Source organism: Thalassophryne amazonica, chromosome 11, assembly GCF_902500255.1.
Source record: "Thalassophryne amazonica chromosome 11, fThaAma1.1, whole genome shotgun sequence".
Taxonomy (NCBI): domain Eukaryota; kingdom Metazoa; phylum Chordata; class Actinopteri; order Batrachoidiformes; family Batrachoididae; genus Thalassophryne; species Thalassophryne amazonica.
Window position 1 is genome coordinate 53138239 of NC_047113.1, and position 144179 is coordinate 53282417.

A 144179-nucleotide genomic window follows, 5' to 3' on the forward strand; every position below is an offset into this window, starting at 1 on the left:
TTATTTTAAGTTTTTTGTTTAAAGTAAAATTTTGCTGGAGTGGTTTTAAACTTTCCTTTTTAATCTCTATTGAACAAAAATGCATCAACATACAAACAGGAAATGCACCATTTCTCAAAGTTATCGGCATTGTTATATTCAAAAGTTAAAATAGATAAGTTAGACTTTTGCTAGAATTTGAATAGACAACCTGCGCGCGCGCGCGCCCACATACAAAATAACAATAAACGTGAATCTTTCCGGTCTGTTGTTGGTTGATGGAAATGAACGGAGTGAGATCTCTTGTTTTCTTTTCTTCTTTGATGTCCACGTCCCCGCGGTGTCCGTGTCCTGCCGGCTGCGCGCCCCGCGTTTAGGAAGAGAGAGAGAGAGAGAGAGGAAAAAAAAAATAGACACGGAAAACTTCAGAGAAATGGCGGAGTGCACAGGGACTCTCAAAGTCTTACGAGCCCAAATGGGTAAGGAAAGTTTTGACCTAAGTAATATTTTTTGGGGGAGGAGCGAGTGTCTGTTAAATTGTTGTTATGACTTTGTGTTGTTCGCCGCGAGCCGGTTCATTTGAACGTGTTAGCGCGGTCAACCAGCATCTTTGGCTAGTTAGCTGTCCGTGACAGTGGAGAAAACTGCTACTTTATGTGAATTAAACTCTATGACCAAGACTGAATCCACATCAAGCGCATTTTAATTACGTCGATGACTGAGTGAGAAGTTAAGTTGGCTTCCATAATTTATTAATGTAGTTAATTTTAAAGCTAGCTAAAGTAACGCTAACGCTGTATAATAAGTAAGATTAAATCTGTTCAGTTCACATATTTCCACTCGGCAGCTTAATGAAATCCATTAAACCTGTTGTATCTGACTGACTTGTCATTGTTTAAGTTAACATTATTTACCACTCGGTTATTGTAGATAGGTTCTAATCTATCAGGAAGAGCTCAGTGCCTTTCTCTTCATGCGTTTGTAATCTAGTTGACGCCCACAGATCAGCAGATTGTTTTCAACTTCCTCTTCAAAGTGAAGCATTTTAAGCGTTCTTTCTGTTAATTGTGCTATATTCAGCGGTGGACAGTTGGTCTGCCATATGCCATAACCCATAACCCCCTCCACTTTCCATGGGGTGGTAACTATAACAATGTGTGACCTGCATTTTCAGATAAAGCAGAAGTTCACACTGAACATAGTGAACATAGAGCATTGATGGTATGATAACACTGCATATGCAAGAAAAGCCGCTGTGTTTCATATGAATTTCGTAAGCATAATCATTCCAGAAGTGTCAGTCCGAATCAAGCCGACATTAATTAATACGGAAATTTAATTAAGGCCCAGCCACTGAGTTGTGTTTACTTCATTAATTGCATAAAGGCATGCAGTTTAATCATGTTTCTGGTTGGCTTTGCTGTTCTGACAATTAGTACTATTTGGTGTTTCCCATAATGCCCCTGGCGGCTGCCTGCGCTTCCCTGAATGCACCTTGGTGCCAGCAGAGTTCCGCTGTCTCTAAGTGCATGTAAAAATTGGCAAAGCGAGGATGTGGATGGTGTTAATTTAGCGAGTTCACAGGCTATTATGATGATTATACACTCCCCCATGGTGAGATGGTTATCTAGAGGAGGTGTAGCACCTGTGATGGGCTTTTGCTGTGCCCCAGTGTTGTTTTATTGTCCATACTTCACAAGTTTACACTGAGTGCTGAGCTCCTGACACTGGAACTCTTCTGAAACCGACCTTTCTCGTGAGTCACGGACCACGAGACGGCGTGAGATTCACAACTGTGTAACACAGAATGCTATTGATCCAGACCTAGATATATCCCATGCCAGTTGTTGTTCCTGCACTTTTTCTTGCTGGCAGCCTTACATTAGGATGGTATTCTGGTATTAACTGCAGTGATGCCAGCTCATTGGAGCTGCTGGTGAGCTGGTATCAGGTAATCACTCAGGCCCACTGCGTGGATGGGAATCAAGCACCTACTCCAAATTTTTCAATCCATCAGAAGTGTATACCACAGATGTTGATTTCTCATGCCATTGCTACTATGTTTATCTGACAGTTCACTGCTGCAAGAACTCATGCTTCATGTGATCAGGGGCCTGTACTACGAAGCGGGGTTAACTTACTCAGATGTAACCCAGGGTCAACCTCTTAAACCGGGGTTGACAAAACCTGGTTTTCTCAAGTGGTGTTAATTGGTACTACGACGCTGAATAAGATGTTGATTTGTTGAACCTGTGTTAACCTAATTGGAGTTTGTGCGCGTTCACATAAAAGGGGCAGGTTGCAGCACGTCACCATTTTTCAATGATGGCGCGGTCACCTTACTTTACCGAAGAAGAATACACGATTATTATGCGGAGCTACGAGGAATTTAAATTAATGTTAAGGGGAAAATCAAACACATCGTCAGCCAATAAAGCAAGACAGGCTTGTTGGCAACGTATTGCTGATCGGGTAAATGCGTACGGACAATTCAGTTGTTCCCCAAATCTGTTACAGTTGATTAACCTGTGGAATGTCTAATATGTGTAAAAAAAAAAAAATGACCTTCTTTCATTAATTACGCCCAGATGCAACACGATTCAGAAGTGGGCATAGGCCTACTAATAAATGTTAGGTTAATTTAATGTTTCTTAAATAGGCTACCTTGACTGTATGATTGCTATCCCTAATCCTGTCAATATTTCAGATGCAATAGCAGTGCCAAACGCACCTGGCAGCAGGTGAAGATGAAATATAACATCCTTCAGAACGGTAGGTTTATATTCATAGCTTGATAAGCCCCACTTCGCCTAATTAATGGACATGCATTAGACCTGTTTTGATATTAGCAATTGCCCATGCTTGCATAAAACCCTTCTTTGATTTGCATTGCGGATAAATGGCCAGGGAAAACGACAAATGCATCCAACAGTTTAGATAGAGCAAGTACTACCTTGCGAATCATACGACATACAGTATTCTTGCTCAGATGTTCAGCATCACCGATGGAATACATAAATTGTCCACTGGCACAATAGGCACAAGGCACATTATCTGTTCGATCATCGGGGCATTGCTACACTGTAAAAAATGACTTGTTTTTAACAGGAAAACGCTGGCAGCTGTGGTTACCAGGGAATTCCTGTAAACATACAGCAGCACAGTAGATAACATTACAGACATAATATGTATATGGATTTACAGTGAATGAGCCACGGCTGACTCACATTAAAAGAACTGTTAAATCTGCAAACAAGAGCTCTCTTTTTTTGTACATTTATCTGCTGTATTTTTTTTACAGGAATTCCCTGGTGACCGCAGCTGCCAGCGTTTTCCTGTAAAAACAGTCTTTTCTTACAGTGTACGATGGGTGATGTTACAGACTTCTGGCCCGATCAGCTGAAAAAGATAACGAATTCCCTCGGCTGAGAATCTATATCTTTCATAGAGAATATCGCCCGGGTATGTCAGCAGATTCTGGCGGTCTTTAAAAACCCTCGCCCTACGAAGAGAGCCCCTCACAATTTGTGCCCCAATATCAAACGGATCATCCAGGTAGGCCGGCATTGTCTTCGGAGTGATTGAAGGTGGATAGACGGTACTTATAAAGGGAGTGGTTAAGCGAACCTCAAGCTAACCGAGAACATAACCTGCTCGGAGCAGGTTTGGCATACAGCATAAATTGCCATGGCAGCATACCTCGATCAAAACCTATCCACCTTTTGTAGTACGGGTTAACCGGGAAATTACTCCACACGTCATAAACTTACTCCCGAAGTTACCCTGATAAGCCAGTAACCCCGCTTCGTAGTACAGGCCCCAGGTGTCATAACCCCAAACTGTGCATCTAGCAACAAGGAAAATGGCAGCATTGATGCTGAAAACTTGTATGGGTCTACATTTCTCCACACAGAAAATTGATCAGGACTCTATAAAGAATCGTAGTGGGAATCAGAATACATAACTTCTTGCAGAAATATTTTTTCCTCCTCTTTTTATTGTTGTTTATGCACCTATTACTTCTTACAGAAGTATTTTCTTTTATTGTTGTTTATGCACCAATGACACAAGATCGAATTCCTTGTATGTGAGAACTTACTTGGCAATAAATTAAATTCTGATTCTGATAATGCTATCAATCTCAATTAAAATCTCTTCAGTTCCCATCCCTAGCCCACACTGACCCTAATGATAACCTTAACCAACAGTCAGGTCTGTAAGGATTTGAATTGTGACACAAGGAAATCATCAAGATGTATTTTTAGTGTAAACTTTCAGCTTTAATTTAAAAGGTTTCACCAAAATATTGCAGTAATCAGTTATGAATTTTTGCATTTTGTAAATACACAGTCCCTTCATTTTCCGTTGCTATCGGTAGATTGTATATAAGAATTATTGCTGATACAGTTCATCACTTTTGCAGCTATGTTTGTGGCAACTGTAACTTTAAACAAAGCAAGGAATGTACACATGAACTTTCCAAGTTACTGAAGATGTCTTGGACTTTTACACAAGTCAATAAGAAATACAGTATGTTAAATCTGTCTGGGGTAGACAGGTCTCCAAAACTGAGTAACTGTGCAAGAAAGACTTGTTAGGGAAGGTAAGGACATCAGGCTTATATTACTGTTACTGGTGAAACTATGCATACTACAATTTTATCTGTTGCATCACCAGTTATGCAGCTTCATGGTGGCACAGACAAGGACTATCTTCAAAAGAAGAAGTGAAATTTTTGCTACAGTTGTGCCTGAAAACAAATGGAAAATGTAAGCCTAGATGTGATCTGTTTGCTTGTATTAAAATCTTTGTGTTCCACTCCACCATGAAGCTGAGATTGTCGGTACAACAGACAAAAGTTGCACTTTGTCCACGTTCTCTAGTCCTGTCCACAAAAGCGTATAACTGCTTTAGAGTTGCCTCAAACGTTTGTGGCTTCCCTCATTAGTGTTCTTGCACTCATTCAGTTTCTAATAGGGCTGTGTATAATTTCTCAAAACCCAATAAATATCATTGGATGCACGATAATCTGTACGTATCACAATATCAATACATTTATTATCTGCTTAATACTACTTATACAAATTTTATTTAAATGCATTTTTAAATTGTAATGTATGACATTAGTGTGTAAACCAGCTTCTTAATATTTTAGTTACACTGCTTAATTTGTGCTGTATTTTTTCTTTTGCACATTTTCACCTTTTCTTTGTGTTCCTGCTTGAATCGACTCTATTTTCTGCGATGTTTGCGTTTTCATGGAGTCGACCAAAAAATTATGTTACTGTTTTATCAGGCAGTTCTGGAAAGCATTATAAGATATGGTATAACCAATTGGTTTGGGAACCTTCCTGTATCCCTAAGATCAAAATTAAACTACCTTGTCCTCACAGCAATGAAAATCATTGGTTTGAAACAGTATAACAATCCTCAGTCAATTTTTGGTCAGTGCGTGATGAAGCAAGCAGACAGAATTCTTTCTGACCCCTCCCATGTCCTGCACACGCAATATGAGTCGCTACCATCGGGCAGGCATTTCAGAGTCCCCCACTGCAGACTGAATAGATATAGAAACTCTTTTGTTCCTATATCAATCACAGTCCTTAACACATATCATAACGAACACCGCTAACAATCAGGTTCAGTAGGAGGTCTTAGTATTTGTATGTTTTTTATCTATTTATTTATTTGTTTTTATTCTTTTTACTTTTTATTAACTGTTTATGTCTTGTTCTGTATCTCTGTATGGGTCATGATTTCTGACAAGTCCAAGACAAATTTCCCCACAGGGACATTAAAAGTATATATCTACCTATCTATCTATGTATCTTTACCCTCTCCCAAATTGACATCATAACCTACAGTTTCTTTGATAAGATTACTAACCCCAAAGGCCTCAATCATCGTCATATTTATGGCTTCCTTAATCCTAACTGACACCCAAGAATCATGGCAGTTATCGTGCTGGGAAGCAGTCATCTCATTCCACCAGTACTATTCATCAAATTTGATTTGCATAGTTGTGGCGACATGGGAGTGGCAATCATATTTGATGTGTTTTCCATGTCAAAGTGCCAGTTTCTGATTATTTTTGACAGTCCAATGGTGTATGTGGCAGCCTTTGTAAAGGAATAATGGGAGAAAGAGAGCACAAGAGAGCCATGTTGTGAATGAGTGAACTCAACATCAAGCTGGAGAAATGCTCCACATGCTGAACTGAAATAAATTCAAAGTGCCATCTGAGAATGGTATTCAGAATGCACCTATGAAATTAAGAACACTGTGAGGGGACAAATGTGTTAAAGATCTGGAGCCATCGGGCACTTGCAATGTGCAAGAGAAGAAAAGAAAAAATTGTTTATGGCTTTTAGCTTGTTTGGTGGTATATGTTCCAGGTTCGGCCAGTGCAGTGGCTTAGTGGTTAGCATTGGTGCCTCACAGCAAAGAAGGTTGTGGCATTGCTTCCCGCCTGCATCCTTTCTGTGTGGAATTTGCATCTTCTCCCCGTGTTTGCATGGGTTCCCTTCAGGTACGCCAGCTTGGAAACTTTAAAATTGTCCATAGGTGTACGTACAGGTGTAAATGCATTTGTTTGTCTATATGTGGCCCTGCGATGGACTGACTTCCTGTCCAAGGTGTAGCCTGCCTTATGCCCCATGGCTGTTGGGATAGGCTCCAGCTCCCCATGACCCTTAATTGGAGTAAACGGGTATAGAAAATGGATGGATGGATGTTCTGTGTTGGTCCTGATGCACCCAGCTGTAAAATATACCTTGCTCCTACCAAATGTAGATATAGCAATGACTAAAGATACAAGCATCATTAATCATTTGATTTGTTTTGGTGTGCTCGGCCCAGAAAGAGTCAAGGCATCATGCTTTGATTTTCACATATGTTGTGTTGTGCTGCTTATGTACAGCAGAAGAGGTTTTTGTTAGTTTGGTTCTAATCACCTGGTAGACACACAGTAATGCTTAGTGTATCTGCCAGGGAGTATGTATGGATGCCATTTGTTAAGACCTGGGCTGCAGTTGGATTGGTGTGTTTTATTGTATGATACTTTGAACTAAACCAGCATGGGTGTAGGAATGTATATTACCTTTGGCAAGAAGTAATTTGTCATGTTAATTTCACTCCTATGTATTGTACTTTTCTGTACCACCGTTAGAATCTGGAATTTGCATCCACCCAGTTTTGTGGTTTGGTAAAAGTATCCACACATTTTGTCGTGATGTGATACGTTGATATTCTGCCTTTGACTCTAAGAGGAAGGATGTTTTGAATTTTTGTAAATCTGTAAGCTTTTGCATCCGTCAGTCAGAGGAGATTGTGACAGTAATTATCTACAGAAAGAGAAAGAAGGGAATTACACTTTCAAGTCACACTGTAAGAATATTTTGATACAGCCATTGCTTTTGCAGAATTAAAAGCATGGCAAATATGCCTGAACTGGTTGAATTTAACCAAAAGAGGAAATGAACCAGCCACATTCATAGTTTCGTAGGTCATTTCACTTAGTTTTGCTCCTCTAGCTCACATGCTCCACATCTATTCTGCTTGAAGCTTTAAATTAACTGATGGATTATGTTACAGTATGTGTACACACACAGATGATTAGAACAGAAAACATTTGTTTTCAAATATGCAATTTCCACACAAGTCTGTCATCATGTTTTATCTCAATGCTGATTTTGGCAGATTTTAAGCGGAGGCGGTAAAAATTGTAATTAAAAACCATCTCAGAATTTTAAGTGCTTGACTCTTGTGGTTTAAATTTCCTTTTATTTTCTAAACATACTTTCTGAAAAATTCAGGCCTGCCCGCAGCTTTTACCTGCTCAATAGTTGAGAAAGCCCTGAAAGAGTCAAAACTCCATGCAACTGACATAAAAAAAAAAAAAAAAAAAAAAAATATATATATATATATATATATATATATATATATATATATACTAGAAGTAATTGTTTGTCCATTACCAGGATTGGTCAGTTACATGTAAGGCTCCTTTAATTGTGTTTGATGGATGCATAGCTTCTCAGAATGAAAATTTGAGGCTTTTGCTGTTATGTCACTTTAGCTTAAGTCTTAGAATTGTAGACTCTATTGGTTGACAAAACATTTGAAAAAGCTTTCTTTGGCATTTTTTAATTTGAGCAATTTAAAAAATGACAATTTTGTCAAAAATAAAAATAATTGGCACTTGCATCTGGCCCTGTAATATATGAGCATGACCTTAATTTTTCTTCACTAGATATTGCCTGCTGTGTTTACATATGTTTGCTTACACAGGAATTTCACTAACACGATTCCAGAGTAGAATAAAGTACATGGTTTTCATTAATATTATTGCAGTGCCTGAGCATTTTAGTCACAGTGTCTATGTGGAATGAATGGGGGGAAAAAATGGATATTTTGTTGTCATCTTTGGCTGTGCTGCTGCGCCCATTTCCTGTGTAAGTTTCACCACAGGTGGGGCTCAGATTTCAGCCACACACACACACACACACACACACACACACACACACACACACACACACCACACACACACACACACACACACACACACACACACACACACACACACACACACACACACACACACACACACAAAAACACAGAGCAACAGTGAAGGAGGTAAACTGAAGACGTGTTATTCAATTCTGTGGTAATGTTTTTGGTTCAAGCTAGGACTGCGCGATTAAGCAATCTGTGTGTGTGTGTATGTATGTATGTGTGTGTGTGTGTGTGTATATATATATATATATATATATATATATATATATATATATATATATATATATATATATATATATATACAAGGTCTATTAGAAAAGTATCCGACCTTATTATTTTTTTCAAAAACCATATGGATTTGAATCATGTGGGATTGTGTCAGACAAGCTTGAACCCTCGTGCGCATGCGTGAGTTTTTCCACACCTGTCGGTTGTGTCATTCGCCTGTGAGCAGGCTTTGAGTAAGGAGTGGTCCACCCCCTTGGCGGATTTTAATTGTCAGGAAATGGCGGAATGATTTGGGCTTTTTTTACATCAGAATTTTTTCAGAAACTGTTAGAGACTGGCAGCTGGAAACCATTCGAAAAATTTATCTGGCTTTCGGTGAAAATTTTACGGGCTTCACAGAGAATAAGGACTGTTACTATAGCTTTAAGGACAGCTTTAAGGACGCTCAGCGCGCCGCGCTCCGTGCCGCCATCGAGAGCCACAAACCACCGGATCATTTCTAAACGGATGGCTCTGTGGATCCGAGACCGCCGTGTGCACTTTCTCTGGTTATCACAAGAGCTGGATATCAGCCATTTTGCGGCAGATTTCACTTTTAACAAGAGATTTTGTCATGGAAAGCCGAGCGGAGGCTTTGCGCGTCACGACCGATTTGCTGATGGAGCGAGACAAAGGAACACCTCCGTTTTGGTCTCACAGGATGGCTTTGAGATGGCGTTCAGACAGCTGTCGGTGGTTTTTCCATCGAGTGATAAACCGAGAAATTGTGGATATGCCTGGACATGCCAGAACATGTCCCGTGAGGCTTCATCACGGCATTGCTTTGCGCCATGCGGCACCGTGCAAAGCCTCCGCTCCTCTTTCCATGACAAAAACTCCTGTAACAGTGGAATGTGCCGTTCATTTCCAAACTGGACGCTGTGTTTTATCCGGGATGTCGTCTGACTAGCACAGGAATTGTGAAAAGACGTGGACATCAGCACTTTTTCGGCACATTGAGACAGACGTGCGGAGGAATTCCGCGTGTCGCGGCGGTGCCGCATGGCGCAAAGCAACACCGTGATGAAGCCTCACGGGACATGTTCTGGCATGTCCAGGCACATCCACAATTTCTCGGATAATCACTCGATGGAAAAACCACCGACAGCTGTCTGAATGCCATCTCAAAGCCGTCCTGTGAGACCAAAACGGAGGTGTTCCTTTGTCTCGCTCCATCAGCAAATCGGTCGTGACACGTGAAGCCTCCGCTCGGCTTTCCATAACAAAATCTATTGTTAAAAGTGAAATCTGCCAGAAAATGGCTGATGTCCAGCTGTTGTGATAACCAGAGAAAGTGCACACGACGGTCTCGGATCCACAGAGCCATCCGTTTAGAAATGATCCGGTGGTTTGTGGCTCTCGATGGCAGCACGGAGCGTGGCGCGCCGAGCGTCCTTAAAGCTGTAGTAACAGTCCTTATTCTCTTTGAAGCCCGTAAAATTTTCACCGAAAGCCAGATAAATTTTTCGAATGGTTTCCAGCTGCCAGTCTCTAACAGTTCCTGAAAAAATTCTGATGTAAAAAAAGCCCAAATCATTCCACCATTTCCTGACAATGAAAATCCGCCGAGGGGGTGGACCACTCCTCACTCAAAGCCTGCTCACAGGCGAATGACGCAACCGACAGGCGCGGAAAAACTCACGCATGCGCATGAGGGTTCAAGTTTGTCTGACGCAATCACACGTGATTCAAATCCATATGGTTTTTGAAAAAAAAAAATAAGGTTGGATACTTTTCTAATAGACTTCGTGTGTGTGTGTGTGTGTGTGTGTGTGTGTGTGTGTGTGTGTGTGTGTGTGTGTGTGTATATATATATGTATATGTATGTATATATGTATATGTATATGTATGTATATATATATGTATATGTATGTATATATATGAGGTCTGTCCATAAAGTATAGGTCCTTTTAATTTTTTTCAAAAACTATATGGATTTCATTCATATGTTTTAACGTCAGACATGCTTGAACCCTCGTGCGCATGCGTGAGTTTTTCCACGCCTGTCGGTGACGTCATTCGCCTGTGAGCACTCCTTGTGGGAGGAGTCGTCCAGCCCCTCATCGGAATTCCTTTGTCTGAGAAGTTGCTGAGAGACTGGCGCTTTGTTTGATCAAAATTTTTTCTAAACCTGTGAGACACATCGAAGTGGACACGGTTCAAAAAATTAAGCTGGTTTTCAGTGAAAATTTTAACGGCTGATGAGAGATTTTGAGGTGATACTGTCGCTTTAAGGACTTCCCACGGAGCGAGACGTCGCGCAGCGCTCTCAGGCGCCGTCATCAGCCTGTTTCAAGCTGAAAACCTCCACATTTCAGGCTCTATTGATCCAGGACGTTGTGAGAGAACAGAGAAGTTTCAGAAGAAGTCGGTTTCAGCATTTTATCCGGATATTCCACTGTTAAAGGAGATTTTGTTTAATGAAAGACGTGCGGGCGGATTGCAGCGTCGGCTCGCAGCCGCCGCGACGCTCCGCCACAGGAAAAACACCTCTGTTGGAAGCCTTAAGGACAAGTTGGAACATGTCCAGCTGTTAAACAATTTCTCATATACTCACTCCACTGAAAGCCATCAAAAGCCGCCTGGATTTTACAAATGGTTATCAACACGGAGGCGTTTTTCCTGTGCCACCGCGCCGGCTGCGCCCGACGCGCGGACCCGTCTGCACGTCTTTCATTAAAAAAAATCTCCTTTAACAGTGGAATATCCGGATAAAATGCTGAAACTGACTTCTTCTGAAACTTCTCTGTTCTCTCACGACGTCCTGGATCAATAGAGCCTGAAATGTGGAAGTTTTCAGCTTGAAACAGGCTGACGACGGCGCCTGAGAGCGCTGCGCGACGTCTTGCACCGTGGGAAGTCCTTAAAGCGACAGTATCACCTCAAAATCTCTCATCAGCCGTTAAGTTTCACTGAAAACCAGCTTAATTTTTCGAACCGTGTCCACTTCGATGTGTCTTACAGGTTTAGAAAAAATTTTGATCAAACAAAGCGCCAGTCTCTCAGCAACTTCGCACGCATGCGCACGAGGGTTCAAGCATGTCTGATGTAAAAACATATGAATGAAATCCATATAGTTTTTGAAAAAAATAAAAAAGACCTATACTTTATGGACAGCCCTCGTGTGTGTGTGTGTGTGTGTGTGTGTGTGTGTGTGTGTGTGTGTATATATATATATATATATATATATATATATATACACACACACACTCAACAAAAATATAAGCGCAACACTTTTGGTTTTGCTCCCATTTTGTATGAGATGAACTCAAAGATCTAAAACTTTTTCCACATACACAATATCACCATTTCCCTCAAATATTGTTCACAAACCAGTCTAAGTCTGTGATAGTGAGCACTTCTCCTTTGCTGAGATAATCCATCCCACCTCACAGGTGTGCCATACCAAGATGCTGATTAGACACCATGATTAGTGCACAAGTGTGCCTTAGACTGTCCACAATAAAAGGCCACTCTGAAAGGTGCAGTTTTGTTTTATGGGGGGGGGATACCAGTCAGTATCTGGTGTGACCACCATTTTGGCCTCATGCAGTGCAACACATCTCCTTCGCATAGGTTGATCAGGTTGTCAATTGTGGCCTGTGGAATGTTGGTCCACTCCTCTTAAATGGCTGTGCGAAGTTGCTGGTTATTGGCAGGAACTGGTACACGCTGTCGTATATGCCGGTCCAGAGCATCCCAAACATGCTCAATGGGTGACATGTCCGGTGAGTATGCCAGCCATGCAAGAACTGGGACATTTTTAGCTTCCAAGAATTGTGTACAGATTGTAACATGGGGCCGTGCATTATCCTGCTGCAACATGAGGTGATGTTCTTGGATGTATGGCACAACAGTGGGCCTCAGGATCTCGTCACGGTATCTCTGTGCATTCAGAATGCCATCAATAAAATGCACCTGTGTTCTTCATCCATAACAGACGCCTGCCCATACCATAACCCCACCACCACCATGGGCCACTCGATCCACAACATTGACATCAGAAAACCGCTCACCCACACGACGCCACACACGCTGTCTGCCATCTGCCCTGAACAGTGTGAACCGGGATTCATCCGTGAAGAGAACACCTCTCCAACATGCCAAACACCAGCGAATGTGAGCATTTGCCCACTCAAGTCGGTTACAACGACGAACTGGAGTCAGGTCAAGACCCCGATGAGGACGACGAGCATGCAGATGAGCTTCCATGAGACTGTTTCTGACAGTTTGTGCAGAAATTCTTTGGTTATGCAAACCGATTGTTTCAGCAGCTGCCCGAGTGGCTGGTCTCAGACGATCTTGGAGGTGAACATGCTGGATGTGGAGGTCCTGGGCTGGTGTGGTTACACGTGGTCTGCGGTTGTGAGGGTGGTTGGATGTACTGCCAAATTCTCTGAAACGCCTTTGGAGACGGTTCATGGTAGAGAAATGAACATTCAATACACGAGCAACAGCTCTGGTTGACATTCCTGCTGTCAGCATGCCAATTGCACGCTCCCTCAAATCTTGCGACATCTGTGGCATTGTGCTGTGTGATAAAACTGCACCTTTCAGAGTGGCCTTTTATTGTGGACAGTCTAAGGCACACCTGTGCACTAATCATGGTGTCTAATCAGCATCTTGATATGGCACACCTGTGAGGTGGGATGGATTATCTCAGCAAAGGAGAAGTGCTCACTATCACAGATTTAGACTGGTTTGTGAACAATATTTGAGGGAAATGGTGATATTGTGTATGTGGAAAAAGTTTTAGATCTTTGAGTTCATCTCATACAAAATGGGAGCAAAACCAAAAGTGTTGCGTTTATATTTTTGTTGAGTGTGTGTGTGTGTGTGTATATTTGTGTGTGTATATATGTGTGTGTGTGCGTGCACGAAGGTTCAAGCTTGGTTGATGCAAGCACACATGATTCAAATCCATATAGCTTAAAAAAAAATAAAAAGGTCGGATAGTTTTCTAACAGACCTCATATGTATATGTATGTATGTGTATATGTGTGTGTGTGTGTGTGTGTATATATGTATGTATATATATATATAATACTGATTCCACTCAGGAACGGCTTGTAAACTAGATATTATCATACACAAATCTAATCTGCTGCTTCCTAGTTGCCTTAACTTCCTGGAAAAGGCACAGATTGCATTTTGCCTGCGTCTGCCAGCTGCAGGCCCAAATCCTGTTGTGTGTCCGATGAAGGTCATTGCTGAAACTTAATATTTAGGTTCACCAATAAATTATTCACAATGTTCTGTGAAGCCAGTGCTTTAAGAAGCTACTTGAGGATTCATCATTGATTTTTAAATGACATAACACGGTATGCAGTATTTATGAGTCCATTTTATGATTCCATATTTATGGATATTTTAGTGCTGTCTGAGTTTCTAGAATTATATATATATATATGTAATGCAACTATTATTTTAATAATTTGTATACAGCGTGCTTTTGTCAGCTGTACTGCTCCCTTTGCTTTAATTAGGTATCAGTCGGCTCATTTCAGTCACGTCATCTTTATCAGTCTAAGTGTGGCTAAGAGACCACTTGTCATCCGTGTCCAGCTGCTCTGTTCGTCACTTAGCAACAGTTGCTCGGTAACACTACTTCAGTTCTTTTTAAAATCTTGCATGAGATATATCAAGAGAACACAGGTGTGAGAAAGGAGACATAAGGCAAATCTTGTTTGTTTAGAGTCAAACCTAGAACATGTTACCTTCATGATTGACTCATATGACAGAGTTCTTGGCATGTGACAAAGTACTATGCTGCTCCAGCTTTTGGTAAATGCACTTTGACTTTGATTTCTGCTGCCAATGATAAAAATGAATAATTGTGCTCTTGATTGTAAAAGCTTTTTCTTCAGAGTGGTGATACAAGCTTCATCTTTATTCTATTACTATTTGGCATTCTCATCAGTGGGGTTTGCAAAGGGTGTTTGTAAGGAAAATGATCTGACAAACTTGGTGGAATATTAGCTACAGAGTTTGACCTTAGTAATCTTATTTGACTGTACAAAGCAGTACCGCAATAAACTGTGCAAGCTGGCCCGCCTAGCTGTTCAGATTATTTTTGTCATGTTCGTCAGTTCTTAACAGGCAGAACTTTCTGTTTGTAGTGCTCAAAAGCACTTTTTGTATTTTTACACACCCAGAGATTTTCCCATGAAAGGACAAAGGCAGCGATAATCAAGATTTCGAATGTTAAAAAATAAAAATCTTTAACTGTTTAACAGAATGAGTTGTTCTGTAAAGTGCATGAACCACCAGCCCATTTTTCATCGTCTTGTCTGCGCTTTGAAAGACAAAAGTAAGATGCATGTTGTGACTCTGATACTCGCTATTAAAGCAGTGATTTTCAACCTTTTTTGAGCCGCGGCACCCTTTTTATATTTACAAAATCCTGCGGCACACCACTGTCATGTGTCACGTGTCACTCACCACTAACTCGACTGTCTCTACACGGTGCGTTAGCACGTTAGCAAGACGTGCGGTACAGATATGATGTAACATAGTATACTATAGTCATGGAGCTGTATATAAGAACTAGAGAGCGCAGTCCCATTGCTGCACACTAAACGAAAATGTCCCTTCATGGACAGCGACATGACGTCTCCTAACCGGGCTATTGACGAAGTACCCGGATGTTAATGCATTTTCAATGGAGATTCGCGACTGAACACACTCAGAAAAATGCTCGCAAAATACGTGTTAAAATGCCATTTTGTCCTGGATATCGAGCCAGTAAAATTAAATTACATTACATTATGTCAGGAAAGTATTAAACTTTGACACACATACACATTCACAAATATTAGTGTTGAAAGTTACACGGATCTGCACTGATAAGCTACGCTGCTCGGCTGAGCTGCAGCTGCTGTTCAACGCAGCGCGGGTACTAAAACCATTACAATACATTTATATATATTATATTTTTACACAGTTATCCTTTATTGACCGAGTTTCATTCATGAAGTCAGCGGTGTGTGTGTGTGTGTGCACATCTCTGTGTGTGTGGCAGCACAGCGCGGGTCATTAATCTCATTATTTAAGGTGCAAAAAAAAAAAAAAAACTCCCCAGTCTTGTTGAACAATTTTTAGTCACTAACGACAAGAATTGTAACTAGACATTGGTCTAGCAGTGGAAAATATCAACTAGACATAAGTGAAATTAATGATCCGTGTCATCGGGCGACACAGGTACGGCAGGAGACATACAGCTGTTTATCATCCAAATATCATGGTCAAAGTGACAAGAAGAACCAAAACCACTTACTTATGGAAGGAAATATTGTCTCCCTTGTTCCTCCATTTGTGACTTTGCCAACATGCGCAGCTTTCCGGCATATTCCACCTGTTTCTTGATGAGACTAAGTGAACTTCTATGCACACAAATCACTAACTTGCCCAGAATTAAAATGGCGATCACGCCTCCTTGTCGGCGCACGGCTCAGCGCTACTGCGCGCTTTGCTGCCATCTACTGGAATAAAAGAGCATTACACCATCTGCCACACTATTACAGCACATACACCCGATAATGGTGATATTTGATAATTGCCCATGGCACCCCTGACGATCGATCACGGCACCCTAGGGTGCCGCAGCACCCCGGTTGAGAATCACTGTATTAAAGGACATGTTTCACCGAAATTATAAGTTCAGGTTTAGGCTGTTAGAGACCATCCGATGATCCACCGGGATTACTTTATGCACTTCTGTGACTGGTTTGAAAGTATGTGGCATTCGCAACAAACTGTTACGGAGACGTCCGAAAACAGAGTATACTCAACAAAAATATAAACGCAACACTTTTGGTTTTGCTCCCATTTTGTATGAGATGAACTCAAAGATCTAAAACTTTTTCCACATACACAGTATCGCCATTTCCCTCAAATATTGTTCACAAACCAGTCTAAATCTGTGATAGTGAGCACTTCTCCTTTGCTGAGATAATCCATCCCACCTCACAGGTGTGCCATACCAAGATGCTGATTAGACACCATGATTAGTGCACAGGTGTGCCTTAGACATGCCCCACAATAAAAGGCCACTCTGAAAGGTGCAGTTTTATCACACAGCACAATGCCACAGATGTCGCAAGATTTGAGGGAGCGTGCAGTTGGCATGCTGACAGCAGGAATGTCAACCAGAGCTGTTGCTCGTGTATTGAATGTTCATTTCTCTACCATAAGCCGTCTCCAAAGGCGTTTCAGAGAATTTGGCAGTACATCCAACCAGCCTCACAACCGCAGACCACGTGTAACCACACCAGCCCAGGACCTCCACATCCAGCATGTTCACCTCCAAGATCGTCTGAGACCAGCCACTCGGACGGCTGCTGAAACAATCGGTTTGCATAACCAAAGAATTTCTGCAGAAACTGTCAGAAACCGTCTCAGGGAAGCTCATCTGCATGCTTGTCGTCCTCATTGGGGTCTCAACCTGACTCCAGTTCATCGTCGTAACCGACTTGAGTGGGCTAATGCTCACATTCGCTGGCTTTTGGCACGTTGGAGAGGTGTTCTGTTCAACTCTATGCGAAGGAGATGTGTTGCACTACATGAGGCAAATGGTGGTCACACCAGATACTGACTGGTATCCCCCCCCCCCCCCCCCCCAATAAAACAAAACTGCACCTTTCAGAGTGGCCTTTTATTGTGGACAGTCTAAGGCACACCTGTGCACTAATCATGGTGTCTAATCAGCATCTTGATATGGCACACCTGTGAGGTGGGATGGATTATTTCAGCAAAGGAGAAGTGCTCACTATCACAGATTTAGACTGGTTTGTGAACAATATTTGAGGGAAATGGTGATATTGTGTATGTGGAATAAGTTTTAGATCTTTGAGTTCATCTCATACAAAATGGGAGCAAAACCAAAAGTGTTGCGTTTATATTTTTGTTGAGTGTACTTGCGTGTTTCCGACAGCAGTCGGAAACTCAAACAGTGCAGCAGCTGTTTTAACTCGCATGTCATCTGTTTATTTATTTTTTATTATTATTAATTTTTTTTAAAAGGGATTCTTCAACATTAATTCTCTTTAAAAAGTTCCTTATAGAGATTGACAGTTTTATGACATTTGGGAGAGTCTATAAGCTTAATACTGCTTATATATATTGTTCAAATTCAGCCAGAAGTCTGTGTAAATTGCGGATCCTTTTCAATACTCTGCATTTATGAATATGGATGATCAGACAAATGTGATCAAATTTGTGATTGTACAGATATGATCAGATCTGAACAGACAGATATGTGAATAGATCTGTGTGATTGGATAGATGTGATCAGGTCTGTGATATTTCATGTCCTTGTTCACAGTGGCAATAAAACAACTCTCTCAAAGTAAAATAAAAAATTTACTTTCATTGAACGCTCCATTGAAAGGAACAAAGCTAAAAAAAAAATTAATGTGCCACTCACCCTTTCATGTCACCCATAAAGCTTTCCAAATAAAAAGCCCACAACATCAAATAAGCCCCCATGCATGCATCACGATCGCATGCACACGATTGCCAGCAGTGGTCAAAATGCATTTTTAACCTACTTGCACTGGTGCTAGTAACAAAAAAATTACTTGTACCAAAAAAAGTTACTTGCGCAACCAAAAGTCAGTCTTATATCAACCTTAAAACTCCTCCTCTGATGTGTCAGACTCTTGCTCTCTGGGGAGAGTTTGAAGGGAGAGCAGCAACAGTGCATTTTTTTTTTTTTATGTGCACGCATGAACGAATCATCCGTGAAGATTATTTTATTTATTAACTACACAGATGTATAATAAAACAAATGGTGACTGGTTTATGACGCAATTATGACAGAGTTTCAGGGGAGGGAGAGAGAGAGAGAGAGAGAGAGAGAGGAACTAAGGAGCCCTGGAAGTGTCATCGCAAAATGTTTTGCATGTGGAGAGAATGTGCGCACGTTTTATTATATTGTGCGCACGTTTTAAGCATCGTTTGAGTAAAACAAGGGCATGATCTACTTAAACGTGGCCACAATTTGTAAAACGTGCACTCAGTATTGTCTTGACACATAAATGTTGGCTATTAGCCAACAAACTAGCAGACAGTGTAATACATTTCCCCAATAGAAATGGATCTGGTCAGAGTGTATCATCATGGTTTGGGCGCACAAGGACATACAGAGAACTCTAGCTGCCCATCATGGCATCATCTGGAGTTTAAGCATATTAAAAAGGATGCTGAGGGCAAAGCGTCTCCTCGTCATGAGGATGACAGTTTAGGTCATATTATGGAGTTCATTTTGAACGAAAGGAAAATGTGCGCACGTTTTATTAAGGCCGTCACTTCATTTTAATTAATTCGAGGGCTCAATTAAAGAAAAATGTGCACACGAATTATCACGGCTAGGAAAATGTGTGCATGTTTTATTAATTTGAGAGCACATTTTATTAATTTGTGGACTCAATTAAAGGAAAACGTGAGCACAAATTATCATGGCCAGAAAAAAAATATCACTTTAAGTGACCTCTGCCGGGTTCCGTAAAGGAACCGCACCGGCTGCCAGTTTTTTTTTTTCTCGTGCGCATACAGACTAATCCTCCGTGAAGATAATTTTATTAACTACACAGATATATAATAAAACAAATGGTGACTGATTCATAACACAATGATGACAGAGTTTGAGAGCAGAGAGAGAGAGGGGGGGGAACCGCAGCCAGCCAGTTTGTTTTTTTTCCTTTTCTTTATTGTTTACATGTGCGCGTGTGAACACAACAAATAGAGCACAGCAACTTGCTCCGTGTGTGAGAGTCATAAAACGCAGGGAAGACGAAGACAACACACTGGAAATAGTTTTTTTCCCTTATTTATTCCTTTATTGGTTCATTTTACTGGTGCTTATACTTGATAAAACTTGGATAAAGTTACTTGCACCAGTGCAAGTGCAGTATAAAATTATGTGCACTGCCCGAATAATACGTGCACAAACTAGCACATGCACGTACTATTTCGAGCCCTGGCCAGCCAAGGAAAAGGTCCACTAGTCCTCACTCCGATCGACAGCCAGAGATCATTTTCAAGTTGTACTAGTCTTCGCATACAGATAGCCGGCCAGAGAATAATGTCCAGGCCCACTTGCCCTTAGGTTCTGATTGTGTGCGAATAATATCCAACCGCAGCTCTTCCTTCAACTCAAATTCTGTCACAATTTTGGCATATTAGATAGTCAATTATCTTGTGAAAATAGCATCTTTTTTGTTTTCCCAATATGATAGATACATCTGCTTGTCCAGGCAGTCTGTAAAAAAACAAAAAGAGCGTGGTGAAGACCATCCATGTACATGGTTGCAGTAAACCAAACGGCAGTATCACAACACTTTAGGTTTCAAAGTCCGACAGTCTTAAAAAGTTAAGAGTTTCGGGGTGAAGTGTGTCGTCTCCTCTGTAAATTCGAGCAATCACTTTCAAATAAAAGCTCAGAAGCTTTGTTATCGGGCATAATCACATTTGTTTCAGTCTGTCTGTCAGCCATCGGGATGTTTCTGTTTTGCTAATATGTACGTCACATGCAGAGCTTTGCCGAGTAAGATTTTTTCCGGAAATGCACCTGTTAACTCACTCAGGGAGAGCAATAAAAAAACAGAGACCACTAATTATGAGTGCATGTGCGCAGAGTGATTTAGAATCATGAATAATTTGATGTTGTGTTGCTTACTGCGACATTAAAAAACGTGCAACGTGTCCTTTTAAAATAAAATCTCTCATGCTACAGTTTGAGCAGTGAAAACAGAATAACATGAATCTGTTATTGAAATAAAATTGCAGGGGGGCTTTTTGTGCATGCCAAATTAGCCATTTTTACCATGACTGATTATTTTTCATATTTGTTTTTCTAATATTTACTTTTTTGTTGTTTTTATAAGGTCCCCTGACATAGGGTTGCACGCTGTGACCTAAAATTCATGTCACAGTATAAAGTGAATCCCTTCATGGTAACAATATATATTGTGATATAAACCTAAGTGTAAAAATTATAATGTGTTTCTGAATGGGTCCCTTAGCAAAGGTAAATTGATCAAAATAAATAAATAAAACTGACATAAAAAATAAAAACAGATATAATGTAATTTTAAAAACATTTGTTGTGCAGATCTCAAAACTATTGGTACAATTTGCCGGAAGGTACATCTAAGATGCAAGCCTAGATTTTATATTTTGGTGAAAGAATTAAATAAATTTATGGTCAGTGGCTGTGATTGGAGAAATTGTGCATAGCGTCTGTTTTGCATTTTGTATCACCAGTTATACAACTTCATGATGAAGTAGAGCAGAGGAGGATTCTTCTTCACCAAAATATCAAATCTGGGTTTGTATCCCAGATGTACCTTCTGGCAAATTGTAGCTGAACTTTCAACTCTTCTTAAGAAAATCATCCTCTACACCATTTCATCATGAAGCTGTATAACAGGTGATACAAAATGCAAAACATGTACTATGCACAATTTCTCCAATCACAGCCACAGAAACCGATAACTGCTTCTAGGTTTTCTGGGTGTCTTTCCTCACTCTTATCTTTCTTGCAGACTGTCTGCTCCGCACAGATTTACCATAGAGTGCCATACTGTTTGTATTTCTTCATAATTGATGTGAATAAAGTTCAGATTTAAGACATACGAGGTCTGTTAGAAAAGTATCCGACCTTATTATTTTTTTCAAAAACCATATGGATTTGAATCACGTGTGATTACATCAGACATGCTTGAACCCTTGTGGGCATGCAAGAGTTTTTTCACGCCTGTCGGTTACGTCATTCGCCTGTGGGCAGTCTTTGAGTGAGGAGTCGCCCACCCTCTCGTCGTTTTTTCATTGTTTAGGAATGGCTCAGAGACTGCTGCTTTGTTTGATAAAAATTTTTTCAAAAACTGTAAGGCACAACTGAGTGGACACCATTCGATAAATTCAGCTGGTTTTCGGTAAAAATTTTAATGGCTGAGAGATTTTGGTCTGGTAGTGTCGCTTTAAGGATGGCCCACGGCGCCTGACGGTGATCTGCGCTTCGAGGCGGCAGCGTCTCGCCGTTTCAAGTTGAAAACTTCCACATTTCAGGCTCTGTTGACCCAGTAAGTCGTCAGAGAGCAGAGAACTTTCAGAAGAAGTCGGCATGAGGAGTTTATTCGGACATTCCATTGTTAACGGACATTTTGTAATGAAAGAATGTGCGGGCAGAGTCGCATGTCGGGCCAGACCCGACCGCGGGGGGTCCCGACAGGAAAAACACCTCCGTTGGAAACCTTAACGGACAAGTTGGAACATGCCCAAGCTGTTAAACAATTTCTCAGTTACTCACTTGTTGAAAGCCATCAAAAGCCACCTGAATTTTACAAATGGTTTTCAACACGGAGGTGTTTTTCCTGTCGCGGCACACACAGATTCGCCGAGTCATCACGGAAATGACTCGGCGAATTTGCGCGCACGTCTTTCATTAAAAAATGTCCTTAAACAGTGGAATGTCCGCATAAAGTCCTCATTCCGGCCTCTTCTGAATCTTCTCTGTTCTCTCACGATGTCCTGGGTGAATTAAGCCTTAAATTAGAATGTTTTCAGGTTGAAACAGGCCGACGACGGCACCTGGATGCGCTGCCTGACGTCCCGCTCCGTGGGAAGTCCTTACAGTGACAGAAACACCCCATAATCTCTCAGCAGCCGTTAAACTTTTCACCGAAAACCAGCTAAATTTCTCGAATAGTGTCCACTCGGATATTCCTCACAGGTCCAGAAAAAATTTTGATAAAGCAACGCGCGCCGTCTCGAGCAGCGTGTGAAACAAAGGAATTCAGCCGAGAGGGCTGAACCACATCTCACTCAAGGCCTGCCCACAGGGAAATGACGTCACCGACACGCGTGAAAAAACTCAGGCATGCGCACGAGGGTTCAAGCATGATTGGTGTAATCGCACGTCATTCAAATCCATATAGTTAAAAAAATAAATAAAAGTGTCAGTTTCTTATCCAAGAGACCTCGTATTCAGTGACTTGGGAATGTTCATGTATTCATCCCCTGACTTACCTGCAGAAAACTGGCTATAAAACTGATTATTTACAGGTATTTACCAAAGGGGCAAATTACTTATGCAACCCATTATCTTGGCTTTTATATTTTTAATTGATTTATATCAAGTTGGAGACACTTGGTTTGACTTTGAGTTTAGAGAAGATGATTTTAGAAAGTTTTATATTGAGAAGCCTGATTTATTTCTATATTTGAAATGGCATAAATAAATTAAAATGTGTGAAATACCAAGTGGCCGAATACTTCTGCAAGCCATTGTACTTCCACTCTTACTTTATGATTGTTTGGCATCGATGTTAACCAGTAACTACTGGATGTCTTTGGTACTTGGTCTCTTCAGAGGATCAGTGGGTACAATTGAAACGATTTTTTGTCAAACAGTTACTTTGGGAGACTCTAATGAGGTGAATCACTTGCTGTTGTGAAAGTATCAATGGCAACAGCATTTTTGCTATGTATCACACTTTTTGGGCCTGATTCAGCACCCATATGCTTCAGTGTTGAGGACCTCAGCAAGTAGGAAAGGCTAAGGGGACACCCACATTTTACCTGACTGTGGCAAATGGATGTCTGCTTTTGAGAGGTGGGAATTTATTGTGTGTCTAAGTTGTTGAGAGTTATATAATTTAAGAATTTATGGTTGTTGAGTAGGTAATATGCAAAACTCTGTCTGAGCATCCCCAGTAGCAATTGAGCACATAATTGTGCTGATTTCACTCTTTGTTTTAATGTTGCAGATGGAGTGGCTGCAGTATTAGCCAATACTCCCAGATTTGACTAGATACAGAGGAGGTTTTTAGACTGCTGCATCACCAGTTCATGAAATAAAGATGGCATGACAGTTAATGTTTCTGACCCTCTGTCAGCAGTTGTGTAATACACATAGGTAGAGGGAGACACTAGACATATGGCTGTCCTCACACTTTCCTTCCTTCTGGCATCCCTTGAATTTATTTTGTATGCTTTCCTCTGAATAGATACTACTGAGGAAAATAGTGGTGAAACTGTGGATTTAGCGTTGATGAATTTATGCTTCAAATAGCTTTTTTTTTTATCTTTCTTTAAGGCCACACTTGCCTGATCACTGTTAAAAACTATTAACAAGGAGTTTGTTGTGTTTTATATGGAACCATGAATACCCCCCCCCCCCCCAAAAGGTGCATGTTTTGTGCGTGTAAAGAATGGGTTGTGTATTGTTTTTATTTTTTCATGTTCTGATGATGCAGCCTTTCTTAAACAGATAAATAGTACAAATCTGATTCTGTGCTTGTGTGGAATATTTATTTGTGAAGTTCTCCTGTTTAGTATTACCCATCATCTCTCACAGAACCTTGTTTCCTAGCATGTTTCAGAAAGCAGTGTATAGCTTGCTCCAGAGGCCATGTGTGATGAGTGTGTGTGGGGGAGGGCGCGTGTTATGCCATCACTGAATAGATGGGTTGTTCTGGGAACACCATACAATGAGCACTACAACTGATTTAAACTTGAGTCACGTGCAGTTGCAAAAGCAACTGCTTTGTCACTAATATACAGTAGGCCTATGTTATGCATGCATTCTTTATTTTACTTTAAATAATGCAACTGGGGCCAAGGTGTGTGTATATATAAATTACTTGTGTGCTTGTGTTTACAGCTGCCCAAGCTCAAGCACAAGCAGAAGAGAGACGCAGCCTGACAGGGAACAGTCCAGGTCCTGCAACCAACACACCAGCTAAACCTCAGGGGTGCAGGCCAGGTAAATGACTTCACACCATCATGGTTCTTACAGACACTGACAGCACTATTACAGCTCTGTCCTTTTCTCTGATTAGGCTCAATTGATGTTGCACTGTCAGTAACCCTTTTCAGTTAGGTCTGATGCCAGTTCCTTTGCACAACAAAAATACTGGTGGAAAAAAGTCTCTTTCCCCTTTAAAAACAAACAAAAAAAAACGGATGAGCAGCTTTTCATATTGGTTTGAAAAGCAGTCTCCTGTTGCAGTGCAGTAGTCTGTTTAAATTTGGGTGAGCTGGAGACGGCCCATTTGGTGATGGTGTCACGTTCATGGTCCAATTTATGAGTTGATGGACTCATAAATGTTGTGAAAGTAGTTTTGAAAAAGTGTGTCAGGCTTTACAAGAACTGAGCTCAGCTACTGAAATCAACACCAGCTTCACATTAGGGATCTGGTGTCATTCCACCACCTTCTCTGTGGTTTACTCCAGGTAATCCTTAGTCATCATGTTATTCCTTTAAGAGTTGACAAAGCTCATTAATCACAATCACATGGACACATCAGCCTGTGATGCAAAGCCTTTTAACACAGCACACTTCCAATCCATACTTCCATCCTTATCATAGGTACTGTACGTGTAATGCTTTATGTTTAGTATCTTGAAAAAAGTTTACGCATGCATTTGCAGTGATTGATGGCGCCACACTTAGAATAGACGATAAACTGCGAGTGGCAAAGGAGAGGCGTGAGGAGGCAGACAGACAACAAGGTAAGATATTCTGTGTTTTGTTAAACTATTTTGACAATTCTGACTCTAATCTGTCTAAATAGATTCCATTTCAGTGTATTTTATTTATTCAGCGGAAAATCACAACAAAGTTGCCTCAGGACGCGTCACACGAATAAAGTCTAACCAAAGTCTAACTAAAAATTTAACCACTTACAACTCAAAGACAACATATCACTTATATCCATATCCATTGATTTAATTGTAGCAGTTTCACTGAGCTAACTTGTCAGGGCATGTAGGTGTTTGTATGTGTGTCTGTATTCACCTTATTCAGGAAGTCAGGGTGGGCGGGTCCATTTTGTCAAACAACTTCCGGTTTGCCATTGAGTCGATTAGCTACCTGGGAACACAGTGCCCCAGAAATATCCAAACATGAGCAGCATTAATTGTTCAGTTCGTGGGTGCCACAACAACTGGAAGAAGAGGAAACTATCACTTTCAGAACAATGTTTTGAACATGGAAAGGAGAGATCTGAGTGCTGTGGACGAGCATTTAACTTGTTCCCTCCTCCATCGAAAGACGAGGATCTCCGGTGCCCGCTGAAGGCGCTGAATTTGAAAAATCCCCCCAAACGTTCCTATGTCTGTTCTTTTTATTTTATGGAGAAAAAACCCACACCACTGGATCTGTACCCAGAGAAGTGGTGTGGGTATAACGCACACTATAACGCTCCATTGAAGAAGCCACAGCTGATGCTAGTGAGATAAACGGGTAAGCTGTGTTTGTGGCATTAGCTGCTATCTTATTTACTCATTTTCTGGCATTTGAAACAACTGCATGAAATAACACAATACGTATATTAATGTTACGTAATCTTGGCATTACGGTCATACTACTTGTCGGGTAGTATTTTAGCTTGATTGTGCTTTTATATGAGCTCCGCACCACTGTGCGGCACGAAGCTCGTACATAGTTCCCCATAGCCAACCGTCCACACCGAGTGACAACACAAAGTAGTTAAAAATAATCGAGGGCCACTTTTTCATGTCATCTTCCCCCTCTGTTATGACCCGTGGGTGAGCTAGAGTCGATCCCTTTGAGCTTTTCAAAAAGGCTTTTGTTTCTACCCATCTAATATCTTCCGTTCTTCTGTATTGAAAACACTGCTCACCGGAAGTCCTAAGACAAAACGTAAATGCCTCTGTTGTAAAAGTGTGCGGGGCTGAATAAGGTGAATACAGGGATTAAAGTTCTCCATCACTACGATAGATTTAGACTGAGAAAATAGTTATTAGAAAAATCCTCCAGAATGCATCCCTGGACATCATAAACCCCAAATTTTCTGGGGGCCTTCAGCAGTATATTAACACAGTTAGAAAAGACCAACAGTGGTTAATGAGTAAAATATAACATTGTTCAGCAGCAGAACACTTAGCTGTTTTCTTAGTGGTCTCCACTTTGTTTTACCGTAAATGGTATATGTATATATATGTGTCTGTGTGTGTGTATATATATATATATGGCTCCCTGTTAATTCCAGAATAGAATTTAAAATTCTTCTTCTTACTTATAAGGTTTTGAATAATCAGGTCCCTTCTTATCTTAGGGACCTCATAGTACCATATCACCCCAATAGAGCGCTTCGCTCTCAGACTGCAGGCTTACTTGTAGTTCCTAGGGTTTGTAAGAGTAGAATGGGAGGCAGAGCCTTCAGCTTTCAGGCTCCTCTCCTGTGGAACCAGCTCCCAATTCGGATTAGGGAGACAGACACCCTCTCTACTTTTAAGATTAAGCTTAAAACTTTCCTTTTTGCTAAAGCTTATAGTTAGGGCTGGATCAGGTGACCCTGAACCATCCCTTAGTTATGCTGCTATAGACTTAGACTGCTGGGGGGTTCCCATGATGCACTGAGTGTTTCTTTTTATTCACCTCTTTTTGCTCTGTATGCACCACTCTGCATTTAATCATTGGTGATTGATCTCTGCTCTCTTCCACAGCATGTCTTTTTCCTGATTTTCTCCCCTCAGCCCCATCCAGTCCCAGCAGAAGACTGCCCCTCCCTGAGCCTGGTTCTGCTGGAGGTTTCTTCCTGATAAAAGGGAGTTTTTCCTTCCCACTGTCACCAAGTGCTTGCTCATAGGGGGTCGTTTTGAACGTTGGGGTTTTTCTGTAATTATTGTATGGCTTTTGCCTTACAATATAAAGCACCTGTTTGTTGTGATTTGGCGCTATATAAATAAAATTGATTTTATATATATATGTATATATATACACGTGCCACTATGCAGGCTTTTAAGTGGAATTACTTGGATTTTATTGATACTCTCACACAAAGAGAAAAGATCATGCTTTTTTTATATTCCTCCACACACTCATTCAGTGTTGTTTCCTTACCTGTGGTTAGCTTTACGAGAGTCTCAGATCATGGAGCGGGAGCGTAAGACCAAGCTGCAAGTTGAGCGTCAGTTGGAGGAACGTCAGAGGAAACTTGAGGAACAGCGTAGGAAGGAAGAGCAGAAACGTTTGGCTGTGGAGGAGAAGAGGAAGCAGAAACAGGAGGAAGCAAAGGTGAATGTCTCAGTGGTACAGGTGCTGACAGTCACTGAAGCAGTATGTAACTATTTTTCTGCAAAGAACAATTGTTTTTATGGATCATTTTCAAGAGGACAATGAGAAACATTAGACCCAATGATATATATGAGCTGGAGACTGCTGTCAAAACAACCTGGACTTCCATAACCCTTAAAGCCTTAGTCCCAGCGAATAATAAAGCCATGAATAATGAGCCACGTATAAATCTATCATGTATCCGCTATGAAGAAGCCTCTATGTACCTCACATGTGCCAGGTTTCAGCCTCTAATGAGCCATGACTGACCTGTCATTTGAGCCCCATCCAGCCTGGAATGGCTCGTGTTGCCGCGTGTGATCCACGTCAAGCCACATGATTCATGTAGCGCCATGTAACGTGACCGTGGTGCATGTTACACTCTTTTGCACGCTCGCGTTCTTCATAACCCTACTTTTTACAGCTGCTTATAAAGAAGGAATGAACATGCAACTGTTTTACCAAACCATGACAGTATAAACATTACAAATAATTACCTTTTTAGGCTGTTCCAAATACCTTCTCCACCTCATGCAGCACACGAGAGAGTAGAAAAAAAAAGGTCCAGATGAAACAGTCCTCTGTGATTCCAGAAACGATTAGAGGTGTTTTCAACATCTAAACTTTTTATATAAAATAATTATTTTGTGGCAGATTAATCGTTTTCTGTCAGTGCACAAAGCAGGTGGGATTGTCATGACGAAGTGCGCGAGAGGACAGAGCCAAAATAGCCTGTCCTGTCCTTGTAGCCACCAGGTGTTGAGATAATGGGCTTTTGACAGCCTCATCCTCACCACAACCATTGTCCTCATAGTACCTCGTACACAAACTGCCTCATGCTGTTGTTGCTAAATTTTTGAACTTCTTGAAATTAGCGCCACATTCAGAGATGAGCCTTGTTTGACGACTAGCCACTATTCTCCCATGTGTGTTGAAAAATTGGACTCGTGCCAAAAAAAAATTGCTACGTGGCTCATTATTTATCCTTCATTATTCGGTGAGACCAGGACTTAAGAAGTGCCACAGGCTGATCGCCTCCATACCACATTGCATGGATCCAGTAATATATGCAAAAGGAGTCCCAACCAAATACTGAGTGCACAAATTAGCTTTTTTTTTTAATAATTAAAAAAAAATCTGTGAAACATTTGTTTATAGGTAATAAGTCTTTTATGCTTAAAATTTTCACTTTCTGAAATAACTGACAAAAAATTCAGAACTTTTTATAATATTAAATTTTTTGAGATGCACTTGTAGATACTATCTAGTACTAACTTTAAATAAAAATAATATTTCACAAAACATTTTTTGGTCTTTAGTAGGTTTTTCAGTTATTTTCTCACTTAAAAAAAAATAAAAATGAAAGTCTGAATCTTGAGTCTTGTTCTCTTCCTTCATTGAAAAATGGCAGAAAAATTAACCAGGTCTCATGTCCCCCCTACTGCTGCAGTTGTAGGGACATTAACCTGGGACTTTTCAGTGAGGAGATTTGTTATCTTTGACAGCTTGTGACGACTGAAGTTCTTTCTCTTATGGCTTGGGGTTAGAGGTTAGGTTTAGGGGGATAAAGGTGTTTATTTTTTTTCTTTAAACAATTGAATGCATCTTTGAGTGTTAAGGACAATTACAGCTCAAGCGAACAGGTAAGACTGCTGCATTTGGGGCCAACTAAACATGAAAGAATGATTAATAACACAAAACATTTTAACGGCAATCATTTCACACAGGAATACATGCAACCCTATCCCAGCATTCCAGTATATAAACCACAAAGTAACACACATGAAGTGTGTACGCATGCAAATACTCCCTTCGTTGAAATAAGTTTCTTTTTTCCTCACTCTTTCTTGCTGTTGAATTAAGTAATGACATTACACTAAATGACGTACATTTTTTGTTTTCCTTATCCTTGTTGTGTTGCAGGAGCACTACGAGGCGGTGGTACGGCGGACAATGGAGCGCAGCCAGAGAGTAGAGCAGAGGCAAAAGAGATGGTCCTGGGGAGGACTGTCACCAGATTCAGATGGAAGAACAGGTACCTTTTTTCTCCCTTCAGAATAAAGTAGTTATTTATTTTTCTTTCTATTCTATTTTCTTTCTTTGTGCATAACCTTTTTAAGTGACATCATGGAAAATTTAAAAGCCCCTACCTACAGGAGCTTTGATTTTGTCACCTTGAGCAAAATATGAAATGACCTCAATGCGGACTGCATTTATATAGTGCTTTTCCATCTGCATCAGACGCTGTCTGTGTGCGGTCTTTGAGCTTTAGTTTGTGGCTCAGTCGTGGCAGTTCTTCACCTACTCCATAGGAAAATTGGTCTGATCTACTGTGTGTCTCTTTTGAATACTAGCTCATAACATTTAAAAATTAAATAATCAGCGGTTGCTATCGGTACAGGCAGGTACATGTATAAAACTATGTAAAATAAAACTGAACATCTATGAGAGAAGTTCATGCATTTGTCTGAATTCTTATATTGATCTATATCAGTGATGTGAAATGGTGATGGAGTTACCATATTTATATTTCTGAGCGCCTTGGGTGCATGAAATTCTGCTTGAAGTGGGGGGTGGGTGTTTTCACAAACTCGGCCAAATATTCCATTTGTTGGACCGCTCATTTCAATAAAATGTCGGATTTTCTCACAAATAAATAATAAATCACCTGTCTGTCTTTTTCCCCCTATCCTTTTATCATTTGTTAAATGTGTTCCTTGTCACCTGATATCTGGTGCAGTGGGGTAAAAAAAAGTGACATGCACGGTCAGTTTTCATTGTTAACCAAATGGATAATAATTTACTTCACTGAATCATTTTCCACAGTGTTTATATTAAAACAGAAAACTTTGGGTCTTACGGAAGCTTAAAAAGTTACGACGTGTTTAAATCTAGGCAACTCTGCAGGTAAATAAACCGTTGGTTGCCGTCTGTACAAAGCTAGCCATATTGTCACAGAACACTTCCTGTTGCACAAGTGTTTCACAATAAGAGCACAGGACAAATGGATGATGAGGAAAAACACTGAAAACCTGTTTTTCTCTTTTTACAATATGTTGGGGGGGGGGGGGGGGGTCATGGGATTAATTTATTTTAGGTGGGGGTTTATTTTGAGAAAAAAAAGTTGTGTGGGCGTTTAACCAACTTTCTGTGTTTTGCTTTTTTATTTGCAGCAAAACAAAAACAAGTGGCGTGCATGGTCAGTTTTGACCAGTCAGAAAAGTCTGGTTCTCATGGAAGATTAAAAAAAACCCTCCTATCTAAATCCTAACAACTCTGCAGTTAAATAATCTGTTTGTTGCTGTCTGTGATTTCTGCTCATTAAGATAAAAAAAAAAAATCCATAATTTTCCCACCAGCCTCTCACTGAAAACAGTGGAACATCTAGTCTGTTGCTATCAACTTTAAGCCAGTTTTTGACATGTTCTTGTCCCGAAATGCTGAATGTTGCCTACTGTGTTCCACTCTCACTAAAAATGGCTAACAAATGTCCAGGCAACAGAAAAGATCAGTCTGAACTCCCTTCAAAGTTCTGAACACGCATAAAACTTAATGCCAAACTTTGCAGACATCAGCTGACAAGACAATCATTTTGGTGAATGGAAAAATGACTTTTGTCAGACAAAAACAGAGTAGCTCCTTCGCTGTGTGACTGTGACAAAGCTAGCCACATTGGCACACAACACTTCCTGAGTCTTTCACAATAAGAGTACTGGATAAACTGATGCTGTCATCACATTTCTGACACGGAAGAGGAGAAAAACATTGTGAAAACTCAGAATTTTTTGCTTTTTAAAATATGCTGGGGGTCATGGAATATACACTCAACAAAAATATAAACGCAACACTTTTGGTTTTGCTCCCATTTTGTATGAGATGAACTCAAAGATCTAAAACTTTTTCCACATACACAATATCACCATTTCCCTCAAATATTGTGCACAAACCAGTCTAAATCTGTGATAGTGAGCACTTCTCCTTTGCTGAGATAATCCATCCCACCTCACAGGTGTGCCATATCAAGATGCTGATTAGACACCATGATTAGTGCACAGGTGTGCCTTAGACTGCCCACAATAAAAGGCCACTCTGAAAGGTGCAGTTTTATCACACAGCACAATGCCACAGATGCCGCAAGATTTGAGGGAGCGTGCAATTGGCATGCTGACAGCAGGAATGTCAACCAGAGCTGTTGCTCGTGTATTGAATGTTCATTTCTCTACCATAAGCTGTCCCCAAAGGCGTTTCAGAGAATTTGGCAGTACATCCAACCAGCCTCACAACCGCAGACCACGTGTAACCACACCAGTCCAGGACCTCCACATCCAGCATGTTCACCTCCAAGATCGTCTGAGACCAGCCACTCGGACAGCTGCTGAAACAGTCGGTTTGCATAACCAAAGAATTTTTGCACAAACTGTCAGAAACTGTCTCAGGGAAGCTCATCTGCATGCTCGTCGTCCTCATCGGGGTCTCGACCTGACTCCAGTTCGTCGTCATAACCGACTTGAGTGGGCAAATGCTCACATTCGCTGGCGTTTGGCATGTTGGAGAGGTGTTATCTTCACGGATGAATCCCGGTTCACACTGTTCAGGGCAGATGGCAGACAGCGTGTGTGGCGTCGTGTGGGTGAGCGGTTTTCTGATGTCACTGTTGTGGATCGAGTGGCCCATGGTGGCGGTGGGGTTATGGTACGGGCAGGCGTCTGTTATAGACAAAGAACACAGGTGCATTTTATTGATGGCATTTTGAATGCACAGAGATACCGTGACGAGATCCTGAGGCCCATTGTTGTGCCATACATCCAAGAACATCACCTCATGTTGCAGCAGGATAATGCACGGCCTCATGTTGCAAGGATCTGTACACAATTCTTGGAAGCTGAAAATGTCCCAGTTCTTGCATGGCCGGCATACTCACCGGACATGTCACCCATTGAGCATGTTTGGGATGCTCTGGACCGGCGTATACGACAGCGTGTACCAGTTCCTGCCAATATCCAGCAACTTCGCACAGCCATTGAAGAGGAGTGGACCAACATTCCACAGGCCACAATTGACAACCTGATCAACTCTATGCGAAGGAGATGTGTTGCACTGCATGAGGCAAATGGTGGTCACACCAGATACTGACTAGTATCCCCCCCAATAAAACAAAACTGCACCTTTCAGAGTGGCCTTTTATTGTGGGCAGTCTAAGGCACACCTGTGCACTAATCATGGTGTCTAATCAGCATCTTGATATGGCACACCTGTGAGGTGGGATGGATTATCTCAGCAAAGGAGAAGTGCTCACTATCACAGATTTAGACTGGTTTATGAACAATATTTGAGGGAAATGGTGATATTGTGTATGTGGAAAAAGTTTTAGATCTTTGAGTTCATCTCATACAAAATGGGAGCAAAACCAAAAGTGTTGCGTTTATATTTTTGTTGAGTGTATTTATTTTAGGTGGGCGTTTAATAAACTTTAATTAAAAATAAATAATAATTTAATTTCTGGGGGGCATTTAACCAACTTTCTTAATAAAACATGGATTGGCTGCTGCTTGGCCCTGGGTCCTCAGTTGCTTGAATACGATATTTCCTCTATTAGAACCAGTCTCTAGGTGACAGTAGAAAGACCTTGGCTTCACTTTTGCGGTCTGTGGCTGCTGCCAATTTGGTTTCTTTTTGTTGTGGATGACTGCATGTTGAGTCCAGTATAATTACCTTCATGTTGATTTTTGCATGGGCTACTCCCTCATGTATTTATTGCTTTATAAGCAGAGCAGTGGCTCAAGCAAAGGCACTTGTTAACCCTCTCTACTCTGCGTAGATAAAGGATGAACTTGCATTTTCTCGCTCCTCCCTGAGAGTTTTCTTTCCCAACAGGAGACTCTGATGGTAGCACGTCGTCTCCAGTAGCTATAGTAATCTCCCCTGCCTCGCCAGAAAAGCCACCAAGGAGTCAACAAGGTTTTCTTTGCTGTTAATTTACCCACCACTGTAGCAGCACAGCATGGATTGGCACTCCAGATAGTTTACCTCCTATTCTTCACGCCTGTAGTCTAACTGGAACACTTTCTGCAACTTCTTTGTGCATGTATATGACATCTTTAGTAATCTTTTTTGCATGAAATTTCTTTCAAGCACTTCAGGGGAAACATGCCAATTCACAATCAAACAGCATGAAAAACGGCTTAAAAAACAATATCCTCACCCCTTCCCACTACTGGCAGACACTTTGCAATACTGATGCTTTTATGTTTAAAGTGGTTATATTTTTGAAACATTTGTCTTTTACTAGCTAACATGTTTTTCCAGCATTTGTATTTAACAAGTAACAACATACAGTGTGTAGAGAGTATGCAATGGCTTGCCAGAGTACTAAAAAGTACTCAATCTGCATAAGTTCCACTTCAGATGAATAAGTCATTGAGGACGTTAAACCAGCATATGTATTTTTGTGTGTGTATTCCTTGTGAGGAATGTTGATGGTGTTAAATTTGTAGAACATTATACTTCCACTGTCCACCCTTTTCCCTTTGGCCAGAGTCCTGTGTAAACCCTGCTTCCCTGTCTATCGTTTTTCCTCCCTCCTAGCGGACAAACGCTCTACATCCACTACGAACCTGAAACAGCCTTCTGAGGCTGGCATAAGCAAACGCCTGTCCTCCTCTGCCACCCTCATCAAATCTCCTGACAAACGTAAGTCCTCTTGTCTTTCCTCTCCTGTTTTCGCAACTTCTCTCTCCCTCCACATTCCACAGCTGTGCTAACTCCTTAATGTTCCAGGTATTTTTTTCTTGCAGGTGACCAAATTCTAGGCAACATGATGTAAATACAGTTTATCTGGTAATTTTTTTAAGTTTGAGCAAAATCTGACATTCCAGCCACTGATAAACAAGGTTGACCACGTGTTTGTGCTTTTTTCCATTGTCCACATACAGTAGTGTTCAGAATAATAGTAGTGCTATGTGACTAAAAATATTAATCCAGGTTTTGAGTATATTTCTTATTGTTACATGGGAAACAAGGTACCAGTAGATTCTCACAAATCCAACAAGACCAAGCATTCATGATATGCACACTCTTAAGGCTATGAAATTGGGCTATTAGTAAAAAAAAAAAAAAAAAAAAAGTAGAAAAGGGGGCGTTCACAATAATAGTAGCATCTGCTGTTGACGCTACAAACTCAAAACTTATGTTCAAACTGCTTTTTTAGCAATCCTGTGAATCACTAAACTAGTATTTAGTTGTATAACCACAGTTTTTCATGATTTCTTCACATCTGTGAGGCATTAATTTTGTTGGTTTGGAACCAAGATTTTGCTGGTTTACTAGTGTGCTTGGGGTCATTGTCTTGTTGAAACACCCATTTCAAGGGCATGTCCTCTTCAGCATAAGGCAACATGATCTCTTCAAGTATTTTGACATATCCAAACTGATCCATGATACCTGGTATGCGATATATAGGCCCAACACCATAGTAGGAGAAACATGCCCATATCATGATGCTTGCACCACCATGCTTCACTGACTTCACTGTGAACTGTGGCTTGAATTCAGAGTTTGGGGGTCGTCTCACAAACTGTCTGTGGCCCTTGGACCCAAAAAGAACAATTTTACTCTCATCAGTCCACAAAATATTCCTCCATTTCTCTTTAGGCCAGTTGTGTTTTTTTGGCAAATTGTAACCTCTTCTGCACGTCTTTTATTTAGCAGAGGGACTTTGTAGGGGATTCTTGCAAATAAATTAGCTTCACACAGGCGTCTTCTAACTGTCACAGCACTTACAGGTAACTCCAGACTGACTGTCTTTGATCATCCTGGAGCTGATCAGTAGGTGAACCTTTGCCATTCTAGTTATTCTTCTATCCATTTTGATTGTTGTTTTCTGTTTACTTCCATGCGTCTCTGTTTTTTTTTTTTTTTTTTTTTTTTTTTTTTTTTGGTCCATTTTGAAGCATTGGAGATCATTGTACAACTCCTGGCAAAAATTATGGAATCACCGGCCTCGGAGGATGTTCATTCAGTTGTTTAATTTTGTATAAAAAAAGCAGATCACAGACATGACACAAAACTAAATTCATTTCAAATGGCAACTTTCTGGCTTTAAGAAACACTACAAGAAATCAAGAAAAAAAGATTGTGGCAGTCAGTAACGGTTACTTTTTAGACCGAGCACAGGAAAAAAATATGGAATCACTCAATCCTGAGGAAAAAATTATGGAATCACCCTGTAAATTTTCATCCCCCAAACTAACACCTCCATCAAATCAGATGTTGACTCCAGTTTCCTCCCATTCGTTCCTCATTTGTTTTGTTGTGCATTTTTCGATTTTTGAGACACATTGCTTTAAGTTTTCTGTCTTGACGCTTTGATGTCTTCCTTGGTCTACCAGTATGTTTGCTTTAACAACCTTCCCATGTTGTTTATATTTGGTCCAGAGTTTAGACACAGCTTACTGTGAATAACCAACCTCTTTTGCAACATTGCGTGATGATTTACTCTCTTTTAAGAGTTTGATAATCCTCTCCTTTGTTTCAATTGACATCTCTCGTGTTGGAGCCATGATTCATGTCAGTCCACTTGGTGCAACAGCTCTCCAAGGTGTGATCACTCCTTTTTAGATGCAAACTAAGGAGCAGATCTGATTTGATGCAGGTGTTAGTTTTGGGGATGAAAATTTACAGGGTGATTCCATCATTTTTTCATCAGAATTGAGTGAGTCCATATTTTTTCCTCTGCTTGATCTAAAAAAGTAACCGTTACTGACTGCCACAATCTTTTTTTCTTGATTTCTTATAGTGTTTCTTAAAGCCAGAAAGTTGCCATTTGAAATGACTTTAGTTTTGTGTCATGTCTGTGATCTGCTTTTTTTCTACAAAATTAAACAACTGAATGAACATCCTCCGAGGCCGGTGATTCCATAATTTTTGCCAGGGGTTGTAGATGAACAGCCTATAATTTTTTGCAACTGTGTATAAGTTTTCCCCTCTCCAATCAACTTTTTAATCAAACTACGCTGTTCTTCTGAACAATGTCTTGAATGTCTCATTTTCCTCAGGCTTTCATAGAGAAAAGCATGTTCAACAGGTGCTGGCTTTATCCTTACATAGGGGACACCTGATTCACACCTGTTTGTTCCACAAAATTGACGAACTCACTGACTGAATGCCACACTACTATTATTGTGAACACCCCCTTTTCTACTTTTTTTTTTTATTAATAGCCCATATTCATAGCCTTAATAGTGTGCATATCATGAATGCTTGGTCTTGTTGGATTTGTGAGAATCTACTGAATCTACTGGTACCTTGTTTCCCATGTAACAATAAGAAATATACTCAAAACCTGGATTAATCTTTTTAGTCACATAGCACTACTATTATTCTGAACACTACTGTATATTACATGCATTTTGTCACATTTGCATGATTATACACGGGCCAAAGAGTAACTTGTTGAAGTCCAACTGACACTCCAGAAAAGTTGTTTTTTTTTTTGTTTGTTTTGTTTTACAACTCATTTCTCCACATGCTGTTAAAAACTGTAATAAGAACAATAACACTGAAATTGACAAAATTGTTCATAATAGCACTGAAGAAACAACCACATCATTTAGCATCCAAAGAGATCACACTTGACATTTGTACGATATATATATATATATATATATATATATATATATATATATATATATATATATATATATATCGTATGTATGTTTTTTAAAGACCAACTGACAAGCTAATTGACTTGTCCACTAACTACCGTGCAGTATAGTGGGAAACGTCACATTTGCTGCTGCTTGTTTGTTTGCTTAGCAGCTGAGGTTCAACACAAGCTGTGCACCCGTGCTTGGTGATAAGAAGAAAACACCTAGCTAAAGCTATTAAAATGGGTTATGGTTTAAAGCATATGGCTGTAATGTCAGTTGGATTTTCATAAATTTACTCTGTCACAGAATTCCTACGGCTGTTCCTACGAGTCATGAGTGTATCTGATTTCTCGAAGGGAAAAAGTTTTGATTTCCATCTTTACAGATTTTAGGGACTCTGTCATCTCTGTGCTATAACTGATTCCTTTATCTGTTAACTTGTCTAATAACTGTCCTTTCCTTTTCCAGAATTAATAATAAGACACTTTTGGCTATGGTAAAATAATTCAGTATTGACTGTAATTGTGGTTTCTTTTCCTTTAGTGAATGTACAGTCCAGAATAAAGCACTATGTAAACTCAATATTGGGGTTTTCATCATTGTTTCTCAGGTTTTAAGCCAAGGAGTTCATCTTGTAACCGGTTGCCTAGCAATGGCACTGCTGCTCAGTCCAATAAGGAAGACGGCAAAAATCTTCAGGTGGAACGGACAGGTGCAGAAGTTTGCTTTTCTTTGCCACACTGAGCTTTGATAACAAGTGGGGCTGACAAACGATGCATTGACGGTTCAATGCATGTTTTGAAAATATTTTGGTTCCATTTTTGGTAATGCTCTGTCCAACATAACATTTGGATAGAAGTATGGTAATTGTTTAAATTCTGGCATCTATCAAAAGTAATACTACAGAATGGTACTTTCAGCTAAGATGTTTCAGGTAATAACTGTTGATTGTGTTAAATATTTATTTATACATATATCCTTTAATATCGACTTTCTGCTGACAGTACTTTTAAAATGTTAAATATTTAATTCATCTTGTGTTTATTTCATACGAGGTCTGTTAGAAAAGTATCTGACCTTTTTATTTTTTTCAAAAACCTGATGGATTTGAATCACATGTGCTTGCATGAGCCAACCTTGAACCTTCGTGCGTATGCGTGATTTTTTTTCACGCCTGTCGGTTGCGTCATTTGCTTGTAAGCAGCCTTTGTGTGAGGATGGGTGTAGTCTCTCGTCGTTTTTTTTCTTTGCAAGGAAATGGCGGAACGACTGGAGCAGCGCGACTGCATCAAATTTTGTCAGAAACTGGGCGACAGCCAGGTGGAAACCATTCGGATTATTCAGACGATCCTATGGGCATCACACAGATTAAGGAGCAGTACAACTGGTTTAAAGACGGCCGCACAACGGTGGAGAGTGCGCCGCGCTCCGGGTGGCCATCAACATGCTGAAATGACCTGATCATGTCCAAAGTGAACGCTGTGGTGATGTGGTCATGTGACTATCCGAGAAATTGCGGAAGAGGTGGACATCAGCACTTTTTCAGCACATTCTACTGTGACAGAAGATTTTGCCATGAAAAGAGTTGCAGCGAAATTCATCGGCACGAAGCTGATGGCGCAGCAAAAGCGCCTTCGTGATGAAGCCTCACAGGACACGTTGTGACATGCCCAGCTCTTGCACCATTCGGAAGACTCAGACGGCTTTCGGTGGCTTTTCAGTCGTGTGACTATCGGAGAAATTGTGGACGAGGTGAGCATGTCACAACATGTCCTGTGAGGCTTGGACATGTAGTGATGTAGTGATTGGAGATGTGAGTTTGTGAGACGACCCCCAAACTCTGAATTCAAGCCACAGTTCACAGTGAAGTCAGTGAAGCATGGTGGTGCAAGCATCATGATATGGGCATGTTTCTCCTATGGTGTTAGGCCTATATATCGCATACCAGGTATCATGGTTGTGTGTGTGTGTGTGTGTATATGTGTATATATATATATATAGATATATATATGTATATATATATATATATATATGTATATATATATATATATATAGATATAGATATACACACACAACCCCTGGCAAAAATTATGGAATCACCGGCCTCGGAGGATGTTCATTCAGTTGTTTAATTTTGTAGAAAAAAAGCAGATCACAGACATGACACAAAACTAAAGTCATTTCAAATGGCAACTTTTTGGCTTTAAGAAACACTATAAGAAATCAGGAAAAAAAAATGTCAGTCAGTAACGGTTACTTTTTTAGACCAAGCAGAGGGAAAAAAATATGGACTCACTCAATTCTGAGGAAAAAATGATGGAATCACCCTGTAAATTTTCATCCCCAAAACTAACACCTGCATCAAATCAGATCTGCTCGTTAGTCTGCATCTAAAAAGGAGTGATCACACCTTGGAGAGCTGTTGCTCCAAGTGGACTGACATGAATCATGGCTCCAACACGAGAGACGTCAATTGAAACAAAGGAGAGGATTATCAAACTCTTAAAAGAGGGTAAATCATCACGCAATGTTGCAAAAGATGTTGGTTGTTCACAGTCAGCTGTGTCTAAACTCTGGACCAAATACAAACATGGGAAGGTTGTTAAAGGCAAACATACTGGTAGACCAAGGAAGACTTCAAAGTGTCAAGACAGAAAACTTAAAGCAATATGTCTCAAAAATCGAAAATGCACAACAAAACAAATGAGGAACGAATGGGAGGAAACTGGAGTCAACTTCTGTGACCGAACTGTAAGAAACCGCCTAAAGGAAGTGGGATTTACATACAGAAAAGCTAAGTGAAAGCCATCATTAACACCTAAACAGAAAAAAACAAGGTTACAATGGGCTAAGGAAAAGCAATCGTGGACTGTGGATGACTGGATGAAAGTCATATTCAGTGATGAATCTCGAATCTGCATTGGGCAAGGTGATGATGCTGGAACTTTTGTTTGGTGCCGTTCCAATGAGATTTATAAAGATGACTGCCTGAAGAGAACATGTAAATTTCCACAGTCATTGATGATATGGGGCTGCATGTCAGGTAAAGGCATTGGGGAGATGGCTGTCATTACATCATCAATAAATGCACAAGTTTACGTTGATATTTTGGACACTTTTCTTATCCCATCAATTGAAAGGATGTTTGGGGATGATGAAATCATTTTTCAAGATGATAATGCATCTTGCCATAGAGCAAAAACTGTGAAAACATTCCTTGCAAAAAGACACATAGGGTCAATGTCATGGCCTGCAAATAGACCGGATCTTAATCCAATTGAAAATCTTTGGTGGAAGTTGAAGAAAATGGTCCATGACAAGGCTCCAACCTGCAAAGCTGATCTGGCAACAGCAATCAGAGAAAGTTGGAGCCAGATTGATGAAGAGTACTGTTTGTCACTCATTAAGTCCATGCCTCAGAGACTGCAAGCTGTTATAAAAGCCAGAGGTGGTGCAACAGAATACTAGTGATGTGTTGGAGCGTTCTTTTGTTTTTCATGATTCCATAATTTTTTCCTCAGAATTGAATGATTCCATATTTTTTCCCTCTGCTTGGTCTAAAAAAGTAACCATTACTGACTGCCACAATTTTCCTGATTTCTTATAGTGTTTCTTAAAGCCAGAAAGTTGCCATTTGAAATTACTTTAGTTTTGTGTCATGTCTGTGATCTGCTTTTTTTCTACAAAATTAAACAACTGAATGAACATCCTCCGAGGCCGATGATTCCTTAATTTTTGCCAGGGTTTGTGTGTGTGTGTGTATATATATATATATATATATATATATATATATATATATCATACATAAAATTAAATAGAATTTTAATATATTTGACAATTGAATACTCATACCATGAAAGTATAGTAAAGTTGCAGCTTCCTATGTGATTTTTCCACAGAGATTCACCATTTTTGCAAAAGTCTCAGAAGATTGTAACTATAGAGAATATTTATTATTGTTATAATTGGAGCCCGACCGATGTGGCTTTTTGGCCTGCTGATCCCGACATAAGGGAGTAAAAAAACAAAAAAAAATTGTGATACAGATCTATCTGCAGCTATACAGTATACACCAAAACGGGCAAACATTCCTAACGGTTTCTTACCAAAGCCGTATGACAGAGAAATTTCAATTAGGACTGAGGTTTTGTAGTTTAAACTGACCTTTATTATAAATAATTTTAAATATAACTAGCCAACATATGTCATGCTGCTTTCATGCCGTTGAAGTGTCCTCTATTGGACAAACTACATGATGCCACCATTTTCAACAGCCATAGTGTTTTTCTGCATTGTTTACTTTGTAAATTAAAAGTTATCATCTCAACAAAAATAACACCTGTACAGACCGATATGAGCCTTTATGAAAGGCTTGTGTCTGCAGAAGTTATCGACCAACCAATATATCTCTCGGGCTGTAATTATTGTTGTTGGTAATAATCGTTGTCAATGTTGAGGTAATTTGACTTCACTAACTGCAGATGTCTCCTGCAATCAGTGATGCGGATAAGAATTCTGTGCATTTTTTAAAACATTTGCAGAAAGAAACATGTTTTGTTGTGGGTAAAAGCTGCATGTTGGTTATGCTTTGTAACAGAGACATGAAACTAAAGTACTTGTTAAAAAGCAGTGTTGTAATTAACTTCTTTTTGCACTTTGGTGTGTTTGCATCTATTAGCTGCAGTAGGTGTCCTGAAGCAGGTAACTCACTGCTGCCTGCAGAGTTCGTAAAACCAAACCTCTGTAAAATGTCCAAAGTAGCCCTGATATTGTTCCTTGTTTTGTTATTGGGTGTTCTTGAGTCTGTATTTATGCATAATTTTAGACAACCAGTGCATTCAGTTAATTACTTGATAAAGTTAAATGTAGTTTATGTTAATTTTAAGGTTCCCCAGGGTTTTCCTGTTGACTCATCGTCTGTACCTGGTTGTCTGTAGGCCATTTTGTGAAGAAAAGAAGTTCCTCCCTCACACAAGTAGGTGTGAGTAGGGCTCAGACCCCTGCCAAGCCTGATAAGGGAGCAGCAGATGAACAAGGTGGCTCGCATAAACAATAACAGTAACTGTTTTCTTGTCCATGTCTGCATCACTGAAGCTGTCTTCTGAATAACCTGCATGTCGCTCTGATATGTTTCACACTCGCTCATTCTGAACTCTTAGTATTTCAACCGCTTAACGATGTTGCCGCTTTGACAGGTTTTGGGATATTGGCATATGATCGTCTGGCTGTATGTGCTATCGTGAAGTTATACGGGTTTCAGACTTACAGCATTTCTTTCCAGTATGATCGTCTGGCTGTATGTGCTATCGTGAAGTTATACGGGTTTCAGACTTACAGCATTTCTTTCCAGCTGTTTGTTCTTTTCATCTCTGTCACCCTCAAGGAATGTTGACTGCTGAATGACATCCTAGCTTGGTGCTAAGCTTCTGTGCTCCTCTTTGGTCTTTTGTTTACCAGCAGCACAGTGCTCATTGATTGTGTGCCTTTCTGCCATCTAATTTGATGCATCTTGCTGTAACCGCTTTTATTTTTTTCTTCATCTCATTCTAGAAATGGGTCTAATGTGTTTGTACCATTTCTGCACTAACAATATTTTGCTTTGCGTTTTTGGTCATTGTCTCTTTCTCGCAGATGACAGCTGGATTTTGGTTCAGTGTTGTGTGTCAGCATCATCCATTCATAGCACCCCCCAAGCACGGGAATAACCGCAGCATCTAACTACTCTTTTGCTGTTAACCATCAATGTCATTTGCGCAAATGATGACTTTGTTGTTTTTGTCTTCTACATGTGTGCTGTGTGTTGACGACCCAGACAGTAAAACAAGACTGTTAAAGAATCAGAACCTCTTTTTGTTAGAATGGTTCATTAAACGTATGCATTTAAAACCAGATTGCCCACATTGTTCTCTTCACGGGCATCATTATCTTACCAGTACTCTCTATTAAAGGGGACTGAGTAGTAGCGACATGTGCTGCTGTGGTGCCATACTCTGCGAGCTCCCACTAAATTTCTCAGGGAAATCAATTCTGTCAGAGACAGATGTCCTCTCAGTAAGAGACCTCCAAAGGAACTCTCAACCCAGTTCCTTGTAGAGGAGCCGTAGTTAAGGATAGTTGGCAAAATTACTTTCTCACTGATGTAATTTAAACTAAATGGGGATTAATTGGATTGCTGATTATTTCACTTCATAGAAGCAAGAGTTCTTTGCTTTTTTTTTAAACTTGTGCAGAGTTTTGGGCTAGTTTCCCTGCTTGATCAAATTGGGTGCATTGTTTTCAATTAACTGTATACTTTAAAGAAAAATATATAGAATATATGAATGAATGAATGAAAACTGTTTATTTCGAACATTTGATACAACAACAATTACAAGATAGATCAGTAAAGACAACAACAAAAAAGTTCCTACTGTGTACCCAACATGTCCGAAAAGGGGTAGGGTGAAGCATCAGCTTATTTATCCCTTATAGTGTGTGTGTGTGTGTGTGTGTGTGTGTGTGTGTGTGTGTGTGTGTGTGTGTGTGTGTGTGTGTGTGTGTGTGTGTGTGTGTGTGTGTGTGTGTGTGTGTGTGTGTGTGTGTGTGTGTGTGTGTGTGTGTGTGTGAAGGAAGCTAAAGAACTCTTGCCTACTCTGTCACTTGGCTTGTCACTTTTAGGTTTTGGCTAATATTCCAATCATGTTTCTTGGCTGCCTCTGAGGTTCACTAATTGCTGTTTTATTCCCCTGTCAGCACACACACAACCTGTGCCTCAAGGACCAACCTCATTGTCTATGTAGACTACTGTTTGTCTGATCCTCAGTCAGTTACTAGACAATCGGTCTTTGGTCAGTCTCACTACTCTTCCATGGTGATCATTTTTTGCCGTGTTTTAGTCAATTTCATCCCATTTTATTGGGTAACACAAAGACTTAATGGAATATAAACGGTGTGAATGAGCCCATGAAAGATTGTTGAGGTTTCACCTTTGGTTCTCTGTTTTGATTCTTTCCTGTTGGTTAAATCACATGGTGACCCTTGCAAATTTTATTGACTCTCATTCCTCTTTCTTTCTTTCTTTGCTTTATCACCCCATTCTTGCCCATTTTTTTGTTTTTGTGCTTTATTTGGCCAAGTACTTCGCAAGCCATCTACCGGCATAGGGGACGGAGGGCTTCTTAGTCGCCTACTCACCCCTACCCAGGCCTCTCTAGCTAGGAGCAAGAGTGCTGCCGCCCTGTCTCCTGATGGAACAGATGCTCCAGGTAACATCCAGCTCCGAGACCATGACCAGGAGGAAAGGTGGTCAGACTTAGACACAAACCCTTGTCCTCCTCCTTTGCACAGTTTTTATGCAAAGACAGAAGAGTCATTCAAAATGTCACTGCAGTAGTTTGGGATTACTGTGATGCCCAACTCTCAATCCTTTTTATTATTTTTATAGTACTTTCAGAGCAAACGGCTACCTGGAATTATATTTATAGTACAAGCTTGTTACCAGTCACCCAAGTTATCCATAGTACCTTATAAAAAGTCTTTTTTTTAAAACATTAGAACTATGCAGTGCAGCATGAACTCCATTAAAAACAAACAAACAAAAGAAATAAATATTGTGGTGTTTATTTTAGGTTATAGTGATTATAATCAACCGTTAAACATTTATTCTCTGTTCTCTATCTTGTAGTGCTAGTGGGCTGCTTAAACAGCTGCAGTCACATTGGCAGTCATGGCAGAGTATGGAGCACAATGTAATAGTGGCACACTCTTCGGTCAGAATTAATCACAGACCGCATTTGTGACTGAATTATGACAACATGAACTCTGTGTCCATGATTGTATTTAATCCCCAAGTGAACGGTGCTATTATTACAGCAGCTGCTGACTTAAACTTAGCACTTGCATCCATTGCGACTCTCAATTTGCAGGTTTATAGTTAATCAGCTAATTATCAATATCTAACACTGAAAATAATTTCTGTTTACGTGCAGTGCAAAATTGCATGTTCCCTAAATAATGTTTCTTTATATTTTAGTAAAACCTTTCTTTTGTGCTGAAACCACAAAAACTGATTTATTGTCCTGCCTGGAATTTGGGGCGTGACTATGACACGAAGCATTCACACACCACAATATTATCTCAAAATGCTCTTATTGAACACAGAGCACGGTCAGTTTTCATCATACATTTGTGCGTGTATTGTCAGTTGTGTTCTGCTGTGGTGTATTTGCAGGTTTTGTGATGTGTGGTCAGTGGTGTACTCTGGTTTGTGTTGATGCTTATGCATGTGTGGCGTGTTGATGGTTTTGTGAAACTGCTTCTGCTTATATTTCCAGTAATTTGCAGCCCAATCAAAGATCCACAAATCAAGCCGCTGCCTGCAAAACTCCTAATAAATCCTTTTTTTGTGCTCTTATCCCCTTACAACAACAAACTCTTATATTTCTTTCTACTATTCTCTTCATCTGTCACTCTCCTTCTGTCCTTACCCCCGCTTTCTTTTTTCTTGCCTTTTGCTTTTTGCTGCCTTGTTGCCCAACTCTGTCGCTTTTTCACCCTCCTATTGGTTGTGATCCCCTGGCCCTGCGATGACTGTGTCCTTTACCAGAGTGTAACCTATGTCCTCGCGCAGTCTCTGCCAGCCCCCTGCTCCCAACACGTGGACCTGTGCGCAGCCGCAGCATTGATCGCCAGAAGAACAATAGCACCACCCCTGTCTCAGCTGACGGAGCAGTCGACCCAGCGCGGGTGAGCACATCATTTTGGAATACAATAGTGGTGTCGTATTGATACTTGCATAACAGTATTGCATCAGGAAAATGGAAGTGAATTCCTTAATTGTGTATTTGTAGTTATTATTGTATGATCAGTTTATATTTGTGGCCAGAAATGCTAATTTTGCAGAAAGCTATTTTTATATTTAAGATTTTCATGCAGATTTTATGTTGAATTAAAGATCACAGAGATCATTGTCTATTGTCAACAGTTTGAGAAGTTTTGATGTTTAAAAGATCATATTATGACCTGTTGGGCTAGAAGATTTGAATCACAATTCCCCACACAGAATTAGATTAGATTGCATTAGATAGTCTTTCCCTTCAACTGGAAGGTAAAGAACGAACTCACAGATTTCTGCTGCATCCTGTTTACACAATAGCTTTATTGTGAAAGTTCTGACCACATATGGTAATTCATATCTCATGCCCACTTGCAGCTGTTCTTTAAACACTGTGCTGTTTTCTGTGTACAAACCAAAGTAAGTTATATCACCTACATGTGTGGAGCATCCATTGAGCTTTGTTTTAATTGTGCACATCCAGTCACACTTTTGCTTGGCTCGTGTGGAATAGAAAAGGTTGGATTGTGCCGTACTTATTTAATGACATGATATGATTTTCCTGAAAAGCAATGATATGACAAATCAAGAGCGAAGATATACAATAAGACTGTCAGACCACTCAACCTGGCCTGAAAGTTCTGAATTATGATTGCTGTCATTAGTTTCTGACTTTTTTGTTTTTCTTTTTCTTCTTTTAAAGCTATACAAGTGTCCTATACAAATAACCTACAATAACTCCAGAATAAGTGGCTCACTCTGTAGACAGATTTATATACAAATACAAAACTGCATTTGCCTGTCAAAGTACTTCTACAGGATGCTTACCACAGTGAAATCTGATTTCACCTGCTGCATGTTTGACCTTTTGTAGCATCATCAAATTCAAATTTTTTCATATGGCAATAAATTTCTGTCATACTTGGAGTTAATAAAGAATATCAGATAACTTGACTCTGTTATAGAAGTTTAGAACCACACAGAAGGAGACTGAATAGAGAATAGTGCTACGCTACATAAATTCATACACTCGCTCGCTACCAAAACTTTCAAGATTATGCTGCACCTTTAAGTAAAACCTTTGTCCCCATGCAGTGACAGCACACGTCTCTATCCCTGAAAGCAACTCTGCCTGTCCTTGTCCTCTGCCATTGTGAAGGATCTCATTGTCATGGTGTGAAACAAAGGAATCCACAGTGAGCTGATTACAGACTGTGATCATGCCATGCAAAGCAGAACACACCCTGATTCTGAGGTGTAATGTCTAAGCGTTTGGTTTTTGTTACCATCTCTTTGCGTGCTCACCTCCATTTCATTTTGGTTTCCTCCTTATGTTTCATCTCATCTAAAAGCAGTGTGAAGTTTTAATTTATTGTAAAATTTATTTAAGAAAATATTTATAGCAGTCTGTGAATTAACTGCTTTCTACAAGAATATTCGTCCTCTCCATTGTTATGAGGAAAGTCCATATTATGGTTAAATAGAAAACAAACAAACAAAAAATAACGTGATTATAGTTTATAGTATGAACAGGTGAGGCAGCGGTGCATAATTTTTCCTGTCTTCATGTTTGCACTCCCAAACATGAACATTAAAATGGATAAATTGAAGGCTGCCTTTGTTGTCTCATTCGAAACAACATTGTTTCGCAACCTTTGCTGTATTTAGATACCAATAAAAGGAAGAGGCAAGAATGCTCAAATGTCATGAATTACATGAACTGACTTAAAAATGTTGATCTTTTTCCTGTGAGGTCCTGATTGTGTCCCTTCATAGGTATAATTATGAAGACTGACTGGTGATGGTAGCTCATGTTTTACTAGCAGTGGTCAATTTTATTTCCATGATGTAAAACTGATTTATTTATTACATCATGATGTTTACATGATGTAATAAATATATTTGTGAGGATTAGTTCCGCGTTCTTAACATAATCCTAGTACAGAGATTAAAATGACTAATTCCTTTTCTGCTACTTTCTCACCTCTGTGGAAACCGAGAAGGACAAGCAGGTTACATCACCTGTGGGGCAACGTCCTGCCTCCCCATCCAGTGCCCTGGTACGCAACCGCTCACCATCCCCGGCTGCCACTCGGACTCCAAAGAGGACCCCCTCCCCCACAGCAGCTAAGTAAGACTACAAGTTTTTTCTAAACTGATGCTTCACTTTGACTTGTTTGAAAGGTTGAATGCAGTGTTGTTTTGTGATTGATTTTTATGGATTTCATGGACAGACAAAGTTCCAGGACCCGTCCACCCTCTCCTTCTGTGATGAAGCAACGTCCCCCATCTCCCCAGTCTGTGTCATCTAAACCCCCACCGATCCAGAAGCCGGCTCTCATCCCAGCAGTTCCTCCCACTCTGAGAAAGAGGGACTCCAAAACCAAAGACCTGGTTCCTGTCCAGGCTGTTTCCCCACAGTCTTCTGATGCCAGCAAGTCCAAAGATGGTACGCAGCTCTCTGACATATTAAGAAAATTTCCTACAGTATAATACACACCTCTGTTTTTCAGTTTGCCACTAACATGTTTTGATTAGCCAGCACTGATCGGCGTAATGGTCAGCTGACACTTATATTAATAAGTTGGAGCAAATATTTACTGACACTTAACTGTTAGGCTGGCAACAAGGATGTTTGAACTGCTGCGTGAGGATAAACCTTTCCTTTAATTAAGAATTCTTCCAGTACATTTTCATTAAAGTTCAGTATTTTTTTATTTATATAACCAAGAAAATCCTGTTTAAGTCGATTCAGCTTTCTTACAAGAGGGTCCTGATAATGATAATAACACAGTGGCACCAATTAGCATGTCTTGTACTGATCAGTTCTTTCTTCTATTTGTATTTAACATTCTATTGACTAACTGATGTGTAAAAAAGTAGATATCCCAGGTACTCAAACAAAATTGATTCATCTGGAATTAAATCGGTTACCGTGAAATCACTGGAATAATTGTGCAGTGATAAATGAGTAAATGTGCAGGTTACAAAAAAACTGCTTTGGTTAGTCAAAGTGTTGACTTTGTAACAAGAGAATGAATACCTATAATTTCGCTCAACATCATCTGCTTTTTTGATTATCATAGTTAAATAAATAGTGCGGTGTTCCTTTTAAATGCTCCCTTTAAGTTTTTGCAAAATTATTATTAGTTTGAAATAATTGTGGACGAGTGCAAAGTGTTTAATCAGAAGAGTGTGCAAACTGATGTGGCAGCAACTCAGGTTTCAGTTGGTCTCAGTGGAACAGGAAATGTATTAATTCCTGCCTGGAGTTGCATCCTGTTACACTGTTGTTTATCTCTGCTGCCACCTCCTGGATTGAATAATACCCTGAAAATGCCATTATGAAGTGTGTGGTTTTTTTTTTGTGTGGTAGTGTAAAAAGACTTGTAGAAAGCACTGGTTCAAATTTAATTTCTTTTGTATATGCCTAAAAGTATTTAGTTTGTACACGTTTAGTATTCACATTCGTCATTTAAATGTAATATGGGATTCAAACAATGTGTATTTCTAGGTGTCGGAGTGTGTCACTGTTTTTTGGTCTTTTTTGCGCAGTGCCCAGTTCTGTTTCTTTTTGAATGGCCACATCCTGCAGTCCCAGTCGAGCAATTCTCTGTGAAATGGGTAACCGTGCAAACTTGTCTTCTGTATTTGTCTTTTCCATTTTGCAGAGTCTAAGACCACGGCTGGCACCAATTCAGCTGCTGAGGCAGCTAAAATCCTGGCAGAAAACCGCAGACTGATGCGAGAACAGAAAGAAAGGGAGGAGCAGCTCAGGATACAGAGGGAGGAAGAGGAAAAGTAAGGAAGCAAAATATTCGATGAATCTCTTAGCGTTGGCTGCAATTTTCCATAATGACAGTACACCCGCAGGTGTGATACACATCCAAGAAACACAGTCTTCTTATTCTATTAGATACTTTCATTTAAATCAAACCACTTGAATTACTTCATGAAGTGTGCACATGACTCTCTGCAAACTAGTACAGGTCAAGCCTGTTTTTTTTACGAATGCAGTCTGACTTGAATGTAGCAGGAATTGTCTTCAGTCTAGTGCACCACACAAAGTCGATTTTGCTCATCAAATAAAAAGAAACATAAGGATGAGCCACAGATGTTTGGCTAAACTTGAGGCTGCTGGACTGGGGTCTTGACTGTAAAAACAGCCAGCCAGCAGATAGGAAGAACAACTGCGAAACACAAACTCTGGAGGAATTTTCCTTTTGTGCTGAAGAGTTTCCCCATAATACTGAAAAACATGCTGTTGTGTATCTCAGGGTCAGAGATTAGACTAAGGCTGTGTCTCAGGGTAAAGATTACGCTGGCACCAGAAGAAACTGTTTTATTTGGATAAATGAGGTAATTGACCCTGGTCACTAAATCTACTGTATGTGGAGGATATGATAAACACCCACTGCCAGGAATGTGCATTCAGAATAGGCTCACAAGTAACCATTATTTAAATGATTAATTGACCGATTAGTTGTTAGGTTCATAAACCCTCAAGAAATGTTGAAATATGTCAATTGGTGTTATCCAGAGTCCAAGATGATGCCTTCAAATGTCTTGTTTTGGCCACAGCACAAAGGTATTAATTTCACTGCTAGTTGGGCGTAAAGCAGCTAGTAAAATAAACCAGAAACTATTCCAGGGCTGTGAAAACTCCGCGGATCTACGAAATTCTGTGGATTTCATCATGGGGGGGGGGGGGGGGGTTAGTGTTTAACTCTGTAATTGTGATCGTCACTGAGTTTTTAAAATGTCTATCGCAAAGTGTTCTTTTTTTGTTTTTGTTTTTTACGACATCGTGCAAGTTTTATCAGACTGCGGCAGTCCGCGGACACTGATCTGTGTGTTATAGATACAAATCAGTGTCCTCGGATCCGCAGAGTTTCGAAGAGAAAAAAGCCTGGCTGTTGCGACAGTTGTCGTAAAGTGAGACTGGTTGGTTGCTGCAGCGACACTGTGTCTCCTGCGCGAAGCTAAAGCTGAACGTAGCATGTGGACATCGCAAACCTTTAAAGCTCTAAAGTTTCTAAAAGAAGACTTGTGCAGCCCGTCTGTGTCACGGACTGACGTCGGACAGAGAGAAGATGGTGAGAAAGACGGTTTGACAAAGTCTGATAAGGACAAGAATGCATGGAATTATCGCTGGTTTCATCAACACATCTGAAAGATAAAAGAAATGGGAAAAGTGAACTGTGCTCTCAGGAAACGGTAACAGTTTTTCTCTCTGGAAAATAAACATTGTGCTGTTCAAACAGGATTTTAGACAAGATTATGTGACTTTTTTCATTAATCTAGACTTTCTTTCATTGGGAAAAAAGACTGCCTTTGAATGGATTTACATGAATTTACACAAGAATGTAAATGAGTTTTTATTAATGTAGACTTTTTTCATGGGAAAAAGACACTGGCTTTGAGTGGATTTACAGGAATTTACACAAGAATATGTGGCTTTTTACTATAAGGTATGTTATTGATATTTTACCATGATTTTCAAAATATTCTCCAAGCTTTAGCTTTGGTTTTTGAAATGCTGTAACAGTCTTTTCAGTCTTCATGAATTTCATGTAGTTTAATTGTTCTGAGTTAATGCATAATTTGGTTTACAGTTAAAAGGAAAATCATTCCAGGTCCTACTTCCACTTCATGTTCTGTTATTTCAACATGATCATTGACTGTTCAAATGAAAGGTTGAATACAGGGTCATTTAAATATGCACTAATTTTGCGACTATTTGTTCCAGGAGATGCTGAAAATGTATCATTAGATTAAAAATTTATTTGGTTTCTGGGATCCCACGGGGCCCGAGACCCCGGCTCCTGGGGGCCTGTGCCCCCCAGACCCCCTGCAAATTTTCCTCGGATTTCACAATTTTCATTTCACAGCCCTGCTATTCACATTTCAAAGCTGAAAGCAAAGAATTTGGATAAAAGAAAAAAGTTACTTAAAACAATTTATTGATGATCAAAATAGTTTATTAATTTAATAGTTGATTATAAACCTGTTCAAAATGTCAAATGTTACAAAATCTTTTGGGCCACATGTTGTTCTCCCCCCCCCCCCCCCAAAAAAAGATCTGTGCCAACTTTTATTGTAATCAGACATTGTTTAGGGGTCCCCCACAAAGCAACAATTTTCCCCAAACAAGTAAAAAGGGGAGACAACTTCTTGTAATGTTCTCCTCTGGGTGACCAATCAACCATCACTTTTTTATGATTAGAAGCCATCACATATACCTGTAAAAGAAAAATAATGGCATCAGAGTCTTCTTCCATTAGGGTGACGTTGCCTTGCCAGCGGAGGGAGAGAAAAATGTGTCACTCTGGGGAACCACTAAATCTTATCTGATTGAGTTCAGATTTGGTCTGCACCGATAAAACCCCAAGTGGAACAAAAACATGTGACCCGAAGTCTCTCAACTTATTTTTTCACTATATAGCATGAACAGCCCTATTGATTAATCATTGTACCGCTAATTCAGAATTGAGGGTAGATCGTCTGAGCACAGTCTGTTCTCTGAGATTTTAATGATTGAGTAAACATTTCTGTGTTACATATCAGGGTTTGTCTGAGCAGCGTCCAGTTTTTACTTGACACACAAAAGTAGACTATACAACGTATAATGGTAAATTATTGAGAAGTACAAAATGTGCAGCAATGTGGCTATGTGGGAGAGGAGTTGGACTACCAACCTATGAAGTGGAGTTTAATTCAGGGACGTGTGCATTGTTGCACTTCGCCCAGCTGTAAATGGGTACTGGCCTTGGCTGGGGAAGTAGCCTGAGATGGACTGGTGTCCCGTCCACGAGGAGTTGTAGACTCATCTGCTTCATGCTGCAGGGATAAACAGTGGCCCACTGGCCCTCAGGGCCAGTGTAGCACTTAATGATAGGTAGAGTTCTGTTGTTTTCTGAATGGTCTTTAAACAAGCATAACTCATTAGAAATGTATGTTAGATGTACTTTTTTTATGATGGGCACATGCCAGTGTGCCTAAATGTTTACACTGGCCACACAGGTGTGGTGATATACTAATTACATTCTGTAATATTTTGAAGCAGTTCCTCTTTTTTAAAAAAATCCCAAAAAATAAATGGTATGCATAGTGCACATCTACTATAAGAAACAGGTTTGATGCTGTTGTCTCCTAAGATAGTTGAAATAGAACAGTATCTCCACCTGGTGGACATTTACCATTATTGCAGATACAATAGAATTTTGCCAAGAGCTCTAGTGATGTAAGAAAAGGAAAATCACACAGTAGTTCAGTCAGTTTTAAAGAGAACTATAGTTGTCTGTAAATAATGAAGTGAAAACACCTCCTCTGTGTCCACTTTTTTTTATTCACCTGTGATTTGTCAGTTTGCTTTCAAACATAGTTTTGTTATGACAGGCTAAGAAAAGAAGAGGAGAGGCGTTTAGCAGAGGAGGCTCGACTGAAACAGCTGGAAGAGGAGAAGCTACTTGAAGAAGAGCGGAAAAAGAGAGAAGAAGAAGAGGCACGTATAGCAGAAGAGGAGCGGGAGAGAATGGCAGCAGAGGAGGTGCTGAAAGAGGCCCAACTCCAGAGGGAACGGGAGGAGGCTGAAGCCAAGGCCTTGGAGGAGGCGGAGAGAGTCCGTCAGGAGAGAGACCGCATCATGCAAAAGAATCAGCAAGAACGCATGGAGAGAAAGAAGGTACGGCTGGAGGAGGGAAAATTGTTCCTGGTGTCACAGACCAAACAGTTCCCCCCCAAAAATTGGCCCTCTGCCTTCACTGCGCATGCACCATTTCACAGTGTCAGCTGTAATTCACTGATTATCATCTCGTTTCTGCCTAAAACTGCACTCCAGTCATAATCTATCTCAGCGACAGCGATATCTGAAGCTTTTGTACAGCAATCATTTCCACATAAATTCAGCATTATTTCATCATAAAAGACGGCGGAAGCGATCAGAGAGCCGCAGCCAGAGGAGCTGCTGTGGCTGCTGTGTTCACTGCGCCTCTGTCATTTCATAGCATCAGTAGCCACTCACCGATTATCGCCTTGTTTTCTGCTTAAAACGACCTTGTTTCTGCTTAAAACTGACTTTAGAATGATTTAAGAGGTTTTACCTTGTCATCTGATGGTTAATAATCACATTATTCCATTTGATTGCTTTGGGTGTAGAGACTGTCTCAGACGGGGAGGACTGTTCGGTCTGCAACACCGGGTCAAATTGTTTTTGTTTATCTGATTGTTAAAAACAGTAGCCAGGGGTCGAATTAGTACGTGCATGTGCTAGTTTGTGCACGTATTTTTCGAGCGGTGCACGTAATTTTCTACTGCACTAGCACTGGTGCAAGTAACTTTATCCAAGTTTATCAACTATAAGCACCAATAGAATGAACCAATAAAGGAATAAATAACGGAAAAAACAATTTCCAGTGTGTTGTCTTCGTCTTCCCTGCATTTTATGACTCTCACACACGGAGCGAGTTGCTGTGCTCTATTTGCTGTGGAAAGCTGACGCGTCACCAGTGGCGCCGTCACTGGGTTCACAACATCCTCATGAGACGTTCCCAATTCAGGGAGCTGCAGGAGCTCCAGTTTGAGGACCTCCTGTCCCGTTCGTTCGCGCACATGTAAACAAAGAAAAGAAAACAAAAAAAAAACTGGCTGCCGCTGCAGTTCCTCGCTCTCTCTCCGCTCAAACTCTGTCATCATTGTGTTATAAGCCAGTCACCATTTGTTTTATTATACTTCTGTGTAGTTAATAAAATTATCTTCATGGACGATTAGTTCACGCGCACACGTGAAAAAAAAAACTGGCTGCAGTTCCTCGCTCTCTCTCCCCTCAAACTTTGTCATAATTGTTATAAACCAGTCACCATTTGTTTTATTATACATCTGTGTAGTTAATAAATAAAATAATTTTCACGAACGATTTGTTCGCGTGTGCACTTGGAAAAAAAAGTCTGCCGATGCCGCTGCTCTCCCCTCAAACTCTCCCCACAGAGGAGGAGTTTTAAGGTTGATATAAGACTGACTTTTGGTTGTTTTGTTTTTTTTTGGTGCAAGTAATTTTTTGTTACTAGCACCAGTGCAAGTAGGTTAAAAAATGTATTTCGACCCCTGGTAGCAGAATGCTCTGTAAAGATATTTTAGATTGTATGCTATCAGTAAGAATCTAAACTTGAAAATGTGACACCCAATTTAAGACTTTGTGTAAAGGTTGTAATTATTGTAAAGAATTTTTTTTGTGATAAAGTAATGTCATAACCTTAAATCCAAAATAAACTAATTAGTTTTGTTTTGCTTTTTTTGTTTTTACATTTCTAGAGAATTAATGAAATAATGAAGAGAACTCGAGGAGATCAAGGTGATCTGAAGGTAGGCTTATTCATTTATTTATGTTTAATAGAACAGCAACATCTACTCAAATAGAGCAGCATGCTCATAGAGAGCAAACCTTCACCAACACTAGTTTCCAATTCCACAAATTTTTACCTTGAAAAAAATTTTCAAACTCAAATTCCTGTTAGAAGTGGCTTTTCATAAGCTAAATTAGATGTGATCAAATGTCAGGAGTATGTATTTAGTTCATGCATTTGAATCAAAGTTTTTTTTTTTCCATCTTTTTCAGATAATTGTCACAGAACATGGGCTATCTTTGTTAATCCACAATTTGTCATTGCTTTGTGGCACTTGCTTTTTGACTGATGACTGGCAAATAGAGAAACAGGCAAAAAGTTGGAACTTCCATCCAATTTTGGTGGTGTAGGTAAATCCATAACAAGAAAATGAGTGACTGAGGCACTTTTGATTGAGATATAATGCAAAATGTACACCAAATGGGCTTTTCAATACTAAATTCAAATGTCCACAAAATATGTAATCTGGATTAGATCCGGATCAAACTTTCAGTCGGTAAAGGATACCATCCTACAACCCCAGTTCCAATGAAGTTGGGATGTTGTGTAAAATGTAAATAAAAACAGAATACAATGATTTTCAAATCCTCTTCAACCCATATTCAATTGAATACACCACAAAGACAAGATATGTCCAAACTGATAAACCTCATTGTTTTTAGTGCAAATTTGCCCATTTTGAAATGGATGCCTGCAACACATTTCAAAAAAGCTGGGACAGTGGTATGTTTACCACTGTGTTACATCACCTTTCCTTCTAACAACATGGGCAAAAATACTGCAGTTTCACGGTATTATGTATAGCTTTAAAATGTGCTTTAACAACATTATGGCTATTTGCATATGAAACACGCGTGATTCACGAACACTAATTCTGCAGAAAATAAAATGAAAAAGCCGACTTCCTCCTTTTAGACGGAGGGAAAAGTTCAGTGCAGGCTTCGCCTCCTTCAGCCATGATGCAGAGCTAGCTAACGTTAGCTGCTTGTTTGTAAACAGAGACAGAGATGCGCGCCAGGGGGAAGGGCAGCAGCGGCTGCCTCCGCTCTGCCTGTCAAGAAATCCCATAACCCGCTCATACCGTAGGGACGATATAACGGAAAATTTTAGTGGTTTTGATACCGTGGCTTTTTCATACCGCGGTGTGCCGTGAAACTGGTTATTGGCCTGTGTCTAATTTGGGAACTGAGGACACTAATTGTTGAAGATTTGTAGGTGGAATTCTTTCCCATTCTTGCTTGATGTACGACTTCAGTTGTTTAACAGTCCGGGGTCTCCGTTGTCATATTTTGTGCTTCATAATGCGCCACACATTTTCAATGGGCGACAGGTCTGGACTGCAGGTAGGCCAGTCTAGTACCCGCACTCTTACTATGAAGCCACGCTGTTGTAACACGTGCAGAATGTGGCTTGGCATTGTCTTGCTGAAATAAGCATGGACGTCCCTGAAAAAGACGTTGCTTGGATGGCAGCATGTGTTGCTCCAAAACTTGGATGTCCCTTTCAGCATTGATTGTGCCATCACAGATGTGTAAATTGCCCATACCATGGGCACTAACACACCCCCATACCATCACAGATGCTGGCTTTTGAACTTTGCGCTTGTAACAATCTGGATGGTCTTTTTCCTTTTTTATCCGGAGGACACGACGTCCATGATTTCCAAAAACAATTTGAAATGTGGACTCATCAAACCACAGCACACTTTTCCACTTTGCGTCTGTCCATTTCAAATAAGCTCGGGCCCAGAGAAAGTGGCGGCGTTTCTGGATGTTGTTGATGTATGACTTTCGGTTTGCATGGTAAAGTTTTAACTTGCACTTGTAGATGTAGCGACAAACTGTGTTAACTGACACTGGTTTTCTGAAGTGTTTCTGAGCCCACGCAGTAAGATCCTTTACACAGTGATGTTGGATTTTAATACAGTGCCGCGTGAGGGATCGAAGGTCACAAGCATTCAGTGTTGGTTTTCGGCCTTGCTGCTTATGTGTAGAAAGTTCTCCAGATTCTCTGAATCTTCTGATAATATTATGGCCTGTAGATGATGGAATCCCTAATTCTTTTTGCAATTGATGTTGAGAAACATTGTTCTTAAACTGTTGGACTTTTTTTTTTCTTCCCCACGCAGTTGTTCTCAAAGTGGTGATCCTCACCCCATCTTTGCTTGTGAACGGCTGAGCCTTTTTTTTTTATATACCCAATCATGACACTCAAAGTTAGTGTCCTCAGTTCCCAAAGGCTTATTGAGTGTTGTTAGAAGGAAAGGTGATGTAACACAGTGGTAAACATACCACTATTCCAACTTTTTTGAAACGTGTTGCAGGCATCCATTTCAAAATGAGCAAATATTTGCACAAAAAACAGTAAAGTTTATCAGTTTGAACATTAAATATCTTGTCTTTGTGGTGTATTCAACTGAATATAGGTTGAAGAGGATTTGCAAATCACTGTATTCTGTCTTTATTTACATTTCACACAACGTCCCAACTTCATTGGAATCATGGTTGTACATACTCATAATGCAATCAAATATGAAAGAAATTCTTATCACAGCAGGTTTTCTATATTGAGGCGTGACATCATATGTGGGACTGTTGTACTCTGGATTTGAGTGTTCAGACTGTATTCAGTGATGCATAAAGCTTTTCATCCACAAAATGTGGCCAAGTACGCTACCTCTATAAAAGGTGGTGACATCCATTACGTGATGTTGGTGTCGTTTACATTTGTTGTAATACCTTTGCTTTTAAGTGGAGATGCCGCTCTAAGGGGCAGCTGGTTTATGTGGGTAAATGGAGCTTGTTGGACTGTTTGGTGCGACACTGGAGATGTGGATTATGTTGCACTTTGGCCTGAGGTATCCTGTCACATTTGAATGTTTTTTTGTTTTTTTTTTTGTTTTTTTTTATGCATGCATGCATGCATGGCAATTTTCAAGATTTTTCAGTGCAGTCTGGATGGGTCAGGAATAGGCCCGAAGGGGGATTATGTTGTGGCAATTTTCATCTGTCTGTCCGTCTGTGCCAAAAAGGTATAAGCATTCTAAAATCATCTCATCTCACACTTTTAGGAGGAATTTTGTGAAACTTGATACAAATCCTAGTTATAGAATGAGAATACACATATTGTAATATTGTACAAGATTGACACATTTTGGCAGTTATGGCCCTTGATTAACAAACCTAAATATTGCCAGTTTTATGATTGGTGCCTGCATTCTGAAATAAACTCCTCTCACATTTTTAGAAGGAATTTCAGCAAACTTGGTACAATTCCATGAAATTTTATCACAATGCAGCAAGTACTTGCACCAAAGCAGCATTTGCCAACGGGGGATATTGTGCTTTCAGAACATTCTTTTTGTTCATGGGTTTACCTGACTCCCAAAATATGGCTTAAAATGGGTCCAGGTTTTCATTAAAACCCAGGAGCTCCAAAAACAGGCTGCAGACCCCCGTTTGAGGATTTTTTTTTTTTTAAGGATGTCATTTTGATGCCTGTTTTTGTCTAAGAAAAAAATAAGTAACTGCCATCTCTGTTTCTCACAGAATATAAGCGTAAATCCAAATAATTAAATTTTTTTGCATTTATAAATTAACCTATGCTAATTGATTCCAGGATTAATTGTGAAAGTAGACTTGACGTTGTTAAATATTGTTTCTCCTGTAGCGAGATGATGATAAATGCTCACAGGAGAATGAAGAAGAGCTGATGGACCAGATAAACTGTGAAATAAGGGGTATGTGATCTCACCCTCAAAATTCAGTGTTAACTGTAGTTTTCAGATTTTAGATTTCAAGTACTTTTAGAGTAATATTTTGTTTACAAGCTTTAAGTTTGGTTCACATTTTTTGATGCGTCTCTCTCACGCTCTTTCGCTGCCTTTATTTTCATAGACTTTCCATTAGGTCTGAGTGCATTTACATAATTCCCTGTGTAACTACTGACTCCAGTTTCAGAAATGTTCTCAGCTGACGGTGTATCTGAGACACGTGACTGTGTCATGGAGCCAGACGAGGACACTGAAGATGGATGTGGTCTGTCTGGAGATCCGGTGGCCCGACAGGAGCCCCTCGGCAGTGTAAATGGAAAATCAGAGACTGAAGACAAGGAGAATGATGTCACGAGCACAGAAGAGCTTCAGGCTGTTAGGTATGACTACATAACAAATCAGCTCAATGACTCTGTTAACAGCTGCAGTCCAGGAAAAACTACTGAACCTGGTCACAGGTGGACATGCATTCAGAGCTCTGCTCATCATGTTGCAGTTGTCAGCTGCTAAACAAAATACAAACGACCACATTTGATGTTTTTGTTTTAATAAATCAAAACAGCAAACCCAAGTGATGTCAAGGTCATAGGTGTAAGGTTAGAGCAGGTCATCACAGAAAATACGTTGAAGACTATGGCCCAATTAGTGCAGCAGATAAGAGAATATTTAGAGCGGAATTCTGCACATGGTGATACAAGCATCAAATTCGACACAAATACTCCTTAGACATTATGCTTTTGAAAAACCGACTGGCCACTTGAATTTTCAATCGGCTGTCAGGTAGGGGTCAGTTGAAGAATTACACAGGGGTCAAAATTAAAAGGTGCGCCAATCATATTGAAAAATGTACCACATTATTTGCCTGATCATAAAGATTCCAAAAAGGCATACTTTGGACTATCTATGACTGAATTCTTTGGAGCTACGGGATAAAAGCATCAAGAATGGTGACAAAGGTCAGTTTCAGTTAGTACAGGGGTCAAAAGTTAAAAGTTGCTCCAATGTTGGTAAAACATGATGCAGATTATTAGTTGAGGTAACAGGGTTTTAAAAAGGAATGGTTTGCACCATGTGTCATGCTTGGTTATCATGCTATGGGGTAACATGTCACATGCCATCAAATCTAATGGATGTTGACCTTGTTTGACCTTTACTTTTGAGACCAAGCATTTAACATTGTCAAAACTAATCTACTTATTAATTGTATTAGCTCAACCAAACATTTGCATCACCTTTTTTTAACCAAAATTGGAGCAACTAAGCATGACATATAGTTGCTATTCTTTTTTAAAATGCTATTAACTCACTCAATAATTTGCATCATTTTTTTTACCAAAATTTGAGCAACTTTAACTTTTAACCCCTGTACAAACTGAAATTGACCTTTGTCACCATTCTTGCTGTGTTTACCTCATAACTCCCTAACATTCAGTCACAGATAGTCCAAACTATACCTTTTGGGAATCTTTATGATCAGACAAATAATGTGTAGTTTTCACTGTGATTGGAGCATTTTTCAATTTTGACCCCTGTCTTCAATTGACCCCTACCTGGCTGCCTATTGAAAATTCAAGTGGCCAATTTTTTTTTTTCAAAAGAGTAATGTCTAAGGTGTATTTGTGCCAAATTTGGTACTTGTATCACCATTTGAATGATTGTTTCAGTCATCTGTTGCACTAAATCCCAGTACTGTCATTTCGAGTGATAGGGTGAAGGGAAAGTATCAGGATTGGGCCCATATCTCGGGAACTACATGAGATAATGTGATGGTATTGACAATGTTGATGAAATGAAACAATGTTGAAAAATTACCTGGCAGTGATGAGACCTTGCAGTTGTCTGCATGCCTTGTTTAGAATTTTGATAGTACCTTACCTCAGATTTATATTTGACTACCCCCCACCCCAGTTGTTAAGTACTCTTGTTTCTAATTCACTACCACCTCTTTTCCTCCCCTCCCCTCCAGTCCAGGACCTACGAGCCGCCTTGTCGAGGGCTCAGAGTTCATGAATGAGCAGGACTCGGCCAAGGTGGGTCTGATCTCAGGTGTCAATGGGAAGCCCACCTCGTGGAGTTTTGAGGAACTCATTGATGTGAACATCCACTCTAAGACCTGGCCTCTTGTTGAGTCAGAAGACTGTAATCAGGTTTTAATCACCTGTGATGGGAGCTCAGATGGTACCAAAGTAGCGTTTGAAAACAAGGGAACCCCGAGCAGTACCTTGCATTCCTGTAATCAACCCATAGAAGCCCTGTCAGGTAAGAAACCATGATGTTTTCATTCAGTTGCATTTATCACAAATCCGATGACACCTTGATGTAACTCTGGTCTCGTGTCTCTAGAGTTTTGATGCAGCAGCTGTCCTACAGAAGCCAGTATCCGGTTCTTTAGCAAGTCCTTTCCCAGCTTTGTGTTCTTTGTCAAGGTGAAGTGGAACGATCACCATCAGTACTAGACCTGCATACTTTGTCCTAAGGAAAACAATGACTATTTTTAATGCTTCAGGGAAATTTAAAACACCTTCTCTGTGTGCCCGCTTCAGTTCCTCTTCCTCTTAGACGTAGTTCTTGAATTTTTTTTTCTTTTTTTTTTACACCGTTTATGTTAAGGGTTTGTTGTTGTAATTTATTTGGCTTCTTTGTTGTAACTATTGTTATGAAGTGTTTAGGTTTTTTGTAATGTATGAGAATATTCCAGGACATGTGCACATTAGAATGTGTGAATTGAAGAGGACCTTAATATTGTGAGGAAATAGAAGGAAAGTTGTTGCATTCTGTTCTCTGTGGGGTGGGTATCCCCATTAAATGTACTTGACCAGCTGCTTTTTGCAGTAATAAATGGCCTTACCATTTCTCTGAAATTTATTCATATATATATATATATATATATATATGAATAAATAAAAACTGTGCAGAAAGTTATCAGGGTCCCATCATTAGGGATTATTATTAATATAATTTAAACTTCCTGTCAGTCACCTTTTTCTTTTTGTTGAAAATACACCATCTCATTGTTTTTCTTTACCTGACCACTAGAGGGCACACGTTCGACAGTTTGCTTTTGAAGCTGAAGGTTGATATGCTTTATGAAAACAAATTCATGTTGACATAGTTTATTTGGTGGTTATGTTGTCATCTGGATAGAACTCAGTTTTTACTAGTGTATCACTATAATGTCAGATTTAAATTTATTGTTCATTTTAAGGTGGAGTCTAGCAGAATTTTCAGTGAATTGACTGTTGAACTCTCTTCCATGTAGCCATAACTGTTAAAATAATAACACACACAGGGTGAGGTTTATGAGTTCTGTTCTTGGCTGTATGTGATACATTTTCTGACCTAATGGCCAGAAATCACCTTTCATGCAACGAGAATTAAAATTATAATCAAACTAATTTGGCTTTAACACAAACTTTAATGAAGCTCATGCTTTGCTGAGTCCTTCTGTTGGTTATTAATTCTACTTATGTTCCTCTAACATCTTCCAAAATTCTAAACACACTAGCTGCTACTTGTGACAAACAATTATTTTATAATATAAAAAATATGGCTGTTTATGTATAAAAATTCATTTGTACTTGTATTTAAGTGTTGCTGTTTTATGTACATAATCAGTATTAGGCAAATTAAGCCACGCTGTGGATAAAGTATCCAAGTTTGGATTGCTGAAGTCTGTGTCGGACTCGGTTAATAAAACTCTATCTAAAGCTTTGCATAATGAAGAGGCCAAGTGGGGCAGCAGTGTTTCCTGGGAATCACCGCGTACGTTTGCGTTAACAGGTTTCACGCCTTCACATTTTCTTTCTGATTAAAACGGAGACCGACCTAGCTGGTTGTAGAGCAGAACTGTTTTAGCTCCTTAGTGAAGCATCTAGTCCGTAATGTGAGTTATAACCCGGTCATTACGATGCTTTTGTATTATACAAGGATAAAGAAATGGCACTGGAAACATAGTTGGAATATCCTTTTGTAGCATGAGCAAACCCACCCACATTAATTCAGGTGTGAACAAAATGTGACAAAGCTTTTTGAAGCTAGAGGTTTTGTGACCTGGAGATTTGGCTTCTTTTTTTGTTGCTGTTGTTGTTAGCTTTCATACTCTATCGTGACAGAAGCTCAAAAGAATGAATCAGACTTGTTAATCTATTCTGAAATATTTAAAGCTCTTTCAAAAGCTGCCTGCTTTCGCCTTGTATATTATTCATATGGAAAATGTGACATGAGACGCTTTGTCAAATCAGAAATGACTTGGCGTGTTTAAAGAATTACTAATTGTTAGTATACACACTTGTAGCATGTTTGTGAAGCTGTTCATGCTTTTGTTTTGAACTCTCATACCCCAAACCTGTCCAGTACCCAGACTCAATAGCATTTGTTAATTTGCTATACACTGCTGATTGGTTTATTCCAGATCCTGCTGCATTTTTGAGGATTTGACCGTGGAGCTGCTGGTGCTTGGCGTTGTCTATAACAGTAGAACAGTGCCTTAGATCCAGATTATTTCATGTTTATTTTGTCACTGTTACTAAGAAAGCGTGTCCTTACCTTGGCCTTGACAATCAGTTTACCTAGCCTGGGCGACTTTGTGAATATATTTCTCTGGAAGTTTTTCAAACCTAATAAAGTTGTGTCCACAAATTAAATTTGTACTATATGTGGTTAAGTGTACTGAGATGTTAAACAATAAAGTCTTGCAAAAAATACTTTTTATCCCATCATGTTTATTTTCCTGCTGTAGTTTAAAGGAAAAACAACAGATCATCTTTTATTTGTTTAACTTTTAGACTCACTCAGAACTTTGTGAATACATGAGCAGATTATATTTCAGCATCACACAAAACGTTTAGTCACTTCCTATGCTTCTTTGCTTATTTCAAACCATTCAGAGATCTAGTTTGCACAAATAACAGCATGTTATTCCTTCTGAAAGGTTCCAGTAAGGTACAGAAAAAGTTAAAAAGCTCTACACAATCCTGGATCAGACTAATAGTGCATATCACAATCCCACAAAATATATGCAAGTTTATAATCAAACAATGAAACAAGCTCACATACAGAAAGGATGTAGACTCCTTTTTAATTTTTTTGTTGTTGTAGCTGTATGTTTGTCATTTATGTAGTTTTTATTTTTTAATACATGCATTATTCAAAATCTCATAATGGAAAAGTGAATTTTGGACACTTCTCTAAACTTACAAAAAATGTAACTGACATTGGCAAAAGTTCATATAATTCAGTTGCATCAGTTGCATGCTCTTTAGAAAACAATTTGATGTTTTGACATCTTGTTTCGTGGTCGTTATAATTCAAAATTCTGTTTTCGTGTAACATTCTGTCATACTGGGTCTTGAAATTGGAACAGTGAGTTTTAAATATTTCAGAATGTAGCTGCAAAATTTTTGAAAAGATGGAGTTTAAATAAATTGAATATTTGTGTGTGTGTATGTATATATATTTAAATGATTTAAGCCAGTGCATATTTATAAAGTTCCATCAATTAAGGAAATTCCACTAAAATTGATTTGTGTTGACCTCTTTTCAGCAACACAAGGTTCTTCTGAGGCTTAAAATAGTACCCATATATAAAGAGTGATTGCAAATTTGTAAATTGAGGAACTACTTCAGCGGTATGCAGATCAGGTTCGATGTTATTCAGCTGTAGATGTTGACTGACGGCTGTGCGGTTCACAGCTTCTTGCTGCAGTCGGGGCAGTAGACGTGATCTCCGTGGATGACAAAGCGCTTGTTGGCCAGTGAGAGGGAGCACCTCTTGCAGTTAAAGCAGTACTCGTGCCACGTGTAGCCCTCGTAGTTCACCACATTGGTGCCGTGGCCGAACCCTGCAGAACCACAAATGTATTTAACTGTAGGATGTCAAGATATTCCTGCAGTTTATGTATCCTGTCTTTGTCTAGTAACATTTTCACCCCCACCCCCCACCCCACCAAACTTCGCTAAGATATGTTCATGTCTTTTTGATAAATCCTGCATATATTCTGACAAACAACTGGACTGTTTAATTCACAATTGTGCAGCCTTGTACTTTGTGACATTTAACACATTTGGCTCAATTTTCAGGATAAATAATCTTGTCAAGGAAGAAAGTGTAAAATGGAGGACTTTAATATCAGATTTTGTAGCAAATAACTTAATCATCAGCTCAGTCTCTAAAAATGATAGCTCCTATGCATACGTGTCAATTACACAAGAAGGAATTCTTTTTTTTGTTTTTTTCTTTCTCATCATGTAGTTATACTATGTGTTTCAAACTACGATTGCACATCGGCCCTGACCTGTGATCGGGTTCTTGCAGCCATGACACTTCTTGGCTACATCAGTCTTGTAGCAGTCCACGCAGTACATATTGTTCTCAAACGAGGTGAAGCGAGTTTGTGCCAGGGCCTTGTTGCAGGTGTGGCACTTAAAGCACTCGGAGTGCCAGGGCTGGTCCTGGTAGCTGATCCCTCCAGAGGTGATGGGCTTAGAAAGAGAAGACATCTCATTCATCATGAGTTCGAACCCCACAGACCTAGTCATTATTAGCATCTATCTGAGTGGTGAACTGCAGTTTAATCTGTCTGATTGTCTGTGGTCTGTATTTACAGTAACTGCTGCATGGACTGCATTTACATATTTACAGTGCTTTTCCATCTGCATCAGACACTCAAAGCACTTTACAAATAATGTCTCAACGTCCACCATCAGTGGTCCTACCTGCTTGCAGCGGAAGCACTTCTTTGCAAACTTCTTGTCATGGCAGGCAGCACAGTAAATGTCGTCCCCTTTGGTCAGGAAGCTCTGGGTGCGGATCGGCTGCTTGCACTCAAAGCAGGTGAAGCATTCCTCGTGCCACACCTTATTCTTATACTCCACATTCTGGGTGCCTGAAGCAGAACAGCAATGAAAAGTGATGCTGCAGTGCAATGTCTCCAGAATAGAGCAAAACAATTTGTACTGAAGTACAACAAAGGATGGAACAAATAATGGGGTGTACAGCTGAGTTTTTAGGTTGACTGCCTGGTAATTTGGTGCATCATGGTGTAGAATTTAACAATGAAAAAGAGATCACACTTGTAAGTAAATTTTATTTATATAGCACTTTTCACAGACAAAAATCACAAAGTGCTTTACAATGGAAATATATCACAACTATATAAAACAGAATACAGCATAAAACAAATTAATTAAAAGCTTGTCTGAATAAAAATGTCTTCAGCTGCTTTTTAAAACAGTCAATGGAGTCTATACAGCGTAGGGACAAGGGAAGAGAATTTCACAGCCTTGGTGCCACTACCTGAAAGGCCCGATCCCCACGTGTTTTAAACCTCGTACATGGAACCAACAGCAACCTTTGACCTGACGATCTAAGCACTCAGGATGAAGAATAATGAAAATGAAATGAAACCTAAAATTTACTGGCAACCAATGAAGAGAAACCAAAACTGGAGTGATATGGGATTTTCTATTGGTGCCAGTTTAAAGCCTTGCCACAGCATTCTGTACAGACTGAAGGCAATCCAAAGCTGAAACTAATAAAAAGACCATTAACAATAATCCAAACGAGAAGAGATAAAAGCATGAATAATCATCTCAAGTTCAACCTTTGACACCAGTAATCTGAGTTTTGAAATATTCCATAAATGATAAAAACAATTTCAAACCAGCTGTTTTGGAATAATGCTCAAGGGACATTGAACTGTCAAAAATGACACCTAAATTTCTAAGGCTCGACTGAACAGAAGAACCTAAGAAATTGATATGCCGCCTAATTTCTGAAAACATGATCAGGAGCAATAATCAATGTTTCTGTTTTATCTGTATTTAACTGGAGGAAACTTGTTTAACAATTGCTTGATCTCTGTCAGGCAATTATTTAAACTAGACAATTTATAAAACTCAGAGGCTCTGAAAGCACAATATAACTGAATGTCATCAGCATAGAGATGATAAGAAATGTTATTGTAATGCCTTATAATTTGGCCAAGAGGGAATATATACAGTAAAAACAAATGGCCCCAGAACAGATCCCTGAGGTACCCCACAAGGCAATATTGTTGTTTCAGAGATCACTTAATTCATATAAACAGTAAATGATCTCTCAGATAACTATGACATAAACTATTTTAAAACAACGCCAGTAATCCCAAACAGATCCCTAAACCTGTTTATCATGATACCGTGATCAACAGTATCAAAAGCACATATTTTTATGCCATAAATTTAGGCTACTGTGCCTTGTTATGCCTCGCTCTTGGGTTTTTTGTTTTGTTTTGGAAAGGTGGTGGGTATTTGCTTAAAATGTGATCTAAACCTTTGGCCATATCGAAGGTTGATCATTACATAAAGTTGTAAAAGACATTTATTGGCTTGCTTGCACCTTCATTATACTTAATGCTGCAAAAACTCTTTTGCACTCTGTTGAAGGTTTGTGGTATTTAATGCCTTAATACTTACAACATATTGTGAATATTTGCACTAATTTTACTAATAATTATTACGTTAATATGGTGAGCAGCAGCTCCTTTCTTTTTAAACCTATGGTATGTAGGATTTATCGACATCTAGTGGTCGGGTTGCAGATTGCATTATGTTGTCAGCAGTTTGTTTCCCTTCATTTTATGGATTCTTTGGTCACAGGGATTCATGCTCCCTCTTCTTTTGTGATAAGAAATATATGTATGTATGATCCTCCAGTTCTAAAAAAAAAAAGAACGAGGGTTCACAAATTTGTTAAAACCTGCACTGTAACGGGGAGCATACACTGATTCCTTTTTTTTTTCCTTCAGTCTTCTGACCCTGCTACAAAATGTAAATGGCAGAGTATGTCTGTCTCCTTTGGGCTACTGTATCAGCATGGTGGTGCACCATGGTGGCCCTCATAAGGGCTCATTTTAAGCTTATGAATTCCTGCTAATAAAAGCCCCTAAATCCTACATACTGTAGCTTTAAAGTAACAGACACAAAGTATTTTTGCCAACAATGCACCACCTTAGTGTCTGTATTTTTCAGCAAGATAATGCAGGATGCAAAAGTGTATTATGACTGTTTTGAACTGTGATGCACATTTAGCAAATGCATGCTCCTGATTAAAAATATATTGGAATTGTTCATTGGAACCTTTATTTTTATTGTTAAATGGGAAAGTAGTATCACTGCAAACCCACCTGGCATGACCACCTTGTAGCAGCCCTGGCAACGGTTGCCATCCTCCCGTGAGCTGCACTTGCCGCACATTATCTTGCCATCATCTCTGGCGCAGAATGACTCACTTGCCAGCGGTTTATAACATTTGGCGCAGCGAAAGCATTCCTCATGCCAGTGACGGTTCTTGTGGTGCAGCTCCTGAATGCAGAGAGGAGGTGCAGCGTTATAAGAGGTAACCTCACAGTCCTGTTGCAGGTTGTTCATTCATCATGTGGGATGAGACTCAGGGATAAAATACACAACACGTGAGGCCGGCAAGAAGGGATGACTGGGGACTAGTAAAAATGCCACACTGTAAAGGATTTAAACCGAATTAATGGTGATGGTCTGGCTGTTTGACACATTTAGCTGACTGAATGGTGAGTGTTACTGAAGCCAATACCAAAGTCTCAGGTCTGATAAATGTGTTTTTTTTCCCCTGGGCTTTGGAAAGCCTAGGCATGTGCTCTGTAAAGCACAGTGAGTGTTTAATAATTCCAAAACAATAAGTGCTATTTGAGAATAAACTGATTAGATGTTGCTTCACTTATGTAATGTTCCATAGAGCTGCTGAATGCTACCACCTGCTGGAGGGATGATGGAAAGTAGGAGTAGGTGTAGATGATGCTACATGTAGCTTGTCTGCCACCTGCTGGACATGCCTACTTGTTGCAAGGAATAATCATTGGATGCATGATGGAAATTAGGAGCAGCAGGTGCCATTGAAGTTAGAATTTAGCTTGACGTGCTTAGTTTCTTTCACTTCAGCTAGAATTGCTTCTATATTCCAGCATGCATGTGATGATAAGTTAACATTATTCTACACAGCAAACATTTGTAAAACAGGAAGCTAAATGGGATAAGGAGTTGGGCTTCCAATTTGTAGACCTCGGTTTGATTCCTGGTCATGCTACTTGTCTTTTGCTTCAACACAGTCCACCTTACTACACTGGCTTAGGCTGTGGATGTAACCTGTGATGGACTAGTGTCCTGTCCAGGAGGAGCTGTAGACTCTCTTCTACATCACAGTGCAGAATCCATGGGGGAAAAAAAAACAGTAATGGGACTCAGAGTCTGTAAAGGACTTACAGGTGTCTTAAGCATGGACTCAAATAAATACCCTTCTAGTTATTATATTCCATGCATGAGCGCTCACAGCACAGGAATGTCCACCAGTATTGTGATTTTTACATTGTGATCATGTGGAGCAGACCTCAGGGGAGTGCTGTCACCAAAACATTTGGGATACTAATATGCAATGTAAACCTGAAAGTTGGATCATGAAAAGAAAAGCAGTGATACTGCAGTGTTAAAGTGTTTCCAGTATCAGCGTGTTCCTATGCTGTATTTCACCTTGGAATCGGCACCGATGGGACGTTTGCACTCGGCACAGGTGTTGGCACACAGTTTATTGAAGCACTTGGTGCACACGTGCTTGTCGTCCTTCTGCACATACTTCTTCCCGTGCAGGTTTTCATGGCAATAGTAGCAGTTGAAGCGGTCGGTCATGGTGGAGGTAAGGTAACTCCTAGGACCTGTGGGGGAGAAAATATATATTCATCAAGAGTTATATTTTCCACTAAACACCAGACAGTCTGTGTTGTGTTTGCTGACATCTGGAGCTAAATGATCCCATTAAGCAGCACAATCTGATTTATTAAGTTCAATAGCAGTATAGACTACAAATGTCTTTACCGTTGGGTTTGAGCAGAAGGCTCTTATGGTGCACTTAGCAGCCAAATCTGAATGTGATTCTCCAGATTCTGCAATAGGCAGAGGATATTTTTGATTTCAAGGCTGAATTTTAACTGCAGCATTCCAGCTGAATGAGGCAAGTTCTGTATGTGAGGGACGAAAACAGTCCAGATTGTCTGGATGGCTTGCAGACGCTTTATCTCCCCTGGTAAGCCGAGGTCGTATTTTTAGACCATCACCCCACACAGCCTGCACGCATGCTTCCTCTTGTATTTGCACTTAATGCAGGTCATTTTATTGGTTGCCACTGTAAACATCGTAAACTAAGTTGCCTCGCTTATTCTTTCATCAACATTCCTGCATCCCCATCGTGGGCCGTGCCCAATGGAACACAACCAAGTAGTTTCCTGGAATGGCCAAGTGTAAGGTCAAGTGTCACAGGCAGGTCTAGGGTGGGGATTGATGGGGCTGGAGTGTCATGATAACGCCATTGGAAGCTGACATTGAAAATCCATTGTTTTTGAACCTCCGTTTGACGGAAACTCACAAAAGGTGCCAGAATGTTACATTTCCCCAGAAGATCACTGACCATAGATAACCTACACGTGATAAGTGGACCAGGCTAATCCCTGAAAGACCCAAAGTGACTTTGACTTTACAGACCCTAATACTTGTCTATGTTAAGGTTTGTCAAATGATGTTTGGCTGCCATGAGCTTTAACGCAATGTTGTGTGGAAAAACTGTATGGCAAGGTGTCCTTCATGAGTCTGCCTCTGTTTTTCATATTCTCTGATCCGGTGCTATAGCGCCCCATCTGTACAGTATTGTCTGTGATCAACTAAGCTGATTCACACGACTCACAAAATGCAACATTTATACATTATTTTGTAAACTACCAGGATTAAAAATGGACTAAAGAGAATAAAGAGAATAGCACCACCTAAAGTGCATCCTTTCTCCAGACTGATATTTGTTACCACAGTGTTTTATTTTCCTGTAGGTGTTTCATGTTTGCACATCCTGTAGCTCCTGTTAGAAATGTGAATTTAGTTTAGTTCTATTTATTGCTTTTCCATAGATTAAAAAAAAACAAACAAAAAATCCAGATTTGGCAGAATTCCAGATGTGAAACATAAATCTTTACAAATAGCTTGTACACGTACAGACCATGCACCTGTTGTTTGCGATTGCTCCAGTTTTTGTTCAGTGTCAACACAGCAGATCCAGCACATATCTGCATTGGTATTTAGCACAGGGTTTATGCCGGATGCCCTTCCTGACACAAAGCTTTTACTCAGAGAAACACACACACACAGCATCAGGTCTTCCATCCAAGTACTAAAGTGGGCCCACGCTGCTTAGGTTCTGAGATCTGATTGGATCAGGCTTACACAGGACAGACTGCACCGTTTAAATATTGGAATTCATAACTTGATATGGAGGAAGATTCCTGAATTATACATCAGGTGGCAGAGCTCAGCAAGTGATGTCTTCATTTTCATGTGGACTCTGGGACAATGTTCCAAACTTGAGTTTTGTTGAAATGTCTGAAGCAGTGTTTTTAGTTTGCGATCATCAATTTGCAGTACAGATTAAAAGTTTCGCAACATCACCAGCCACATGTTCTATTCATTCTTGAAGTACGGTTTCATTTACCCCTTCTATTGTATACATTGTCCCATACCTGTCCAAATAGAAGGCATTGTGTTTCACATCGCAGTTACTAACAGATATTTAACCAGTCACTAACCATCCAGCAGGTGGCAGACATGGTTATTTGATATTACATAGGAAAAATGCAGTTGCTTTTGACAGTGATCTGGTGCACCAAAATTCATCACAAATTAATAATTTCATCCTCATCATCTACAGAAGCTATCCAGCTATTTTTCTATTTTTCATACATTTTTACCAGCTCAAGGATTACCCGATGCTGTTATCTTGGCAACTTGCTTTTGACTACTGGCAAGCTGTACTAAAGAAAATAACCTAATAATAGTGTTTTCTTTAAAATGGTCCACCAGTGCTCAAACAATGTCAAGTACAAATAGCAGTAAGTTCCAAAGCTGGAACCTGCCAAAAAAAACTTTTATTTTTAATATTTAATGTTTGAATTAACTGACGTATGTAGTGAACACTTGAAATTGATATTAAAATGCTCATTTGCGCATTTAATATAAATGGTGATCCACCAAGTAAAACGTTTCTGGTGCCACCTCTGTTGAGTTTGGCTGTCTCTCTTGGGATGGTCAGCTAAGCAGTGTGTCAGGTTTTCCTAACGTGATTTATTCATTTATTTAAAATCTTAATCAGATTTTCACAAGAGCAATGCGGGAAACAATGGATGGAATGTCGTTTTCTTCTGGCAACCATAGGAACTACAAAAATATTTATGAAAGTGGGTTGGAGCTATTAAAGCAGGATGTGGTAAACAGTTGATGTGACAGAAACGAGCCTGTTGGAATGCGTAATGTGCCCCTGGTGTACGCGTGTGGACGGCTGGGAGCATATTTGGATCACAGCTGAGCATCTGCAGCCCTGTTGCCGGAATAAAGGTCGAGCTGAGAACTGAACCCACCCAGTCACCTCCTGGTAGCACTCAATGGCACCGAACCAGGTCAAACCTACCCGATCCACCGATCTTATCAAATCACAATGCTGGCGCCTCATCACTGAGTTTATTCTAGACGTTGGCTATTTAAAGCGCATTGACCTTCCAGAGGGGACAAACGGAGAAGGATGCAGAGTGATGACTACTGGGACTGCACAACTATTGTGGGTTCAGCTGAGTTGTGTCCAGTCCTTGAGCTTAATCTTTTGTCACACACCGCGTGACAGATGCTTCCTGCCAATCAGGAACGGTATAACCCATCAGCTGTGGTGGGAGCTGACCTCTGTGGCCCCGTTACAGAGGGGTCCTCTTTAGAAGATAAAGGTCAGAATGAGGTTGATTTTAAACAGTGACTCAAAGATAGAAAGGCAATATGTTCCCTGTAGTAACCCAGAAAAAGTAGGGCGCGGTTCTCCATCTTTTGCATTCTGATGTTAGTTATATCCCGGTTGTTATTGTAATGCTGTCCCTTACAAAGTCAAACTATTTCTCAGATTAAATTTATTCAAAATCACAGTGAAAAACAGGCCCGGATTCTGAGGAATTTCTCTCTCGCAGGAGATCCATGCGTTCAGAACCCCGAACAAAATACTGAAACAGTTTTTATAAAACACAATATGGGCGTGACAAAAGGTGGACCTTATTTTTGCAAATCCTTACTTGTCTCCCGTGGGCATAGAGGGATGTCTGGACCCCTGCCCAAACCTGTGCGATGACGGGACATATTGAAACTTATGTTGTAACTTGAATCTCTCTGTTCTAAGTGGTAAAAATGGTTCAAACCAGTTCCACATGCATGTTTAAGCACATAGCAAACTAAAACTATAACCATTTAAGTAATTATGTAATAGCCAAACAAATAGCAAAGAAAACAAAATAATATATAAACACACAGATATATCTAATACTGAGAAACCAGCATTTCTTGAGAATATGTGAAGTTTTGATGTTGAGAAATCGTCCCTCATAAGCTTTATTCAGTTATGATACACCAAACTAAAAAGTTAGCTTCAACAACTGCTAATCTGCTAACTGAAAGTTAGCTGAAAAGCGAATCAGCTAATGAAAAATATAACTGTCCTAATTAGCTGTTAGCTGAATTGTGTACACAACTGTCTTGATTTGGCTATTCAGCTAACAGCTGAATACATTAATAAAAGTGGCCTTTAAAAAAAAAAAAAAAAAAAAAAAAAAAAAACTTAAAAATTTGTTTCCCAACATGTTAGAGTTACGGTCCACCATAACTGCACAATTTAATTACTGCAAATAAGGTGACAAGTACTCAAATAGAATTTTTTTTTTTAAAGGCCACTTTTATTAATGTATTAATTTACTGTGCTGCAGCTCCTTTTGGATAATCACATGATGGATGATCACATGATGCAGAGGCTTTGTGATGCACTGACACCCCTCACCCACGTGTCATCTGCACTGCAAGTCAAACAAAGCGAAGCCTAATGTTTCTATGACATGCCAATAAATCCACATGAATTTCAGTCTACAATATGATGATGTTTAGCGCAGTCTGCACACTTGGAAAATCTTGGGAGATTTTGTGCTCCCAAAACTTCTTCCGGATTCCCAGCTTTGCCGTTAATGTTATTTTAAAAGGGGTTTGGGTCAAGTTAGGTAAGATTTGTTTTCATTCATCTGAAATGCATAAAATGTCCAAAAACTGTGCACGTCTATGCTAAGCTGTTTCCACTTCAGGTTTCTATGTTTTCTAGTACCAGGATGTAGCACTGCCCCCAGTGGTGAAGCAAGAACTGTCAAGGCAAACAGCAACACAGCGTCAGCGTGCAGCAACAAGTAAGTAAAAATTTGCCTACATACAAATCTAAGTGAATTAAGTGAAGTACGTTCCCTCAGGGAAAATGAAGCAATTGTTTCTGATGAATATTAGTGTCTCACAACTGTATAGGAAGATGAGAAAGATTTGACTGGTACTGTCCTGCAAAGGCATTGGCATTGGCATTGTGAAACACCTCTGTCCAGTAACCTCATGACTCTTGAAGCTCCTCCCAGGCATCTGTCGCTTTCATAGGCTGAGGACCCATTAATGCCACTGTTAAGATAAGTGAATATCTCTACAAGTTTGACAAGTTCACCACATACATATGTACTTCTGATGGCTGAGTCCAGGAGTAATTGAAAGACTGGATCTTAGTCTTGATCCAGGACAACCACAAACCCAGACACTCCAGTTCCTCACTCAGCTTCTCCAGTGCTGCAATCAGGGTGTCCACTGATTCCATAAAGTTTGTCTGCTAAGTCAAGGTCACTAAATCTTTCCTCGCCAACAAAAACACCCAAGCCACTGGTTTCCGCAACCCTACCCAATATGCATGCACTGAACAGAGTAGGAGCCAGAATCAATCCCTGATGAACACCAGTCCTCAATCGGATAAATTTAGAGACTTTGTTCCTGCTCCTTCTGTGTGTAAGCTATGATTTCCAACAACTTCTTAGGGATCCCACAGATTTTCCAGTTGTCCCGCTGAGTAGCAAAGTCAACCAAATAAAATTCATTGCAAAAATTAACATAGGTTGAAAAGGAACATGTTTGATATTCACGCTTGCATTCACTGAGTATTGGCATGTATGCAGTTGATGTTTGTCTTGTCATGATCTCTGATTTTTATCATTGTGAAACAGTGCTTCCATTATTTGTCTTGCAAGACTTTTACAAAAAACATTACTTTGAATATTCATAAATTTAGGGACTGATATTTTAAGCTAGAGATGTGATGATGTCATTTTTTAAGTCACCGTAGAATCCTTGGGTATAAGTAGATCCCACTTTGTGCCACATATTTGTGAGAGATAAATACTTGTAGAAATGCAATGTAAAACCTAGATTTTTTTTTTTCTTTTTCCATGGTCAGATATGTACATTGATTTCCAAACTGAGACAGGTGGTATGCCCTGTACAAGATGGGAGTCGACCAATTGGAGGGAATTTAATTGCAAAAAAATGCAATGAATCTGAATCACACTGGATAAACAGCAGTGCTGTTCGATGCCATTAACCTATCACAAGTCAGATTAGTGTGATTTATTCACACAGAAAAGCAACAAGTGAAGTAAAAGACGGACAGCTTGACTTTTTGACAAGCTTGCACTACTGTAAATAAAAACCAAAATGTTGGTAAAAAAGTGTAAATAAAAACAGTGTAAATGGTGGGTGAGCGTTGTTATTCAGTCATCTCAAACTTATTTGTACTCCTTATTTTAAAATTATGTACTAAGAAACATTTGCCTGCTGATCATATTGACTATGTGTAATATGAAAGCAGTGTGTATTGTGTAGATGGACGCTGTGTCTGTTTTAGTATAGTCCGTCCTCCACATCACCTGGACGAGGTTTCATTCTCTTTGAAATTAGGTATTTATATACAGTTGGTATTTAAAATGCCATTGATCTATATCTTAGATGTATTAAAATATAGTTTTCACAGTTAGTTTGTTTCTGTATAATGTGTTATTTCATCCCATTTTTTAAGTAAATGCAACTTTAAATTGGTATTCCTTTGGAATTTTCCTGTAATAAATCAACACTGTAGTTCAGTTTGCAGTCGGGTAACATTACTGTAATTTTAACTGTAATTCTATTGTAGTTTCAGTTACACTCTAAGAAATTAAATGCTATATTTATTTAATCATACTGTATGTCAACTGGTTTCACACAACTTGGTTATTTTAATGGGAAAAGCAAGGTGAAAAACGATCACACAAGTTGTTACAATTAATTGCATTGTTATCTTTTCCATATAAACAATCAGCTTTTGTGGAACCAGATGGCATAAGTAGAATAAGCTGTTTTGAGTATACAATGGCCCTCAATACCTTTACCATAATTGTTTGGGTTTTTAACAACATTGTTACTGGCTTTATAATATAGTTTCAATAATAAATCTTTGAAAACACATTTTTACACAACTATAACAGCAAAACAATTTTAAATTACCAGCATTAATGAACGTCAAAATTGCTAATTAATTGTGCAGCGTAATTGTTTGATAAAACCTTGTTATCGGTTCACTTTTGACATTACTGCATTAATACAAAAATGTGAAATAGAATAAAATCTTCATTACAAAATTTAAAATGACCAAAGTGTGCATAAATAAACATAGCAAAGCATAGTCCAGTGTATAACATATATAAAAATATTTTTTTATGCTGATTATGACTTTAGTCCAGACACTGACTTTAAACCAGTATTCAACACAACTTTACATTTTGTACATGTTTACAGAGAAACACATCAACTTAAATCACGTTCAGCACTGAGACAGACTTTTTCTACCTGAGAGTTTGTAGAAAGACATGTTTAATTCCAGGCAGGAGGGAAAGCAGATGGCAGAAAAGAAGGATGAGGAGGAGGAGACGTTAACAGCGTCCACAGCTGGGTCAAACCTGTGCACCGTTCACCTTAAGTAATCGAGTCTGTATATACCCCTCTGTAACCCACACACACCCGCAAACCCACAGCCAAATCCAACCTGCGTCCCTCAATTCCTTTTTAGGGGATGCATTAGAGAACAGAGGGGATGAGAGAGAGGGACAGAATAAGTGATGGAGATTACATTCCACTGGCGTAACATCAGGAGGTAAAACTGAAGCCTTTGAACGGGGGCCCTGCAGGGATAGTGGATACTCCCACTGCCCCACTGCAAACTGATTTGTTGTTCACAACACATACAGATGACATGTAAGATCACTTAACATCATAATGCCAAGGGATGACTCACTGCAAGTTAATATTACGAAGCACAGTGGTGTTGTTTAAGTGTCATTTTACAAATTGTGACTGTGAGTGCATGTCAGTGTCCATGCAAGACACCGTATTATCCTGGAAACTATGCTGGAAAGTGAGCCGAGCCAGATTTTAAAAAGCCTTTAGTTTGAAAAGTTGTTTTTTGGGGTGGGAGGGTGGAAAGAAAAAGACACATCATCAGATGTGAATTATTTTATCTCTTATCTTGGTGATTTGTATCCCAAAAGAGAGTATTTCCTGTAAGATTCCCACGAAATGCCGAGCACATTCCTGACACATAACCAAAAGGCAGCTGTTGCAAAAAAATCACTCAACACTGAAAATGTTTTCCATACCCAAAGAAAAATCTGCTTCTACCGTATTTAGTTAACTGATTATGTATATACCACTTACTCCAATCAAGGGTCAATCCCAGCCATCACAGGGCAAGAGGAGGGGTACACCCTGGACTGGAAGTGATCCCAGGACCTTCTTGCTGTGATGGAACAGTACTAACCACTAATCCACCACACCACCATATTATAGATCGATGTATAATTTCTAAACATCAGTGAGTTTGAATAGTGACATTGTGATTTTAAGATGAGAATAAAACATACATTTTTTTCATGAATGTATGTGATTGTTATGGTGTAAATCCCTATTAATCATGATCAGCACCACTCATTTAAATTGATACTTTTTCACAATTTGCTTATATTTGAATTAGAAACACTTGCACTAAGTTATCTAAGAAATAACTGTAATGTAAAATCTAATAGGTGATAAATGAGTAATTGTAGAAAGAACACTTTATGTTTTCTTCTCATTTTCAATCATATTCTTTAGTATTTTCAATTATTTGATTAATGCTGTGGTCATTAGGGATTGCCAATATTCAAATTTAATTTGCTCTGTTAAAATACTGGCAGGTGGAAGCTGCAAATACTGTGTTGTCAAAAGAGAAGATGAATACAAACACATATGCAATGCTGCAGTGTTAAACTCTCTAAATTCATGAATAAGCACCTAAGAAAAATAAATTATTTGATATCAAACATGTGTAGCAGGCTAATTTCTGAGCCTAATGCATGCTAACTAGCTAAACTAGCATGTAAGGCTATTACAGCAAAATGGCCACACTCTCACGGGCGCCACTATCTTAGCTTATGACAAGCTAAAAGTGGAAGCTCTCGTTATGGTCGAACAACTATCCAGTTTCTGGACATTCTGTGTTAGTACCCGCGGCCGACGTGCTTGATGAATTCTGGCGCAAAAAGTAATTCCCAGATAATTGTGATATATTCCTGTGAGATGAGTATAGATCATCTAAATTAATTCTAAAATTTATGAGTAATAAAATTATAAAGATAACTGAAGGTTTTAGAGTGGCAGTACAAAATATTTTAAAAACATAAAATTTATGAGCAACTTCACCTGTTATCGCTCAAGCACACTGTAAACTTTGACACGATGGAGTTTGATGCAGAGGAATTGGAATGGTTTGATGACCATTTAAAGTTGGCGGTTAAAGACTTGGGTGTTAACTTTGTGTTAAAGTCAGAACAAGAAGCTGCACTGAAAGAGATCTATCTGGGAAGAGACACATTCTGTGTGTTGTCGCTCCAACGAGAGCGGCACGCTGAGCAGAGTGGCGAAAGTAGTCTGGCGAGCTCAATTTGTGGGCGAGCTATCCCACAATGCTAAAATAGCAGAGCTATCGGTCCAATGAGAGCGGCACTCTGAGCAGGGTGCAAAATGGCTATGGTAGCTAGCTAGCACAATGGCTAACTAGATTATAAATGAACAGTTTCATGAATGGAGTATGTAGTATTCAGGGTTTAAACAACTGAGTGGAAATCATAGTAATCTGTTTTTAGTCCAGTTTATACTTTTACAGGGTGTAATTTTGTCAACTCAAATGGCATCTCATGGCAAGCTTATATCCCGCTGCAATTCTAGATATATTTTTTTTTTTTTTACTTCTGCTTTGTTAACATTTCTCTTCTTGCTTATTAACCTGCAGCAGCTGCTGGAAAAGAACATGAAAGCATAGAATGTATTTTTTTAAAGAGCATTTGAAGTTGACCACAGGGTAGAAAACTGGCATGGATCGATGAAAATACAGACATATTGAAACATTACTAGAGGAGACCATGAGGCTGATTGCTACAGAAAAAAATTAAGTTTGCATCGTTGTGTTGAGGGTATTTGCTTATAATTAATGATTTGATTTCAGTCCATTACTGTAAATGGAACCTTGTCTGCTAGCCAGTTAGATTAGCTGCACAAAGACTAATTAATGATCAGGAAGGAACTATGACGCCTACAAAAACCGCTTCAATCTCATTAGGAAATTAGTTCTTCCTCCTCTATTGCTTTGATTTTATCTCATTATTTGAATTAATGTTTATTTCTCCCCAATACCATCACTTGCACTGTGTAACTGTGCGTTTTGTGTAAATACTGATTTTCTATATAACTACAGTCACCATTTTTTCCATGTAGCTAAAGGTGTTGAAGGTCGAGGCCTTTGGAACATTTTGGTGGGGCTGTAGTATGCACAAAGGGGAACACACTGTACTTATAAGTAATACAGCTCCAAACTGAGTTTACATGTAGCCAGTGATGCCGGTAACGCGTTACTCTAATCTGACCACTTTTTTTAGTAACGAGTAATCTAACGCGTTAATCTTTCCAAATCAGTAATCAGATTAAAGTTACTTCTCCATGTCACTGTGCGTTACTATTATTTTTCATTGTGGGTCGATAACAGCATTAAACTTGGTCTGTGGGCAGGAGGTCGGGGTTCGACTGAACTGCTCACTTTCAGCGAGCTGTGAGCTTTTAATCCGCGGTTTTTTGCAACTGCTCGACTCGTCCTCACCTCTTAAAGCGCGGTGATCAGCACACCTGCACTGAACTTTACAAAGACATTTTTATACTTTTTTTCCTCCTTTATTTAGAATTCTGAGCTGAGCCGCTCCGTATCTGGTCGTTAAAAACAGCTGATCCTCCGCGACGCGTCAACAACTAACACTATTTTCCACTCAAATGCACCTAAACTCTCTTTCTGAGGACCACATGATGTGAAAACGCAATAAAACTTTCTTACCTGTAAATCTGGTCATGTTTTCTGCATAAATAAATGTTACCCATTCTTTGTGCTCAAACGCCAAAGCAGGGGCGAATCCAGATGGAATGGGGGCGTGGGGCAAGGATGTGCCCCCCCACAACACCCCTAGATTAAAGGTGCAATTTTGAAGCCGTTTTTTACTACAACTAATATTGCTTAAAATAATAATAATTTCGACAAGTAAAATGTTTAGAGAGAATTTAAATGTTAGAAAAATGTTAGAATTTAATAGTTACCTTTATAAACAATGTAGGCTCGAAATTGCAAGTTTTACTGTTACAGTGCTGTCAACAGTTAAATATGAGGTCAAGAAAGAGGTCTTTATTTTACTTTTTATAAAACAAGTATTTATTTTCATTGAAGTCAAGAAAGGGTGACTATAAAGTGAGTTTTGGCAAAACAGGTATCATTGTCATGTTGAGGTGGCAGAGGGTTGTTGTCGGCAGCTGGGAAAAGTAACTAAAAAAGTAACTAGTAATCTAACTTAGTTACTTTTACAATTGAGTAATCAGTAAAGTAACTAAGTTACTTTTACAATTGAGTAATCAGTAAAGTAACTAAGTTACTTTTTCAAAGTAACTGTGGCAACACTGCATGTAGCGCCACAAACATGGCATACTACCGACTTCTTCTGAAACGTCTCTGTTCTCTCACAACGTCCTGGATCAATAGAGCCTGAAATGTGGAGGTTTTAAGCTTGAAACAGGCTGATGACGCTGCCTGAGAGTGCAGCGCGACGTCTTGCACCGTGAAAAGTCCTTAAAGCGACAGAATCACCTCAAAATCTCTCATCAGCTGTTAAAATTTTCACTGAAAACCATCTTAATTTTTCGAACCGTGTCCACTTCGATGTGTCTCACAGGTTTAGAAAATATTTTGATCAAACAAAGCGCCAGTCTCTCAGCAACTTCTCAGACAAAGGAATTCCGACGAGGGGCTGGACAACTCCTCCCACAAGGAGTGCTCACAGGCGACTGACGTCACCGACAGGCATGGAAAAACTCACGCATGCGCACAAGGGTTCAAGCATGTCTGACGTAAAAACATATGAATGAAATCCATATAGTTTTTGAAAAAAATAAAAAGGACCTATACTTTACGGACAGCCCTCGTACACTTTGGAGCTCTGTGGACCCAGCACTTATCAGTACTTCCAGCTAGCATAAAATCAAGAATGTTTAAGATGGAGTAACTAGAGTAATGTAAAATCAGACAAAATCAATATTCCATTCAAGGGATTGTGTCATCTGGATTAACTGGTCCAATCAACGATTGTGCGCAGAATTCAAACTTGTCATGGTGTCTTGGCATCTTCTTTTTCTTGCACAGTGACTCAGTAAAAGGCATCTTTAACCAGCTTAATGTCTTACAGACATAAAGACATGGATGACCTCTAATTTCCTGCTTTTAAATTCAGATAAAACTGAAGTTATTGCACTTGGCCCCACAAATCTTAGAAACATGGTGTCTAACCAGATCCTTACTCTGGATGGCATTACCCTGACCTCTAGTAATACTGTGAGAAATCTTGGAGTCATTTTTGATCAGGATATGTCCTTCAATGCGCATATTAAGCAAATATGTATGACTGCTTTTTTACATTTGCGCAATATCTCTAAAATTAGAAAGGTCTTGTCTCAGAGTGATGCTGAAAAACAAATTCATGCATTTATTTCTTCTAGGCTGGACTATTGTAATTCATTATTATCAGGTTGTCCTAAAAGTTCCCTGAAAAGCCTTCAGTTAATTCAAAATGCTGCAGCTAGAGTACTGACGGGGACTAGAAGGAGAGAGCATATCTCACCCATATTGGCCTCTCTTCATTGGCTTCCTGTTAATTCTAGAATAGAATTTAAAATTCTTCTTCTTACTTATAAGGTTTTGAATAATCAGGTCCCATCTTATCTTAGGGACCTCTTAGTACCATATCACCCCAATAGAGCGCTTCGCTCTCAGACTGCAGGCTTACTTGTAGTTCCTAGGGTTTGTAAGAGTAGAATGGGAGGCAGAGCCTTCAGCTTTCAGGCTCCTCTCCTCTGGAACCAGCTCCCAATTCAGATCAGGGAGACAGACACCCTCTCTACTTTTAAGATTAGGCTTAAAACTTTCCTTTTTGCTAAAGCTTATAGTTAGGGCTGGATCAGGTGACCCTGAACCATCCCTTAGTTATGCTGCTATAGACTTAGACTGCTGGGGGGTTTCCCATGATGCACTAAGTGTTTCTTTCTCTTTTTGCTCTGTATGCACCACTCTGCATTTAATCATTGGTGATTGATCTCTGCTGTCTTCCACAGCATGTGTTTTTCCTGATTCTCTCCCCTCAGCCCCAACCAGTCCCAGCAGAAGACTGCCCCTCCCTGAGCCTGGTTCTGCTGGAGGTTTCTTCCTGTTAAAAGGGAGTTTTTCCTTCCCATTGTCGCCAAGTGCTTGCTCATAGGGGGTCGTTTTGACCGTTGGGGTTTTTCTGTGATTATTGTATGGCTTTTGCCTTACAATATAAAGCGCCTTGGGGCAACTGTTGTGATTTGGCGCTATATAAATAAAATTGATTAGATTTCATTTGATTTAAAATGTCTTAAACACAAATAGAAATATATGGTGATATACATCTGATGCACACAGTTTAAATATTTGTGGGGACTAAACACACAGGGGAAAAAAAACAGAAAATTTGGTTTATAGTTCCTAAATGGATAAGATTTAAACCATCCACTTTACTTCTTGACATCATAAAAACTAAATCTTTTGTGTCTGACGCATCGTCTCTCAACAGCATCTCATTTAGCCTCCTAATATGGTTAGTGGGCTAACGGGGCATTGAGTCACTGAGACATATTAAATCTGTCAGGGCAACAGTGACTCACAGCACTCACTCATAACAAGCACACACACAGTGCTCTGTTACACTGATCCCAGCTCAGCAATCAGATGTCAAGATGTATAGTAGCTACAAGACACAGATGCTCTGTGGTCAGATATGTGTGGACAAAAGGTCACGATGGGAGCTCTGTCAACACAGTACCTTCTGCATGCACTGGACACGCTGGTAACTAGCAAACACTTCAACCCTTGCTGGTTTCAAATGACTCAACCCCCTCAATTCAAAACAAGTCATGGCCGTCCACTTCTGCACAGACTCGCATTTTGAGTGGTAATCACAATAATTCTCATCATAGTTCTGTCTACGTCTGTCCGTCTGTGTGTCAGATTGTTCTCCTACTGCTCCCAAATCCTTTTGTCCAATTTCCCCCAAACTTGTGGTTGAAGGTCCACCTTGGAATTGTCCCAAAAGGGTTAGTTTCAGCCCAGGTTAAGGTCACTTGGGTCAAAGCTCAAAATTAGATTTTAACTCTGATGTCCACCAAACTTGGTAAACACATGTATATGCGTTGGTTCTAGCAACGCTCGGAAAAGATGAAATGTATCAAAGATCAATCATTGAGGTCAGAGTCATTGGGGTTGAAGGCCAAAATTTATGGTCTCACTCCAGTTTCCACCACACTTGATACATATATGTATGTGGGATATGGAGTTGCATAGACAAGATCAATTTTAACAAATGTCAAGGTCAAGGTGATTGAGGCTGAAAGTTGAGAGTTAAATTTTTCACTCAGACACCAAACCTGGTACACATATGGAGGGAGGGGTTCTTGAATTACACAGAAAGGACAAGTTTGGCAAAGGTCAATCATTGGATATGAGGTCATGTGTACCTGTCTGTTTGTTGGCCTACATCTCCCAGGTCCTTTTGTTGGTTTCTACAAAACTTGGCATGCCAATGAAGGCTAACCCCAAAACTGTCCTCAGTTTATTTTGGCAAAGGTCAAGGCCAAGGAATTTGATTTTCAACCTTATTTGGACCAAATGTGGGACATGCTTAGATGGATTCCAGAACTGTCTTGGCAAGGTCAGCCAGAGATTAGTCATTTGGGTGAAGGTCAACGTCAAATGTCAGATTGCCACAGCCTTTACTGGCTTCATGCCCACAGCTACTATGAGCTTGTATCGTCAAAATATCATCAATCACTAACAAGACAAACACATAAAGTTGATCAGCCACAGCATGAAGGTTTGCGAAAAAGTCAAGGAAGCTAGGCTTAGAAAAGAGGCGATGATCTGTGAGCAGCAATATAGTTTCATGTCAAGAGAGAGCACCACAGATGCAATGTTTGCACTGACAGTGTTGATGGAGAAGTAGACAAAGCTAAGAGTTGCATTGTATGATTGTGGATTTAGAGATAGCCTATGACAAGGTGCCAAGAGGAGAGCTGTGGTAGTCAGGGGTGGGACGAAGTCACTATCAAGTCTTTCTCAAGTTATCAATCTGCAAGTCCCAAGTAAAGTCTCAAGTCAGCTTGCAAACAATTGGTGGTCATTATGATTTGAGACTTGACTTGGGACTTGCTGATTCATGACTTGAGAGTGACTTGATGGTGACTTTGTCCCACCTCTGGTTTAAGTAAGTCTGGAGTGGCAGAGAAGAATGTGAGAGTGGTGCAGGATATGCAGGATAGGTACAAGTACAGTTTGACAGCACTGAGAATGAGATCCATCCAAGGTGGACGCAGGATTACGTCAAGAATCAGATCTGAGCCCTTTCTTGTTTACAACGATGTTGGACAGGTTAATGGAAGAGATCAGACAGGATTCTGTGATGACTTGCAGATGACATTGTGATCTGTAGTGAGAGTAGAAAGCAGGTTGAGACAAGCCTGGAGAGGTGGAGATATGCTCTGGAGAGAACTAGAATGAAAGTCAGTTGAATTAAGACTGAGTACATGTATGAATGAGAGGGAGCCCAGTGGAATAGTGCAGGTGCAAGAAGTAGAGGTGGTGAAGCTCAATGAGTTTAAATATTTGAGGTCAACTTTCCAAACTAATGGGTGTGTGGAAGATAGGTGAAGAGGAGAGTGCAGGCAGGGTGGAGTGGGTGGAGAAATGTGGCAGTGAAACCAGCTATGTTGTACGGCTTGGAGACGGTGGTGCGAACAAAGCAACAGGTGGCAGAGCTGAAGATACTGCAATTTTCGTTGGGAGTAACGAGGATGGACAGGACATATCAGAGGGACAGCACAGTTTGGATGATTTGGAGCCAAGGTCAGAGAGGTATGATTGAGATGGTTTGGGCATATGCATGAGAGGCTCCCAGGGTATATAGGGAGAAGGATGCTGACGATGGAGCCACCAGGCAGGAGTTGAGGAGGGAGGCCAAAGAGGAGGATTTGGACGTACTGAGGGAGGACATGCAGGTGGTTGGTGTGACAGAGGAACATGCAGAGGACAGCGTGAGATGAAGAGTGAGAAGAAGAACGGGCTCATCTTTCACCCAATGCAAAGCAGCACACAGTGCAAGGCAAGTGTAACTATGTACAAACAATGTAGCTGTAATTTTCATGACCTCTGTCATCTGTATGCTTGTCTTCTTTTGTTCACAAAATGATTGCTGGTGGAACAGTGGTGGAAGACCTTCCATGTCACGAAAATTTGAATCATTTCATGACGGGAGCACGAAAAAAACTCGTGAGACTGGATTGTTATGAAAGAAGAGCTGAAACTAAAGCGTAGGTCTGTGCCTGAATAAACTGCTGGCACCAGTCATTTTAATGTGGCAGATGCTCAGCTGGTCTGATGGAGACCAGAGCTCACACACTGAGTATAACATGTCCACTCAACACTGCTATAAATTATACACAACACACGAGGGTTTACACCACCAAATAATCTCCAAATGTGATGTTGGATGTCTACACACTGATGTGCATCATAAATCTAAGACTCTTTTATTAAAAGTGGTGCATGAAATGTACTTTTGGATCCTATTTTTAATTTAGGTTGCCTAGCGTTTTATGGGTTTTGAGGAGCGGTGAAGTCATTCTAGAGCCACAAGGAGGTCCAGTGGGCCAGGGGAAGGACTGTAATCTCCAGGTCTCTTTAATGACATCATGCATTTGCTTTGGCAACTTGCCAAACCAGAAGGGTGGAGACGTTAGCTGATGGATGTGTTTTCAAGCCAATATGTGGCCAGTTCTATTCTCCACACAGTCAGCAAGTCCAGCACCGAGCTGATGGAATCAAACAATGTCCTGCTGTGAGATGCAGCATTTTTATCAGACTGCATTATGAATTTTACATTTTCACAGTATATTGTAATCTTTTAAAATGGCAACAGGGTGAAAAAACTTGTAGGTTAACTGAACATCATTATTTTTAACCATTTTCTTGATAATCTACTAACCTGAAATCCATTAAGTATGATTTTGTGCCCGTTTACTTTAAGTACTGTAAACGTTCCGTCAATTATGATCACTTTTGTTGCATTTTTAATCATCTGTTGGTTTTTAGTCCAGTGATCTTACAGGACATAAACATAAGTGATACAGACGAATGTTAGATCAGACACTATTGCAAACTATTTCATTAGAGATGGAATAAAATATTAATTTACAGACTATATCAAGAAAAAATACATTTACTCTATAGGTGAGTGACAAACTCTGGACAGATCATTAGTCAATTAATGGCCACATAAGTCATAAAACTGGATTTGGGGTCAGCAGTGTTGTCGGCGAGGAAAGGTTTCCTAACCTTGCCTTCACAGATGATACTGTGCTCTTTGAGGAATTGCAGTACATTAGAACCCAAGTGATGGATAAGATCATCTTGGTTTGTGGTTGTTCTGGACCAAGGTCCACACTTTCAATGACTTTCTGGAATTGGCTGTCAGACGTCTGTCTGCATGTGGTGAACGTGTTGAACTCACAGAGATATTCACTCTGCAGTGACATTCATGTCACTGGATCCTCCAGCCTTTGACGTTAAGAAACACCTGAGAAGAGCTTGTCAAGAGATCACTGAACAGAGGCATTTGGCAAGGCCAATATCTTTGTAAAAGAATGAAAATCCAAGTCTTTAGCATCCTGGTGCTTCCTGTCTTACTGTGTGGTTGTGAGACGTGGATGCTAACCGGTGACCTTAGGAGACAACTAGGTGTCTTTGGTACTAGGGCTCTTTGGAGGATCTGTGGGTGCCACAGAAATGACTTTGTGTCAAACAAGACTTAGGTGAGAAGTGAAGTATCTATCGATCACTTGTATCATGAGGAAACATCGGGCATCTTTTCTGGGCATGATCCAACACACAGGAACCTCATTGGTACGACCCCAGCGGCTGTAAATGTCCAAAGGGACACCCGTGTTTCACCTGGCTGTGACAGATACAGTACATGGTGACTTTTGAGAGGTGGTGACTTTTGAGAGGTGGCGATGGAACTTAGCAACTAATTTTACAGACATAGGGTTGCGAATTGTTGGGCTCTGCATCCAGCATTTCAGCAACTGTTTGGTTGTTTTCCTTTATATTTGGTATTATGTTTGTACTTATCCCTGCTGTCAGTTTCATCACAATATAACTATCATGAATGTGGCCATGCTGCCAGTTCGTGGATATAAAATGTTTAAATTTCTTACAGAAATTTTCATATGAATATTTACTGCCCCCTGCTGATTGTATGAAGACCATAACATTTGAGGTTGTTTGAGGTGCCCAATGGTGGATATGAATGGGATCTGACTGAGTTTGCGGTATTGAGGTGGGAGGTGACAGTCTAGTGGTTAAGCGGTGGGTTTAAGACCAGAGGATCCTCAGTTCAAACCCACGCCAGACCAGAAAATCACGAGGGAGCAAAGTCTATAATTCCATAGATGCTCCTGATGTGCAGTTGAGCACCTTGCATGGCAAAATGTTGACATGGGTGAATGTGAGGCATCATTGTAAAGTGCTTTGAGCTTCTCATTCTGATGGGAAAGCACTAAAAATGCAGTCCATTCATTGTAAAACGACACAAACCCACATCTAAGACAACATAAACAGCTTTGCTGTTGATTAAACTCAGTGTGCTTCAAGCTTAATGTGCAAAAAAAGACACTTCATAATACAAAGAGGCTGCAAAAATAATGAAAATCTTCTGAAGCTCAAATAACTTTCATAAAAGAATGCTAAGCATTAAAGACTAAAAAATATCTTGTGTGGCTGTGCGTCCTGTTTAAAAACTAAATTAATTTGGGTGACTTATTACATTTTTTAATATGTTCATTAATTATTGTTTGTTGTCTTTGTAGAAGCACTTGGCTGTAAACCTACAATGTATTCGGGTTTTTATTATTTATCTGAAAAGTTCTGTTACTTCTTGAATATAATTCTCACAGATTGAATATGAACCATTTGGATTAATACATTTGCTCTTTCTCGGCTTAATGAAGAAAATATCACAAGCCACATTTATACAGAAACGCTACACCAACCATTCTTAAATTTAAGAATGCTGTAGCACACTTTGAAATCTGAGAATCTTCTGCCTCCCATCCCAACCTTTATTCACAGTTTGGTTTGATGCATGAGACTAAGAAGATGTAGTTCCAAACTAGGTCATAGAAATGAAAAATAACAAGTAAATCCTGTGAATTTGTTTCATTACTTCTGATTATATTTTTTTTTAAATAATTCTGCACACTTTTAAACATTTTAAACATAACTGAACGTTGTTTATTTTTGATGACCTCTCACAGCACGTCTGTGCAACCCACCTGGTGACCGCGGCCCACCCTTTGGGAATCACCACAGCACTGTGCTGTGCATGTATTATTTAATGTTCTTTTTTTTTTAATTAACGACAGGTGAGTTAATATAAAGAGTGAAGCAGACACTTTTATATTAATCAAACATGATATTTAACATTTTTAAATAACTGCTTTTATATTAAAATGTGCAGTTAATGGAATAATTAAATATAAGGTAGTATTTTATTGTCGCGTATTATTTCCACTTCTGCAAGCATTTTGATGAAAACTTTTGAGCACACATTTAAAAAATACTTTAAATTCAGCACAGCGGAAATTAGCGCAGCGCAACAGTGCGCAAAAACACACCTTAACTAAAGAAATACGAGGAAGCCTCTGCGCGACATTTACTAACTCACATTAAGTTGAAATAACGCCTTTTCTATGAATGGATGAGCACTGTGTTACACATGATGAAGTGATGAGCAGTTTATACTCACCTCTCCAGTGCGTAAAGGACGAGCGTCAGTGGATCCGGATCAGTGCGTCCGGACGTTTTGGTCACGACGCAAAAGCTGCGGAGGCGAAGCTGCGCTTTTATTAAGAGGGAGTCCAGTGAGAGGAGAGAAAAAAAAAAACAAAAAAAAAAACAGAAAAGACAAAAGCCTACAGGGCAGGATCCAAAGCAGCTCCTAAACAATGACCTCAACCAGGAATTTTCAGACTCTCTTACTAAACTTCTCACAGCGCTGCACTCCTCAAATATTAAAGTCTTTTCAGCATCAGCAACATTTGGTGCAGATTTAACAGCTTTTATTTGCCAAATTCCTGAAAGTAATTTTCAAGAAAAGATTATAGTGTGAGCAAGCTGACGGGCTTTTTTGTCGGGTTTCGTGTTGACTTCACTCACATCCTTCTTTGGTAATGAGCGCAGGAATTACGTGGAGATGAGCTCATTCTCAACCCAAAGTAAATACACGCAGCAGCTCTCGTTCCATTACAGCCAGAAAGGACGTCGTGAAGGTGATCAGATCTCTGCTTTTTAATTCACATTTGTAAATCTGTCTAACGGCAGATTTAAAGTGGTCAAAAACACTACAAATCCCTTTTGCAGTTAAATATGGGTTCAAGTCTGTGCAGAAGCTGCAGCATTAAGGAAATTTTAGGCCTGAAGCGACTCTTAGAAGCAGCACATATATGGATGAGAATGGTGTCTTAGGATAGCCCGTTCTGGGCTCTTGTGGTTTTTCTCACGTCTGTATCCATGTCCTCCCTCTTTGATCCTCCGTTTATGATTTTCTGTTTGTTAGACTGTAGTCTGATTCCATTTATTCTTTTGCCACATGAGTTCCATTCTAGTTTTGTCTTAGCCTTTATGTTCTTGTTGTTTCCTGGTTTAATTCCTTGTTCCTTGGTGTTGGGTCTAATTTTTTTTTATTTCTTATTTATTAGTCCTTGGGTTTTGTTCATCTTTGGTTTCGGTATTTTGTTTAGATCACTGCGGTTTTCATCTTTGAGTTGGGTCCTGTTCACTTTGCTTTTGTCTAACTGCATGCTCTTGTCTGGTGTTCAGGGTTTGATATGGTTGTGTCTTGTCCCTTCTGTTTGCGACGCCCCCTTCTTGATTGTTCCCTGACACCCGTGTCTCTTCCCTAATCACCACCTGTTCTATTTAATAGAGGTGGGTGATACCGGGAATTTTGGTATTGATCCGATACCAAGTAAATACAGGCCCAGTATCGCCAATATCAATACCGATACCAATACTTTTTCATATTTAAGCTTCATAGATCCAAAGGATCCAAAAGATCTGGGACAGAATTTCACCAAACATTGTACGTGACAACAAAAATACTTTATTATAACAATCAACATTTTTGTTTAAAAAAATATACTCAACACAACTTAAAACAAAATCTCCTGAGGTAGAGGGCTGACAAACCACAATACAAGGGGGCACTGCTCCGTGTTGTGTGACACAGCGCAGCGCTGCTCTTACAGAGAGTAGACTTTGGTGAATCTGCGTGTGCAGCAGTCAGTGCGCGTGGGAGAGAAAAAAGCATGAGTATCAATCTTTTTACACGAGGATCGTTCAATATCAATACCAGCGTTGGTATCAGTATTATCGATATTAGGATCGATCCGCCCACCTCTACTATTTAAGCCATTTATGTTTCCTGTTTGCTGCCAGTTTGTTGAATTTTCATTCGCGTTCCAGCCTTTTTCCACAGTCCTGTTTTGCCTTGTTCTACTGCCTGCCTCTATTTTGACCCTCCCTTGTTTTTAAACTTGATTTTGTCTCTGCCACTGAACTCCACTACGCTGTGTATTTATGACCTCTGCTTGCTTCTTGGACCACGCCTTAGCCTCTCGACTATCTGCTGCCTCCACCTCGCTGCTTGTCTTCTACATAAAACCTTTTTTCTTACTCTGTCTGCATGTGAGAGTTTGCATGTGTCCTGCCCCGTTTGAAGCCATGCCTCTGTTAAGCGTGACAGTTATTTTAAGGTCAGGTTTGCTGTGGTTTATGGGTGTTTGGACAATCGAGCCTGAAGTTATAACTTACAGCTTTGTTTTATTGCAGGAGAGCATCTGTGAGCAGTATAATACCTGTGGCAGTTATAAGATTTTAATTTGAGAACTCGTAACAGGACTGTAAACATATAAATTCTACTTTTATTTCTTTATTTGTTGATATTTTGGGAGAATTGCCAAATATCATCATGGCTGTTGTTCATGGGTTTGATGTTGAGGAAATCCAAACTACTGTATGCTCATAGCTAGAAAGTTCCAAGGCAAAGATAAAGTTTCTTCCAATTCTCTGTGCAGATAACATGCACACAGCACATTGGACCCTTCTCCACCCACTCCATCATGCCTGCCCTCTCTTCTTCACCGCTCTACCACACTCTCCATTATGTCGGACAGTTCCCAAGTATTTAAACTCGTCTACTTTCACTTCAACTCCTCGTAATAACACTATTCCACTGGGCTCCCTCTCATTCACACATACTCAGTGTTGCTCCTACTGACTTTCATTCCCCTGCTCTTCAGAGCATATCGCCACATGTCCAGGCTAGACTCTGCTCTCAACTCTCACTACAGATCACAGTGTCATCTGCAATATGATAGTTTATGGAGACTCCTCTCTGATCTCATCCGTCAACCTCTCCATCACCATTGTGAACAAGAAAGGACTCGGAGCTGATCCTTGGAAAATGAATCTGTCATTCTGTGCATCTCACTCCTGTCACATTGTCCTTGTACATGTCCTGCACTACACTCACATACAGGTGTGCTCAGAACTTTACATACCCTGGCAGAATTTTTGATTTTTTTTGGCCATTTTTCAAAGAATATGAATGATAACACAAAAAACTTTTTTTCACTCATGGTTAGTGGTTGTGTGAAGCCACTTATTGTCAAACAACTGTGTTTACTCTTTGAATCATGACAACAGAAACTACCAAAATGATCCTGATCAAAAGTTTACATACATCAGGTTTTAATACGATGTATTGCCCCCTTTAAAATCAATGCCAGCATGAGGTCTTTTGTGGTCGTTGTGGACGAGGCTCTATTTTCTCTGATAGTAAAACTGCCCATTCTTCTTGGCAAAAAGCCTCCAGCTCCTGTAAATTCCTGGGCTGTCTTGCATGAACTGGACATTTGAGATCTCCCCAGAGTGGCTCAATGATGTTGAGTTCAGGGGACTGAGATGGCCACTCCAGAACCTCACTTTATTCTGCTGTAGCCAATGACAGGTCGACTTGGCCTTGTGTTTTGGATCTTTGTCATGTTGGAACGTCCAAGTAAGTCCCATGCGCATTAGCTGATGAGTGCAAATTTTCCTCCAATATTTTCTGATAACAACAAATCCCCCAAAAAACAAACATACAGACATACATACAAACTGAGTAACACTATGTATAACAATAACAGTAAACAAATGAAAACTGCCACCATGAATGAATGAATGAACTAATGTATCCAGTCCATAACTCAAAATGTCACTCACACTTCACAAAAAACAGGAGCTGGACAGCAGCAGTTAATATTTTTCAAATCTCATGAAATTTCACCCAATTTATTTTTTCCCCCTAAAGGAAACAAAAAATGAACAAGCACCTTGAAAAGGTTGAAGTTTGTTTTTCAGGACAACCCTGTGAAAGCTGACAACAGATGTGTAATAACATGAATGATAGTTGCATCAAAGCCACATGACTGCCAAAGTGATTAATAAAATCCTGTGCATTAACCCTCAATTGCCCATTTTTGCTTTGGTGTGAGAACTTTTCTCTTTCTTTTTGTCCATTAAAAAAATATGAAAACTTGTTACATTTTTTATTACATTATAAACAGCTAAAAACATGTAACATATATGGTAAACACACTGGTACAGGCTTGATGTAAGCCAGTATAATATGAGCGAAGCGTCACCCAGTGGTGCAACGCTCACTCATGGTACAGGGTGTCCTAAACAGGAAGTGCCAATTTTCAAATCCACAGTAAAACAGGAAATGTTCAAATGTCAAACACTTCCTGGATTGATAGCCGAGATCCCATGGAATCTTGCGGGAACTCAGTGGCAAGCTCACACTCAAACAGGAAGTGCCAATTTATCAGTCACAATGAAACAGGAAATGTTCAAATGTCAAATACTTCCTGGCATGGGTGGAGCTAGAGCGGAGGCCAGGGTTTCACTGGACTCCCCTGAAATCTGATTGGATACAGATGATTGACATGTCACAGCACCATACATCTGGTTGAAAGAGCTGCATTTTCAAATCAGTGAGTCACATTGACTGCTAGGTTCCTCCTGTCCAGTAGTTGGTGCTGTGTACCACAAAAAGTTCTAATCCACCTTAGAAGAAGAAAAAAGTTTTGCTTCAGATTTGAACTGAACATGTTTGAACTATGGACTTCTAATCACACCAAACATATATTGGTGAGTAAACGACCCTATTTTACGTCAGAAATGAGGTCCAGGATGTTAAAAGCAGCATTTCTCCTTTAATTCTGGTGGCTTATTGTTGTTGGCTTATTAGTGCAGCAGATAACTGAAACAATCCTTCAAATGGTGATACAAGCATCAAATTCAGCACAAATACAGCTGGAGCAAATTAATGGAGCAACTTTAACTTTTGACCCCTGTACAAACTGAAACTGACCTTTGTCACCATTTTTGCTGCTTTTATCTCATAACCCCATAACATTCAGTCACAGATTGTCTAAACTATACCTTTTTTGGAATCTTTATGATCAGGCAAATAATGTGGTGTAGTTTTCTATATGAATGGAGCATCTTTTAATTTAGACCAGGGGTGGGCAACTTGTTCCAGAAGAGGGTGCAGGTTTTCTTTGCAGCCACTGACTCCACCAGGTGATTTCACTGATTAACTGATTCCATCTGCTCAAAGTGATATTAATCAGTGAAATCACCTGGTGGAGTCAGTGGCTGCAAAGAAAACTTGCACCCTTTTGGCCCTTTCTGGAACAAGTTACCCACCCCTGATTTAGACCCCTGTGTAATTCTTCAATTGACCCCTACCTGGCTGCCTGTTCAAAATTCAAGTAGCCAATCAGTTTTTTTCAAAAGACTTCATGTCTATGGATTATTTGTGCCAAATCTGATGTTTGTATCACCATTTGCAGGATTCCACTCTAAATATTCTCTTATCTGCTGCACTATATATGAGATGTAAGATGCTGCTCCTCAGTGTTTCTCAGTTGCCCTCAGAAGTATTGGAACACTTGGTATTTCACACATTTTAATTTGTTTATTCCATTTCAAATACATTGTTTTTCTAAAATTATCTTCCTTAACTCAAACTGAAAGCAAATCTCTACAACTTGATATAAATTCATTAAAAAGATGAAATCCACCTTCCTGATGAAGTGGTGTAGAGGAGGATTTTCTTGAAAAGAAGACCCAATAGTTCAGCTACAATTTGACAGAAAGTACATTTGAGATGAAAGCCTAGATTTGATGTTTTGGTAAAAGAAACTTTTGTATTTCTTCACAATTGATGTAAATAAAGTCCAAGACATATTCAGTGACTTGGAAATGTTCATGTTTCCATCCCCCGCCTTGTCTAAAGAAAACCGGCAATAAAACGATTATTGTTTACAGGTTTTATCAAGTTTTAGAGATTTGCTTTCAGTTTGAGTTTGAGGAAGATAATTTTAGAAATTTTCTTTCTTTATTTATTTTTATTTTGTATTTAAAACAACAAACAAATTAAAATGTGTGAAATTCCAAGTGTTCCAATACTTTTGGAGGGCACAGTATCCTAACCTTATGATGAGTGCAAAATGAGTGTGGTATTACTTTTTGTTTAAGAATGTTTAATTTTCACTGTTGCTGCACTTTGTGTCAACTCAGTCATATCGTATATCATATGGATATGAAAATTCAGTAATGTACGTATATCTTCTATTATACATTCCAAATCTAAGATGGAACTCTACTAGTGTTTCCTAAGGTACACCTAAATATCTTAAAAAAAAAAAAAAAAAGTAGAGCCACTTAGATGCCTGGTCTTGAGAACCAGGGATGGTAGGTTGAAAAGCTTTTTTATCCCATGGGAACTCTCTCTACCCACCTAAGTGGCTCAAGAATATGGACAGCATGTATATAAGTGACATTTACATGACAATATTGAGATACGAAAATTTGGCCATATTGTACAGCCCTAATGTCAACTAGCTGAAAACTTTGATTAATTTACATCTACATTAAAAAAAATGCTTAAAGTGGCAGGGGGTTAAGAGGGCTGTAATGAGGGGGATCAGCTGAAAAGAAAAAAGAAAAATGCTTAAAAAGGTGGAGAGTATGGGGGCAGAGCCCCTCCAGAAGCTGAAAGGCAAAATAAGGAAAATGCTTAAAAAGGCAGGGGGTAGCTAACATGTTTTAGTCATGCTCATGCTCCCAAGAACCATTTTACTGAAAAAAGTCTGAAGGAACTAAAGGACATGGTTAGATGGCGAGGAGCTTTTCCAAGTATGTGAGAGGCAAATAAAGAAAAATGCTTAAAAGGGGGGGGGGGGGGGGGGGGGGGGGAAGCTCCCCCTGAAGTTGAAAGGTTTTTCCCATGCCAATGCTCCCCAGAAGCATTTACTCAAAATAAAGTCTGAAGAACCTAAATGACATGGTGAGATGCTGACAAGCTTCACTCGTTCATGTCCGCGACATATGCAAATTAGAAAATAAAATACACAGTGCCGATCATTTGTTAAAACCTCTAACATACCCACAGTTACAAAGTACTTTGTTATTTTGTTCCTGTTATGAGCATACACAATGTATTTGTATAATTACTGGGACAGCTGCCACTTTCATTCTCATTCATATTCATTCCTTCCCAAACTAATCTTTCCTAAAAGGATTTTGTGCAAATGAAACAACCATCAAGAGCCGAGTGCATCATTAAGAGGTTTGATCGCTAACATTTATAACTCGGGTTGTAAAAAGAAGACATCCTTTAAAGATCTACATTTGAAAAGTGAAGGAAACTGGTCTTTGCAGAGAAGTCAAATCTGACAACCCAACACATGTATTGAGGCAAACGCAAAATTAATTTTGCATCATTTTTAATGAGTTTAGTCAAAAACAAAACAAAAATTCTTGAGTTTTGTAAAGTGATTAAAAAACAAATATTGTGAAAGCAGTGAATGTTTAAGTCTGAGGATTTAATCTACTCATGACAAATGGCACTATAACAAGACCACTTAACTTCCTGAACTGTACCTCCGCTACTGAGACATCGTTGATCCGACTGGACAGTTTGTGGCCATATTAGGAACCAAATATCTGCCATCAATTGCTTGTAGGACATGAAAAGCCATCAGCTGTGAAACAAAAACTAGAGAAACAGTGCTTTAAGATTTTTTTTTCTTTCTCAGAATGTTTCATTTAGGTATATAGTTTTTAGAGAAAGTATCACAAATAATGTATTTCTGTGTACTAATGGTGGAGGTAGGTGTCAATCAGTCATATATTGTAATACCTTTATTTGTATAGTACCTTCAGGTTATACATTTCAAAGTGCTGTATATCAATGATTATTCATTAAAAATGTGGTGAGCACTTGTTTAGAGATCCAAGTCACTGGACAATTAACTTTACCACTTGTGATGAGCTGTGGATCATGATGCCCATTGGATTTTTTATTATCTGGATGCTTAGTTCCATCATGTCTATTTTGCTTATTTATCACTTTGTTACTGTTAGGATGGCCAAACTAGTTGGTCACCCCTCCTGAGTCTGGTGTGCTTGAGGTTTCTTCCTCCACAAAAAAAGGGGGGGGGGGTGGGGGGCAATACTACAGGAGTTTTTCCTTAGGGCCCCTTCACACGATTTAAGTCAACTAGCACACGGAGGAGGAATTGCATGCGAATTGTGAAAAATCTGAGATGCCTCCAACACCTCGTACAACTGTTGCTACAACTATTTGCGCACACCAGTGGCTGAAAGATAGTGTGCCCTGTGAGAGCCCATTTGATTGCTCTTGTGGCAGGTGTGTGTGTCCACGTGACACACACAAACATCTAACACCGCTCCCTTGGCACTTACAATAGAAAATGTGTGGCCATTTGCGCTGTCAGCATGAAAACACTCAGCAGACAATCACTTTCGAGCTGGATGTGAAATTTGTCTAAGTGTCCCCACGACTGAAGTTGCCAAGTACACATGTGGCATGCCAGATTGTTGGCTCCCGCCACAACGCATGTGCATGTATTTGCGCCCCCCCCCCCCCAACACATTGGGGTGCATGTGGTTCGCCCCCCCCCCCCCCCCCCCCCACCCCCCCCCTCCCCCCCCCCCCCCACCCCCCCCCCCCCCCCCCCCGGTGTAAACTGTCAAATGTAAACGTGTCAACGTCAATTTAACATCTTTTTAAAATATATTTTAAGTCTTTATTGAGAGATGAGACCCACAATCCGTGTGAGACCCAGTGATTTAAGATGTGATTTGTGACGTCCACATGGCCTCAGAGAAAGGAGACACTGTTGTCACCAGCAACTCCTTCCCATTTGAAGTGAGACAAAAAAAAAAAAAAAAAAAATCTTTTTAGTCCTGCAATTTTATTTTATTTATTTATTTTGCTTTTGTGTTTTTGAAGTTTAATTTGCCTTAAATGTTGATAGTAACAGCAACAAACTTAATCTTAGCAGAATGTAAAATACCTTCTTCAGATTCACAATGACATGGAGTTTATTTAGCCTCTCTTCAAGTTCATCTATAGAGCGCTAAATTCTCACAACAACCCAGTGATCCAAGGACAAAGTCAAATAAAGACGAACTTACAGCGAAGGCTTTAATCAAAAGCACAGGCTTCTGTTTACTGACCTTTGCACACACATAGTCATGATCAGGTGAGAGCGTATTTACACACATGTAAACAGTCAGTACCTGCAGAGGAAAAGAGGGGACATAGCATCTCTTCTCTCCACGCACGCACGCACACAGGATTTGTAGTATAGAGCATGGATGGTCTGCAAACACAGAACACAGCAGGCCTCTTTGGTCAGCTACTTCGGACAAGATTCCAAACAATTGAAGCTCATCTTCACAAACCACCAGTGAAAGAACTGAGTGAGAACACGTGGCGGCGGAGCAGGAGGCTCCTGCACATTTCACACTGATCTGCCACTTGATGAAGCCCACCCGCAGCAGAGACTGAATCATGTTCTGTAAATGACATTGTTCAAAGCAATTTTTCCCTTTGAAAATCTCCAATCTGATTGGGGGGAAAAAAAAAAAAAAAAAAAAAAAAAAAAAAATCAGACATTTATGGAAATACACTCTAAATCATCCCAAGTGTATATGATTACAAAAGAAAAAGGTCACATAATGACTAATGAATAAGTCCCAATCACTAAATAATTCATTACCACAGTGGTTCCCAACAAACACGCTGTTCAGTGAACACAGTATCTTTACTGGAAATGCTACAAAAAAAACATGTTACACTGTAATCAAGTTAACATTATTAAGCAGGTAGGGATGGATATTGAAAAGATTTGAATTAATATTGATGCTATTATCAATTCTAATTATGGTCCACTTCTTGATCAACCGATTTCTGATCAATTTTCTGTGTGGAAAAATTTAGATCTACACAAGTTTTCAGCATCAATCCAGCACTTTTCATTGGAGTTTGGTGTCATGAAAAGTAATTCCAGCCAACTGACTGTAAAAAATAAATAAAAAAACAAACAAACAAAAAAAACCTTTAAATCTGTTAATGTTTTTCTTAACATGTTTGGGAACCCACTGCCTTTTAAATTGAAATCAGTTTCTTCACAAACCTCTAAAATGCAAAAGTAAATAACACAAAAACATGTAACATAACACATAGTACATCAGAAAAAACACCAATAAAATAAAAAACATTCGTGTTCATTTTAAGTGCAAATTTGTGTTTACTTCACCGTTTTCCCTCCTACAAAATAAAATAACACGAGTAGAAAACTGTGGAAGAAAAATAATTTCCTGGATAATGTCAATTCACTAAAAAAAATGCAATATTTACTCACTCTAGTTATGTCAACCACAAAACCTATTTAAATGGGAAACATAATATGTATTATTAACTACCACCTCTTAGCAGGATTACACAAAAATTACTAAACCGATTTTCTTGAAACTTAGTGAAAGGGTTGGATATAGACCAAGGAAGAAACACTAAACTTCTGGAGTGGATCCAAGAATTCTCTCTCTCACACACACACACACACACACACACACACACACACACACACACACACACACACACACACACACACACACACACACACACACACACACACACACACACACACACACACACACACACACACACACACACACACACACACACACACACACACACACACACACACACACACACACACACACACACACACACACCTTCTTTACATTCCAAAATTGGGCATTTTTCAATAATTTGTAGACTTCCTCAAGAGATAACGCACAGACCTTTTTGGGGAAAAACAAAACCAGGTATATGTAAAGTGCTAACATCTACACGATCTCCGAGGAAAGTCAAGAAAAATACCATCTCACAATGTTAAAGAATGTGAAAGAAATCGGTTCAGTAGTTGCTAATCTATCTCTAATAGTTACAATGTTGGCACTGGTATGCGCGCTCCAGTCACAATTTGCTTCTCCTGTTTAAACAACCAAGTTTTGAGGGACAAGTTGACAAAACCAGATAAAGTGAATATAGCATTTAATTTCTTTGAGTGAAGTATTGAATGATTAAAAACACACTTTCTGATAGTCCCTGCACAGCAGAAGATAAGTGTGGAAAAAATATCTACAAGTCTGCGCTCCCTTCTGCCACTGAAACACAAGAATACAAAGGAGAAAAAAAAAAAGAAGACTGAACTGAAAGTCTTCATGTCCTCTTTCATTAAACTGCTGCAACTGTTGTGTACAAACCCTGTTTCTAACCTCACCACGCTACAACAGTTCTCCCTTTACTCGTAATGTTTTATGGTTTGTGTCCACGTCGACATGGCGCTGCCATGGTGACATCTTATCAACACTTCCTGTTAGAACACATTTAACAGCTGCCACTCACCACCAGAGAGAACAGCGAGACCACAAAACCTTCCGTTTGTCTGGTACGCCCACAAAAATAACCTCCAGAGTACGACACGATGCACCGAAATAAGACTGAATGTTAAATGTAACATAACCCTGCATAAATACCACATTAATTTCATGTACCACATTTATCACTCATGTTCTATTAGTGCCTGTTTGCATCTTATAACAAACTCCTGATAACCCAACAGAGACTGTTCACAGCAGAGAAGCACAGCTCAGGTCAGAATTATTGGCACACCTACGTTTAAAGGACAACATTTTAAATATGTTCAGAAGTTAATGTAAATAATCCCATGTTGTATCATGAGAATATATGATAAAATATCCAGTTATTGAGTAACAACAAAAAATACTTTCATATAATGAAATTAAAGCTTGGGTATGTGCATGCATTAAAATCAACACTTTTGCACCCTGTTCTTATTAAACAATTCAGCAGATGGATACATGAACATTTTCAAGTCACTCAGTATGGATTGGATTTCATTTACATCAATCATTAAGAAATACAGACAGTATGCTACTTCGTGGTAAATCTGTCTGAAGTAGTAGTAGTTCTTAAAAATGGAGTGACTGCGCAGGAAGCAGACTAGTGAAGGAAACCACCAAGACTCCCATGACAAGCCCGAAGGAGTTACAGACTGCTGTTGCTGTACTCAGAGAGACTGTGCATAGTGCAAATTTTGTCTGTTGCACCACCAGTTATGGTGTGGAACAAAGAATTTTTTGCTACAGTTTGCCAGAAGGCACATAAGTCTTGGAATGTTTTGTGTTTTTTGTTTTTTTTTTGGGGGGGGGGGGGGGGGCCACAAAGTTTTACGAATGCCTTGATGTCAAAAGCTATACTGTGCACAGTTTCTCCAACTATAGCCAAAGAAGGCTAAAGGCCCTTCAGAGTTGTGATGGGTGTCTTGTGGCTTCCATCGCTGCTATGTGGGACCAGCTGATATAACTACATTAATTAAATATATTACATTTCTTAGAAAATACTTGCATGGTTACTCAGTTTTTGAGAACTGCTTACCAACTACCTACTAACTACAGTTACCATACAGCACCACACTGTTTATATTTTTTTAATGATGAATAGAAATTAAGTTCAAACATACTCATTGGCTTGGACATGTTCATGTATCCATCCCCCGACTTGCGGAAAGAAAAGTGTAAAAGTGCTAATTTACTGTAAATAAAGTCTACCAATAACTGTCACACATACTTTTTATGTCAGTATTGTTTTATTCACTATTGTTTTAAAGCTACATTGTGTAGGATTGTGAAGGCTATATTCCATTTTAAAGCTACAGTGAAGCAGCTACATTGTAGCTTAAAAAAAAAAAACAAAAAAAAAAACACTGATTATACAGAACTGATGTCATCGCACGCATTTCTGAAAATATTAAATTTTGTTCTTAAAATTAAGTAGTGCTGATAATTCTGACCAGGACTATAGAACCAGCTTAAAACAATTTGTAGTAATGTGTCAGCCACATGCACACTCCTACCAGGGAGAGGATTTAGAGAAATAAGAAAGAAAAAAGTAGCTTTACTTATCTTACTTCATGACCCTCATTGTATAAACTCAAGCAGTGCCGTTTCCCAACAATACCACCATGCCGAAGATGTAACATTCTGATCCAAAGTCCAGATTCTGAACCCTCACTGTGAAACCAATACAGCACTGCAATACAAAACTTATACATAATGCTAAATCATATGAAAAATGTAATTTTTAAGCTTTGAGTACCTACTGCTGTGTTGCAAAAAATCTTACAAAATACTTAAAGGTTGTCTGCATTGAACTGTCACAAAATGTCAAATGCAGGATAGAAATGGCACCGCTTTCTCCATTAAAACAGATTTGGATCTCATTTTCAAAACAACAGCCCTTCAATCTGCTGTAAGTGACATCAGCGTCTAAAATAAGGTGTAAATTCCCCCTCTGTGTCACAGTCAAAGGTCACTGAGAGAGATCCACAACTGTCATGGCCAGGGTCACTGCATCGACGAACGGCGTCACAATGTTACATACTATTTACAGGCGCACACACTGACAGCCAAACACCCACTGAGGATATTGCTACCATGTGGACAGTTTTTTTTTTTTACTTTTATACAAAGGAAACTGCATGACGGCCCGTTCTGAACATGCTCCGCTTCCCAGAAGTGATCCAGCATGGGTTGCCAGGCTCAAAACTACAATTCCCAGGCACTTGATTATAACTAACTGTACAGTAATACTGTCCACTGGGCCTGCATGCCTGTGACTGCACCAATGCACAAAGAGAAGGCAGAAAACATTCAAGGTCAGACCCCCCCCCCCCCCCAAAAAATACAGAAAAGCTCTCAACCCTTCCTTACAAAGAAAACAACAAGCATCCTCCTCAGCATGCATACTGTATCAAAGGTGTAGTACTGTTGTGATATACTGTACAAAGACGCATTAGCTTGTGGTTGGTACTCTAACTTGCATTTACAGGCTAACACTTGCTGCTGGACCTCTATGCAGTGCTACAGTGTGGGAACTGACAGACACAAAGTAACCCATCTTAAATTCTATGCCCCCTGAAAATAAATAGATTACATCATAGAAGTTGTGAAAACAAGCAGAACAAGAATGAGGTAGAGAGTGATCTGCCATGAGGAGGAAGTGACAAATGTAACAGTGAAAGAATGTGTGGTCAAAACAAGAAGAGCGGAAGAGGAAAAACTGGAAGTGTGAAAGAAGACTCAGGTATGAGTATTTTGCTTGACGGTTGGAGTCAGGGCAGGCTGGACGGGTGATGCTTTAGTGCAAGCGCTGGTCTGTGTAGGGCGGCTCTGAGTCGTCCATGGGCAGCACCAAACGTGTGCCTCTCATCACCACCTCGTGATCGCCGTATGTGAGCTCTCTGTCCAGGTCGTCAGAGGTGCTGGGCCCAGCGAAGGAGCCCACCGGGCCGCTGCTGGTGTGGGCACCGGTGGCATCGGTACTCACTGTGATGTCGCCGTACGTCAGGTTGATATCGCCATCAGTCAGGATGAGGTCCGAGTCATCATCCTGCAGCTGTCCTTCATTCTAGGAGAAGGTGAACAGAGAACGTCAGACATGCCACGCAAACTACAATCAACTGGAAGATCTGTACTTTAAAATCCCTTATCAGTGACTCCACAAACCAGGAACGGATCTCATCCCTGTCTGTCTGTTTCCTAGCCTATTAACAGGATTACTCAAAAACTAATGAACCGGTTTTTAGTAAACCTTGTGGGAGGTTGGACAAAATCCTTAATGTTGGGGCAAAAAATGTCAAATTTGTTTAGGCACCATTACAAAAAAAAAAAAAAACTGTTTATCATCCATGCCTGAATGCCGAAATCAGCCCGCATCAATTATTACTATTATTTTTATTTATTTTGGTGAATTTCACTGATGGCGGTACAGCTGGTGCAAGAACCGGCATGTCCGCGAGGTGGTGAGGGTGCTTTGGCCAAAGACGGTCATTGACAACCACAGTTGCTCCGCATCACTCACACACAGTGTGCATGTTCATCACGCTACTAGCGTGCCGTACACTGACTGTATTCAACGTGGAAACAAGATTTATTTTGAAAATAGCTGATATTTTTAGTTCCTCACTTGGTATGCAGGTGCTGTATGTGGCATTTTTCAGGCTTGAAATGACGTTGTATGTACCCATTTCTAAGAAAGAAAAAAAAATGCACCCGTCCTCACCACTTTTTTCTGATGTCAAGGATGATAAACTAATGGTTTTTGTTTGTTTGTTTGTTTGTTTTTTAATGGGGTCTTAAAAATTGGAAGAAAAGGTGACCTATTAAAATCAGTTTTAACAGGTCCATGAACACATTACCCAGGAATGGATAACTTTATATTTTGTGGTGGAGGAAGATCATCACATCGAATGTCCACACTGCAAGATAAACTGTTTTGCTAATGATAACATTTTTGAAAATCTTGGTTAAAATACTGGACTTGCATGGGAATAGACATTAAAGCTGCAAGTTTTTTTAATTCTGTACAACTATTATTTAATTTCTTAGAATTCATATTTTAGTTGTTACGCTCAAAATTCACCTTGTCTGCAAAAACAATTCTGACTGCATGGATGAAAATTGTATTAAGACGCATTAGCAGACCTGAAAACTCAATTTCCCAGCATGCCATCAGAGTGAAAGGGCACTGCTATGCTACATAAGCTCGTGTTAGATTCATGTAACAGAAGAAATCCGGTAGATCTTTAATTGTGGCAAAGTGCGAGGAAGACATAAAACAGAAACAGGAAGATGGCGACAGCCACAGCTAATAAGCATAGGCCATCAGAGGTCCCATTGGGAAGAACTTCAGATAAAATCTAGCCATATTTCACACAAAGGTTTTGCTGGATATTTGCTGGACAGATAAGACAACACTCATGCAAGTCTGGCATGTCAACTGTCAATGCTAACATAAGTTGCAGTATTTTTACTTGACTAGTGTTTTATCATAGCATGGATGTATTTATTTTTTGTAGTTGTAAATTGGAAAATCCAAGTTCTCAGTTTCCATGAAATGCAACATATATACATATGTTATATACATATATATATACACACACACACACACTGAAATATGAATACCAGGAAATGGTTTTACTGGGAAATAATGGTATTTTTCTCATTTCAGGAACCTTAAAGTTTGTTCTCCAAGATATTAAAGTCCAGGAAAAATGCCGCAGTTGACCCTAATTCAGAGAACAAAAATCGCTGAGTTCTGTGCAACGCATCCTAACATCTCTTTCCATACAAAATTCAGTCTCAGAGCAAACTAACTCCCCATCAAATGGCAAGGAGACTTGAATTTGCTAGGTGGCTTTCCGGAAAACTGGAGACGGATGATTTGTTTCTTAGGAAACTTCAGACGAGGAGGTTACATTGATCATGTGGTGTAAAAGATAAAGGCTTAAAATCAAAAAGAAAAGACTAAACTAAAAATTGTGCATTGGGGAGAAAAATTACATGCTTTGGCCACATGGTCATGCAGAAAATGTCTGATAATATTGATTGGCTTTTCTGTGCTGTTAAAATACTTTTGGGTACATTTTTTGAGACACCCTGTAGTACCACAGAAATTAAGGCATTGTATACTAATTTGATTTAAACAAACTAAATTTTAGCAAACTTGTGAAAATGCAAACAAACCTAAGCTGAACAGAGTTAAGAAGCAGAATAATTTTAATGTAAGGAGGCTTGTTTGTTTTGTTTTTTTTAAAAAGCTGCTGGCCTGGACTAAGTAACTTTGAGACAAACTCACAAAAAAAAAAAAAAGAAAAAGCACAGGTCCAGTAATTTCTGAGTTTAACATTGCAAGATGGCACGATTATGGCCTTGGTGGTGGAACACTCTACTGAGGGCACTTCAAGTTTACCAAAAATAATATAATTCAGGATTGAGTGTTCCAAACTGTATTTAATCATATGACATTTCTGCATTTTTAGTCATAAAAAAAAAAAAAAAATTAAACTTGAATCAGGAAAAGAACTGAACCAGAATCTGACCTCAAATGCCTGAGGGCTGGTGAGGAAGCGGGCGAGGGGCCCGCAGCATGCAGGCAGTGTGGCTGTGAGAGGGGGGCCACTATGAGTCAGGATAGGCTTCAGGTAGCTGAAAAAGGCAGCTTTAGTAAAGGAAAACACACTCAAACAAGCAGCTTGAACACAACAAAAACAGAAAGACACTAAAAACTACATATGGTGCACTTAAGCTCGTCTAAAGCTTGTATCCAATTTACTCAAATGTGTTAATCTAACAGAATCAGCACACAGAGAAACTTAGTGGACTGCAGTTCCACACACAAACCTCCCTCTGCTGTTTGGGACAGGGAACTACAGTCATTATTACTCAGCTTTTACTGGCAGGCTTACAAGTTCATTGTGTTCTTCTAAAAGTTTCAGGCAGCTAAACATCCTGACAAATGTGGCGAAATTGTTAAAATGGCAAAAAGTAAAATCCCTGTTAAGGGCAGAAAAATAAAAGTATGTTTATTTGTTTTCATACTGGGGGCTTTTAAACATAACACATGCTGCAAATTTGTGATCACAATCATTTGTGATTAAGTCCATCAAAGGATACTTGTGGTCAAAGTTGTACCAAATTCTGAAAAGCCATGCGCTTTCTTGTTTGGTGCTTCTTCTTTCTGAGCCTTCAGCAATAGTCACCTGGACACATACCAACAAACAGTTGTTAGCAGAAATAACAACAACAAAAAAATTAGCTAGTGTGTGTGATTTACTCTCATCTAGTACTGGTTTAGATTTTATTATGCCATCGCCGGTGGTAATTTTGTTCCCCTTCATATTTTTAGTTCTTCTCTTGTGATAATCAATAAGTATGATGGAAAACAAAAAGGAGGGTTCTCAAGACTTGTTAGGCTGAACTAGCAACCAGTAAACAGTGCATAGTGGAGCAAACACAGATTCCTCTTCTTTTTTCTTGTTTTATAGCCACCCTGCAACATTGCAAATGTGGAGTAAGTACTGTATTTTCATGGAGTATAAGGTTTTTTTCTTTGTTTTTTACTAGTTTGGGAGGGCCTGTGACTACTATCCCAAAGGGGGGAGGAAAATGATATACATCACATGTTTATAGTTAATAATAACAATAATTAAAACAACTATTTATATTATATACGGCCAGGAATCAAAGTACTAAACAAAATAAAGTCCCTTCAGTTTCTCTCTAGTTTCACTCTGGGCCGCCACAGCGGATCAGTTAGGGATGTGCATGTTGATTTAGGCACAAGTTTTAGGCCGGGTGCCCTACACGGTACAACTCCACATCACACTGAGCATGGGGCGGGATGGAATTGAACAAGGAAGCACACTGGAAACAAGCTCACTTAACTGCTTGGCCACCAACCCTACTAAAAAACTAAACAAAAACTCCAATAATAAAAGAATATATGGCAATAATAAAATGTACACTGAAACAATTCCCATAAAATACAAAATTAAAGAGCTGATAATACAGAAAAAAGGTGCAACTTATACTCCAGAAAAGGTATGTCCCTTTTGAGCAACTGTGTCAAAGTGGTGATATGAATGACTCATTCTACACTTACGAAAACACATTGATTCGTTAGTGCAGGTAATTTCTGCACTAATGAACAGATGGTTATGAATGCTACATTCCATTTCTGAGGAGAAAAAAAAGACACTCCTCAGTCCTATACACTGTAGACTTACACATCAGTCACATCACAGTCATTTTTCCTTTTCAACACTCACAGAGTTATCCTGGTCAGAATCCACTCCCACTCTGTTAAAAAGAATCACAGTTGCAAATTAGTTGCAGAACAGTATTGTATTTTTCTTAAAGGTGTAGCAAATGTCATTTTGTGAGTATTTCTTTGAGTTTTAACACAGAATGATTACCTGATGTGTTTGTGATCTACCACAAAATAGTTGCCAGAAAGTTTGTGCAACCAAAAAGTCGCACTATCATACAATTTTTAAAGACAAATCATGTCAGACTTAAAATACTACTGCACCCAGGATAGGCTTCGACAGGTCAAGAAAAGACAAACCGTATACGCTGGCAGGACAACATCTGAGTGGTGCCGCCTCCACAAATCCAAACAGTGAAGAAGACCACAAGGAGAGTTGTGGAGAACATCATCTGACGGGCATATGTGGCCGTGTCCCTGATGGACAGGGCAAACGTCATCGCGCCTCGTAGCCCTGAAGACCACAGTGTGGGAACATGTTAAACATACACACATAACAATGTCTGAATATGTTACAGGTTTGTCATGTTGGAGGCTGATTTAAAGCACAAAGTATTCCGGTCATGTTTTATCTGTACACTATGGACCTGCAAACATCATCATGTGCTGGAAGTTGGACTTGATCTTGTTGCGTCGTCCCAGATTGAGGAGAAACGACAGAGGGTAGATGTTAGCAGCCCTTCCCAGAAACACTGCTACCTGAGAGGGAACGAGGTCAAGGAGAAAACAACAAAACAGACAACAAAGTAGAGGCCGGTGAAAACTGACCCCCCATACCAGCTATACTTGCATAAAATATATACAGATTGTTAAAAAATCTGATGTGATGAAATACTTGAATTAAAGTGTTCAACCTCTGTACATGTAATTGAAAAAAAAAAAGATGTATTTAAATCACAAATTCACACCACTGTGTGAGGTTTCATTGAAATTCACCAAATGTTTCTGACACATTTGTTGTATGTAAAATTCCAGTGACTTCCTCTTGAAGATGTTAGACTGGAATTATTTTCCTTCATGCACATCTCCATATGCCCCCCCGGCCAATATTTAAATCATTTAGCATTTTCTTCATTTTATATTATTACATTACAAAGTAATTAGCTTCTAAGTTTTCTTTTATGACTTAACAGCACCAAATTTAATGGTGACGACACATGCCTTAAAGTGTGACTGAACACAGTAATGATTTCCACTAGTTTCATGTGCAAAAGATACAAAGGCTCCAACGATGAACATGGGATTAAAGACGTGGTTCTGGAAGGTGAACAGGGTCAGACCCATGTAGGAGAAAATGAAGTTCTCTGCCAGGAAATTCAGCAGTTCAAACAGCTGCAACACAACAGAAACATGGACTGCATTACATTACAACAACATTAGCTGATATGTCTCAGATTGTGCTGAATATTCTGGATGTCTCCTTGGCTTTGTTTTGCCTCAGGATCACCCCAATCTGAAACAGGATTTGGACTGAGTTTTTTAAAGGGACATAAAACATGGTTCACCAACCCTCCTCCTGGAAATCACCTGCCCTGCATGTTTTAGAGCCGATTAGCAGTGTTTCCAAAGTAACTTTGAAAAGTTACTTTATTAGATACTTTATACAGTTACATTTTACAGTTACTTGATTAGCAGCTGCGGACAACTTGTTAGCAGCTGCTGAATGTAACTATTAAAGTAACCAGTCATCTAAGTTGGTTATTTTTAAGATTGAGTACTCAGAAAAGTAACTATTATTTACTTTGCTGATTACTCAATCTTAAGAGTAACCAAAATAGATTACTAGTTACCTTATTAGTTACAAGTTGTCTGCAGCTTCTAATAAAGTAATCGCATAAAGCTTCTAATGAAGTAACTGTTTAAAGTAACTGTATAAAGCAACTAAAAAGTAACTAAATGGTAAATGGGCTGCATTTATATAGCGCTTTTCCATCTGCATCAGATGCTCAAAGCGCTTTACAATAATGCCTTACATTCACCCCGATGTGAGGCTACTGCCATAAAAGGTACTCACTAGGAGCAACTAGGGGATTAAGGCCCTTGCCCAAGGGCCCTTAGTGATTTTTCCAGTCAGGCTGGGATTTGAACCAAGGATCCTCTGGTCTCAAGCCCAACACTTAACCACACGACCATCACCTCCCCTAGACCATCACCTCCACCTCCCCTAATTAAACTTATTAGACGAATTAGACTAAATTAATGTTTAGTCCTCCTATGGGCTCAGTCACACTAGAATGTAAACTGAACGGGAAGCTTGTCGATGTTCTGGTAGGTCACGATGTCAGTGTTAAAATCACCAACGTCACGTTTAAAAAATGTGAAAGGCTTAAAATCATCATCATTCTGAGTGGTTGGGGCCAAGGTGGCTCAGTGTCCATTACAAAATAAGTGGTTTTTTTTTTTTTTTTTTTGCTGCGTAGAATTCCTGATTGGGAGAACTCTGTGCCAAGCGCAGTGAAGGAAGAGCTGCTTCAGAAAACAGCGGAGTTGTAGCTCCGCCTCTTACCAGTTTGACAAACTGTGACCTCGTGCTAACTAATAAAGTAACTTTTCAATGTTACTTTGGCAACACTGCCGATTAGTCAAGTCTGGTGTTTCCTAACTCTTGATTGGCTGAGCACACCTGGAGTATTTATATTAGCAGTGGGTGGAGCAGAAAGAGTTGGAAAACATGAAGGGCAGGTGGTCTCCAGGAGCTGGCTGGTCCTCGTCTCCTCTGCGCACGTGGAAAAGGAGGCAGGCACACAGCAGCAAAGTCACGACACTTCTGCACAAAAATCTGCCCAAACGTGACGTGGCACAGGCAGTCAGGACATTTATTTATTGCTGTTTTGCTTTAATTTTGCGTGTCGGTGAAAAAAAACACTTAACACTTGTACTAAAAACTATTTATGAATAGAATTTTATGCAGCAAAAATAAATGTGCACAATATGAGCACAGTATAAAAGAAGGAGGTGGCAACTAGGCTGTCTTGCATATGTGCAAGCCAATCGGATGCACACAGTGCAAAGCGCTCTCCAGCTAATGAAATGGAGGAACTCACGGCTGGTTGCCTGCCTCCTTTTCTGTGTGCGCGGAGGAGGCGGGTCCAGCCAGTCTCCGAGAGCGGGGTTGTGACCTCTGATATAGCAGACAGGAATGTCTATAGTGATATACCTAATCCTGAAAAGATGGGATTCAATAAACCTCAGTAAAATAAAATAAAACAATCTGCAAGAACAAACTAAATTTAATAGTTCATCTGGATGTTTTGGGTTTCCACAGAACATCTTAACATGTTAAGACCCTCTTGCTTTTGTCTGTTTGTGGCCCTGCGACAGACTGGCGTCCTGTCCTGGGTGTACCCTGCCTCATACTCTATGGCTGCTGGGATAGGCTCCAGCCCCCCGTGACCCTTGATTGATGAGATGATACAAATGCAACTTCAGTGGAAATAAAAAAATAGATCAAGTCATGTTATTTAAATCTGATCTGACCTGCTTGGTCCTGTCCTGGGACTCAGGGGACAGATTGTTGTATGTGTAATGCGCCTGAGTGATTCCACAGAACAGCACTGCTACTACACCTGCAACACAGCATACACAGAACCAGACACACAAACCCAGGATTATTAACAAACATTGTGTTACACTTTTCTGATTTACACAACAAATGTACATTTTTATTTGCCCTTACAGATTTACAGTGATGCTCAAGGACACTTTGGCTGTGTGGATGCTAACTGACACTAATGGTGAACTGCAGCTTCAAACTCTAAATCGTGAAGCATCTTTCTTATATTTTTGAATAGGATGGTGCCAAATGAATGCACACTGAATTACGTGCTTGTGCCCTTTGTGTGTTTGTTTTTACCTGTGAAGCCACAAGCCTCAGCCAGCAGGAACGTGCTCCATGACATGAGGAAGAAAAGAGCTGTCTCCAGCAACTGGAAATCTCTCAGCTTGGTGAATTTTGTCACGTATGGACAGCAGTCAAGAAATTTAACAAGACACTAAAATGCCACAAAATAACATCAGAAACATTTTTTAAGTATTGTCTCATTAAGTCTAGATCATTTTACTACTTTCTTATGCAAAGGAATGGTTAAATGTACCATTAAATTAAACATTACAATGATTGTGTCAATTTGCACACAACCGACTGGATTCTTCAAGAAGAAATACATCTAATAAATTTAATATTAATTAAACTGTGAAATAGATTTTCTTTAGTGTATTACGCCAAACCAGTAATGTTATTTATGAAAATTATAAGAATATTTAACATGCAGTTGTGATTGTGCTAAAATCCAACTTATCCACTTTATCTCAATAACAAAAATTTTGTAATTAGTAATGTTGTTAGGGTTAGGTCAAGAGAAAAAGATATGAGAGCAGTGACGACTCCAGTGGCCACGCCCAAAGCAAAAGAGCCACTGAAGACACCTATAAACATCCCAAAAGATTTCAGCATCGCCATGACCTCGAAGGTGTGACTGTTGTCTCCCTGTGGCTGATACGCCACGATAGACCTGAAGAAACACAAAGTACAACCACACGTCACAATGATGAATGAAAGTCTATAGAGGGTTAATAATGACAAGATGAATGACTGCTGTCTTCTTTATGTGGATGTTTGTCAGCAAATAATGCATTAACCTCATGTTAAAGGTGCCCTGACACTTGCATGAGTTTGATCCGCGCACTTGCACGCATTCTGCAGGTATAAATGGATGGATTCATCCTTTTATTATTGGATTCTATTTTGTTTAGTGCTTTGATTCTTGGAAATGTTTATATAAATAGTTAGTATAATTACTATTAGTAATAACAAACTTGTGAATTTTCCATATATGGGTGATTCTTTAACTACGGGCACTATTGGCTTTGTAAATGTAATTTCCACCACACCATTGCCTTACAATATAAAGTGCCTTGGGGCAACTGTTTGTTGTGATTTGGCGCTATATACATGTGCTCTGATGTCACTGTTTATCTCCATAGAAACTACCCAAACAATCTTTCATACAAACTGTTTAAAGGGACATTACAGTGTTGTGGTGGAAATTACGGCAATAGTGTGGGACAACTACATTTTGTTTAAAAAAATCACAACAGTTGTATGACACTGAATACCCCAATTATGTTTTGATTATTTTACTGATATTTTATTCAGAGATATTTTAAAACATTAGAAAAAACGTTTTTTTACCATTCATTTTTTATCATTGAAGATCAAAAGTCTGGGTGTGGGACAAGCACAAAACGGCAATATTTACATATAATGATGCTGAAAAAAGGTGAAAAAGTCATCATAGACTACTAGAACAAATTTCTTAACACACTTTCATTGTAAAGATAACTATAAAAGTGTGAAATTTCCCCTTTTTTCTGTTTTTCATACAATATGATCAAAGGACATAGTAAGTGCCCGTAGTCTCACCCATATAAGTCACATCGGAGTATAAGTATTAGGGCCTCCAAGACTAGTAAAAAAAATCTGTAACTTATACTCCAGAAATTACAGTAATACTTAATTACTATATGCAATGATCATTTGCTTTTTATGTGAGTGCATGACTTCTGAATTGTATTATATATGTGAAGTTGCCAGCTTATTTTACTTTTACATATTGTTACTGTTTTTTGCTGCAATTGATACAAACTGAATTACTTTCATCTAATATAACTGTCCATCTTGATCAATCAATTTCTGAGAAAATCAATGCTTCCTGAGTTGATCAAGTGAATACATGGTTTTCAGGACTCTGATGTTCCCACGTTCAATTTTCAAAGTTTGACATTATCTTGAATGCAGTGATATGAGTAGAACAGAGATGCAGAGCTCAGAGAGTCTGAACAAAATTATTGCGACACATTGTTTAGCTAACTCGTACTTAATAATTCAAGACTGAAAAGTACGGAGCGCTGTGAGATGTCGCATTGCTGTTGACAGTACTAAAAGTAAATCCCTTCGGCTGCTGCCTTGTTTTTCCACTCGGGGTCACCACAGCAGATCTGAGGTACATCTGCATGTTGATGTGGAACAGGTTTTATGCTGGATGCCCTTCCAGACGCAACTCCATATTACATGAAGAATGGGCAGGAGTGGGTTTTAAACTGGAAACCTTCCACACTGAAAAGTAAGTGCACTTAACTGCATGGCCACCACCCTGCCTACAGCTACTGATATTAAACCTTTCTTTATTTGTAGACAGATAAAGTTCCCAAAAGGTCAGGATTTCCTGTAAGCCATATAAAATATGGGGTTAAAATTGTCTCATTAATATTTGTAAATGCACACAGGGTGATCTACAAATAATCATTGATTTGCAAATGTGTTCAGATATCCACAAATGCAAATTTCATATTTGTAACTTGTAAATTGGTCTTTGCAAATAATGTATTTGCAAATATAAAACTTAATTTGTAAAAAAAAAAAAAAAAAAATTACATTTGTAAAACTGGAAATTGTATTTGTGAATTGAGTTTCAGCATTTGTGGATCACCAATTATCGCTTTCCTCTGACGTAATTTTGAGACATTCTTTTCGCGAAATCCACACAGATCCACAAACAAATACCTATAGATTCGCAAATACACACTCATGCACACTGGATATCCACTAGATGCAGTGTGGTTCCATTCATTACACAGCCGTCTATTTAGATCTCAGCCATTTGACTCATTTTGACTTCTGATATGAGCTGGACAGATATGGACGGACAAGGAGACCAGTCGCCATCATCTAATGTAAGTACAAACAACTTTTGTTGTCCTAACTTAAGATAAGACTCGACTCGCTTGATTATGTATCAGCTAGCGTGGACCTTGGAGGGAAAATTGACTTTATCGTGATTCGTCAAGAAGGAACATAATCAAGCGAGTCGAGTCTTATCTTAAAGTTATACAAGTTTTGCAAAAGGTGTGGAAGCAAAGCTTAAAATGTGTTGAAAATGTTGAGTGGCAGTAACAGCATCACTACACCAAATTTAATAAGGTTCTTTTCATCACAAAGGAAGATAAAAACTTTTAGAGATTAACATTTGGCCATCTGATATGTCAGCATCAATGAAAAGAACAAGTCCAAACAGTTTTACAAACTTGGATCAAGTAGCATTTGCAACTCATTTTTAGCTTCTTGGTCCTCAAGAGTCTGATTTTCCAGTCACAGAAAACTACAGTGCATCTGGAAAGTATTTGTAGCATTTCACTTAGAAGCCAGGCACCATCCCTACAGTGAAGCATGGTGGTGGCAGCATCACACTGTGGGGATGTTTTTCAGTGGCAGGAACTGGGAGACTAGTCAGGATTGAGGGAAAGATGAATGCAGCAATGTACAGCGACATCCTGGATGAAAACCTGCTACAGAGTAAAAAAAGAAAAAATAATTTACTCCATTTTGGAATAAGGCTGTAACAAAACAAAATGTGGAAAAAGTGAAGTGCTGTAAATAATTTCCGGATGCACTGTATCAGAAACTGAGGAAATTCTAGCACCACTTTGTGCTTTAAAAAGTGCTTTTTCATGACTTGAAAGTACCACTTGAACGAAGTATGTCTGCAGACAAACTATATTCACCTTCAAAATAAACAACCCCAAGTACACAAAACAAATCACCAGCCGTTTTCTGACAGTGTTTTATGGTATTCTGCCCTCTGCTTTGCTTTTATTTGCACAATATTTCAGAAAAAAAGAAACTAAATACAGTTCATCATAAAAATAAATTAACAGATTATTCCAAGACTATGCAGCAAACAGCTGGTGATTTTTTTTTGTGCAAGGGCACCACAAAGGCACACTGTGCTCTACTTAGTGCACCCGTTCAAAGCGCTCGTCAGCGTGTCTCCACAGGAAGTGTCCTCTCCACCGTGCCTGCTATTGTAACTTACAATTCTGTGGAAACAGCCCCAAAGTAGAGGACAAATATATAAACTGCATGATTCCTACTCAGAATTTTAGCCCTGCTGATTACAAGCAGCACACTTTACTCAGTCAAGTGGATACGGACTAGAGTCACACTTTCTGTTTGCGTTGTGTCATAAAGACGGCTGACTTACGAGGACAGCACCACAGCCACAGCATCGTTGAGCACGCTCTCCCCGAACAGTAAAGCATAAAGATCCACATCAACCTGCAGCTCGTTGAAGATGGCCAGGACCGTAACTGACACAGAGAGAAACAGTGATCACAATCCTCCATCTTACACCTGACACACACAACTGTTTTTTGCAGTAAGAACACAACAAATTAAGCTCACGGATTGCTTTGTCCTACAAACAAACAAACAAACAAACAAAAAAACAAAACAAAACAGATTGTGGTACCCCAGCTCTTCCACACTAGCTGCCTGCATAGATTATACATCAGTAACAGTAAATCCTTGTGATAAAACAGCTTAATTAACAAACTGGATAACCAAACTCCAATAATTTGACCTTTATGATGTCAGATCGCAATTATTTTCCTTCATGCACATCTACAACGGTGTGCTACGACTGTGTAAAGTTTCACTGAACTCCACCAAGCAGTTTAGGAGTTGTGTATACAAGATTCCTGGATAGATGGACAGTCAGTGTGATTCCTACTGTACAGCAGCCACATTTTTGTTTGCAGTCAGGATAATAATGTAATTGGACAAAGTGCATTTTAACACAGAAATCAACAACCAAGCCATTTTTGAATGCATAATAACAATTTTAATTGCACTTCAGCATCAACCTTACCATACTGAGCAAAAGATTTAGGCAACCTACAAATTTAACAATAATGTAGACTTGAATGGGTCTTTTGAAGTGGGCCAAAATAATGATTAAAATTTTGAAATGTACAAACATTACTATAAAAAAATCAAATGTGAAACTATTCATTTATAAAATTGCAAATGTCAATTTCACAATTAAATAATAGAAAGTCAAGCTTGACTTCTTCTATTTGCACCAAAGAAAAAAGTCTGTTGGATTTTACATGATTCAAAAATGTAAATCGGTGGCACATGATCAGAATGTGTCCAAATAACGTAATTTTCTTATGTTTCTAATAAGTCCCTTCAGCTGCTCTCTTGTTTTCACTCAGGGTCGCCACAGCAAATACAAGGAGGATCTGCATGTTGAATTGGCACAAGTTTTATGTCGGATGCTCTTCCTGACGTAACTCCGGATTACATGCAGAAATGTGGCAGGGGTGAGGTTTGAACTGGGAACCTTCCGCACTGAAACCAAGCGCACTAACCACTTGGCCCCCGCCCCGCCACAGTTTTCTTATGTTTCTAACTGAGAAAAATAAAATTTTCTTAGGTTTGTAGTGACAAACATAAGAAAAGTATGTTATTTGGACACATTCTGATTATATGCAACCCATGTACATATTAAAATCATGTTTTCCTTTTTTTGGTGTGGTACATGATAAAACAAAAACAGCTGCTGATGACCACTCAGTAATAAAATTATTGTAAAAACAACTAATAGTGGAAACCGGGGCACAGTGAATCAGTAGCTATATCTGCAAAACTACATATATATATTGCAGCAGTTATGCCATATTTTTATACATAAAGACATCCCCCTTATAAATAAGTGTTTTGTTTTTGGATACATTAAGGGTAAAACTAAGTTGCAAGTGGATTCAGTTTTTTCCTATCAAAAGTAAATTTTGTGGATGTCAGTGTCTTTGTATTTATTTCTCACAACAGATGAAAGGTGGCCCAAAAAAATTATTAGTTAGAAAACTACCCCGTCCAACTGATGAGCATGTGTTATGTCTTCTCCAGACTATCAGCTATTTGATAACATGACTCATGTGTGTCACATGCACCCGGGGCACAGTGAATCAGTCTAGAAAGTGATTCACTAAACCCCAGTATCACCTGGATGACAAATATTACCTGTTGAAGCTTATACATTTATTTTTCCATGAATTATTTCTATAATTTGTGTATATAAACAACTGTTTTCATGTTTGAACAGAAATTATGACAGCTGTATTTATAATAGTTTCTAAAGGACTTATATCACTATATAAGACACTCACACATTACATAGATGGTTTGCTGGATTATACTTTGTATATCCATCAGCATATATTTAATAATTTTGAAGCAATCTTTATAATAATGTGTTTTTTCATTATATTCTAAGTTGATTCACTATGCCCCAAACACTGATTCACTGTGCCCCGTGAATTAGTGTCCGGGGCACAGTGAATCAAAAATTTTAAAATTTGATTTTTTTTACACCTGTAAATTACACTTGGGGAGACATAAATAACTCCCTAATTGTTTCGGTTCTGTTTGGGTTGTTTTTTTGTTGTAAGTGTTTTTCTCTAACATTACTTTAAGCATTTTGTGTCGGGGTATGTGTGCTTTTAAAAGGAATGTACATTGATGTTGATAGTATGAGGATGATGAACACACAGTGGTTACAGTATGTTATGTATATATTTGACACGAAATGCTAATAAACAAATTACAAAAAAAAAAAAAAAATCCACAATAGAATGACCTAAACCTATGCATAATGTGTTTATGCTGCCACAAAACAACATTTCTGATCCACTGTGCCCCGTCTTCCCCTACAACACAACTTTCTTATAATCTGAAAGAGTGCACATAAAAGAAATAACGTAATTTATACGTGAAAAGTGATTACACACTTTGCTGTAAAGTTTTTCTCTTGTGCATGCAGCTGCTCCAGATCTAAATTTTCACTCAGTGTCTGTACATGTGTTCTTTTAAGATAATACTTATGAAAGAGGAAAATTGCTGAACAACTTAATTGTCTCCAAACAATTTTTCACAATGTTATGAAATGAAATGTGAGAAAATGGAATAAGCACCTGGGTCTGTGGCAGAGACAATGGCCCCAAAGAACAAACAATCTGTGAAGAAGAAATCTTCACGCAGCTGTCCCACCTGCATCATTAGCATCACACAGCCATACATCAACAACCTGGCAAAACAAATCACAAACAGGCACTTTGACATTGAATATCGCACGCACACACGAAACACTTACTTTGTGCTTTTTGGCAAAAATAAATTTGTATGCCTACCCAATGACAAAACAAGAGATAACTGTCCCCAAAAACGCATAAGCCAGGATGGACCCCATGTTACGGAAAAAGTGCCTCTGAAACACAAAGTGTGAAACACATCAACACCAAATCAACATCACATACAGACAATGTACTCTCACTAACACATGACAGAAATAAGTGGATGTTTACCCTTTTCAAGCTGTAGCCAGCATGGAATATGATTGGAGGCAGGAGAATATTGAAGAAAACTTCTGGGTCAAAGGTGACCTGAGTCACACAAAGAAAGTCCGACATATTACATCATCAAATAACAACTATCAGGTATATATATCTCGCTCTCTCTCACACACACACACACACACACACACACACACACACACACACACACACACACACACACACACTAGTTGAAGTGATGCCATTTTTCTTTTTTTAGTTTGTATTCCAACCCCAATTCCAATGAAGTTGGGACGTTGTGTGAAATGTAAATAAAAAACAGCATACAATGATTTGTAAATCCTCTTCAACCTATATTCAATTGAATACACCACAAAGACAAGATATTTAATATTCAAACTGATAAACTTTATTGTTTTTGTGCAAATATTTGCTCAGTTTGAAATGGATGCCTGCAACACATTTCAAAAAAGCTGGGACAGTGGCAACAAAAGAATGGGAAAGTTGATGAATGCTCAAAGAACACCCGTTTAGAACATTCCACGGGTGAACAGGTTAATTGGAAACAGGTGAGTGTCATGAAAATTCAGTAAGGTATATCTTCTATTATACATCCCAAATATAAGGTGGAACTCTACATAAGGTACATCTAAATAAATTTAAAAAAAAAAACGAGTAGAGCCACTTAGGTGTCTGGTCTTGAGAACCAGGGATGGTTGGGTATAAAAGGAGCATCCTCAAAAGGCTCAGCCGTTCACAAGCAAAGACGGGGCAAGGTCACCACTTTATGAACAACTGCGTGAAAAAAATAGTCCAACAGTTTAAGAACAATGTTTCTCAACATTCAATTGCAAAGAATTTAGGGAGTCCATCATCTACAGTCCATAATATAATCAGAAGATTCAGAGAATCTGGAGAACTTTCTACACGTAAGTGACAAGGCCGAAAACCAACATTGAATGCCAGTGACCATCAATCCCTCAGGTGGCACTACATTAAAACCAACATCATTGTGTAAAGGATCTTACCATGTGGGCTCAGGAACACTTCAGAGACCATTGTCAGTTAACACAGTTCGTCGCCACATCTACAAGTGCAAGTTAAAACTCTACCATGCAAAGCAAAAGCCAGCCATCAACAACATCCAGAAACGCCGCCGCCTTCTCTGGGCCCGAGCTCATTTGAAATGGACAGACGCAAAGTGGAAAAGTGTGGTGTGGTCTGATGAGTCCACATCTCAAATTGTTTTTGGAAATCATGGACATAGCGTCCTCTGGACAAGAGAGGAAAAAGACCATCCAGATTGTTACCAGTGCAAAGTTCAAAAGCCAGCATCTGTGATTGTATGGGGGTGTGCTAGTGCCCATGGCACGGGCAACTTACACATCTATACTTCTAAAGACGTGTTCCCACTGCAAGTTTAAAGAAAATATATATTTTTGAAAAATTTTATATTAAGAAACCAGATTTTTTTTTTTTATTTGATTTGATGCCATTAAAAATACCCAATAAATTTTTATCTGACTGAAATTTTTCCCTGGCAAAAGTCAATGCCAGCAATTCCCTAAAATGTGGTGTAGTGGGGGCATACACTCTTTTTTCCTCAATAAATACAATAAACTCATTAAACAGTATACAAATCTATTCGTAATAGCCTCTAAGGAGAGAGAGAAAGCATAAAAAGAATGCAAAACTTGAACATAAAGGTACATAAAAGGGTGGTGGGGGGCCACGATGTAGTCTTGATTCTGGGGAGCTGGGGTGCTCCCGAAGAACATTTTTAAAAGACCAAGTCAAATTTTGTGTATTCTGGTGAAATTTAATGGATATGAAGCCCTCTGAAACAAAGAAAACTCACTTCAAACTGTGAAGTAAAAACACAGTATTGATCATGGGGGGGTCTGGGGGATCTCCCCCACAAATTTTTTAAAAGAGCGAGTCAAACTTGGTATATTCTGGTGAATTTTAATGAGTATGAAGCCCTATGAAACAAATAAAAGTCACTTAAAACTGTGGAGTAAAAACACATTATTGATTATGGGGAGTCTGGGGGTGCTATCCCAGAATTTTTTTAAAAGAGCAAGTCAAATTTTGTATATTTTTGTGAATTTTAATGGGTATGACGCCCTATGAAACAAAGAAAATTCACTTCAAACTGTCAAGTAAAAATTATTTGTCTTCTGTAGTATTATGATTGGTTCTAATGCGCCAAAAAGGTGCTGTGTTGCTGGCTGTGTAGTCAATAAATACAAAATTAGGGCCTAAAGCAACTGACAACTTTGTTCTGCTGTGCACAAAGTAACACTGTCACCAGTTTACCAGTCACCAGTCTCGGCTTTCAGTGCTTACCAGTCAAGTGAGTATAAGAGAAATTGTGGAGAGCTGGGCATGTCCCAACTTGTCCTCTAACACTCTGAAACGGAGGTGTTCCTTTGTCTCGCTTCATCAGCGAATCCGTCGTGACGCGCGACGCCTCCGCGTGGCTTTCCATGACAAAATCTCTTGTTAAAAGTGAAATCTGCCGGAAAATGGCTGATGTCCAGCTCTTGTGATAACCAGAGAAATTGCACACAACGGTCCCGGCTCCACACAGCGATCCGTTTAGAAATGATGTGGTGGTTTCTGCCTCTCGATGGTGGCTTGGAGCGCGGCGCGCCGTGCGCCATTGTGGGCCGTCCTTAAAGCTGTAGTAACACTCCTTATTCTCTGTGAAGCCTGTAAAATTTTCATCGAAAGCCAGATAAATTTTTCGAATGGTTTCCAGCTGCCTGTCTCTAACAGTTTCTGAAAACATTCTGATGGAAAAAAAAGCCCAAATCATTCCGCCATTTCCTCGCAATGAAACAACGACGAGAGGGGTGGAGCAGTGCTCACTCAATGCCTGCCCACAGGCGAATGACACAACCGACAGGCGTGGATAAACTCAGGCATGCGCACGAAGGTTCAAGCTTGGCTGACGTAAAAACATATGAATCAAATCCATATAGTTTTTGAAAAAAATAAAAAGGTACGATACTTTTCTAACAGACCTCGTATTTTCATGAAAAAAAGACACAAACGTGCAGTTTACTACATTTTTTTTCTTGTGTAAAAACACAGCTTAGATGTGGTTTGAACGAAACAAACTGTCATTAAACTTAAATAAAACAGGGACGAAGTGGAGATTTAACAGCCACTAGGTGTTCACAGGAAACACTTATTTATTTCTATATTTATTTATTTATTTTCATTGTTAGTTGGTTTTACCTTTTGTGTTGTGTTTTATTTTATCAGGCGTGTGTATGGTTAAATTTTCCAAATGACAGAAATCCATTGTGGTGACGGAGAACTTTAACCCATGCACTAAATGTGTGAAAGTGCCAGGGTTCCCAAACATATGCATGGTGTGTGTGTGTGTGGTTATATAGCAAGTGAACTCTGAGAGCATGTGTTTGTGCTGCTCTTTGAAGCATCCACAACAACACAGAACCACTTTGGGTGCTGGATGGCAACCATCCAGGCAGACCACTGGCCCATTCTCACATCTCTAATACAACCATGTACATATTAGTATTTTCTGCAGCCATGTGAAACATGGGCATCCCTCATCTTTGTCTTTGTAAGTAACTGCTGGTTTGATACAAAGCCATTCCAGCAGTAGCCGAGGAACCCCCCGAAGAGATCGAACCCCAAAGACATCCAGTCTTCACCTTAAGTCACTGATTACTGTCCAAATCTTACAACCATACAGCAAGATTAATCTGAAGAATGTAGGACTCTCATGCTGCATTAACACACTAAACCAGGTGAATTCAGGATTCGCCAGAAACACCTCAACACATTCATATACAATAAATGTGGCTGCCATTACCAAAAAACAAACAAACAATCAGGTGACCTATGAGATAAAATCATTTTGGTTACACAGTTATAGCGTATACCTTGCGCAGCATTTCATTATCCTGGACATCATCCACCTCGTTGGCACTGATCTCTCCTTTCAAAGTGTATTCGTAGAATTTTCCACTGACATTGACCAGCAACGTGGCAGGGCTGGCGTTAACGAAACAGCTTTGTGTAATGTTGCTAACATCCCGAGGAACATGGATGGCATAGCGCAAGATCACGCCAACAAGTAAGCCTAGGCAAAAGGAAAGAAGGACACAAAGATATGAGGGGAAAAATAAGTATATATATGCAACTTCAGCAAAAACTCACAAAACACACCAAGACTCAAAATAAATCCTCGGATGCAGTTACAATGATGTGGAGGCCAATGGAATCATGGGTCAAGGCCCAAAGCTACAATGATCTCCCAGTAATGTACATTAAGGCTTGAAAAATCAACTATAAAAATAAGTCAGTATAATTCTCCTCAATATTCAGGCAGCCAAATGCTACATGGCCAAAATGTTGTAGTTGGCGCTCCCTCACAAGGTAAGTGACACTCCTCAACAGGGTCTCACTAAACAGCTGCTCGTTTAATACAAAGTTCTACTGGTACCCAACAATCCTTCAAAGATCCAGACACATCCAAGCCATCATGTTAAGTTGCTGGTCAGCACTGAATTCTCACAATAATACAGTAAGGCAAAAGCACCAGGAAACTAAAAACATCAGCATCACAAACACCAGCAAATCCATGACTCTATAAGCTCTTCCTAAGTGTCTCCCGATCTCAAATACAGACAACCCAGAGACATGAACATCACTGCAGAGATAAGTGAAGAGCACAGCACCATCCACAAGGTTCTCGCCAACAAAGTCACCTAAGCCACCAGTCTTCAAAACCTTACTCAACACCCTTGCCATGTAACTACTGTAGTTCAGCAGGTTTTCTATTCCACTTAAAGGGACTAAACAAGATTTACAATCCAGCCTCAGTACACCATAGCCTACACAAAAATCTCTGAAAATTACAGGATTCACTGGGAAGAAATCAAAGATTTGGATCCTATGCCTAAGACAGGATCATTAATGGTATAACAAGTCATAAATGAAATGCCAACTCTTTGCTCCAAAGTATGTGGTCATACGGTTCCAGGTCAACTCTCCATTCTACCAACTCGCCCACTGCCAAGTTGTCTTTTTAAAAAACAAACCAAAAAAAAAAACAAACAAACTCATCTGATACCTAAAAGGCTTTGAATATACTTCTATACTATATTTTTCTGTGCAACTGCCCACAAAGCTAGATCAATAATGGTGAAAGAAATCCATGCGAGTAATCAAATGCATTGTATAGAGTTGGATGAGTTCGCTGGTTAGTTCGGCCGACTGCTAAGTCGCACACTCGCTTCGATTACTCACCAAAAATGACACATTGTGAAATCATCATTGTGTGTTTTTATTCATTCATTCATTCATTCATTGACTATCCTGGGTTATGCATATCATGTTTGCGCTAGAATTTGAGCTGAAATCGGCAAAAGGTATGAGTGAGTATTGCACGAAATTAAAAAAAGACGACTTGGGAGTGAGCGAGTTGACTGCACCGCTCATACAGCTCCTTGACTGTTGTGAATCAGAGCCTTTGGTGTGAGCATGGATTCCAACGAGTGCTCTTCCAGTTCATAGCCGAACCACAACATGTCTCTGTGCTTCGCTCACCGTAAAACATGGCGAGGCCGGTTTCGTGCAGGAACCTGAACCGCCGGTGCTTGAACAGCCATATAGTCAGGATGGTGAGGGTGAGGAGCAGGATGAAGATGAGGAGGTCCGCACTGTCCTGCCTGTGGCTCTCCTCCGCCTTCTTCTCGGTGACGATGTTCTCCATGGCGCTGCTGTCCTGCTGCTGCTGCTGCTGCTGCTGCTGGCCTGATGCTCCGCACGCGCACAGGGTGAACAGCAGCAACAGCGCTCGCGCTGCCCTTCGCCCGCCGCTGACATGCACTTTTCCCCCCATCACACACCTCCGCCGAACAAACGCCACCGCGGTTACAACGTAACTTTTCTGTAAATATCGACACTGGAGGTAGCGGAGGCAACGCGACGGAAAGACGACAGAAACAGAAAAATCAACTCCAGCCCGGAAGTGAAACTATCCCCTCCGCCTCCCCCCCGACACAGATTTCACAATAAAAGCATGTCAGCGGTACATATTCATTTTACAAGTTATATAAATATAAAATAAGGCGTTATCTTGAGCGCTGTGTCCAGGCTTGGTCACCTTAAAAGACAAGGACGTGCTCCCATGACTTGCAAATATGATATTAAAATTTATTAACGAAGAACTGAGGAGATTTAACATAAATGAAATAAAACTTACAGCAGTCTGATACCAAATATTAAAAAATGTAAATACAAAAAATGTAAATACAAGTAACTATTTTAACGGAATTCACTGTTGCAGCCCGTTATAATGATGATGATGATGATGATGATAATAATAATAATAATAATAATAATAATAATAATAATAGTAATAATAATTTAAGTGTAAGTGTAACTGGCGCTGATTTCATCTCGAGATGCGTGCTTTTATGTACATGTATATTTTTTATTGCACACTAATAAATTAATAATAATTACGACTCGAAGGCGCAGTCAGATCACTGTGGCATGTTCAGATTTTTAATCGGTAAGTGTTTAGAAACGAGTTCTCTCTCACAATTGGAAGTTAAATGTTATTTACCAATATTTTCTTTTTGCAATCTAAACATAATCTCAACCTGTAAAGCATTTGAAATTATGAAATTATTTGCTAAAGAGCTTGAACAATAATGGTGGATTCTGCATGTTTTGTCAGAAATAAAATAAAGCCTGAAATTCGATTATGAATTACTGTCATCAAAAGAAGTATTTTGATTCGATTTGTTTATTCGGCAAATAATGCATACAAACACGCAACATGTAAATAACACATGAAAGCATAAACGCTTATTTCCAATGTGGTCCTTGGTAAGTAAGTGGCTATTCAAAAATCAAAGTGTTTCGTGCAACAGTGTACTGAGAACAGAAATGTCCGAGGGTAACTTGAAGGTAACATAGGTTTTGATTATGGCTGCGGTCCGGTTTACTGTGTGTTGCTAAAAGAGTCAAATTTTAACAATAATTCCTAAATTCACCGTTTTTATCCGGGTTCTGTAGTTACAGCGTGAGCATATATTAGATCCGCAGTGTCCACATTACTGAAACAAAGATGGCATCGAAACTGAAAGGTACGTTAATTTCCTATGAACTAAGGCTAACTAGCTAAAGGTAAGCTAGCTGCCTTTTGTTTCTGATTTGCAAACATACATACATATATATATATATATATATATATTCGCACCAAACATTATACATATGTATGTATACGACCCCAATTCCAGTGAAGTTGGGACGTTGTGTGAAATGTAAATAAAAACAGAATGAAATGTAAATAAAAACAGAATAGGCTACAATAATTTGTAAATCCTCTTCAGCCTATATGCAATTGAATACACCACAAAGTTAAGATATATTTAATGTTCAAACTGATAGACTTTTTTGTTTTTTGTGCAAATATTTGCTCATTTTGAAATGGATGCCTGCAACACATTTCAAAAAAACTGGGACAGTGGCAACAAAAGACTGGGAGAATTGATGAATGCTCAAAGAACACCTGTTTGGAACATTCCACAGGTGAACAGGTTAATTGGAAACAGGTGAGTGTCATGAATGGGTATAAAAGGAGTATCCCCAAAAGGCTCAGCCGTTCATAAGCAAAGTTGGGGTGAGGATCACCACTTTGTGAACAACTGTGAAAAAATAGTCCAACAGTTTAAGAACAATGTTTCTCAATGTTCAGTTGCAAGGAATATAGGGATTCCATCATCTGCAGTCGATAATATAATCAGAAGATTCAGAGAATCTGGATAACATTCTACACGTAAGCGGCAAGGCCCAAAACCAACATTGAATCTGTGACATTGTACCTGTGACCTTCAATCCCTCAGGTGGCACTGCATTAAAAATCAACATCATTGTGTAAAGGATCTTGCCGCGTGGGCTCAGGAACACGTCAAAAAACCATTGTCAGTTAACACAGTTCGTTGCTACGTCTACAAGTGCAAGTTAAAACTCTAGCATGCATAGCAAAAGCCATACATCAACAACATCCAGAAATGCTGCTGCCTTCTCTGGGCCCAACCTCATTTGAAACGGACAGATGCAAAGTGGAAAAGTGTGCTGTGGTCTGATGAGTCCACATTTCCAATTGTTTTTGGAAATCATGGACGTCGTGTCCGCCAGACAAAAGAGGAAAAAGACCATCCAGATTGTTACCAGCTCAAAGTTCAAAATCCAGCATCTGTGATGGTATGGGGGTGTGTTAGTGCCCATGGCATGGGCACCTTACACATGTGTGATGGCACCATCAATGATGAAAGGTACATCTAGGTTTTGGAGCAACACATGCTGCCATCCAAGCAACATCTTTTTCAGGGACGTCCCTGCTTATTTCAGCAAGACAGTGCCAAGCCACATTCTGCATTTGTTACAACAGCGTGGCTTCGTACTAAAAGACTGCGGGTACTAGACTGGCCTGCCTGCAGTCCAGACCTGTCGCCTATTGAAAATGTGTGGCACATTATGAAGCGCAAAATACGACAACGGAGACCCCGGACTTTTGGACAACTGAAGTTATACATCAAGAAGCAAGAATGGGAAAGAATTCCACCTACAAAGCTTCAACAGTTAGTGTCCTCAGTTCTCAAACACTTATGTTGTTAGAAGGAACGGTGTTGTAACACAGTAGTAAACATACCAGTGTCCCAGCTTTTTTGAAACGTGTCGCAGATATCCATTTCAAAATGAGCAGATATTTGCACAAAACAATAAAGTTTATCAGTTTGAACATTAAATATCTTGTCTTTGTGGTGTATTCAATTGAATATAGGTTGAAGAGGATTTGCAAATCATTGTATTGTGTTTTTATTTACATTTTACACAATGTCCCAACTTCATTGGAATTGGGGTTTTGTGTGTGTGTGTGTGTGTGTGTGTGTGTGTGTGTGTGTGTGTGTGTGTGTGTGTGTGTGTGTGTGTGTGTGTGTGTGTGTGTGTGTGTGTGTGTGTGTGTGTGTGTGAATGTATTAGCAGTTTGTAACGTGTACTTTTTCTTGACCAACTTGTATAAATGTGTTTTAGATGTTTTTCTTAGTATATCAGTAAAACAGAATTTGAAATCTCCAAATGTTAATTTTTGCAAATAAGCAAAAAGCCACTGTATCTACTGGAAGAACACGTGACAGACCGAGCCAGCTTGCAATGATCCACATGGAATGGATATCTTTAAAAACAGAGCAAGACCCTGACCAGCAGAAGCTTCCTGCAGCATCTGTCAGAAACCGCTCACATCAAGACGAGGCCTGTTCAGTCATCTCCGGGTCCGTGTCCTGTTCACAAAATCGGCTGAGAGATCATCTTCCTCACCACCGAGCGATTGTCACGATGATGTTGATGGAAAATGGACTGGCACTTTTCCATCCGAAGCAGATTTTCAAAGTCCTTTACATTGATGCCTTAAATTCACCCATTGAACTCTGATGTCTTGCATGCTGCCATGCAAGACGTTCACCAGGAACAGCTTGGGGGATTAAGGACCTTGCCCATCTGAGAACTGTCTGGTCTCAAGCTTTAATCCATTCCGGACTTGTTATCGGAAGATACTGATTATTAAATGACTTTGATCCTGTGCAGCAGCAAAAATCAGGGCATTCCTAATCTTTTTTCTTTCTTTTATTTTTATTAACAAAAAAGTACTAGATACAAGGTCAGTGAAATTAACTCTGTGGATGATGTGATCTTTGCAGAAACAATGGATGCCACATTTGCAGCACTTGAGAATCTGAGTGAAGAATCAGTATATGGGTTTGCGATTTTACATGTACAAGATTAGGCTTTCAATGACTGATACCTTTGCAGTAGAACTAAGGTCCAAGTCTTTAGGATCCTCCTGGTGTTTCTTGCCTAACTAGTTGTATGTAAGACCTCATTGCTAACAAGTCCCTTAAGGAGAAGATGGGATGTCTTTGGAAACTAGATCACTTTGGAGGATCCTTGGATACCACTTATTTGCAAGACTTAAAGGAGGCATATACCTGGAATTATGAAGGAATGTCAGCTATGGCATTTTCACCACGTTTCTTGCAAAAATGACCAAGCACACAGGTGCCTCCGTGTTAAGGACCCCAGTAACTGGAAAAGGCCATAGTTGACGCCCACATTTCATATGGCTGCGACAGATGCTTTCAGGATGTTGAGATGGACCACTTGTCTGCCTGAGTAGCTGCCAACCAGGAGACATGGTAGTTCCACTTCTATTGCACCTAAAGCTGTATGTATGCATACAGAAAATTGGTAGTTCAAGGCATTTTTTATGTACCAAAGAAATAGTACAGCCTATTTGGAGGCCACTGTTCTTAAATACGAGGTCTGTCAATAAACGGTCCTTTTTATTTATTTTTTTTAAACTATATGGATTTGATTCATATGTTTTTACGTCAGACAAGCTTGAACCCTCGTGCGCATGCATGAGTTTTTCCACGCCTGTCGGTGACGTCATTCGCCTGTGAGCACGCCTTGTGGAAGGAGTAGTCCCGCCCCCTCGTCGGATTTTCATTGTCTGGAAATGGTGGAATGATTTGGACTTTTTTTTCCATCAGAATTTTTTCAGAAGTTGTTAGAGACTGGCACCTGGAAACCATTTTAAAAATTTATCTGGCTTTCGGTGAAAATTGTACGGGCTTCACAGAGAATAAGGACTGTTACTACAGCTTTAAGGATGGCTTTAAGGACGCTCGGCGCACCACTCTCCTCCCGCGACGATGAGGCAGAAAACGCCAGATCATTTCTAAGCTGATGGCTCCCTGGACATGCCGAGCTCTCCACAATTTCTCTGATACTTACTGGACTGGTAAGCATTGAAAGCCGAGATAGGCATGTCCCAACTTGTCCCATGACACGCCGAAATGGAGGTGTTCTTTGTCTCGCTCAAACAGCGAATCGGTCGTTATGCACGAAGCCTTCGCGCGGCTTTCCATGACAAAATCTCTTGTTAAAAGTGAAATCTGCCGGAAAATGGCTGTTGTCCAGCTCTTGTGATAACCAGAGAAAGTGCACACGACGGTCTCGTATCCACAGAACCATCAGCTTAGAAATGATCTGGCGTTTTCTGCTTCGTCGTCGCAGCTCGGAGCGTGGCACGCCGAGCGTCCTTAAAGCTGTAGTAACAGTCCTTATTCTCTGTGAAGCCTGTAAAAATTTTTACCGAAAGCCAGATAAATTTTTCAAATGGTTTCCAGGTGCCAGTCTCTAACAGCTTCTGAAAAAATTCTGATGGAAAAAAAGTCCAAATCATTCCGCCATTTCCAGACAATGAAAATCCGACGAGGGGGCGGGACCACTCCTTCCACAAGGCGTGCTCACAAGCGAATGACATCACCGACAGGCGTGGAAAAACTCACGCATGCGCACAAGGGTTCAAGCTTGTCTGACGTAAAAACATATGAATCAAATCCATATAGTTTAAAAAAATAATAAAAAGGACTGTTACTTTATTGACAGACCTCGTATGTGATGAATTGCAAATAACCAGTTCAAGTAAAGCTAAAATTTTATATAAATTTAAATTTGCAGCAAATGGGAACAGAATTGTATATAAACAATATGTAATGGTAGGTATCCAAAATGCACTGTTTAAATTGAAGGTGCGACATTTCTTAAGTTTTTTAATAAAAAAAAATAAATGTAATAGATAATGGACTAAAAAATAGATGAATGAAAGACTGATTTTCTGAAAGGTTGCTCATCACGAGTGAGGATTCAAATAATGTTTGTGTATGAGAGAAAGAGAGAGAGCTTCCGCATTCTTTGGTGTAATTCTTATTGGTGAACGCAAATATAGGTTCTAAGAAATGTAATTGTTTTGGTCATGTGTTTTGATTGCAGTTGGGAAGGTTGGTTCCAGGAACAAGGAGGATGCTCCCTATGAGTTGGAGAGCCAGTTTGTCCTGAGACTGCCAACGGTGGGATTGTTGAACTTGTTGAAAATTGTTGTTTTTCTCTTAAATGTAGTATTACTTATTTGTCATGGTGATATTTTGCTTTTATAGGAATATGCCTCCACAGTACGAAGGATTGCCCAGTCTAGTAGTATGAACATGAAGGACCGACTCACCATTGAACTGCACCGTAAGAGGGATTTAATTTTACATGTATTACTAGTGGTTTTTGCCCTGTGTGACAGCACTTTCCATACAACACACCAGTCCAGTTTAACTTGAACAGTGCTCTTATCCTCATATCATAACTGGCTGGAGCAGCATTGTATTTTCCTTTTTAACGTTTGCAGTAGGTTGTGCGTGTGTACTCATGAATGAGGTTTTGAAATTACCGGAAGGTTACCTTTGACCTCGCGTGGAGTGACGTCTTGTAAATCACTTCACAGGTGTTATCTGGTTTCAGAAACAGTGTTTTTAGATTTTAGAAGTGTTTGTTTTTTGTTACCTTTTACAAAATATATGAGCAACATATTAGATTTATACAGAAATAAGCTGTTTTTGAGAGTTTTCCACAATCTTGATTTATTTTGTTTGGATTAGCAGCCAGGTGACATCAGCATGCCTTTCTCTACTCTGATTGGCTGTCACCGTGTGATTCCCAGCATGCCTCGCACAAGTCAGGGAAGACCCCACATGATTTATGACGTTGCTATGGTCACTGTCACTTTGTGTTTTTTGCAGACAACATGAATTGTGATCATATTGGCAGTGTCTCATTGGCAAATATTCTCACTCATCTTCAACCGCTTACTCCAATTAAGGGTGACAGGGGGGCTGGAGCCTATCCCAGCAATCATAAAGCGTGAGGCGGGGTACACCCTGGGCAGGACGCCAGTCTGTCACAGGGCCACATATAGGCAAACAAACACACACACACTCGCACACACACCTACGGTCAATTTAATGTTTCCAGTCCACCTAACCTGGGAGTTTTTGGATGTGGGAGGAAGCCGGAGCACCTGGAGGGAACCCACACAAACACAGGAAGAACATGCAAACCCTACACAGAAAGGCCCCAGGTAGGAATCGATCCTATGGCCTTCTTACTGTGAGTCAGCAGTGCTAACAAATAAGCCACCATGTTGCCATGAATCCCCTATTTAAAGGCTCACATGCACACTCATCTTCAACCGCTTATTCAGGATCAGAGTGCTGGATCCTATCCTAGCAGTCCTATTTAAAGGCTAATAAATAAAATTATAGTGGTGCCGAAGAAAATTCTTTTTATCACTTAAATCTTGAAAAACCCAAAAGCTGTACACTTTTAAGGTGTATTCACACTTGGCCCAGGAGCCATGGACCATGCCCAAGCAAGACTTTCCTCCCTCCCTAATCCTCTGGTGGCTGGTATTCCATGTTCAGGGTCCAAGTACATCTACATCAACACAATGTGACTCTTGTTTTGAGAAATAATAATGGTGCATACCATTGGCAGATTACTGAGTTCAGCCCTATTCTGATCAGATTAGTTTTATATAAGGTGAAGTAATGTACAACCCCATTTCCAATGAAGTTGGGACGTTGTGTAAAATGTAAGTAAAAACAGAATACAATGATTTGCAAATCCTCTTCAACCTATATTCAATTAAATACACCACAAAGACAAGATATCTAATGTTCAAACTGATAAATTTTATTGTTTTTGTGCAAATATTTGCTCATTTTGAAATGGATGCCTGAAACACATTTCAAAAAAGTTGGGATGGGGCAACAAAAGACTGGGACAGTTGATGAGTGTTCAAAGAACACCAAATTGGAAACAGGTGAGTGTCATGATTAGGTATAAATGGAGTACCCCCAAAAGGCTCAGCCATTCACAAGCAAAGATGGGGTGAGGATCACCACTTTGTGAACAACTGTGTTTAAAAATAGTTCATCAGTTTAAGAACAATGTTTCTCAACCTTCAATTGCAAGGAATTTAGGGATTCCATCATCTATAGTCCATAATATAATCAGAAGATTCAGAGAATCTGGAGAACTTTCTATACATATGCGGCAAGGCTGAAAGCCAACATTGAATGCCAGTGACCTTCGATCCCTCAGGTGGCACTGCTTTAAAAACCAACATTATTATGTAAAGGATCTTACCGCGTGGGCTCAGAAACACTTCAGAAAACCATTGTCAGTTAACACAGTTCGTCGCTACATCTCCAAGTGCAAGTTAAAACTCTACCATGCAAAGCGAAAGCCATCAACAACATCCAGAAACACAACTGCCTTCTCTGGGCCTGAGCTCATTTGAAATGGACAGATGCAAAGTGGAAAAGTGTGCTGTGGTCTGGTGAGTCCACATTTCAAATTGTTTTTGGAAATCATGGATGTTGTGTCCTTCAGACAAAAGAGAAAAAAGACCATCCAGATTGTTACCAGAGCAAAGTTCAAAAGCCAGCATCTGTGATGGTATGGAGGTGTGTTAGTGCCCACGGCATGAGCAACTTACACATCTGTGATGGCACCAACAATTCTGAAAAGTACATCCAGGTTTTGAAGCAACACATGCTGCCATCCAAGCAACGTCTTTTTCAGGGACATCCCTGCTTATTTCAGCACGACAATGCCAAGCCACATTCTGCATGTGTTACAACAGCATGGCTTCATAGTAAAAGAGTGCAGATACTAGACTGGCCTGCCTGCAGTCCAGACCTGTCGCCAATTGAAAATGTGTGGCGCATAATGAAGTGCAAAATACGACAACGGAGACCCCGGACGGTTGAACAACTGAAGTTGTACATCAAGCAAGAATGAGAAAGAATTCCACCTACAAAGCTTCAGCAATTAGTGTCCTCAGTTCCCAAACGCTTATTGAGTGTTGTTAGAAGGAAAGGTGATGTAACACAGTGGTAAACATACCACTGTCCCAACTTTTCTGAAATGTGTTGCAGGCATCCATTTCCAAATTATTGCACAAAAACAATAAAGTTTATCAGTTTGAACATTAGGTATTCACAGCGCTTCACTTTTTCCACATTTAGTTATGTTACAGCCTTATACCAAAATGTAGGAAATTCATTTTTCCTCAAAATTCTACACACAATACCCCAGAATGACAATGTGAAAAAAGTTGTTTTTTTTTTTTTGTTTTTTTTTTTGTTTTTTTTTTTGGTGTGAGTTTTTTTTTTTTTTTTTTTTACAAATTTATTACAAATAAAATAAAATAAGAAATCACATTTACATATGTCCATGAAGCTCCGAATTGATTACAGGTGCATCCTGTTTCCACTGATCACCCCTGACATGTTTCTATAGGTTATTTGGAGTCCACCTGGGGTAAATTCAGTTGATTGGACATGATTTGGGAAGACACACACCTGTCTACATATAAGATCCCACAGTTAACAGTGTGTATCAGAGCACAAACCAAGAATGTTGTCAAAGGAGTCTGTAGATCTCTGAGACAGGATTGAGGCTGTAATTGCTCTCAGAAGTGCATCAAACGTATTGAGCATAGGGTGTAAATACTTACATGCATGTGATTTCTTAGTTTTTTTATTTTTAACAGGCAAAACTCTTAAAAAAAACTAATTTTTTACATTGTCATTATGGGCTATTGCGTGTCACATTTTGTGGGACAAAAATTAATTTACTCTATTTTGGAATAAAGCTGTAACAGAACAAAATGTGGACCAAGTGAAGCGGTGTGAATACTTTCTGGATGCACTGTATACGTAAGAGGTGGGTGTGGCTATATCATAAACAGTCCAGATGCCTTCCTGGTGTGTGTGTGTGTGCTTTCCCGGATCATATCAATGTCCTTTTTAATATCAATATTTGTTTTTCTTACTGAGTGCCATTGTACATCAACTCTAAGCATGCGTCACTGCTGAACAGTTGTAACAAAATGTGGCAGCTTCATCGTTTTTAAATGGTCAGTTACAGCTGTGATGGACAAAGTCATTTTCTGCTCTCATCACAAGCCACACACTCTTCTGCTGTGGATGCATCAAGAGCTTAGTATTTTGTTACAAATTCCCTCTTGTACATAACTTTGAATTTTACTATGACCACCGTGGTCGCTAAATTAATGAGACTCTCCTCAGATCAGTGTGAGACACTGTCTCACACTACACATACTGTATGTAGCTGTCTTTATTGTTATTTGTGCACTTTACAGAATACTTGCAGTTAAATGTAACCCTACAGAAATGCAGTGCAAATGAGAAAATATGATCTGATAGATGCTGAAAGTTGAGGCATGAGTCTTTCTGCTCTCAGTAGAGTACTGCAGTCGCGGCACCAAAACAAACTGAACAATGCCTGTCTCAGGCAAACAGATGTTAAATAAAGAGCAAATAAAGCTCACAAAGCCATTGCTTGTCTTTCAAAAAATGTGAGCATCATTCCAAATACTGGTGTCTTCATTATCATGAGATCCTGAATAGCATGTAATTATATTAATGTGTATTTGTTTTGGGGGGTTTTTGTGTGTGTATTTCCTCCTGTTGGCTTTGAAAAATGACACTCGCATTCATTTCTTGCTGATATTTTAAATGTTTCATTCAAGAAAATGGTGAAATTAATAAAAAAAAAATAAAGCAACTCATTTCTTAATTTGCAGATGTCCTTTACATTTGTAAAAATGTATAGTATTTTTAAAAAGTAAGAATAGAATTGTGGTTGTTCTTGCATTTTTTTTTAATCCAGTGTACGTGTGGCTGCATTACCCTGAGCTCATGGGTTGATACTGTCTTATGCACATCATACCATCATCAGTGGTTTTGTTCTTTCTGATTTGTAGCTGATGGTCGTCATGGCATAGTTAGAGTGGACCGTGTCCCTTTGGCCTGCAAACTGGTGGATCTGCCCTGTATGATCGAGTCTATGAAAACTGTGGACAAGAAAACATTTTACAAAACTGCTGATGTCTGTCAGGTAACACTGTAACATTAAAGTGCAGTGTCATCTTACTGTGTTAAGTTTAGGTTCATTGTTGCACCTGAGAAGTAGTGCAGTACATTTTTACATATTTGCAGAAAACTGAACTTAGCATTTGTTCAGATTCTACAAAGCATATCAATCAGCAATACACAAATCAGGTTTTTGTTTTTTGTCCGCCATGGGTTAGATGCTCGTATGTACACTAGATGGAGACCTTTATCCTCCTTTAGAGGAGCCCACTGGCACCGACCCTAAGACCAAGAAGAAGGACAAAGATAAGGACAAGAAATTCATTTGGAACCATGGCAGTAAGTAAATTCATATACATCACATCATTTTAAAGTGTTGTAAAAGTCTCACAACAGTAATGCAATAAGCTTAGTTTGACAAGACGCTAACTGACCTAATTAACCTCCTTAATTACTCGTATGTCATTCTGGTCTCCAGTCACCTGCCCTCTGAAGAACACGCGCAAGAGAAGATTTAGAAAGACTGCAAAAAAGAAGGTTTTGACCATTTCGTTTCTGCTTGAGCGTTATCTTCTCTTTCCCATCATTCTTTGTGATGAGTCATCTTTTTTGCAAGGTTTTCATCCAACAAGGCTTTTACATTACATAAAGCTGTGGTGAAAGTAACTAAGATGTACATACATACATATTATTTTGCCTCCAAGGTATGCAAAATGATGATTTCACCATTGCTTAGACGTGTGTGTGTGTGTGTGGACCACACTGTCTTTTGGATACATTTTCTTGATAATAATGAGCAATATTGATTTGGAGCCTTCTGTTTTTAATCACTAATGTGCTTCCTGGCCTGAGGCCAGCTGTTACTTTGCTGCAGATATGATACATGTGTGAGACTGAGTGAGAGATGCCGATTACGCTTCATGTAGCCCAATCTCTTTTCTCCCAGTACATTGAATCACCTGATGTGGAGAAGGAAGTGAAGAGATTGCTAAGTACAGATGCTGAGGCTGTCAGTGTCCGTATCCTTTGAGGCGTCTGCCTCATATTGCAGTCACTGTGGATTTTATTTTTCTGTTTTTGAAATGTAATTCAACTGTTGCTATAGAAATAGACTGTACATCATGTGATGCAGCATTTGCATGATTTTTATTGAGGCCAATTCTCTCCTGTAGTCACGTCTGTAACCTTGCAGAAAGCACAAGCAGGTTAATGCTGTTTCCTTTCAGCTCAAGTGTCATGTCAAACCCTTTTAGTATGTAAGTAAAGTTTATTTGTATAGCACCTTTCAAGATAAAATCACAAAGTGCTGTACAGGAATTTAAGAGCACAGAAATAAAAATACAGAAACTAAAAACAGCAATAACATAAAACTAGTTAAAAGCAAGTCTGTACAAATAGGTCTTGAGCTTGTCCTTGTAAGTTCACACTGAGCCATGGAACGTAGATGTAGTGGCAGTGCATTCCACAGTTTGGGTGCCACAACCTCAAATGCAGTCTCCTTTGGTCTTCAGCCTTGACCTTGGTACAACCAGCAGGTTCTGGTCCGAGGACCTCAGAGACCTGCTTGTCACATACGGGTGCAAGAGTTCACTGATGTAAACTGGCATTTGACCATGCAGAGCTCTAAAAGTCATCACCAGTGAAATTATAAATTATTTTATTATTATAAATTGCAGTCTGAAGTGAATTGGGAGCCAATTCAAAGAGGACAGAATGGGTGTTACGCAAGACCACTTAGAAGCCCTTGTAAGAAGCCTTGCAGCCGCATTCTCGACCATTTTTAGGCAGTCCAGCAAAGACTGGGGCTAGGGAACAGTGAATTAGAGTAATCAAGACGTGAAGAAATAAAAGCATGAATAATCTGTTCCAGCTCAGCTTGAGACACAATGTTTCTAAGGGGGGGGCAGTGTTCTGTAAATGAAAGAAACATGATTGCACAAGACTGGTAACGTGTGTCAAATTTGAGAGCCTTGTCATTTAGCAGGAATTCCAAAATATCTTTCTCGTATATATTTTGATGAAGACAAAATATGCTGGTGAAAGATTCTAATGGAAGTCTTTACTTCCACCAGGCTCACCTGGATTCGCTCTGTGTGCTGTACCTGTGCAATTTCATTAGTGGTTTAATGAATCTCTAAAACTGGCTGTCAGAGTAAGAGCCCAGCAGGGCTGCTGTGAATGGCTGCTGGCTGTGTATTAATTGAGACGGACCGTTCATTATCATTTTCTTAGTTTGTCACAGCAAAGCTAGGTTCTAATTATAGTTTCAGCATCGCGCAGCAGCAGTGAGCTGCTAGTAATTGCTAAAGTAACATTAAAGCTGTTCTAGTGGAGTGCATCCTCAGGTGTTTGCCCTTCATGCTCAAGTCAGAGAAGGGTTGCGTAGAAACTAGTGAATATCTTGTAGCTGAGAGGAGTGCACAAAAAGGTTTGTGGCCCTTAACCCCTTTTTTAGGATGGGAAATCATAGCGGAGGATGAGTTAAAAGAAGCAGATCAGAATGGCGGTCTCGGCAACCTGGACTCATCACCTGGGAACTCGGAACACAAAATGGGTAATGGGTCGTCTTGTAAGTGAAACCATGTTTTCTGAAATCATGAAAGCAGAGATGAAAATGAGCAGGTCTGCTTGACAGTGTTTACCAAAAAAGAAAAAAAAAATGTCAGTCCCATCACTGTGCAGTGATTTATTTATTTATTTTTATTTAACCAGGAGGTCCCATTGAGATTAAAAACCTCTTTTTCAAGGGAGGCCCCGCCAAGACAGGCAGCAACATAAAATAGGCACAATTACAGACATAACATAAAAAGAATAACATCACAAGAACACATACAGTAAAAAGGGTATCAGTAACAAATTTAAAAACTGCTCCGAACTCAGCTCATCGCACCAAATTAAAAGCATTGAAAAATCAAAGAAGCTGTCTCTATGTCTTTAAGCTTAGATTTAAACTCATTCAGAGAAACTAGGCAGTCAAGTTGTAAAACATCTTGCAGATTGGGGCAGAATAAGCAAATGCCTTTTTCCCAAACTCAGTACGAACATTTGGGACTGAAAGTAAGTAAAGGTCATCAGAGCGCAAGCAATATTGTCCAGTACTCCGTGGCTTGGTAAGGACACAAAAGTAACATGGAAGCAGACCTAAAATTACCTTGTATAACAATATACCAATGATGAAGCCTGGCCAAGGAAGGCCATCCCACCTGAGAATATAAATCGCAATGATGAGTCAGGACTTTACAATTTGTTATAAATCTCAAGGCAGCATGGTAAGCTGTATCAATTCTGTGAAAACACTGAGCAGAGGCACGCATGTACAAAACATCACCATAGTACAGCACTGATTAAAAAAAAAAAAAAAAAAAAAATTGGCAGCAACAAGCCGCTTTTTTACATTAAAGGAAAAACACAACTTATTGCAAAAATAAAAACCGAATTTCAATCTCAGTTTTTTCACAAGTTGAAGAACATGCACTGTGAAATTTAGGGAGTCATCAGTTAAAATACCCAGATATTTATAAGAACTAACAGTCTCAATGATCCTTCCATCCAGGGTGACCACAGCAGGGATGTGTCCTCTGAGCTTTGAGTTGCTAAAGATCATGAGTTTGGTGTTTTCAGCATTAAGAACAAGCTTTAGCTGATGTAGGTTACCCTGGATAACATTAAAAGCATCCTGCAGGTGCTTAATGGCCAGGGCAAGAGTAGGTGCACAACAGTAAATGACTGTGTCATCTGCATAGAAATGAACAATAAAATCAGACACATTTTGACCCAGTAATTAAAGAGGCTTGTCTGCTTTGGTTATGGGGGAAGGGGGTGTAATAATTAATGTTGGCCTACAGCTATGTATTAAATATGACTGATCCACACCCATTTGAAAATCACTTCAAATCTGGAATTTAGGAATCCACATTGGGCCTAGTCAAAATGCAATGCAAAACAGTGTCATCAACATAACAATTTTTAACTTCTTGCTCTTTCTGTAATTCTATGACTGTGCATTGTGAATGGCCAGCCCAGTGTGATGAGCTGAGGAAGATTTTCAATGACATAAGCAGCTCCAGTGAGGACGAGGAGGATGAAGGGGACCGGCACGAGGACGAGGACCTGAACATCATGGACACAGAGGATGATCTGGTCCGACAGCTTCAAGACAAACTCAGTGAATCTGATTCTACACAGCATGAAACTGATAGAAACAGCCATATAGGTGAGAGAATGACCAGCGTCCTGCACCAAAACTGGAAGTCCGTTTTACAATTTCTGGTCTCGCCATAGTTGGGAGATTAAGCAAAGAGCTGACTAAACCATAAGCATATTATATAAACATGAAATTGATGATTCTTTTGCAGATATAGAGTGTTTGTTAAAAGTACAGTTTGTTGTGCTTTCTCAGTGAATTCCTAAAAAGGAAAATCAAGTTGAACCTTGATCAATAGGGTTGAAGTAACAGGTGCACCACACACACACACACACACACACACACAAAATGGATATTGTGAAAAGCTGGAATTTTTAAATTTTATTTATTTATTTATTTATTTATTTGTCAGGTATTTCAGAAATTTAAATTCTTTTATATTCTAGTCATTACACATAGACAAATGTTTCAAGCTCATTTTGTAATGTAATTTTAACAATTACAGCCTACAGCTCCAAAAAAGTTGAAAATGCATATCTCAAAATAATATTTCATAATATTAATCCAAACAGTAGGTTTTCCGATATGTTTAACGTCTGAAGAGTTCCTTCATTTATGCACTCAGTACTTGGTTGTTGCTTCTTTTGAATGAGTTGCTGCATCAGTACAGCATGGTGCAGTTATGAGCAGCCTGTGGTACCTCTGAGGTGTTACGGAAGTCTGTGTTGGTGACACTCCTCTTCCTCAAAAATACATCATAGAATCTCTCTCAACAACTGTCAAGTCAGCAGTCTTCCCCATGATTGTGGCTGTGTACTGAACCAGTCTGAGAGATTCATGGTGTTTATACTGCATAAATAGACTTTAAGTGAAATATTCTAATACTTTGAGAAGTGCATTTTCGTTTCTTTTTTTCAACCTGTAGGCGGTAATACTGGTTAAAAAAATTCTTGTGTGGACTTTGAGAACTGAGTTAGGGTAATTTTGGGGTGCTGAATCCAAATTTGAGATCAGATTTCCGCTATCACATCATGTTTTTTGCAATCTGCATGTTCTGTATTCATGGATTATGCAAAAGTTGCTCATTCACTCACGAGTTTGACACCACTAATCATGCACAAAAGCAGATTTTTATTTATTTTTTGCCTCCTTGCACTCGGCCGAGACGGACGCATTTTTCCTCTCTCCTTCCCTCTCTATCTTTCCTGCTTCTGTGGCATGTTGTCTGTGAGGCTGCCAGCTTTGCCGCACATTGGAAACCATCTCTGGGAGGATGGCTGCACTGGAAAACCGCTTTGATCGTCAGTAATGACCACATCTCCTATATTCAGATGTATTGAAAGCCACTCTGTTTCAGACTGTGGAATCTTTCAGGCATCTGCTAATCTGGATATTCATTCGGCTTCCCAAAACACAGCTGCACTTCAAGGCCGCTGTGATAAAAACCTCCTGAAGAAGAACAACACTTAAGCCTCACACCCTGGTCTCCCCCCGCCCTTACTTTCTCCAGCTCTAATGTTGACTGTGGATAGTGGACTGTTCAGGGCTGGGCCCCTTTTCCCTCCAGGATGGACAAACAAGGCCGTTGACGGCACCTAAAGGCTGCCTCCAGAGTGTTCTGTCTGATAACTGGACTTTTCACATCTTGGTTGTCGTCTCGTCATCTCTCGTCTCTGTGTGATCATTGTTTTTTTTTTTTTTCCTGCATTGCTGCTGTGTGGTTTAACGCAGCAGCTATGAAGGTTTTTCTCTCCCTAGTTTTACCTTGTGTGTGCTTTTTATATGTGTTCATGTACCGGGCTGGCTTATGTGTGTTGTGTGTTATGTGTGTGTCGTCTGTTGTCATGAGGCCGGTCATGGTTTGCTCAGCCCTGCTGTTGACCTAGGCAGGGATGTACATCTGGAGCTGGTCCCCGGGCGCCTAAAGGCGACCTCTGCTCCTAACTGGCAATTAGGATGGGTTAAATGCAGTAGACACAATTCATTGTGCAGGGAACATGTTCCTATGTGCATATGACAATAAAATTCTTTTGAATCCTTTGAAAAGCATAGTTTTAAACCAGGTTTGCAAAATGTTAATAAAGAGCTGTAATATCGTTTATGGCGCTGAAGAGGTGTGCGAGACTGCAGCTTTTTCTTCAAAGCTTGATACAAGAAATATGTTTTCATATGTCAAAAACGCGATGTGATTTGCAAAAACTGGCAAAAACTAACACCAGATTCGGATTCAGCGCCTTCAAATTACCCAAAATCTGCTAAAAAATTCCATGCAAGGAAATTCGTGTTGACCGGGGTTATCAAAGCAAATTTGAAGTAGACATCCCAAATGAGTGTATCGTGGACAAATCTGAGCATGATCAGGTTTCTACAGACCCACCACCAAAAATTCCCAGTTGTAGCTGTAGTTTTTCTTTCTTCATTTCTGTATTTGTTTCTTGTTTTGTGCATTTATTTCTTTAAAATCAGTGGAAATTAATCACTAGCTATAAAACCTGATAGAGTTGCAACCTATTACATAAAAATTTTAAGTGGTACCAATATTTTGTTTTAAGTAGCTTTAAAAATTCACTGGTGGCACTTAATTATTTATTTATTTTTAATATAAACCGTTTCAACCAACTATTCATTCATTCATTCATTTTCTGTACCCACTTAGTCCAGTCAAGGGCCACGGGCAGGCTGGAGCATATCCCAGCAGCCATAGGGCGTGAGGCATGGTACACCCTGGACAGGATGCCAGTCTATTGCAACAGTTTTCTTTGAAAATTTAAATTAACATCGGGTTTTACAGTGATATGATGTGACATTATCAGGAGAGAAAGTAGGCTGGGTGGGTCCCTAATACCCACCACGGTCTCTGACATTTGTACCAGTCATAAATGAGAAAGTGAACTTCCAGTGTGAAATTAAGTCAACGCTTCTTATATCGCTGCAAAAATAACCTCAGCCAGCTATCTGGACTTGTGATCAGAGCTGAGTTTTCTAGGTCATGCGTCACCCTCGGACTCCAAACGTGGGTCTATTTGTGCATGCTTTCACTTAAAATACACATACTGTACCATCACCCACAGTGACGCACCTACAGATTACGATCAGCTCACCGTTTGCCTCCTCAGCTATCTAACCTGACAGGTGTTGTGGCTCAACACGTAGCTGAGACAGCTGTCCAGTCTGACAGCTCATTGCCTCCTTATCTACATATGTGGAGCTGTCAGTCTATAAGAATCATGGCCGGCTCCACTGCAGCAGCCCAGTGGAGCCTCTCTTCATGTGTGGGAGTCATTTCTGGCAGCCCTAAAATGTGGTAATAAATGGTTCTGCAGGAAGCTTTAATTCATTAGTACTCCGCCCTGCTTTATTTTGCATATTACATGGGAGCTATTACAGGATTGAAAGTCGTTTGTTGTGCAGAAGATCCAATTAGTTTGGAAGATAGCGGATGGTAATGGAGCCACAGGTTGCTGCTATGATTTATTACTTTAGTTGATTCTAATGAGAACCCCTCGGTGGGACCCACCGCACACTGATTTAGTTGTCATTTAGTTTTTCAGCTTGCCGGCGCACATCCTTTTTAATGCATTATTTTTCAAACTGACAGAGGCTTTCTCTTTGCTCAGCATGCTGAGTTGCACAATGTACGCATGTTGTCTTTGTGGGTTTTTTTCTTCTTCTTCATGTCCACACTGCACAAAAGCATTTTCTGT

General features: G+C 39.6%; 4 protein-coding genes across 18 annotated transcripts in view; 2 read left to right on the forward strand and 2 right to left on the reverse strand.

Annotated features, from left to right (window-relative positions):
* Positions 1-308: 308 nt before the first annotated feature.
* On the forward strand, positions 309-64177 carry map7d3 (MAP7 domain containing 3). Of its 13 annotated transcripts, none has more exons than XM_034181691.1 (19): positions 309-458; positions 24425-24526; positions 25195-25275; positions 27642-27805; positions 29768-29879; positions 34430-34534; positions 38102-38203; positions 42429-42527; positions 44610-44735; positions 46076-46215; positions 48304-48434; positions 48538-48752; positions 49975-50104; positions 53702-53987; positions 55613-55663; positions 59374-59443; positions 59658-59856; positions 61443-61735; positions 61820-62998. In XM_034181691.1, exons 1-19 carry the CDS (start codon positions 413-415, stop codon positions 61825-61827), a joined length of 2460 nt encoding a protein of 819 aa, XP_034037582.1. In that variant the 5' UTR covers positions 309-412; the 3' UTR covers positions 61828-62998. The 13 variants fall into 13 exon arrangements, with proteins under 13 accessions (XP_034037582.1, XP_034037583.1, XP_034037584.1 ...); XM_034181692.1 differs by having other exon boundaries at positions 48307-48434; XM_034181693.1 differs by having other exon boundaries at positions 46100-46215.
* A 167-nt stretch (positions 64178-64344) lies between these two features.
* Positions 64345-90059, reverse strand: fhl1a (four and a half LIM domains 1a). 2 transcript variants are annotated; one of them, XM_034181706.1, is made up of 6 exons: positions 89917-90059; positions 70013-70194; positions 68641-68818; positions 66191-66360; positions 65770-65956; positions 64345-65316 (listed from the first exon to the last, which is right to left on the reverse strand). In XM_034181706.1, exons 2-6 carry the CDS (start codon positions 70166-70168, stop codon positions 65162-65164), a joined length of 846 nt encoding a protein of 281 aa, XP_034037597.1. In that variant the 5' UTR covers positions 70169-70194; positions 89917-90059; the 3' UTR covers positions 64345-65161. The 2 variants fall into 2 exon arrangements, with proteins under 2 accessions (XP_034037597.1, XP_034037596.1); XM_034181705.1 differs by lacking the exon at positions 89917-90059 and adding an exon at positions 77276-77429.
* A 12845-nt stretch (positions 90060-102904) lies between these two features.
* Positions 102905-125504, reverse strand: slc9a6a (solute carrier family 9 member A6a). Its single transcript, XM_034181704.1, has 16 exons — positions 125071-125504; positions 123402-123601; positions 119494-119571; positions 119320-119396; positions 119104-119216; positions 116331-116436; positions 112661-112802; positions 112145-112250; positions 111769-111857; positions 109510-109623; positions 108879-108990; positions 108592-108745; positions 108293-108323; positions 107139-107224; positions 106565-106670; positions 102905-104091 (listed from the first exon to the last, which is right to left on the reverse strand). Exons 1-16 carry the CDS (start codon positions 125363-125365, stop codon positions 103822-103824), a joined length of 2079 nt encoding a protein of 692 aa, XP_034037595.1. The 5' UTR covers positions 125366-125504; the 3' UTR covers positions 102905-103821.
* A 949-nt stretch (positions 125505-126453) lies between these two features.
* The window catches only part of taf7 (TAF7 RNA polymerase II, TATA box binding protein (TBP)-associated factor), a 21603-nt gene continuing 3877 nt past the window's right edge, over positions 126454-144179 (forward strand). Inside the window, exons 1-9 of one of the 2 annotated variants that reach the window (XM_034181711.1) lie at positions 126454-126620; positions 131374-131450; positions 131538-131616; positions 136223-136356; positions 136550-136670; positions 136810-136868; positions 137278-137350; positions 138787-138900; positions 140350-140544. In XM_034181711.1, coding sequence (XP_034037602.1) covers positions 126602-126620; positions 131374-131450; positions 131538-131616; positions 136223-136356; positions 136550-136670; positions 136810-136868; positions 137278-137350; positions 138787-138900; positions 140350-140544 — 871 coding nt within the window. In that variant the 5' untranslated portion in view covers positions 126454-126601. The remainder of the gene's footprint in view (positions 126621-131373; positions 131451-131537; positions 131617-136222; positions 136357-136549; positions 136671-136809; positions 136869-137277; positions 137351-138786; positions 138901-140349; positions 140545-144179) is intronic. The other variant, XM_034181712.1, reaches the window with a different exon arrangement.

What these genes read in the sequence shown, in the direction of transcription:
- map7d3 (XM_034181691.1), top strand. Translation starts at nt 413, where the DNA reads ATGGCGGAGTGCACAGGGACTCTCAAAGTCTTACGAGCCCAAATGG. An exon ending in AGAAACAGGAGGAAGCAAAG is followed by an intron (nt 27,806 to 29,767) that starts GTGAATGTCTCA and finishes GTTGTGTTGCAG; the next exon opens with GAGCACTACGAGGCGGTGGT. An exon ending in GAGATCAAGGTGATCTGAAG is followed by an intron (nt 55,664 to 59,373) that starts GTAGGCTTATTC and finishes TTTCTCCTGTAG; the next exon opens with CGAGATGATGATAAATGCTC.
- fhl1a (XM_034181705.1), bottom strand. Translation starts at nt 77,297, where the DNA reads ATGTCTTTCTACAAACTCTCAG. An exon ending in CCATCGGTGCCGATTCCAAG is followed by an intron (nt 68,819 to 70,012) that starts GTGAAATACAGC and finishes CTCTGCATTCAG; the next exon opens with GAGCTGCACCACAAGAACCG. An exon ending in CTGCAAGAACCCGATCACAG is followed by an intron (nt 65,317 to 65,769) that starts GTCAGGGCCGAT and finishes GTGGTTCTGCAG; the next exon opens with GGTTCGGCCACGGCACCAAT.
- slc9a6a (XM_034181704.1), bottom strand. Translation starts at nt 125,365, where the DNA reads ATGGGGGGAAAAGTGCATGTCAGCGGCGGGCGAAGGGCAGCGCGAGCG. An exon ending in TGAGGCTTGTGGCTTCACAG is followed by an intron (nt 111,858 to 112,144) that starts GTAAAAACAAAC and finishes GCTGTGTTGCAG; the next exon opens with GTGTAGTAGCAGTGCTGTTC. An exon ending in TTGTCCTGCCAGCGTATACG is followed by an intron (nt 108,324 to 108,591) that starts GTTTGTCTTTTC and finishes TCTTTTTAACAG; the next exon opens with AGTGGGAGTGGATTCTGACC.